Source organism: Lygodium microphyllum, chromosome 29 (assembly GCF_053477565.2).
Source record: "Lygodium microphyllum isolate KBCC chromosome 29, Lygodium_microphyllum_v1.1.10, whole genome shotgun sequence".
NCBI lineage: Eukaryota > Viridiplantae > Streptophyta > Polypodiopsida > Schizaeales > Lygodiaceae > Lygodium > Lygodium microphyllum.
The window spans coordinates 52,634,001-52,778,179 of record NC_141163.1 but is presented as its reverse complement, the minus strand read 5'-3'; the positions used below and the strand labels follow the sequence as shown (position 1 = coordinate 52,778,179).

The following is a 144,179-nucleotide window of genomic DNA, read 5'->3' as shown; positions in this document are numbered from 1 at the left end:
TGACAATCCAACAATTAATGATGATGTGCATGATGACACCATAATGGATGATATGCGTGATATAGTACAAGATGAACCTCGCGAGGATGTTCAAGGAAACACAGAAGAAGACAATAATGTGATTGTTGATGATATTGATGAAGTTATTGAGCAACATAGCAACACATCTGATAGTGGGATAGACTTATTTGTTTCGTTACCTCTTGGTAACATAGACCTAGAAGTAGATAGTTTAGCAAGGGCTGATCTAATTGAAGATGAGATGGATCATTCACTATAACATACTTAATTTGCTTATTGATTCAATGTGTATTCCTAATTCTATGGTTTTTATCATGCGCACACGTGCATACTCAAGAATCAATAGTCAATTTTAAAGCTAAATTGAATTTTCCATAATAAAAAGGAAGTATATCTTATCATCTTCAAGTATGTAGAGAAATTACGAGATACATATTGCAATGCTTGCTACTAATTGTAAGGTTTTTGTCGCTTGTCGCTAATTGCTTATATCAGGCTTGTCAACTGGAGGAACTGCCATTCATTAGAGAGCAATGAAAAAGTAATTATTAACTCTATTTTTTAAATTCAATGATTCAATGTGTATTCTTAATTCTATGGTTTTTATCATGCGCACATGTGCATGCTCAAGAATCAATTTGAGGTGGTTAAATAATTATTAACTTTGGTTTTTTAATTATGTGAATTGCTAATTTTAGGTGGTTAAATAATTGTGCGTCTGCTGGCACGTCTATATTAGCGTCTATTTGTGCGGATATATAGACGCGAAATTCGCGTCTATTTACACACACGTTTACATACACTTATATACGCTGTGATAGACACGCCCAACTTTGCGCGTCTATGCCTCGTTTCTATTGTAGTGTTGGTGATGTATTTTTGTGGTAGTCATAAAATATTAGATGGTCTAAGTTTGATGGTTGGTGTAGTACAGGTCCATGGGATGCATGACAATATTGCATACCCTCGTGAGCTTTTATTATTGTATGTTTGCAATAGGGGAGGTGTTTATGTACTCAATAGTCTTGCTTATTGTCACTATTGGAATTTGCATTCAAGTCAATGCTGCTTCACTGTGATATTGAGTTGGATAGTCTTGCAACACAGATTAGTTTTTAATTGTTTGAGTCCAAGTGTTGCAAACCTAGTCTCTTGGCATCTTCTATTTAAATGTTTAATCTATCCATATGAGATGTACAAGTTTATTACTCATTGAATGTTCATGTGGACTCCCCTAAGAGTAGTAATGTTGCATGCTATCATTGAACATTTTGATGCCTATTTCTAGGACAGTACCATTAGATTTCAGCATCTATTTCTCACTCTGGATTATTGTATAGGACAAAGGGGAATGCACAACAAAGGAGAGATGTGCAAAAAGAAATGCAAAATTGTAGAAGAAAAAGAAGCAAAAATGACTAGAGTGCCTCTCAAGCACTTGGAATTTTTGGTAGAAAATTATTTTGTAAAGAAAGCCTAAATTATAATAATGTCTTGAGTGAGGAATGAATGTAAAAATATCAATCCAACAAGTTGGAAAAGAGCTGTAAAAAACCAAAGAGTGTGTACAATGTAAGAGAAGACTAGTTTAAGCCAATGTAAGAGAAGACTAGTTTAAGCCAATGAGATGGGAGGGTGTCCAAAAACCAAGTCTATGTATAAAAGCAAAAAAGAAAAAGAAAAAGGATAAGCTCATTCTTGTGGTGTGCAATTGTGGAGCTCTCTTCTTGCTTCTTGCTTGCATCTTTTTGTTTGAGAGGGAGAGAGTGAGAGTGAAAGAGAGAGAGGGAGACTCTGAGGTAAAGTGAGGGACTGGTGCAGAAGAAGCTCTTGCTTCCTCTTCTCCTACATGAAACTCGTGTAGCAATCAAGGCCAAGGAGATGGAGCTTGCTTGAGGCACATCGCTTGAATTGTGGAGCCATCGATGAACCTTTGCAAATGGAGTATAACAAGAAAATAAATCTGTGAGTTCACTATATTTGTTTTGGGAGCATGCAATGGTTATGTGCGAGCTAGCTAGCATTGCTCAAAGTGCTTGAAATAATAAGCGTTCTTTAAGTCTAGCATTCGTAGCTTATAAAAGCTATGATATTTTAATTATGTTGCTAGGATATGATGGAATCAAGCAACTACGTTCATTCTCTCTATGTTGTTTGTGTTTTGGATTTTAGTTTGGAATTGTGTGTACTTTGATTGTTTAGGAAGGTAAAATTGTTGGAAAAATCAAAAGCGAGGGTTGGGAAGTAAGGGGCTAGACAAAAATCTATAGCTTTCTGAGAGACAAGGCATTTGCATTTGCTTTTTGCTTTGCGTTGGGAGCTTGCTTTTGTGCATCTTTCCAAAGTGAGTGGGTTGAGGAGCTATAAGAGCAAGGCAAGAGCTTTGAACCATGATTTAGAGTTGCGTGTTGTGAAGGAGAGCAAAAGAGATGAAACAATGCTCAATAATGATAAATGGCATTTTCGACTACATCTTGACAATGCACACATGTATTACCATGTTTACGCAGCACAAAGGAGCGGAAAATGGAAAAAAGGGAAATAGCAAAAATGGGCGCAGGATAAAAGTAGAAAAAGGTGCCTTGACCAGCAACCAATCCCTGAAAAATTCAAATGTTTGGGCATGACCCTTAGAAAGTTTCGTTGTCGGGCCAAGGCAACGAAAGAGAAAAAAGGCGCACCATTAAAATGCAGAAGCGCCCCCAAATCTGTGTAAAAGAGTGCCATGCTCGCTCCTGTGCAAAGTGTATGCATTAGTTGGGAATATGATAAATTAGAATGGTGGGAAATGGGAAAAAGGGCCTAGGCTACGGCCAGCCATGTAAAAGAGGGAAAAGGGGATGACCGCCCAAAAGGGATTTAGGGTTTTGTATATAAAATTGAAAAGTAAATGAGAAGCTCATTCTTTTTTGGTGTGTGGCAAAAAGAGTCTTCTTCTTCCTCTCTTCTTCTCTCCTTCTTGCTTGTGTGTGCTCTTGAGAGAGGGAGTGTGAGAGTGAGGGATCAAGAGGGTGAAGCTCTTCACCATCTCCTCTTCTCTTCTTCTCTTCTCTTCTCTTCTCTTCTCTTGCGCGCGTGGCTATGGAGGATGGAGCTTGGAGATGGAGGAGGCTTGAGGATGCTTGAGCTAGCATCAAGAATCATGGAGCTACCGGAGTGCAAGAGAAAGGAGGGTACTCGATCGGGCATCAAGGTAAGCTCACTACACTCGTAGGATCGATGACGCGTCAGCTAAGTGAGAGATAGCCATTAGAGCTCGCTTGGAACGCTTGAACAATAAGCGGTCCGTGGGTCTTGGCAGTTGAGCGAAAGCTCCCACATTTTGGTTCCGTTGCCGGGACCAACAGATTCAAGCTTGAGCACTTGCGCGCCTCATATCGAGCATCAAAGTAGGGTATTCATCCCTGAAACGGAGCTTGAGATAGTAGGAAGTTGGGTGCTTTTAATCTTCAAAACAAGTAAGTATTTTGGGATATTTTGGTTGTTTGATGATTGGAAAGCATGGAGGATCTATTTCAGTTTTTTGCCTTCGATTTTTGTTGCATTTAGCGTAGGTTAGAGTTAGGAAATCAAACCGGAAAAGGGTAGGGTTTACTGTTTCAAAACAGGGAAAAAATCATGCAAAATGCGCAAAATGCTCACTAATGAGGCCTAAGATCGACAAGAGAGTGATTGGAGGCATTAACGCCACATTTGGGAAGGCATATAAGAGCCAAGAGGCCAAAAGAGAACTCATTTGTGCCATTTCAGTGAGAGAGAGAGAGAGAGAGAGAGAGAGAGAGAGAGAGAGCTAGAGAGCCCCAGCCTGTGTGATTCGATTGCATCACCGATGCACTCACCGACTCGTTCAGGTATATGAATCCCTTACTCTATCCCCCTAGATAGGATTTGGAGGGTTGTGCTTGGTATGATTGTGTAAATCCCAAGAATCGATCGAAATCGACATTGCGTTGTTTCCGCCGCGCCGCGTTCGGCCTGTTCGAGCGGTCGCTTCTGGGCCGAGTCCTAGAATCGGCCCTCGGCCCCTTACCATTCGGCCACTTAGCCCGAAACCCTAGTCGGCCCTCGTACCATCCAAGGCAATGGTCTGAGTCAAAGTTTTCTGCCACGTGGCACATCCGCCATCCAGACCGTCCGAGCGACCCGTCCGAGTCCCAAATTCGGAACTCAGCCACACCCGGGATTCGACCCTTGGCCAAGTGTCGTTCAGCCCGTCCGAATTACCTTGTCCGAACCTGCCACTTAGCCCGTCCGAATAAAAATCGTCCGAGTCAAATCCGGAGATTCGGCCCTTGACCCCGTGCCATTCAGCCCGTCCGAGTGACCCACTCGGACCCTGCAATTTGGACCAGTTGGTCCGAGTGCAGCTTTTTGTCAAATCTGTTAGAAATTTGACTCGACCCGACAAATACGCATTAGCGCAACTTGTCGAAACCCTTCGTGTGCGCAGATCTTGATTCTGGCACACGTGATAAGAGAAATTGTAGTACATAGCCGCTTAGCGATTAATTAGCAGTAGACAGTTGAGGGACCCAAGGACTCGGATGCGAGCCGCTGAATCGTAAAACCTGATCGACCAAAAGCGAACGAGGCAACGTACAAGGAAACCCTAAACCTTGACTAAACGGCCAGAAAATGGACCTACAAGCCTATCAGGCCCAAAATGAGCGAGAGTGAGTAAGACATCGGGGAATTGCTTGTGGCACTCACATTGAATTTCTGCACTTGAAGTACACGTAAGAAAGCTGAAAGCCTAATTGGGCACAAGTGCACGAGAAACAACATAATCACCAAGTGACCATAAATTGATGCTTGTGTTCAATAATCAAAGGAACTCACTCAGATAAATCGCTTAAGGAACCCACTAGTAGGAGAAGACCCCAAGATTTAGATAGATGCCTGAGTGCCCTACTAGTAGGACCTGGAGAAGACACGAAAACACGGAAAGAAACAAGATAGAGGATTGGACGCTGGGGAGCTGCTTGGATTTATCGACAACCTCGTGGAGCTAGAAGCAGAAACAATGGCGGAATCAAGAGGCGAACGAGGAGAGGACCAATTAGACTTAGGAGAATTCCCAACCTCAGTCCAGGAATTGGTCCACAACTACGATCTACTCACTAGGACCGTGATCTAGGGCATACCTGTAGAGGAAGTGGTAGCTAACCTGGAAGAAGAGAGAAGAGCTATCAAGAGAGCACCCGAAGGCATAATTGCCTACAACCATGAGCAAAGGGCTAGAAGGCTGCAGCAAGACGTAGATATGTATGAGGCTAGACGAGTGCTAGACCTAGCTGGAATGGCCAAATCCAGACCAAACGTAGAGAGGGAATGGGCAGCAGAGGCTGACATGACATTGAGTGAACTGGTAGCAAAGCGACTCATGGACAATACGTTCGTGGAACAGAGCACTACTGCCCTAGCCACCGCGCTACTATCGGGATTGGGAGTCACACAAGGGGCTAAGGGGTAGGCTAGAATCTCCATAGTAGTAAAACAACTAGCTAGATATGAACCTTGCAGTGACCCGTACAGCTTCATGGAGCAGTTCGAGCAAGTGTGTGAGGCAAATGGTCTTACCGACCCTGCACAGTGAGCTCAAGCTTTCGGTCTGTGCTTAGGCGATAAGGGGAGGACCTAGTATTCTAGTCTGGATGACGCAGAACGTACGAACTTTGCTCGTCTTAAGGGCCTATTCATCAAGAGGTTTTTGGAGGCTAGGTATTCGGATAACCTCATCGTTAGGTTGATGAACATCAGTCAAAGGGAGAAGGAGGATGTTAGGGATTATGTCACTCAGGTGCGTAGCCTCTACAAGAGAATCCCTACCAATGAGAGACCTACCGAGAGGGTAGTGTCTATAGTGTTCATGAACGGGATTCGAAGCGAGAAGCTCTACAAGGCTTTGGCCAATAACTCCACCTTGCGATGAGACGTGCTAGCTAGAGTTTTTGAGGAGGCAATACGCGTAGATGATCAACTCAGGGAACGCAGCATGAGGACTACCAACCGCGAAAGTGCGAGCCAGAGGGACCCGGAGAGATCAACCACTTCGCTGGAAAAAGCAACTGTCAGTGTGCAGGATAAGGGAATGAGCATAGACCACGACCAAGCGATGGCAGAGATGATAATGGAGATTGCATGGCTGCAAGAGCTCGTGAGGAAGCCTGTGAGATCGCATGTACAATGTATATAATGCGGTGGCAATCACCTCCCAGTCAAGTACCAAGATCCTAGATCTCGGCCATGCTCAAATTGCGGTAGATTCGGGCATGATGCAGTGCATTGCAGAATGCCGAGGAGATTCCCATATGTACAACAGTACAACCCTCCACACTTAGGTAATAGGCCACCTAATTTCTTGGGGAGGGGAGCCCAGTTAGCTCTTCCAACACCGACTGACTCAAGACCTGTCGTGCCTAGGCTGGAGATGAACCCAATTGGTACACCCAGGCCACCAGGGCCTTTTGTAACCCACCCATCTAGCGATGCTCCTGTTCACTTTGTGGAGGAGCCTAATGAGGAAGAGACATATGTCAACCCATACATATCCTATGACGAGGAGGAAAACCCAGTCCTGATGGACTATCGGCCAGTGCCGGTGATGGCGTTAGGAAGAGGAAGAGGCAGAGGCTTTGGAGGGCCCAGCCAAGATCCAGTCACATGCTAAACTTGCGGCCACCTAGGCCACATTTCATCACGCTGCCCAGAACGAGAACAAGCTAACAATGACAAAGCGGATCTCCGATGCACAGAGTGTGGAATCACATATCTGTTTCCTGACTGTCCTAGGCGGAAGCCATCAACCAGCTCTGCCAACATGCCATCGGTGCCTTTGGGGCTCTTTGGAGTGGAAACCTTTGGTAGTGAGGATACGCCCATCCTGCTACATGCCATGACTTGAACTCAAACAAAGCAGGTAGGCATCTCCTTGCCAGGGCCAAGTAACCTTGATGCAACTTCAATAGGGAAGAAAAGCCGGAGGAGACGAAAAAAGAGAACCGATGCAAAGATAACCCTTAAAACTGAGGAAGCAACTAGGTTAGTAATGGGAAAGAAGGTCACAGACGCAGAGGCAGAGACCTCAGCTCCTAAGACAACTGAGCTAGGGAGTGCCAAGGTAGGGGAATATCCCCACCCCAAACGACAACTCGAGGCTATAGCCAAGGTCAAGGATGCCCAAAAGCACCTCGAGGATGCTGAACCCATATTAGAAGATCCTATGGAAGACTTCTCCAGTGTGAGCACACCAGTCTCACCTTCAAAACCACAAGCTGCAAGCATACCTACACCACTGGGAGCGACTCAGCAGCAAGGCCAGGGGGAAAATTGCCAGGGGAGACAGAACGCATGGCCTAGAAATGCTAGCCTCAGGGAAAGACAAGAGCCCAGTAACCTCCTCACAACCTTGTTGTCTACTCCAGTAACTCTAAGCTTGGAAGATCTGCTTAGGCAAAATCATTCCTTGTGGCAGGAGTTAAAAGACTTAATCGAGGGACACACAGGACTTGCGGGTGCTAATCCGCAAGATCATGATGCAGTTACACAGATCCCAAGTCTAACTCTACACTCAAATCCTAAGTCTTTGCACATCAATGCTTTTTGGGAAGGCATTGAAATGCATGCAGTTTTGCATGTCCTAGCCTTAGGAGATATGACACGAAAAGGAATTATAGACATAGGCGTAGGTGTTAGCGTACTAAACCATGCAGTCTTAGAGGCATGGGGAAACCCTCCTATAGAGACTGCTAGGTTTAATGTCACGTTAGCAAATGGAATGAAGGTAAGACCATTTGGGGTCTTAAAGAATTGGCCATTAAAGATTGCCAGTGTGCAATTTTCGGTAAACTTCATTGTCATGAAGGGAGTGGATTACGACATACTATTAGGCCGACCTTGGATGAGGAATGCGTGTGTCATAGAGGACTGGGGCAATGGGTTGATTTTCCTCGAGAACAGAACTAGTGCAGTAAGGGTAGAGATGGACACTTGGAAGACGACCCCTGTTGATCTAGCTGCCATCTCGGCTATGCTGAAAGGCGATACTCAAACGGCCAAACCCTATGGATCACTCACTAAATATATTCCTTGCCCTGAGGATGAGAGGGATTGGATGCATGTTTTGGCAACTATTGACCTACCATTCTCGGATGAGGAAGAACCATATCGGCAGGCTGCTAAAGCCGTAACCATGCCAACTAAGCCAGTTGTGCCACTTTGCATGATGGCAGGGAGCTCACTCAACCCGGGCAAACCAGCCTCATTCCACATCCCCAACAACAAACTAGAGCTTCAGGAAATCGTAGAGTATCTGACCAATAAATTGGAAGGTAATTTGGTTGCTAACTTAAAACCTCTTGTGATCTTTTAGCTAAGCCAGAATGGAAATGGACCAAGGTCCACGACCTGAATTTGTTATATAACTGGGCTTTATTTACTGATGACACGAAGACTGGAGAGCAAAGCTTGGGTGATGATGAGCAGTCAGAAGGACAGGACTCGGATGATGAGGAGTATGAGGACTATTGCTCTACGGGAGAAGAGAGTAAAGAAGAGATAGATACAATAGAGTACGACACGGAAGGAAAAGCGATAGAACAAATCAGGGCAGACTCGAGGCCTAGGAAAGGAAGGACCAATTAGAATGAAAAAGGAGTCATGCGGATGGAGTGTGATAGATCCTGGCTAGAATGCATAGGAGCCGTGGACTATGAGCAAGCCGGAGTGGCACGACCATGGGTAATCCCAGTGCTCAAGACGGATGCACCTACTCAACTACGACCCCCAAGGGAAACACCTTCCTCAAGTGATGGGTGCGAGTTTAACTCAGAGTTGGAAGTTAGCACTGAGAGTGATCCCGAGATACCGCAACCCTCTAAGGTCAAATGCACTAAGGAAGATTTGCAAGCCCACCTGAGGCGCAGGAGGCTAAAAGAGGAGGCCAGGAAGCAAGCAAGGGACTCAGAAGCAGAAAGGCAAAAGAGACCGCAGGATCTACCCAAATGGTTTACAAAATTTAAAAAGGAAGACAGAGTGGTTATTCTGCTAGGTGTGAAAAGACAAGGCCAAAGTAGTGAACTGATCGAGGGACCCGCCAAAGTCAAGGAAGTTAACTTGGCTAGGGAAGGTGAAAAGCCAAGATCGGTGTTCATTACAGATGACTTGACAGAGGATGAGGAGACCAAACTCGTTGCGCTCTTGCAAGAGTACATTGACGTATTCGCCTGGACATTGGACGACATTAGACGAGAACATTGGACGAGCTTAAGGGAGTCGACCCTAGGATCGTGACTCATAATATCCCAATGGTCCTTGATGCAGTGCCAACGAAACAATGACCTTACCCCATGAATCCCAAACACGCCCATGCAGTAAAAGAGGAGATTGATAAACTCATGAGGGTAGGATTCATATATGAGATCGAGCACACAGACTGGGTATCACCTATCATGATTGTCATGAAGAAAAATGGAAAAATCTGAGTGTGCATGAACTACAAGAAAGTGAATGCCACTACGAAGAGGGATAACTATCCTTTACCCTACACCGAGCACATGCTTGAGAGGGTAGCAGGTAAAGAAGCCTGCAGTTTTCTAGATGGTTTCTCGGGCTATAATCAAGTGCAAGTGCACCCCGATGACAGGCACAAGACTGCATTTGCCACGGAATGGGGTGTGTTCGCCTACATTGTCATGCCTTTTGGGCTAATGAATGCACATGCAACTTTTCAACGCCTAATGTGCACTATTTTTAAGGACATGCTTAGGCACGAACTGGAAGTGTTTGTAGACAACTTATGCTTACACTCTAGTTGGGCCAAACACTTGGAGAAATTGAGAGCTGTCTTTGAAAGGTGTAGGTTGTACCACCTCTCGTTGAACCCCTTAAAGTGCCAGTTCTGGGTGAAACACGGCTACATCTTAGGGCATGTAGTGTTAAGGAACGGCATTGCCACTAACTTTTCCAAAGTCAGAGTCATTGTTGACTTACCGCCACCCGATAACTACAAGGGAGTTTCAGTGCTTCTTAGGACACATTGGATATTATTGATGCTTTGTACTAAATTACGCACTAATTGCTAGACCATTGTACAAGCTGCTGATAGTATTCGAGTGGACGGAGGAATGCTAGCGCACATATGAGGAGTTGAAAAAGGCTCTTACGACTGCACCAATCTTACGAGCCCCAGACTGGAACATAACATTTCATGTACACATAGATGCCTCTAAGTTTGCTATTAGAGCCGTGCTATGTCAGCCTGGTGAACATAACTTAGATTACCCAGTGAGTTTTGCCAACAGACAGCTCACAAAGACCGAGATGAACTGTTCCACGACAGAAAGAGAGGGGTTAGCCATGGTATTTGCGGTAAAGAATTTTAGGCATTACCTGTTGGCCACTCCATTTGTCTTCTTTGTTGACCATCAGGCCTTGCTGTATCTTGTGAACAAGACTTGCGCTACGGGACGCATAGCTAGATGGTTACTCCTTCTACTGGAGTTTGACTTCTCTACGGTTGTACGGAAAGGAAAGCAATATTACATGGCTGACCACATGTTCCGCATACCCACAGGAGAAGCCGCTGGACAAGGCATACCTAACGATTTACCGGACGCTCATCTCTTTAACCTGTCGAGCAAGAAAGAATTTTTTAAAGTTGATCTGATGCCGTATTAGGCCGATGACATAGTGCAAGTGCTGGAAAACGGACTACCTGAGTGACCCATTGAGAAGGCTATGCTGAGAAGACTTATCTTGAAAATTCAACCATACCAACTAATAGCTGGCCAACTCTACAGGTTGGGACAATACGGTTTATTGCACAGATGTGTGTGTGAGCATGAGATGCACGATGCATTGAACGAAGCACATGGCGGAATTGCTGGAGGACACTTTAGCGGAGACACAAGAGCCCGAAAGGTGCTACAATCCCAACTATGGTGGCCCACCCTCTTCCGCGATGCAGCTAAATTTGTAAAGCACTGCGATGCGTGCCAAAGGACCAAAGTGCCTGTGCGGAAAGACAAGATGGAGTTGACCCCTATCATAGCCCGACAACCCTTTGAAAAATGGGGCATCGATTTTATTGGACTGATCAGTCCTGCGGCACAATATTCCCAAGCTCGCTACATCATAGTGGCAACCGATTATCTAATGAAGTGGGTAGAGGCACGAGCCACGAGGAAGAATGATGCTAGGACCACTGCAAAGTTCTTGTGGGAGCAAGTCATTTCACGATTTGGCTGTCCAATTGAACTTGTAAGCGACCAAGGCACGCACTTCGTTTAATGAGGTGATTGCCCACCTGCTCTCTACCTTCCTAATAATTCATCAGAAGTCCTCTCCTTATTACCCTCAGGCTAATGGCCAAGCCGAATCCACAAGTAAAATCTTAGTCAACATGCTTACAAAGGTCGTGTCTACTTCAAGAAGTGGCTGGGACAACAAGCTAATGGCGGCCTTGTGGGCCTATCGCACAGCTTATAAAAAGGCTGTAGGACAGATGCCTTTTAGGCTGATGTACGCAACTAAAGCCATTTTTCCCTTAGAATTCTTCATCCCTAGCTTAAGGCTAGCAGTCCAGGAGCGTTGGGAGGGAAGAGAGGCTTGGACCAATCGCTTAGTGGAGCTAGAGCGCCTAACGGAGACCCGACTCCTTGCCACTCACTCTCTGATTTGTGAGAAGGCTCAACGAAAGATGTGGTTTGACAAGCATGTCAAACAGTGAGACTTTGAACAAGGGGACCTTGTTCTGCTATACTCTGTAAAAGGACATAAACAGAAGATGAAGTTTTGGGGGCTAGGGCCTTTTAGAGTACGCATGATTGGTAGAACAGGGAACGTTGAGTTGGAGACACTTGAAGGTGAAGGAATAGGATTTTTTAACAGCAGCCACATAAAGAAGTACTATCCTCCTTCCCATCCATTACATGAGCCACCCATGCTAGAACCCCCCATGAACGTCTGCATGGCTACTATAACCGACCTTACAGATCAGGACAAAGAAGCAGTGACACCGGCGTATCTATGAATCACAGTCGTAGCAGGAGCGATGTATTCTTTTTATGCCTTGATTGATGAAGGGGCCGACTACAACATCTTAACGCATGACCATTGGACATGCATTGGTCAACCGAAACTACAGCCCACTAATGCCAAACTCACCCTATTTGGGGGTATTGCTTATTCACTCCTAGGGAAGTGCAAGGTAGTCGTTTCCATCAAGTCTAAAAGTTTACCAGCTTTCTTCATGTGTTGCCTGACACTAAAGGAGCTGGTAATGTGTCACTATTGGGTCGCACTTTCAAGAAGCAAACAAACTGTAATGTGGATTACAACCTAAACCGCATTCATCTTGCTATCGGCAATGTGCGTATAGTGACGACTTTCAGCAAGGGCTGTCATGATTCCTTCACCATTACAAAGCCACCGGTAGAAACCCCTACGACCATGCTCTAGCCCAAGTCTAAACAGAAGAAAACTACGGCCTCGTGCCAGGCTCTCGACCCGAGGCCCAAACCCACCAAGAGGGCTCACAAGGCCAAGGAGTCCAAGCTTATATGGGTGCCAAAACAGAAAAAACCACATCCGGGTAGACCACCCAAACGTGATCCTAAATGCCAAAATCATCAGTCGTCTCACGGCCTAAGAGGCAGTCTAGACACTATCCACGTAGACACACAACCACACCACGATGGATCCCTAAAGATCTCTTGCGAACACAAGGATACTACGAGGGCAACCCCTGGATTTGGGTGCCAAAAAATGGCCAGCTAAAAAGCTCATCTACAAGCAATCTCACCCCAGTGAGGGAGGCTTGCATACGTGGTGCCCAGAACATAGTCAGCACACCATCGCTAGCTGTGGCTAGTAAGCCCCAGCTCATCTATCAACCAAAGCAAATGCCACAAGCCTTACACTTACCTAATCCAGCGAACTTAAACACCCCTATGACTGCTCACTCAGAACCCAGCACAACTCCCATGCCCCCAAAGCTTCCTACAGCACCTCAACGTGCTTTGGAGTGCAAAGCCCAACCTGTGACACCGATGATGGAGTCACCACGATCCAGTCCAATTGCACCATCCCCACCAGTAGGTCTTAAACCTTCATACGCGATACGACCTTTCCTCTCCTTGGCTAAGGACCTTGCCGCGACTTCTGGGGATGACTTAATAACCTGCATCAAGATGTTGGAGAAAACTTTCACTACATTCGCTAGAAGTTATGAGAGGCTAGACCTAGCCCTTCTTGACAAAACACTTGCTTCACATGTTCTTGCATTACCGTGCACTTGGGAAGAATACGAACTTATGACCACTAAATTCCCCAAAATTGATGCCGAACTGATAGCAAACAACGAAATCTCAAAGGAGCAAGCTGCCCTCAGAAGACTAATCACTTCATGTCGTATGCCTCCTCATTTTGTTCATGAACACGAGTTGCAAGAGCTCACGCAGATGGCAAGCTCGCCTTCCATGTTCTTGTAGCAGTGGTTTGCTCTGAGAATCCAATGGGAGAAAAAAGGTTGCCGGATAATGACCAATGCTAAGCAACGCAGGGCAGTCAAAACCATCGAATATGACCCTACTTATGTGGCACCTATCTCGTTTAGGGTTTTGGCCATCACCCGCAATCAGCATTTGGACGACCATGTGCTTGCTCACCCCTACATTGACCAATTCCTCACGGAAGAGGAATTACATGTTGCCAGGCGCCTTAATACTGGAGATCTCTTTCACGATGTCTTGATCTACATCTCCCAAGTCTCCATCCAACCATCTGCTCTTGATTGTCATGCTCAATTGGAATACAATCCAAAATTCTACACGTGGCTTCTTCACACGTAAACTCCTATCCCAACAGGCCCAAAGCCCTTCACCTTTCAACCCCCAATCCTAGGAAGGATTCTTTTCTAATCCAGAAGAGGAGGGGGTATGTGGGTGTATGTGTATGTGGGTATGTGGTGAAGGTGAAAAGAATTAGATAGGAAATGAATAAAAAGGGGGTACAATAAAGTAAAGGTAGTGAAAATCATAAGCATATAATAGGAGAAAAATGGCTTCCTAAAAAATTTAGTCAAGAGTTTTTATTTTCGCATAAACAACAAAGTGCTATGTGGAAAATGCTAACGAAAGTTACAAATTATGGCAGGAGTAGAAAGTGTTGCAGCAAGACCGCGCCCATCGACTCCAGTTCATAGACGAAGAAAGGGAGTAGTATCGCATCCATTTAGAGAACCGCGCCTTCGGCCAGCTCAAGTTCCGAACCATCCACAACATCGAAGTCGTGGTGGCGAAGGAGGAGGCAACCAGGAGGGTAGTGGAACAGTGCAACCTTACAAAGTATATTGAAAAATTCTCGCAGGAGCTGGATCACTTAAAATGCATAGAATTCCTCAGAACATACAATCTGGACCAGGAAGGTGGCATTGTAACAATGGGCCAAGGAGAGGGTGCAAAGCAGGTGCAAGTCTGGTTGGATCCAACCTTGGTGGAAAAGGCTCTGGGATTGGTACCAAGGACAGAAAGGAGACAAAAAAGGGATGTTTAGGCCTTGCTGAAAATGAAGAAGGAAGAGGTGCTCACGAACAACGGCATAAGCATCTAAGACATCCCTGACACAGAAGCCAGGTTGCAGGCCAAGTTGGTGCACGTGCTCTTCTCCAGCCAATGTTACAATTCCTTAATGCATTGAATTAGCGTGCCAATGCTGGAGAATGTAGCAGCCCACACCCTAGACGAGGTGGATTGGAATGGCTACGTGCAGAAGATGATTGATCAAGCGGCCAAGGCGCTAGCCCTGGGAAGTGCACCAACAGGAGGAGAATCTCCGACTTCTAAGGTAACGGAAAGGAAGAAAGCCTCCTCCAAAGCCTCTTTCATCGGATACAGAGGAGTCTTCACTGCACTCATTCAAGAGGCAGTAAAGGCAACACAGGAGCCGGAGGAGGGAGAAGGAGAAACGCCAGAGAGGTCACCTCCTCGTCAGGACAAAGACAGGTCCACCGACAGAACGGAAACAGAAGAAGAAGGGGAGGGACAAACTAGTAAGAAGACAATCAGGACAACGAAGAAGAAGGCGGCGCAGAGGAAGAAGAAGAATGACGAAGGCAAGAAGAAGGAAAGGGAAGACTTGGAAAGGGCGAGGAAGGAATCCTTGAAACAAGCAAAGGAGAGAGAGAGAACAAAGAGACAGGAGGAGGAGAGGGAAAAAGAGGAGTTACAGAAAGCAAAGGAGGCGTCAAAATAAGAAGCTGAAGAAGAGAAAAGGAGGGAAAGAGAACAGAGGGAAAAAGGAGGAGCAGAAGAAAAGAGAGGAGGAAAGGAAGAGAAAAGCGGATGAGGAGGAGGAGGAGCTATGAAGGAAGGAGGAAGAGGACCTGGCGGAGGCCACCCGCTGGTTCATCGAACAACAGTGCCGAGTAGACGAACTAAGGAACCTGAGCCCATGGAGAGAAGAGGGGCCAGGGTCCAACACACAGGTGCCAAAGTTCGTGCCACCTCCAGTTCCCGAAGGCAAAGGCAAGGCCCCGCTCCACCCGATCCCTACCCTCCTGGTGCCTTCCGCGGAACTCACCACCATCACCCCCAGCATCCCCACTAGCGCAGATGTGTCAAACTTCGTGGCGTGGATGCAGTATTTTATCAACAAGGAAATGGGCCAGGGGCAAAGCACAGAGACTACGGCCACAGGACAGAAGAGGCCAGCCACGGATGCAGAGTCCAAGCAAGAGCCCAAAAAGCAAAAAGTCGAAGCCTCAACCTTGCCCATTCACACAACGATGACACCACTAGCTCATTACGATGAATACGTCGACGAGCTGCTCTCCCAATTGGAGAGAGCGAAGGAGGAACACAAGATAGCCGTGGCTGAGTTGGCAGCCGAGAAGGAAACCGTGGCCGCCTTCCAGCTGGACAAGACAAGAATGATAGCCTTGCAGCAGCGTGAGATTGCAAATCTAAAACAAGAACTAAAGGCTAGGGATGAGAGGGAGGAACATTGGAGGCAGTTGCTCGAAAACCAGACTCAAAAATTAGTAAACATGCAAAGAGCGCACAAGCTCTTAGTAGTGGAGTACCAGGAGCTTGCTGCGCAATCTGCTCAGATTGATGCACTCGTGACAGAGCTGAATGCCAGGGACGAAGAAAGAAAATGAGGCATGGAGGAGCAGTAGGAGGAACTCAAGCACCTAATAGATCAGTTGACCTCTGAAAGAGGAGAACAAGAGAGGCTAGTCAAGGAACTAGAGGATTATGAGTAGAAAATCATGATGCTGATCCTAAGACAGGGAGAGGGCTTGGAAGTAATGAATAAAAGGGCAGAGGAGTGGGCTACGCACAACGAGAAGAGGGTGAAGACACTAGCGCACTGCCTTGCTCTGACAAAAAAGGAAAAAATCATCACGGAAAGTAAGGCAAAGGCAGCCCAAGTGGCCTTCAGCACTCAACCGAAGTCCTTCCTTGACACTATCCTGGACGCCACACACGCAGCGTAAGGAGAGTCACTAGAGGCAATGCAAAGAAAGCTTGGCATGGCAAGAAGAGCCCTACACGCTGGACTACAGATGCCACCATTACCAGTGGAGGTTAGGCTGAGTTTGGAGGAACAACGAAAATACCTAATGCTAGCCGGCCTAACCCCCCAGGAGATAGATGCCCTCGGTTTCGAGGAAGAAGTAGCACACATAGAACAGCAAGGGGAAGAAGCAGAGCTGGACATCGATGTGAATTGATTCAGGGAAGATGTAGTCCCACAACCCCCCTCGCCGCAGGACCAAGACCCGCCACAAGAAGACCCAGCCTGCAGAAAGAAAAGCCATCTATAAAGAAAGAAGCAAAAAGCTGGTGGAGGAGGCCAGACAGAAACTGAGAGCCAAGCCAGCCGTGCTACCGTCCGCGCCTCTCCCTCCGTGCCCAGATGATCTTCCCACAGGATTCCACGCAGAACTGGTGGTGTGGGAGGTACATGAACTAGGAAAGGATCCATTCTCCTTCCGTTTCCTCCTACCTAACAGTCTGCGGAGGGTCCTGCCTCTCAAAGTGATGGCGGTCGGTGGCCGGTTGGGGAAAAAATGGCTGGAGGAGTGGGAAAACACCCCAACCTCTTGGGGCACCAAGGCGGCTGACTACTGGCAAGATAAAAATTTTGAAATCCCCCACACTGTACAAAACTACAAGAGCCAACCCCTGTGGAGGAGGCGAGTATGCGACATAAGCATGCTCGCCTGGATGGCTTTTTGTAATACCTTGCCGTTCGAGCGGAATGACCCTACTTACATGGCATACCCTCGAAGGGTAGGGGTAGATTTTGATGCCACCCTCCATGGCCGGTTTGAATTTCCCGTTATTTATAACTCCACTGTAGCATCCTTTGAGAACGCCCTTCTTTTTATCGCAGAAAGCCTAGACGAGTCTATGATGCGCTTCCTTGTAGACTTTTCCTCATGTCCTGACCCCACTTTTATAACCACTTGTAATTATCTTAGGTTACTTAGGCTACTTCTTAAGCATGACCCGACTCCACAAGAGCGCGACCTGCCTCCCCTATTTTTTGACCCTAACGCTATACATAATTGTGCCATGGCTCATCTCATGATGAGGGCTAGTCTCCTTCCCTCTTTTTGCCTAGCTCTCCTAGAGAACATGAACAACAGCCAGTTCACTAGATGCAACCATCCCTTTCTCTCCACCACCTCCCTTCATGTCCGCATGAATCTAAAAGATTACATGCAAAGTCGCCAATTTTTTAGAAAGTCTCTCCGACCCCCTTCTCCTCCTCATTCCGACCAAGACAATTAGGCATATGTATCGTTTCAAAAAAAAAAAAAAAAAAAAACAAGAAGAAAACGAAGAAGAAGAAGAAGCACCACAGTCACTGCACCTAGGGTTCTCCCTAGCCCCCTCCCCCACTTCACGCTTAGGGCATATCAAGGGCAGGACTTTCAGACCTGTCACCCTAAGGCTCACACCGCACCTCCAACGAAGCACAAGCTGGGTCCTCAAGTGTGGGACGTTACCAAGGGCTTGCCCAAGGTTAGCCCAAGGTTAGACCCATCTCCCAGTTCCATTGCCACGAGCATCACACACTACACGGCAAGTAGACACACCCCTTAGGGAGTGCACAACTTTTCTTGCAGGTTATGTTCGACTCTCAAGAACTGGCTACCCGCGGAAGGCGATCACCCATGGCATCCTTTAATGACCCAAACGTGCCGGCATCCAACCATCCGCTTGCTGATGGCCACCATGATCGAACCATGTCAAGGAAGAACTGCCATTGGCATAGATCTTGGAACCGCATCATCCAATGATCCATGCCCAATGCCTAAAGATCCATAGATCGCTTATTGATTCCACAAGCCTGAAGACCTTCAACTCAAAGGCAAGGATCTTCAATCGAAGCCACAGGTTTTCAAGACAAATAGCGTTCGAGGGGTTTCTCCAGAATAAATCCCTCCAATACCATCATCCTAAGGGATTGCTTATTGCTTCAAGCATTTCTGATACTCAAAAGACAACCGGCTACATAACCAGTGCCACAACCGTGTGACAGATGCCGAGTATCTTCATGGAGCCTAAAGCACACCGAAATCTCACCTAGTCATCATCCCCAACCTCCATCACCTATCATTCCCCCCAGCCACCCACCTGCCTATTCCACCCAACAGTCGACCTAACTAGCCACTATGTCCCACTGCAGTGCCATGGGACTGGCACTTGGCTAGGAGGGGGGTAGTGTTACCGTGTTTCTGTAGCACAAAGGAGCGGAAAATGGAAAAAAGAAAAATAGAAAAAAAGGGCGCAGGATAAAAGCAGGAAAAGGCACCTTGATCAGCAACCAATCCCTGAAAAATTCAAATGTTCGAGCACGACCCCTAGAAAGCTTGGGTGTCGGGCCAAGGCAATGAAAGAGAAAAAAGGCGCACCATTAAAATGCGAAAGCGCCCCCAAATCTGTGTAAAAGAGTTCTAGGCTCGCTCCTGTGTAAAGTGTATGCATTAGTTGGGAATAGGATAAATTAGAATGGTGGGAAATGGGAAAAATGGCCTAGGCTACGGCCGACCATGTAAAAGAGGGAAAAGGGGATGACCGGCCAAAAGGGATTTAGGGTTTTGTATATAAAGTTGAAAAGTGAATGAGAAGCTCCTTCTTTTTTGGTGTGTGGCAAAAAGAGTCTTCTTCTTCTTCTCTTCTTCTCTCCTTTCTTGCTTGTGTGTGCTCTTGAGAGAGGGAGTGTGAGAGTGTGAGGGAGTGAGTGTGTGTGAGAGTGAGGGATCAAGAGGGTGAAGCTCTTCACCATCTCCTCTTCTCTTCTTCTCTTCTTCTCTTCTCTTCTCTTGCGCGTGCGGCTATGGAGGATGGATCTTGGAGATGGAGGAAGCTTGAGGATGCTTGAGCTAACATCAAGAATCGTGGAGCTACCAAAGTGCAAGAGAAAGGAGGGTACTCGATCGGGCATCAAGGTAAGCTCACTACACTCGTAGGATCGAAGGCGCATTGGCTAGGTGAGAGATAGCCATTAGAGCTCACTTGGAACGCTTGAATAATAAGCGGTCCGTGGGTCTTGGTGGTTGAGCGAAAGCTCCCACAACATGTATGAAGTTTCAAGTTAATTGATTTTATTGTCATTGTGATTATTTCCAATTTCATAGCAAAATCGATCATCCATTGAATATCAAGGCACACAAGGCCAACATGGCCTCAATTTGGTCGAATAGGAGCCATAAGGCTTGCATGACTTTAATTTCAGCCCTAGCTAGCAATTCTAAGAAATCAACAGCTAATAAAAGTGGTTGCTTACCAACATAAAAGCTACATAGGCTTGAATTGCAAGCCATAAGGCCTTATAAGCCTAAATTTGGTGGACTGCATGCCTAGAGGTCATAGAGACCTCGTCTTAGACTAAAGTGACCAATTTGAGATCCAAAGGCCACATAGGCCTTGTGTTGTCTTGAAGCATCCACATTATAAGCCACAAGGCTTATTAAGCATAGCACTGATTCCTCGCATAAGGGCTCTATAAACCTAAGATTGGATGTAAAGTAGCCAATACAAGGTCAAAGACTTTACAAGCCCTAAAATCGATTGCATAACAGTTGATATAGAGTCAAAGGCCTTATAAGCCTTAAAATTGGCTATATAGCAATCAATACTTGGGTTGATAGATGGCTTAAAAAGCCAATTGGCCTCAAATTAGGCCACTGTGGCCATTGAACTTGGAATTAGTTGTTTGGCTCTAAGTGACCTTTGAGAAAGGTAATGCCATTTTGGCATCATGAGCTAGTGCCAAGGTGTAGTGGGCTTTCATAGAAGAGGTAGTGATTGCATTCACTTGGTAGCTACAATGTTTTGAGACCATATGGATGATGAAGGCACCCAAGGAATTCACTATATGTATACCCTATATATTACGTACATTCAAGGCCTATTTATAAATATCCTTACCTATGAATTTTTCCTCAATAAAACATAACCATTTTCGATTCAATTTGTAAGTAACCCCTTTATATGTGACCCTTTTATTACGTAAAAAGAGTATAAAAATGGTATTTTAAAAATCCCTTATGTTGAACCCATGTGATACATACATATATTTATAATTGACCTCCTCGGGCAAAGGCAAGCATTTAGAGCTAGTGTGCTTTGAGATGGAAAATGCAATAAAGGTCCCAAAAAAACGCATTAAACTAGGATTGCTCTAACTTTAATACCCTTTTTTCATCAAATTTTCTTTTTCATAATGATAGCTTTTGATGGGCTTTCAATTTAGAATAAGAAAAGATAAATTTATAACAAGCTTTTATGTGGGTTGTAGATTTTAATTATGTTGTGAAGATATAAACATTGGAATATTGTTGTGACAACAAGTTTAATATGTAGAGGAAATGAGGAGGAAGTTCAAATGTCTGTTCATGAGGGTTTCAATGAATGTGTGGATCTTAACTTTCTTTTGTGGTGCTACTTTGTGAGAGCATGTGCTAGCTAGTGGGTAATAATTAAAGAGAGGGATATTGACTAATTGAATACTTAACTATACTTGAGCTCGTAGGTATATCTATTGACATAGTAAGAAGGAGGTATGTGTGATTTTTTGTGGTTATTCATGTGGTGCTTCAGTTGGGTGTCCTTCTCACTATAAGGCCATTTGTTTTAAATTTGGCCTATAAGGTTATTCGTTTCCATGATTGGTCATTAAGGCCTCATCACAAAATTAGGTCATTAAGGCCTTGTCACAAAATTAGGCCAATAAGGCCTCGTCATAAAATTGACCTCCATTGGGCACTAATGTGGTCATTGGGCCCACAATGTTGGGCCTTAAAGGCCATAGTGTCATGAATTCGGACAAAAGGACACAATGTTTCAAACTCGGTCAAAATGGCCCTAAATTAGGCCAAAATGGCTTTATGACGGGCCTTAGAGGAATTGGCCCCAATTTGTCTACATCTTAGTGTCCAATAAACATCAAAACTGGCTTCATTCACTTGCATTGAGGCCTTAGAGGCCATTTACATTGTCTAATCGGTTGAAGGGCCTTAAATATAACATAGCATAATTAGAAGGCCTTGAGCACCTATCATCCACCCCACATTCCCTTTGAGTGCCTCCACATCACGAGGCCTCTTTCACTCATTAGGCAGCTCCCTTCACCACATGAGCTAGATTGCATTCATGTGTTTGAGGAACCCTTAATGTGCTTGAGTTTGTGAAAAGATGGTGTGCCCAAAGAGATTGAGGGTCAATGCACACAACAACTTGTGTTAAAGCCATGTCCATGATGTGGCATACATGACTACTAGGGAGTTTGCATGTAGGAATGTTGAAATGGATGCTATTATCATGTGCTAGCACTCAATCATGTGCCCATGTTTGTGCTCGAGAATCATTAAACCATTGAGTTGAATTTGCTAACTGCATACCTCCTAGAACAAAATCAAATACATTGAACCTCTCATGGGCATCGAGTGTCATTTGAGTTGCACCCCTACACTTTAGCATGACAATAGGCACAAGAGCATCACACTTCATCTTGCCAGGATACAACTCACTGACCTTGGCCCACATTTCCTAAATCCTTGCCCTTGCACCATCTAACAAGATGTGTGCTGGTAGAACTCATCATGATAACACATGAAGAGTACCTTCTTGTGCAAGAAGGAACCTCCATGACCCTCAAGTAAGTATCCCATAACTTTTAAAAAGTACAAAGGCCATTGACATGACTAAGATAAACAAGAGAGAGACTCTGGGAAGTGTGACCTTAGCAAGAGCAAACCAAGGGCTATGTGACTATGTAAGATAAGTAATATATATATATATATATATATATAGAGAGAGAGAGAGAGAGAGAGAGAGAGATTGTGTCTCGACAAGGGAGATTGAATTTAGGGGTTTGAAAAGGCTTGCAAACACCTAGCATATTAAGAACCTATTCTCATTGACTTGATGAGATCATTTTTCATTGGCTAAGATTAATTAGTGAAAACCTTAGTGCTTGAAACCCTTGTGACTCAAAGTAGAGAAAAACATGCAACAATGAGAGAGACATGCCCTCTTGCATCGTGGATCACAAGAAATACCTTCTACAAGGTTGGGATTTTATAAGAGACTCAAGGAATGATGCAAGGGCCTATTGTGCAACACTGAACCCAATTTCAAGAGAGAATTGTTTGAATAATGAGAATTATAAAGGCATATGCAACAAATTAAGGAGCTACCACTTGACATATAGATCTAATTGCCTAAATCAACAAGAGAGCAACAAATTTGAACCATGTAGCTAGCTCAAGTGTTTAAACTATTGAAATTGAAGTCAAGTCTTTAAGGAATGCATTGTGCTTTTGAGGATTACTACTTTTCCATATGTTGTGTTGAAATAAGTAAAAAGGTTTGTTGAAGCACCATTATTTGTGAAAACTAAAAGCTTGGTCGTGCATTGTTCACTATCAATTGCACAAAGTGGTAAGGATATCATTTACCACTAACGGGAATGCGGAATACCTAACTAGTAAATTTGAAAATAATCACAAGATGGAATTTGGACCACTTGAGAAAGACCAAGTAAGGAGAAAATGTAACTCTAAAGGCAGAAGGTTGACTCAACAAATACCCTTTTAATGGGAAAATGAAAAGACAAGGAAACACAAGCTAACTCTTGGAAGCATTCAAGAGAAACAAATGATAGAAACCCTAACCATCAATGTGCCTTGCCACTAATGAGGGTGAAGTAGATAATAACCATCTCAATCCTAACTGAGCACACAATAATTGAGTAGCACAATCTAGCAAGGAAAGGTGCCTTCCTTAGGAGCACCTGCCACTCTATCTAATATTATCCACATAATTGAAAGCTTAGTTGTGCAAGAAGAGGAGACGACCATGTCAACTTTGACCTCAAATGTAGACATTGATCCTAGGGAGTTTGCAATAGAAATCTAGGAGATACTAGCGCAATACAATTAAAAATGGGAATAGTACATGTAGGTAGATCTATGCATGATATCATAACAGACTCAAAAGAAGAAAGGAGGCTAAGAAAAGACTTATTGTTGCAAGTCGTCAGGTCCATGCAAGCACGAAGAGTCAATAGGCAAAGAAATGACACTAAGCTAAATTAATTCTAGTGTATCTTGGTGTTTTCTAGTCAAATTGGGCCAAGAGACAACGCAGATAAAGAAAGAGCCATTTAGCTAGAGCTCACTCCAATTGAGATATTGACCAAGTGGTAATTTGGCCAAAAAGTGAAGTAGCATTGCATTAGCTACCTCAATTACTAGCTGGATTAGAAATATTATCAAATACTAGGAGCCAAGTGAATATCCCTATTGTTACAAAACAACTCAAGAAGTACAAGGTAGAAGATGACCCTTATAGCTTCGTGGAGTAGTTTGAATAGGTCTATGAGAGGCAAAGAACCTCCAAAGAAACTAGCCAATGTGCACAAGCTTTTGGATTGTGTTTGGGGAAAAAGGCCGAATTTGGTTTACCAACCTTGACAATGTTGAACATAATGACTTTGACACACTTAAGGAGATATTTATCAAAGGGATTCTTGGGAGTGAGGTATGCAGACAACTTGATTGTCAAACTGATGAATGTCAATTGAAAAGACAAGGAGGAGTCTATGACTACATCATCCACGTATGAAGTCTGCACAGGAGGATTCCAACAAATGAATGACCCATCCAAAAAGCAACTTTCATTGTGTTCATTAACAATATAAAAAACTAGGAACTCTAAAATGCACAAGCAATAATTCAAGTCTACAAGGAGACATGTTAGCCAAAGTTTTTGAAGAAGTTATCCATGGTGATGATTTGCAAAAGGAGAGAAACACAAAAGATATTCAACCCATATGTATCATTACCATCCATAGTAAGAGATCCACAATACGAATTGATTATCCTATCTTAAGTGCTCAAGATAAGGGGAAGGGTGTGGACCTCACACAAAAAATGGCAAGACTTAAGTTGGAGCTCTATAAAATTTAGGATGCATTACGACGGCCCATAAGACTACATGTTTAGTGTGTCCATTGCAATGACAATCATCTCCCATCATAATATCCTGATCCACCACCTCATGCTTGCATAAACTATGGAAGGGTGCTAACAAACACGGATCTAGAGCTAGATTAGCTATGGTGGATGCAGACCATAGACACGATACATAAGTGGGATAAGAGATTGTAACTCAAGTGAATTAGGTTTCAAGATTGATTAACTTGGACTCATAAACGTTGACTTGAGCAACACAAAGGAAGAGTACTATATTGCATTGAAATGAGAGCCAACTACATGCTTTTATAGCCATTGTGTAGTTCCATATTCTCCATTATGCTTATGGGATTTTGAGCATCTCTTCCTAGAGCATACATCATTTACCTATTTTCCAATACATCATTTGTTTTATCTTCCAATAACCCCCCTCAAATGATGAGTTTTTATGCATGCTGGCATTTGCCCTCCCTTCATGAAGACATGGTCTAGAGAACTAGCTCATAGGTAGCCTAGTCGAGTTATCACTTGAAACTTTACATTTGAGAGCAAGGATTTTACAAGAGCAAGATCCACTATGAAAAATACAATGGGAATTTTTTCAAAACAATTTATCTGAGTTGTTGTCAATAGTGAAAACATATTCTTTATCTTCTTCTTGCATGAATTGATTTTGATGGTTCCCATTATACACCTATTGTGCCCTTTTGTAGTGGTAGCATTCACTGGCTATGTGGCTAGAATTGCCACAATAGTGACAGATGACACAATCTTTGTTGTTGTCGATGTTATTCCCTTTGCCTCTTCCTTTGGCTCCATAAATTTTATGGTAAACAAGAGATTATCTCTCGTTGTTGAGATAGTTTCCTTTGTGTCCTTGTTTTTGTGCTTGTTTTCCTCATCAAGTAAGGAGTTCTCAATGTCTTTTAGTGATAGAGGTTTGGAACATTTCTTAGAGTTTATAAAATATTTTCATATGGCTCATGGTTTACATTGGCTAGGAAGACTAGTATGGCTTCATTTTCAATATTTTTCTTTAAAGTAGCAAGTTTGGTTAATTTGTTGATGGGCATAGTCATGGAGGAGCTTGAGTCCCAAATATTTTGTCAAGCTCATCCCAAGCAACTTTGGCATCCCAAATTCCTGAAATGTGGTGTGGCACATCATTTGTCAGCCCCCAAGCAATAATGCACCTAGAGCATTGTTGTTCATTCTCTTCCAAGCTTTGGTATTTGGTTGGACTTCTTCAAGAGTCGTGCCATCTGCATCTTCTTTCTTGCCATCTACATCTCCTGCATCATCTTCAAACAAATCCCATAGGTCCTTGCACATGAGATGATACATAGTTTTTTATTTCCATGCATGAAAACCTTTGCCATTAAATTTGGCTATTTGCTCTAGATAAGACATCTTGAGATAAGGAGGTCTTACCATGAGTTTATTATACATCGGGCAGTTTCTATCCTTTTACAATGAGGTTTTATAAAGAGTGTGAATAAAAATTGGCAAATAGATTTAAGACATTGATGTGGCAATAGTATAATATGAGCAAGTTTTCACCAATGTGAATAGATTCCAACCTTCAAGTGTGAAAGAGAAGGTGTGAGTGGCTTTAAAATTATCCAATTCAAGAAAGCTCAAGGTGTAAATGAGGGTTTATGAGAGGGAGCTAGTATGAATGGGCTTTATAAGGGATAACCTTTAACCTCAGGTTTTAGTGGCTAGAGATTAAAGAGATTTAAAAAAGTGATGAAGCATGAGCAGCATGGTGCAAGGTGCAGTTTTTCAATACCTCTTAGTATGCATCCATTTGTGATGTCTATGAAGAGGACTCATGCATTTTTTGATTAGATATAGAGCCTTGAGCTCTACTCCATAAGCCACAAAAAGCGGCCTCTTCTTTCTCTTCTCTATCTCTATTAGAGAGAAGCAAACCCTATGCTTAAGCATACCCTAAGCGTTTGGGAAAGACGTAAACCCTTTGCTTGTGACTAGAAGCAGGCCCCCGTCTTCACCTCAAGCAAGGCCCTAAGATTCAAGCAAGCCCCTTGCTAAACCAAGCCTCTTGAGGAGATAGATATCACCACATATAGCATGAGATATTGAGATGGAAAGCACCTTTGATGAGACAAAGAAAAGGATTGAGAGATTGAGATGGAAGGTAGACCTTTGATGTCAAAAAAAAGGATGAGATAGTGAAGGTTGAAGAATATGTAAGGAAGAAGGAGAAAGCATCTAATCATAACTAGCTAACTAGCTTAGCTAGCTCTGATACCATGTTAATAAACACATATCTAGAGCTAGATTAGCTATGGTGGACGCAGATCTAGAGCTCGATTAGCTATGGCGAATGTAGATCATAGATACAATACATAAATGAGATGAGAGATTGTAACTCACGTGAATTATGTTCCAAGATTGATTAACTTGGACTCATGAACATGATCTTGGGTTACACAAAAGAAGAGTACCATATTGCATTGAAATGAGTACTAAGTACATGATTTTACAGCCTTTGGGTAGCTCCATCTTCTCCCTTGTGCTTATGGGATTTTGAGCATCTCTTCCTACATCATACATCATTTATCTATTTTCCAACACATAATTTGTTCTATCTTCCAACAAAGGGTGGACATGAGGCCATACATTGCCAACTACCAAGAAGGCTACCATATTCTCAGCCCTCTCCTTGAGTTTTCTATCCCATGATCACACAATTCAACTATGGGATAGGTGTAGTACTTGCACTACTAGCACGCAACAAACAAAGACCTATAGATCGTAGGGTGGATATCAATATCAAGACCACTAAGATACATCATCACTCATCCACCTAATGACACTCCGATGCATTTAATGGAAGAGCCATTGGAAATGGATCCATACATGAATCTTTACATCACTTATGAAGAAGAGAGATCGCTGATCTTGATGGAGTTTAGGCAAGCTCCAAGTGTGGCTTTGGCCAAGGGATGAGGTCAAGGCATGGCAAGGAACCAACCATAAGGAACTCTTTTTTGTTGGACTTGTAGCCACTCATGGCATAGTTCATCAAGATGCGCAGAGAAGGAATAATCCAACGATGACAAAGCCAACCTAAGATCTCCAAAATGTAGTGTCACACACTTGTATGACAATTGTCCTAAACAAAAACCCTCAACTAACTCAACAATTGTACCATCAATACCAATTGGACTCTTACTGCATCAAAACACTTAATGATACCACCTTTGATTCCTTTGAATGTTATGACTAGAGCCCAAGTAAAACATGATGAAATTTCAATGCTTGGACCCAGTAACTTGGATGCCTTGTCCATAGACAAAAAGAACCAAAGAAAGAGAAATAAAAGAGCCAAAGCAAAACTTATGCTCAAAACCAATAGTGCCACAATGAAGAAAAAAGGAAAGCAAGTTTCCAACATAGAGGTAGAAACATCTACTCCAAAAACAAAAGAGAAGGGAAGTGTAAATGTTGTAGAATTATTATAATGGACAAGTATTATCAATGTCATGTGGACTCTTCATCCTCACTTTAAGAATCATACTCTCTTTAGACTCTATTTCTGCTTCTGAAGGGACTCTAAAAGAGAAGAACGAGTTTTTTGTTTTGAAATATTCTTTCGTCTCTAGCTCCAAGATAGCCGTGCAAGAGGGGGCAATGGTCAGGGATTACTCATGGATCTAGTAGGGGATATTCACCCATGGTGAGATCCTTTAGCTCTTTTGGTAAATTGACTTGCAATGCCAATTGTTAATGACTATGCTTCTATCTTCCTTGAGAAAAAATATTTTACAGCTCTTTCTTCAAACAAAGTCCCTTCAAGGGTTTCTTTGGAAGAGTCAAAAGAGACTTCCAAGGAGGTGGATCAATTTCCCTTTTGATAGCCATACAACTTCAAGACTAGTTTATTTGATCCCTTGTCAAGGGTGAGCGTTTCTTTGAATCAATCAATTCTTGATCTTGCTTCAAACACCACATTATCCCTTTCCATAGATGTTAGGTTTTACCACAAAGTAGGTCATACAATAATCTCTTCCAGCCAAAGTTGTTTTGACATGAGGGAGGATGCCCAAGGGCTTTATTCTACTTTGATCCACCAGTTGGATGAGCCATTGAATAGGTCACATGCCTTTCCCTAAGTCTTTCATCATCATATCTATCATTATGTTCACTAAGGAACCTCCATCTATTAATGTATTAACAATGAAACACCCTTCAATCCATACACTAGCCTTTTGTTGCCAAGATCTATCCATATCCACTTCCTTCATAGGCTCTACGACTATATTGGTCTTTGGTTTTAGTTGTTGGGTTATCAATCCTCAATCCACATCTACTTGCCAAAATGCTATTGAATATTTTTTAACAAATGGGAGACAGCACCAACAACTAACAAAACATCAAGTTAGGTTGGAATGTATCCAAGTCCTTGATCAAGTCACACTCCTTAATGGGTTCCGCTAGCTTTTCCGTGTGGCTTAGGAATGGAGCAACACTCATTTTCATCTTTCCTCAAAAGTAGGATGCATTTTTGCTTCATTGAAATGTAGAGGCGTTTTCACCTCTTTTGTCTCCTAGATCTCAAAGTCCACTTCCTAGACCATCTTTGGAATCCTCTATTGTATTGGAGTGCTAGGCACTATACTATTTTGTGGCTTGATTGGAAGTTTGAACTTCACCATATTTGTTGATGGGATGTTCTCTTCTAGAACTATTGCTTCTTTCTTCTTAGTGTGGCCCTCTCATTTGCATTTGTCACACAAAGGCTTGTAACCCTTGGATCTTCTAGGATTAGGGCAATATAAGAAAATATGACCTTTTTCTCCATATCTATAACATTGTACTTCCGACCTCTGATCACCACTAGACTATCATCCTTTATAACTCTAAGATGGGGCTATCTAGGACCGAAGTTGACCCAAACTTTCTAAGATTTGGCCCGATAACTTGGGTTGTCATTTTTGAGAACCCAAGGTCTAGATAAATTCTCATCAACATGCTCAAAAGGAAATTGGGAGTTAATCAATGGTACCATTGTGTTGGTTATTGATCAATGTGTTGGTTAGGAGTAGTAGCACAAGGCGGCTATTGGTGTGGTATCCACATTTATTATGTCTTGGGTGTTGATGTTTTCTTTGCGACTTTAGCCTATTTTTGAAAAACAACTTTGCGATTAGTGTTGTTATATTTTGGGATCTAGAAATAATGATTGCCTTGGTAATATCATTAGGTGTAGGAAAGATGAGGTCTTAAATGATGCTCCTTCTACTAGATTGGATTTCTATCCATGGATTTGGTAGCCTTAGGAGGCTATGGCTTTGTGTGTGCCTTGGTCTTACGTTGCCATTAAAGGTGTGTAAGGTTCTTTGGTTGAGAAGGGTAGTGACTAGCTAACAAGTTGGAGATTTTGGTCTTACATAGCCAACAATTATTATTTAAGTAGATTGCCATCCTTATAACCAACTAGAGGCTTAGCTCGTGGGGTAGAAGTGCTATTTGGAGTGTACACTATAGCAAGGTCCTTTGAGCTAAAAGAAACATTTATTTGGATACTTGGGCACTTTGGGAAATGCACTCATCAACATAGTGGACATTGCATTGAACTTGATCCTTGAAAGGTTGCCCTAAGAGAAATTCGGTCCCCGCATCCTTCTAATTCAAAAGTACATTAGAAGAGAAGTGAGATGCTTTAAATTTCCACTATGATCATGATCTTGCATTTCCCTAACAAGGATTAGGTTCTATTTCCATATATGAATTCAATTCAGTGTTGGTGGGAATCAAGGATAGTTGACCAAGTTTGTTCGAAAAGTAAGAAGGTAGAGTATTGAAATATAAAGCTTCATCAATCAAATCATCGATGACTATCTCCTATAATTTATTCAATTGATTCGAGGTAAGCAAGAGGAATGAGAGGCTCATCCTCAAAGTCCAAATTTTTGAGGGAAGCCACCTTAACATTAAAGCAAAAGTGGAGTCTTGAAGAGCCTAGTTGAGACATCAAATCAAGTGTTGCTTGTTGTTCAAGTTACTCATACAAGTCTATTTTGTACCATGATAGCACTAATGGGGATGTTGAACTCCTTCATGGGGATTCGCATAGGTGATGCCCTAGAGGATTATTACAATTCAGAGAGAGAGAGGTGGACCAAGACATAGGTATTAAGGGTAGCAATCATACTCCCTTCAATTCATTCCATTCCATCATCACAGTGTCAAAAGTCAACTGTATGTACTACACACATACAAAACAAAGTGACCTAGTACTAACCATGGTTAAGTCAGTATGACTTAACTTTATTCAACTAGGCCTATGAGCTTGAATCTCAACACTTCCCTTCAAGTTCAAGTGGGATACTTCACTCCAAGTAGTTCTTTGAAATGCACAAACTTATCTTTACCCAATGACTTGGTAAAGATATCTGCAACTTGGTCTTCTGTCCTCACATGGACCAAATCAATGTCATTTGCAATCACTTTTCTCTGATAAAGTGATAGTCTACTTCAATGTGCTTAGTCCTAGCATGATATACAAGATTACTGGCTAGGAGCACACTACTCATGTTGTCACAATAGAGCGTGACAGGCTTGACTTCCTACATGCCCAAATCATCAAGAAGCTTCATGAGCCATGCTACCTCACATGTAGCTAATGCAACACCTCAGTACTAGAGACTGCAACTATAGGTTGCTTCTTGCTGCTCCAGCTGACCATAAGTGCATGCTCACAAAAACTTGGTTTCATTATGGGCAAAGCTGATCATAGCCTATTCACAAAGAAGACAAGGGTTGGTTATGTGATATTAGTCATCTATGTGGATGACTTGATCATTATAGGTGATGATGTCACAGGAATTGGAGAGATCAAGGAAATGTTACATGCTAAATTTCAGGCCAAAGATTTGGGTGAACTGAAATATTTCCTTGGGATTGAGGTTGTTTCTACACCTCATGGTACTTGGTTGTTGTAGAAGTGGTATGCCCAAGACATGTTGACCAAGTATGGTATGTTGGATTGCAAAGCATTGAACACTCCATTGGAGCAAAATGTTAAGCTACTTGCAGATGTTGGACACGAGATTGAGAATGTCACTATGTATAGACAAATGGTAGGTAGCCTGATTTATCTTACCATTACTAGACTAGATCTTAGCTATTCAGTTGGATTGATTAGCCAATTCATGCAAAAACCTATGAAGCTGCACTTGGATGCAGTGAGGAGGATCTTGAGGTATGTGAAGGCTACATCAGATTATGGTCTATTCTACGAGCATGGTAAGTCTTTGGAGCTTACAAGATATACAGATGCTGACTAGGCAGGAAGTACCTATGACGAGAGATCTACTAGTGGGTATGCATAAGCTCTATGTGCTTGCTTCAGCCCATATAATGCTTTCTTCAATCTACACACATGTGTAGGAAAATCTGGATGTACAAAGCCCTCAGGCTGATCCATGTATACTTCCTCAACCAAATCACCATTGAGAAAAGCATTCTTCACATCCATGTGATACATACTCCATCCTTTAGATGCTGCCAAAGCAATCATTGTCCTCGCGGTTGCCATTTTAGCAACAGGACTAAATGTTTCCTCATAATCAAGACCGTATTGTTGTGCATACCCTTTTGCCACAAGCCTTGCCTTGTATCTTTCCAATGTGCCATCTGATTTGCACTTCACTTTGTATACCCATTTGCAACCAATAGACATTTTTCATTTAGGAAAATCAACCAAATCCCAAGTGTCATTTTCAGCAATGCTGAATATTCCTCATCCATTGCCTTGCACCAATGATCATCCAAGATAGCTTCAGAAAACTTTGTGGGTTCCTTGAAGCTAGTGACTTTTGCAATATATTCATAGTGCCTCACTATATAACCACTGTATGTAAGCCTATCCACAGGCTTCCTGACTCTTTCTGATCTCCTCAACTGAGGTGCAGTATGAGACTCTCCTCTCTCATGAGGTGGTACATATCTATGTCTTACACCAGGAGTCACAATTGATGGAATACCAAACTCACTATCCAAGCTGTCAGTGCCAGGTGAATCATAAGCACAAGTGAGTGGCCCTGTAACATCATCAAGTTTTCCTTTGCCTTTATCCACATTTCTCCCCCTCAGTGATATACCCGTGTTAGTGGACAAAGATGCTGAAGTCCTCAATCTACATGTCCAAGGACTAACTAATGTAGTAGCATCTTTAGAAGGCCCAAAAATTTCTGCACTTTCATTTGTACCTGCATGTACATGAGTCTCCTAACACACATCATCATCATTCAGCAAGGTGATCTTCTTCTCATGCCATGATTTCAACTCATCAAATACCACATCTCTTGAGACCAATGTCTCATGAGTAGAAGGATTGTAGCACTTGTATGCTTTTCTATCTTGTGCATACCCAATAAATATGGCATTTTTTTCCTTTGGATCAAGCTTCTTCCTCTTTTCATTTGAAACATGTACATATGCCAAGCATCCAAAAACCTTAAGACGACTAATGTCCGCCTTTATCCCATAAAGCCTCTCATGAGGAGTCACCTCATGTATCCCTGTTGTTGGTGTACAATTCATGACATACACTATAGTCATTATAGCCTCTGCCCAATATGCATTTGGTAGGCTCTTCTCATTCAACATGGCTCTTGTCGATTCCATGATCACCCTATTTTTCCTTTCTGCCACACCACTTTGTTGTGGTGTATACCTACATGTCAATTGCCTTTTAATCCCATGGGTTGCGAAGAAGTGATCAAAGTCTTTAGAAACATATTCTCCACCACTATCAGATCTCAAGCATAAGATGTAGCAAGCCAATTCTTTCTCCACATGTCTCTTGAAGTCCTGGAAAGCATCCATGACATCGCTCTTGTGCTTTAGCACATACAACAATGTGTACCTACTATAGTCATCTATAAATGGCACATGGTAACATGATCCCCCAAGAGATGCACTCTGTGAGGGTCCCCATACATCAGAATGTACAAGCTGTAATGGTCTAGTAGTAGTGCTTACATGCCTCATAAATGGAAGCCTTGATTGCTTCCCAAATTGACATGACTGACATACATGTCCCAATTCCACATACTTGAACTTAGGGAGTCCAAGTACAACTTGCTTATGCTGCATATTCTTAAGCTTTTGAACATTTACATGACCGATCCTTTTATGCCATATCTCAATGTCCCTAATTGCAACATTGTCATGTGAGTACATAGCAGCATTCAATGCTGGAATTTTTGTATCCAATGTAAACATCCTACCATTTCTTTTGCCTTTAGCAATGAGTTTGCATCCTTGACCATCCTCTTCAATGTAGCATCCATCTCTATTGAATCTAACTTGTAAATTCTGCTCAGCCATTTGTCCCACAAAAAGCAAGTTTTTGGTTATGGAGGGTACATGTAACACATCATAGAGACTCTTTTTCCTGTCACCATGCATCATCAAGGGAACAATACCTGTATGCATAATGTCATGTTGCGTATCATCCCCTGTGCAAACATATCCATGAGCACCTTGTACCAATGTCTGAAACAACTCTCCATGAGGAGTCATGTGGTTAGATGCCCCTGAGTCTATATACCATACATCATCTACTTTGCCTTGTACAAGCAACCCTTTCTTCACATGTTGCATTGCTAACAACCTGTCATGCTCCTACATACCACTAGAGAAAGCATAATTACCATGCTGCTTCCCTCTTGATCTCTGATCATTCTGCTTCTTGTAGCAATCCTTAAATACATGCCTGTATTTGCCACAATAATGGCAATCCTTATTTGCATTTGATTGTTGTCCATGACTCCTTTGAGGCTGTTGCCAAGTGCCTCTTCCTCTAGGTGAATAACCTCCTCTTCCACGAGTATTTGAGACACCTCCATTTGCTTGAGGCTGCCTATTTTTCCATCCAGTAGCTTGATGTCCACGGGCTGCATATGCATTTCCATCACCTCTTCCTCTAAAATTTGATCTTCCTCTTCCACCTCTACCCCTTTGATTGGAGTAGAAGACACTATCCTTGCTATTTTTAGACCCACTAGAACTTGTATTGAGTCCAAGTTTCACTTCTTCATGCGATAGAAGTGCCGCAAGTTCATCAAAATCAGGCTGCTCCTGACGCATTGAAATGGAAGTATCAAACTACTTATATTCCTATCTAAGTCCACGGAGGGTAGTAGCCACCAAATCATCATCATCAACTTTAGCTCCAATTGAGCCTAGTTGTCCTGCAATGGATCTTATCTCACTCACATAGTCTTCAATAGACCTAAGTCCCAAGTAGCTTTTGGGGAAGTACAGTTTGCAATTTGCATAGCCTTTGTGTCTAACACAAATAATGACAACCAATGCAAGACCTTGCTGGCCTTTTCCAACTAAGTCCTGTGTGCCTTTAACTGATCCTATGTTGAAGGTCTATCCTCTGGTAGCTTGGGCTCATCTTCAAGACCTGTAACTAGGTTCCAATAGCCTCTTCCAATTAAAAAATTAGACATCCTGAATTTCCATAGAATGAAATTGTTGTAGTCCAGCTTTTTACTAGCTATCTGAGTGATAGTATCCTTCTCTCTTGTGTTTGCCATTTTCAAGGTCTTAAGCTTTGCAAAACCAGTAAATTTCAGTTCACACAGATATCATACACTTCCAAACATGTGGCAAAGCACCAATGCTTTTCTAGCTCTTTAGGCAACAATGCCACATATGCTTGCCACAAATTGTTAACAGTCAGCCCCACTGAAAAAATTGTAGTAAATCAGTTCAAAACTGAGCATTTAATGCTTACAACATTCCACCTTTACAAAACCAATCAATTTTCCAAAAATGCCAGTAGGCAATGTACTCCAATGCCTTGTAATGCAACCAGTTTTTACAAGCAACAACCACCAGACTCAATTCAGATAGTTTCTTTTTGTCTGACTTCAATTTTCTCAGGCAGTCCTGCCCTTTTTCCTAAAGCACATCATTACCATAACCGTGGTTGCTTCCATCAGAAATCATCACACATGAAGATAGCCTTGCATTTGATCATTGAGTTCCCAAACTCGCTTCACAACCTTCAACAAAAAACTCTGCAGAGATGATCTTCAAACTCACTTTGAGAAACCAAATTTTACTTGCAAGCTCAACACAAGAACATTGGGAAGGATCCCATATGCAAGTGTAGCCTAATAAAAAAACTTCTAGTCATATAAGGATCTTCCATTACAGTTCTATGCTATGATGTGGAGGTCCATAAAAAATTGATCGTTGTCTTTACATAGCTCTCATAACTCCTGACCAATCATTGCATTATACCACAATACATCATAAATGGTCATCTGAGTAAGCATTGAAATTGGCTCTGCAATTGACCTTCTCCATGGTAAGAGATGAATGCTCCTCATTGCCATCCTGAGCGTGTTTGTGAGGCTGAGATTGGCCCAAGGTCAGGATGGGTTCCCTCATGGTGCAAAGAACAAGTTGCAAAATGCAGAGGTATAAGCTATTCAAGAATTCCTAGAGCCTGAGAGTTTGGCTTTAGATGCACATGGACTCAGCCCTTACACAGACGTGGCTTGCTGCATGACGCTATGGAACGTCCCCAAAAAAAAAAATCGACATCATTTGTGAAAACTAGGAGTACACTGTCAACTTCTATCACAAGGGACTTGGTTAAGCCACCATTTGGACCCACTATTAGAAGCCTGAGGTAGACATCTGAAATATACAGGTTTCCATTCTTATCGAATCTTAAACCGAAGGTCTTCCACACAGATCCTCAGTCCCCAAGTTCAATACTGGGGGTGATCCGCTGTCGTCTCTATTTGTAAGCTACGTTGAAGTTTCTTCAAGCAACTACAATTAAGGAATCCGAAGTTGTAGATTGTTGTTAAAGACCTGACGTTGATACAGTCGCTCTGCATCTGCATAGCCTCTAGAGATCATTGTAAAACTAAGCGTGTCAGTGGCATATCAACATTGGTCTTCTACTTCACAGATTGAGTGCACCTGCAGATATACTCCATCAAGGGAACAATGGTTGTAGTAGCCAGCCCTTTCCTGAAGCTAGCACACTCACCAGCTAGAGGGTGTGCTCTGGTTACTTCTCAGGCTATGCTTCCAAGGAAAACCCTCCTCCAGGAGAGTCCCCTCTTACTCTACCTCAGTGCACAGCCTGCAGCAGGCTTGCTCAGTATTGCTTCCACCACTACACTCGTGCCTGTCTTGACCCTTACCCGTGTTCGTCGTGCCAAGTTGTTGTGTTTTGTAGCCCTGTGTGTGCAGCCTCACTTGCCTCCTTATGAGGGTAGTACTCCTCCCTCACCCACACGATGGCGCCGTGGTAAGCACGTTGATACCGTCCACCCTCTATCTGTGATTTCTCGTCCCTCAAGCCTTTTTAGCTTCTTGTAATTATTCTCGTGCCTCCGTTGCACTTCATAATATACATATCGAGTTACCTCATTTCCGTGTCGTGTTACCTTGCCCGTTACGTTTTACCTTCCACTTTCCATGACACATTCCGTGTCGCATTCCGTGTTACCTCCAAAAACGCTTCTGCACTGTTGTGGGGCTACCGATTAGAGGGTGATCCCTCATGAGGCAGGCTCCACGGAGTGGGCGTTGCCTACCCTAGGACGGCACCAAGGGAGTGTCGTCACACTTGGTATCAGAGCAAACTCCTCGGCTGGTGCATAATGACCCCCGTGTGAGTGAGCCTGGGCAAAGTAGGATGGGTAAAAAGAAGAAAGGTGCTGGAAAAGTGAAAAATGAGCACGAAAGTGTGGATAGGCCCCAAAAAGAGGCCAAAAAACAGTAAAATGAGCAGTTTTATGCTGAAAAACACAAGATTTTGACTCGCTGGTCCAAAAATGAGGTCGAAAAATGGCAAATTAAGGATTTTTATGCGAAAAAGATGGAAAATGAGCATAAGGAAGGAGATAAAACTCATTTTGAGGCCGAAAAACAATGAATTGAAGATTTTTATGTCGAAAAATATAAAATTTTGGCTCAATGGTTTGATTTTGAAGATGAAAGAAGAGTTCTCTGGGCCACAAAAGTAAAGTGGCTGCAAGGTGGCTATCCTTTTTCGGAGAATGAAGAAGTAGATCTACACAGTCGGTTGAAGCTTGTTAAGCAACAGCAGATATACCTCAAAATCAAGCTTGAAGAAGTCAATGATAACATCGTCGAGTGGTCTGAAGAGCACAAGAAGAAGCTTGCATTCGACCTCGTGATGGTGGAGCGCAAATTGAAAATGTTCATGATAGAAGAGTATGGTGACATCATTGCACAAGGGGGTATGCTAGATGAGAAGCGGCAATTTGACACAACCCCATTACGCCAGGCTACAGCAGGTGTTCAAGGCTACCCCTCTGATAGTGAATACGAGTCAGAAAGTCAGTCAGAAGGGCAGTGTGCTGCTATGCATAATTCACATACAGATTTGGAGTTAGAAAGTGAATCAGAAAGTGATAGCTCTGCAAAAGATCTATTGAATGATCAAGATTTTTTGTCTGCAACAGAATGCCGCATAGCTATGGCCGAACTGATGATATCACATGGCCAATTAACTCCCGAACAACAGAGAATGCTACCTCAGATGGTAGAAAGGATGAAGCAAGCGCTGGCAGCGCACAATCACAAACTCAGGATACTGTCCAATTACAGCTTGGTAGTATGCATTCAGTATATACAGATTCCGATGCTGAAGATGAGCAAAGGGTTATCAAGAAGAAGCAGACTATGAGCAATATTATTGGAGAGTAGAAAGCTGGTGTGACGACTCAATTTATGATCAAAACACACAGGATAGCCATACCGTAGAAGTAAGTATTCAACAACAGTATGATCAACCATTGGGTCAAGATGAATCAGTAGTGGGCAGCAAGTCATATATGAAGGATCAGTATGAAGAACTCGTAATGGCACGGGCGAGTATAAACGAAATTGTGGCCCAGAAGCTGCCATTATACATACAAGGGGCCAGTATGCCCAGTTACATGGTAGATGGAATGCTTATTGAAGACTATCAAGATTGGCAAGCGACCTCTGGGTCGGATTCAGATACAGAAGAGCCCCATGAAGAACTCGTGGTGGCACGGGCGAGTATAAAGGAAACCGTGGCCACTCAAGCTCCAGTATGCTTACCAGTGGCCTTTGGGCCTACTTATTTGTTTTATGACGTCTTGATAGAAGAATGTGCTAAAGAAAAGACGACCTTAGAGTCACATCTATTATCAAATGGATTGATACTGGAACAATGCAATATCGTGGATGAGGCAATTTTAGCCCAATCCCAATCAGCTTCCCCCCCCCCTATGGCATGGAGTCGAGTTCGAACTCGCATGACCGATTTCTCTATGAAGACTCCTAAAGCCGGGAGAATAAACGAATGGCCATATTCCACGATGACATCTTTGAAGACTCCCTGAGCCGGGAGGATAAACGAACGGCCAGATCATAGAGTGAAGACTCTTGGAGCCGGGAGAATAAACGAACGGCCAGAAGTCAGGATGAAGTTAAACCATATCGCCAGCAGCCGAGTTCAAGCTCAAGCGATTATGTTTCCAGTGAGTACAAATATGACTCTTCGGAGTCCAGTGTGGCAGAAGAAGCAACACAAGTAGAAGAAGACGAAGCAGAGCAGAATGCAGATCTTACAGCAGACGAAGTCAAGTCAGAAGTAGATCATCAAGACAATGTTCAGCAAGGGAGAGCGGTCTGTATTTCCTCACAACACAATGACATGGCAAAGGTTATGCTCAAAGGGGCTGACACCCTGAAGGGAACAAGCGCTCAGATGGAGTAGAGTTCAAACTCGCGGGTTGCTAACCATCCCATAAAGTTGCCGGAGGCCATAGTCAGGTTTAAAGAGGTGAAGACAGAAATCGAGCCCCCAAGTTCAGATTATGACAATTTTGAAGATCACTTATGGGATACTGAAAATCCAAAGTCGAAGAAGACCGACATGGACCAAGTTATGCCGCAATGGGGTGAAGCCCTCGAGGGAAAAAGGGACCAGATGGAGCCAGATGCGAGTTCGCGGATTGGTGACCCTCCCTATGGTATCGTTAGGCTGCCGGAGGTCATGGTCGTGTTTCACGAGTATGAGGCAAAAACTGATATGTTATATACAGATAATGGCAGTATTGAAGACTCTGTGACCCAGGAGGATAAAGAAAGGGCCATACAAGATATTGTGAACACATTCCTCGACTCCTTGACCCAGGAGGATAAAGATAGGGCCATCCACCATGTGCAAAAATTTTAAGACTCCTTTGGCCGGGAGGATAAACAAACGGTGACATCTTATTGTGAAGACTCCTTTAGCCGGGGGAATAAACAAACGGCCATCTTGGATGTCGAAGACTCCTTATCCCGGGAGGATAAACGAACAGCGAGAGTTTATGTAGAAGACTCCTTTAGCCAGGAGGATAAACGAACGGCCACAGATTATGTGGAAGACTCCTTATGCCAGGAGGATAAACTAACGGTAACAGTTTATGTTGAAGACTCCTTTTGCCGGGAAGATAAACGAACGGCCAAAGATTTTCTTGAAGACTCCTTGCGCCGGGAGGATAAATGAATGGCTATGCAGATTGATAATATTTTCGAATGCTCCTTGCGCCGGGAGGGTAAACAAATGGCCACACGTCAAAATGAAGACTCCTTCTACCGGGAGGATAAAGCAATGGCTATGCATATTGATCATCTTTTCGAAGGCTCCTTGTGCTGGGAGGGTACACAAATGGCTATGCTTATTGATGATCTTTTCAAAGACTCCTTGAGCTAGGAGAATAAAGGAATGGCCAGAAAGAATGTTATGATGGATCAAGACTCCCTGTGCCAGGAGGATAAAGAAACGGCCAACCTTGCTTCACATTATGTTGAAGACTCCGTGTTGGAGGATAAAGAAATGGACAACCTTTGTAGACTTTACCTTGAAGGCTCCCGGTGCCAGGACGATAAAGAAACGGCCCATTGGGATAAACTTTCTGTCAAAGACTCCTTGCCGCGGGAGAATAAAGAAACGGGCACTTGTTCTCTTGAAGACTCCTTGCCGCGGGAGAATAAAGAAACGGGCACTTGTTCTCTTGAAGACTCCTTGCCGCGGGAGAATAAAGAAGCGGACACTAGTTCTCTTGAAGACTCCTTGCCGCGGGAGAATAAAGAAACGGGCACTTCTCAGGTTCAACCTGAAAAGATACCATGCTCCTTGTGCCAGGAGCCTAAACGAAAGGCCATTTATCCGGTTACTATTTGGTACTTGAATAGAGTACAACTTCGAAGGATAAAGATCTCCCGTCGCCAGGAGTATAAAAGAATGGCTTATTTGCAAGCTGCCAGGAGAGCAGTCCAACACTCGCGTCGCCACGAGTATAAAAGAACGGCTAGTTCCTCTTCACTTGGTGCTGTATGCGTCATTATAAGGTTTGGAAACTCGCGTCGCCACGAGTATAAAGGAACGGCTAGTTCTATTTCACTTGACACTGGAGGTGTCATCATAAGAGCTGCAAACTCTCATCGCCACGAGTATAAAAGAACGGCTGCTTCTCGTTTAATTGGCGCTGTAGTCGCCAGGACGAGTGCTAGATACTCGTGTCACCACGAGTATAAAGGAACGACTATCCCCCCTTTACTGGGCGCTTTACGTGCCACCAAAAATGCCACCTTCGCAAGACGGTGGCATACTCGAAAATATTGGGCTTACCTAGCCCAACTATTTTCAAGGGGAGGTGCGTCATCACCACGCACCTACTATCTTAAGCATGGATTGACAGATCAGGCCAATTGGGGCCTTCTTTTCCAGATGATTCAAGGATTGACAGATCAGGCCAATTGGGGCCATAATCAGAAAGTTTGGGCTTACCTGGCCCAAATTCTTTTAAGGGGAGGTGCGCCATCACAGCACACCTCGCGCAACCACATTCTTACTGAATTGACAGATCTGGCCAATTGGGGCCATCAAAATAAGGGCGTCTCTTCATGGGCCCTCACATTCATGGCGTGGCACACTCCCAGCTGAGTTACGCGCCTCGCCTCTTCAGTCCACTGACAGTTTCTACACACTCATACTATCAGGACCTTCAGTTATTTCAAATGAACACAACTTGTCTTAACTTGGTTATTCTCCATTCTGTGATTGTAAATCTCGTCAGCAAATGGTTGAATTGAAGTGTTTCCAATATTACTTCTCTCCTAGTCAGCCAGGTTAGGATCATTCCACAACTGTAAATTGAGTTAGTGGATGATCATCTTTGAGTCAACAAGACCATGTTTCGACACCTGTAATTTAGTCAGTGAGCATGGCACCTAGTGGGAAGACACCGGTCGGCTTGATATTGAGTCGACAAAGACCCCCAAGTTTGTGGTCATAGGTTAGGTCTAGCGGGTAGACACTGGCTGTCTTGATAGTGAGACATGTTTAGACCCCCGAACTTTTGAGTCTCAGCACACCGCTCTGCGTGCAAGTGTCTTCATTTGCACACTTAGACGAGGACATCATTCTTTTAAGGAGAGGTGTGTATGAGGGTAGTACTCCTCCCTCACCCACATGATGGCATCGTGGTATGCACATTGATAGCGTCCACCCTCTATCTGTGATTTCTCGTCCCTCAAGCCTTTTTGGCTTCTTGTAATTATTCTCGTGCCTCCGTTGCACTTCATAATATACATATCGAGTTACCTCATTTCCATGTCGTGTTACCTTGCCAGTTACATTTTACCTTCCACTTTTCGTGACGCGTTCCGTGTTACCTCCAAAAACGCTTCCGCACTGTTGTGGGGCTATTGATTAGAGGGTGATCCCTCGTGAGGCGGGCTCCACAGGGTGGGCGTTGCCTACCCTAGGATGGCACCAAGGGAGTGTCGTCACATCCTGCTCCCATACTCCATTTGTCTACAAGGCTTTGTCTTTGGTTAGGCTCTGTATTCTCGATTTCAATCGCCAAACTCAAGCCCAGTTCCTCATTGCAGCATACAATCTGGCCATTGTGTCTTCCTCCTCACTTGAGCAAGTCTCACAGGGGATGGAAGCTCTGATACCATATTAAATTTTCTTAGAGAAAGAGAGGTGGACCAAGACACAGGCAATAAGGGTAACAGTCATACTCCCTTCAATTCATTCCATTCCATCATCATAGTTTCAAAAGTCAACTGTATGTACTACACACATACAAAACAAAGTGACCTAGTACTAACCATGGTTAAGCTAGTATGACTTAACTTTATTCAACTAGGGTAGGCCTATGAGCTTGAATCTCAACAAGGATAATACTTCTTAATACATCTCCTATTGAAATGTCCAATGCTCTCTCCTACCAAGGTTTTGAGTTTCATATTATTGGACTACTAATCATACAAACATGATAGGGCTCATGACCTCTGAGTTTGAGTTTCTACTTATGACCTTTGATGGAATACAAGAGTACTAGATCTCCTTTGTTAAAGGACCTTTGTTGCACATGGATGGGGGGAATTGCACCTAATGATCTTGTGTCATGCAAGTCTTGTCCATTCTCTTCTCTCTTGCAATTTGTCTTCTCTTAATGTTTTATCAATATTTGGTTATTTTATGATGCTAGCAAGAATGCTAGCATCAAAGTGACCATCTACTATCCCTTTGTGTGCTTCTTATATAGAACATCAATAATCTCATACTCACATATGCATCTTTGAAAAATATCCTTCTTCTTTAGTTATTGAATAATTCATCCCAGTCTTTGTGAGTTGTCCAATAGTAAAACTCATTAAGAAATCTAATAGAACAATGTGCCTATAATAGCTAGTATCACCTAAGAAGCATTGAACTCCTTTGTGATTGTTTGGTAGGAGGTGGGAAACCACTATCACTTCGAGTTTGGTAGTATCAATTGTGATGCCACTTTTGGATAAGTCAAAGGTTAAGGTACTCCTCCCAAGAAGAGTGGACACATTGATCATTCATAAACACCTTGAGCCATTTCCTTTGCATGTCTTTCAAGCTAGTACACATGAGGTGTTGGAAAGTGGCCAAAGCATCGGTCAACCCAAATGGCATGATTGTTATGCAGACACTCCTTATTCTATGGCAATAGTAGTTTTGTGCCTATCTTACGGATAGATTTGCACTTGATTGTAACTTGAAAATCTATCAACTATAAGATTCTTTTTCCATCACATATTCAATCATATAGTTAGTTTAGGGCAATGGATAATGTTCATGTTTAGCTGCAGCATTGATCTTTTTGTAATTGATACAAAGTTTGATCTTAATATTTTTATTGAGTGCCATAATGGGTGATACCTAGTCTATATGCTCTATCTAATGAGTGAATCTTGCTTTCTAAAGCTTATACATCCTTTATGTTGTGCATAGTGTTGATTCATTGGGTAGGGTCTTTGTTTCATTGGCTTGACATCGGGTCTTAGAAGGATGGTATGTGTTAGCACCTAGGGTGATATTGCCCTTGAGTTAGAATAGTTTCACTCTTGAACACGCCAACATTGTAGAGCAAGCTATATGATAAGAACTTCCACAAGATAAAGGAGATAACAATCGAAGTCATCCTAATAATAACAAATAACATTTACCTTTGTAGTGGGAGCTCACACTCAACCGCCAAGACCCATGGAGACCGCTTATTGCTTCAAGTGTTTCAAGCGAGCATAAATGGCTATCTCTCACCTAGCTGATGCACCTTGGATCCTACAAAAGTGTGGTGAGCTTACCTTGTTGCTCGAATAAGTGGCCTCCTCCCTCAAGCACCCCAGTAACTCCACAATTCGAGATGCAAGCTCAAGCAACCTCAAGCCTCCACCTTCAAGCTCCATCCTCCATAGCCGCACATGTGAGATAAGAGAAGAGAATAGAAAAGGAGAAGAAGAGAGGAGATGATGGAGAGTTTCTTCTCCAAGATCCTTCACCTTCACACACTCACTCCCTCACACTCCCTCTCTCAAGCACACACAAGCGAGCAAGAAAGAGAGAAGAAGAGAAGAAGAGAAGAAGAAGAGACCACTTTTTCCACACACCAAAGAATGATCTCCTCATTCACTTTTCAATTTTATATACAAAACCCTAAATCCCTTGGGCATTCATCCCCCCTTTTTTACATGATTGGGCAACTTGCCAAGGTCCTCTTTCTCCATTGCCTTCTAGTTGCCTTATCCCTTTACCCATATCCATTTAGAATTTACAACTTGCATAGGAGGGAGCCTGGCTCTCTTATAAAATGAATTACATTGTGTCCTGCACTTTCCTTGAGAGAACCCTCAGAGGTTCTCCTTCATCCTTGAGAGAGCATCCTTGATCCTTCAGGGAAACTCCTTCATCCTTGATAAGACGTCCTTCATCCTTAACACAGGACATCCTTCATCGTTGAGAGAGCCTTGCTAGAATATTCAGTGGTCTCCCATGTTTTTCCTGAGCTTGCCTTCTCCCCTACTTTTTGTGATTGGGAAGAATGAGCTTCTTCATTCACTTTCTGGCTTGGGCTTCCTTGGTCTTTCTCTGCTTCCTTTTGGCTGTGTGATCCTTGTCCGTGACATGTCTTGTAGCATTGTAACATTACTCCCTCCTAGACAAGTGCCACTCCCATGGCACTTAGGGTTTGAGTTGAGGAAGATGAGGTGATGTGGTATGCAGTTGTGGCCATTGATAATGATGGGGCCTCCAAAGTTGGTGGGTTGCATTATGGGGAGTTACCTATAAAGAAAAGAAGGTGCACTACTTGGGGGTGTGTCTACCTTACCATGTGGTGTATTGTGTTTGGGCTAGTGAAACTCAGAGTTGGATCGAACCATATGTAGGCTTGGGTGTTATCCCACACTTGAGGACCCAATTCGTGCATAAGGGTGGTGTAGTGAGTGTGGCTTAGGGAGATAGGTCTAACCATAGGCGAGGGTGGCCTCCCTAGGTATGTCCTGCCCTTGATATGCCCTAAGCTCAATGTGGGGGATTCAAAATGGCCTAGGGGTTAGGGATGAAGCCGGTCCACTAGAGCTACCAGACGTTCCTAACTTCAGGATCCTAGGTGCAGTGACTGTGGTCTACATGTAGTGAGATGTTGTGGTTGCTTTTCCTTGTGATTTCCTTCTAGTGTTCTTCTTCTTCTTTACGTGTTCTTTTTTTTTTGTAAATATAAATAGACAAAGATCTAGTCCTTGTCATCAAATATATGAGAGTGAGAGGTTGGGGACTTAAGAGATTTGTTAAGGAATCTCTAGCTTTGCATGTATCCCCTTTGAGGTTCATTCATGCTTGGAGAGGAGTGGTGGAAAGAAATGGATGATTGCAGTAAGTGAAGCAACTATCATTCATATCTTCTAAGAGGGCTAAGCAAAAAGAGGGGAGGAGTGTAGCTCGCATCATTAATCTAGTCATCGTGCAGCCATCTATGCCATTCAAATCAAAAAAGTGTGGTGGTAGGCGGTACTCCTGTGATGTAGGCTCCTGCTTTAATAGTACTCTAAGTAATCTAAGGTAACTACATGTAGTTAGGAAGGCTGTGGGTTTGGGCATGAAGTGAATTCATTGAGGGAGTTGGTTATGGAGTCATGTAGATCTTATAGTGTAAAGGTGAGGGCTTCTTTAGGATGTGTGGCATTGACATTGTATATTCTAGGAAAGTTGTATCAACCATGGTTGTCAAGGTCGTAATCCACTCTTACCCTTCTTGGATATGGCATGAAAGTGGGGTTATTTCTTTCAAAGAATAGGGTATTGCAAAATGACATCTAGGCATCATAGTTACCTTCCCAAATGTGCCTCCTCAACTTCTGTTTGGCATTCATAGCCCTTTACTATTCTTGGCACTTCATAAACTTTATTTTAAGTAGTCTGGAGCCTCTGCTCCCCATTGGATAGGATTTCTCTTTCTCTTAGAGGTCCACCTATCTCCTAGTCTCCTTCCGACGTCGATCACCTCTTCCACCACCTTGGTTGATAATACCTTGCTCAATGCAGTGGGGAATTGGAAATTGAAGTCGAATGGCTTGCAGTTGTTCTCTCTCTACTCCCAAAATTTGAGTTTAGCATTATAGTTTACTGGAAAGCGACTCTTCTCTTGACGAAATGGGCGTTGTTGGCATCACTGGTGGTTGCACGTTCAGCCTTCTTTGAGCGAGCTCAAGCATTTACTTTCTCTTCTTTTTCAGCTCGGCCTTCCTGGTAATAGGGGCGTCTACTTGTTGTTGCTCCTCTGGTCCAGGGAAAGGAGGTTGTGGGGCTAGATTCTCCTCTTGCTTTTCCATTTCCAAGCTTGGTCCTATCTCTTTTGCTAGCCTCTGCATTTCTTGTCTTTTGTGCTCATGTGGCCCTACTTCCTTAGTGAATGTTGCTTGTGCTTGGTTGTGCAGTCCCAATCTTAGGGCCCTGCAAGCAATTTCCAGTTTTTTCCTTAATGATTCAACGGCCTCCTCATCTTTAGATTGCGTGGTGTCTAAGAGAGTGTTGAGGAAGGCACATTGTTAGGCTTCCAAACTAGTTTGTGCAACCTCTGCCCTACTTTCTGCCATCACCTTCTCTCCTTTGGCAAGGGCTAGTCGACATGCTAAGTCCCTCACCCTTCCTTTGCTCTCGTCCACCCATTTATTTGCCCTTTTCTTCATTTTTCCCAAGCTCTTATTATGCGTTTGGGCTAATGCCTTTAGCCTCCTCTCTTGTTCCTCGATTTCTCTTTCCAACCATTTTTGCTCTTTGAGATCCAAGGCTATCCTCTTTTCCAAATCTTCTATGTGCTTTTGGTGCTGTCTCCTTCTCTCTTCTTCTACTACTGCTAGCTACTCTTTGTGGCATCCTAGATCTTTTCATTTTCATTTTGCAAGTCTTTATACAACACTACTAGTTCATCATAATGGTGTTGTAGGCTCATGAGATTCAGGAGCTTTGCTTGCCACCTTTCTTCCTTGCCTCCCTTGGCCTTGAGCTCCTCCTTTAGCTCATTTATTTCTCTTTGGTATATGGCCACTTGGTGGGTCCTTTCTAGTTGAGAGGCTACCATCGTCTCCTTTTTAGCTTTGAGTTCAGCCATGGCTAATTTCTTTTATTCTTTCACCCTCTCCAATTGTGATAGAAGTTTGTTAACATAGGCATCATAATTTGTGGGCATCAACAGCACTATAGGAGTGGTCATTGTGGATGCTTTGATCTTCTGCCTTTTAGGGTCCTATCTGGACTCTGCATCCATTAACTACCAGTCTTTTTGCTCTGGTTACAAGGGTTCCTCCACTTCCACCTTGAACTATTTCTTTGTTAATCAGAAATTGTACCTAGGCCACAAATTTGCTAGCATCCACCGTGGTAGAAGAGCCTTGGGTGGGTGCAGAGACTGGGGTGGCAGGTACTAATAGGTGGGATGGGATCAATTAGACCCTTGATCTTGCCCTCGGCTACTAGGGGTGGCATATTCTTGGGTGCTTGGGAGCTTGTGCTGAGGCGTTCCTCTGTGTGGGGCTCATGGTGGCTACCAGCTCTTCTTCCCTTGAAGGCTGCTCCATTGAGAGGCCGATGGGGAGGGCTATGTCTTCTTCTTCCTTCACCCTTAAGGTTTCCTCCTCCTCTCCTCTTTCGCTTTCCTAGATTCCTCTTTTATTCTTTTCATCTCCTCCTTTTCTTTTCTCTTTCTTCTTTCTTCGACACTTTTGGACTCACTTTGGGCCCTTGTCATGTCTGCTTTTTCTTTCTTCCTACTCTCTTCTTTGGCCTTCTTCTGTGGAGTCTTTTCCTTTGACTTCTTGGCCCCTCATTGGCTAGATTGTGCTTGCTGCTTTCCTTCTTTGTCACTCACCATCCTCTCATCACTGGATTGCTCTTGTTCTTGGCACAGAGTGGTGAACCTGTCTCACGTCTCGCCGACTTCCTCATCTTCTTGTGTTTCCCCCAAGGTTTCTCCGATGATAGCTTTTGACGACAGCGACTTCCTAGCTTTGGAGACTAGGAATTCTCCACCTGTGGGTCGTCCACCAGTGGCCAATGCTTTTGCCGATGTTTCTATCATCTTCTACACGAAGCGGTTCAGGTTCACCTCGACCAGGTCTTTGGCTATGATGCTCTCAAGCATAGGTGCATTAATTCAGCTCATTGATGCATTATATCTATGATTGGAGAATAGTGCATGGACCATCTTTGCCTACAACAACTAGTGGACTTATGGGTCCGGGATATCTGTGATGTCATCATTGGTGTGGACCAATATCTTGTCCATCCCTAGCTAGTGGGTTGTATTTTCTTTACGCACCATTATCGTGTCATGATTCCTGTGGAAAGTTCAAAGGAATTCCACACATTTCCCATAGTCCACAGCAGCTTGGCCAACTTTGTCCAGGTACTTCTGCAGATTGCATTGCTTCACAATCTGCTTTACAACAACTTCCTAAACCTGAATTGGTTGAAGGCCCTCGTCTCCACTAAGAGGTCGTACTTTGCTTGCTCTTCCTCTGAGAATTGCAACTTACTGGTTTTTTCTTGTCCTACCATTGTAGGTACCTATCGTGAAGCCATATCCCACCATTAGTATTCTTCAGATAATTTTTGCAACAAGGAGCATAGAAGATGGAAGAAATGCCTATGGAGGTTGAGAACCTTTGTAGAAAGAGAATTTTTCTTTAAATAGTACATGCATTTCACAAAGATTTCTAACACTTTTACTCAATCATGAGTTGATTTTTATGCATTTTGGACATAGATTGAGGTTTTATGTTTACACCTTTTATCATTCACACCCTTTTTATCCCCTTACCCTCCCCCTTTAGAGATGAGAAGAACCCTTCATATGATTAGAGGTTGAAGGGTGAAGACCATTCAACGCATGCCTATGTTTCATCTTCGCATTAGCCAAGCATAGAGGTTCGGGTTGTACACCATTTGAGTGCAAAGGTCCATGTCAACAGGTCAGATGCTTACATGGATGAGGTAAGTGAGGACATCCATGAGAAAATCACCAAAGTCCATTCAGCTGGCAATGTGTGGCTCCTCCCCGATCGCCGTGCGATCCAAGTAGGGGTGAGTCATGATGTGCTCTTTGAGAGGCCGGTTGTCGCGGATGGTGGTCGTCAACACCCTATAGGAGGTTGGGGCTACATAAGTTGGGTCATATTCCGAGGTCTTGATTGCACGTCTCTGCTTGGCATTGATCATGATTTGGTAGCCTTCTTGATCCCATTGAGTCTGAGAGCATACCATTCGCAAGAAAGAGGAGTTGTTAGCTGCCAAAACTATTTCAACTTTGCCATTTCCTGATTGATGGGCAAGGACTATGCCCTTGGCGTAAGATGTAATGAGGCATTGCTTATGCGCTTGTTCGCGAGAAATCTCGGTATCTATGAGTTTCTCAGCAACTTGGGGTGCCTTGATGAACACAAATTTTGATTCTTCCCATGAGCAAGGCAGCATGCATACCTCCGTTGCTAAAGGTTCATCTGAGAGACCTGGAACGCCTATGGCGTCTTTGCCTGGCACTACTTCCCAGACTCCACATGCAAGTACTCCACATACAGGTACTCCATATGCAGGTACTCCATATGCAAGTACTCCACGTGCATCAGCTTAAGCACAAGCATCTGCAGAAGCACGTGCATCTACAGAAGCTCGTGCGTCCAGTGAGGCAGAGGGTAGTCGACAGAGGGTAGTCGACAATTTCTATTTCTAGTTTTTTTAAATTTATATTTATTTCAATTCTTTATATATTTTAGTCTAATATATTGTCACTCATAATTGTTTGTATATCTCTAAATGTTTTGCAGACTACCATCGTTGGTAGGACACCCACTCCTAGAGAGGTAGGTTACCATCGAGGCCATAACCGTGCAACGACATGGCTTCACTTTTATGAGGAGGGTCTCATCACTGAGGACCAATACAACCGGGCCATGAGGATTCGACAGCCAGAGGAGGTATGTTTTTCTTACTTTCCTATTAAAAGTATAGCTAATTATAACTTTTTCTCCACCTTGTCTATGTAAGCAACCCTGATCTTTTGTGTGTGTAGGCGAACCCGGATATGGAGCATAGCGAGGAGGGGGATAGCGACGCTAGTAGCCATGGTGGTACTAGCGAAGTTGTTTCCTCTTCAGATTCGTAGAGGAGCACCATACCTCCTCATGAGGCCTTCTTTTCTTGTATATGTATGATATCTCTTTGAGCCTACTGCTTGCGGCCACGCTTTAGGTCGCAAGCACTTAAACTTCCCTTGTAAATGCTTTTGATATATAATGAATACATGGACTTTTATTTTCAATTCTCGTGCCCGTAAGATACATTGTCTTTTTCCCAAATACACAATCTGATGTATGGGAGGGGAAAAAAAACAGAGAGCTCTCTGTTTTTTTTTTTTCTAATTCTGTTTTGCGCATCTATCAGCGCGTCTAAATTGCAGATAATTCGCGTTTATTTGCGCGTCTATAATGCAGACTACACGCGCTTCATAATTCAAATTTAAAAAAGAAATTAAATATCTTTTTTTAAAATGACATTTTTTGTTTTCCGTTCGCGTCTATCAGTGCTTGTAAAAGCACGTCTACCAGTGTGTCTATATGCGCATGTATATGTGCGTCTATTGCGTGTCTATTTGTGCGTGTAAATTCGTTGATACATGCGATTAGAGACGCAAAATGGTAGACGCGCAAATAGACGGGCGGATAGACGCGCCTGTAAGATTTTCTCTATATTCAAAAATCGCGTCTAAATGTGCGTCTATGAGGCCTTTTTGTTGTAGTGAGATAACATTTGATATAATAGTGTGCCAAATAGTGAGGATTTGCAAGGCTCCCTACTCAATCCAATTAACAAAAAGCTTGTGATATTGTTTGGCGATCTTGCATAATTACCATCAATTTGCAATAAATTTAATCTTTATGGTTCCAATAAATAGCAAAAAATAAAAGATAATCCAAAATAGGCTGAATCATGCCAAGCCTAGCATCATAAACATATCCATAATCTCTTCTACACATCAATCGAATCTAGCAACAAATATGGATTATTTAACAATGGTTGTCACAAAAAACAAATAAAAAAGGGAGTGTTAGTGGAAATCATCCATGCACATAAAAGCACATAAAATGGACTATTTAACAATGGTTTAGCAATGTTGATGGGCATCGCCCAAACGTCACTATACGCATCACTACGTACATGTCGCATTGTGACGTGCTTAAGGACGCAATATGCGACATTTTTGTGTTGCATATACGACATCTTATACGTCACATATGCAATAGCGAGCATTGCTTAAGTGACTTTTAAAAAAAGCATCTCTCAAACGATGCTTGAAACTTTTTTTTTTAAACTTGCACAGACAATTGAGCTCTCACTCCTGACTCCCTCTCACTCACACACATACCTTCTCTCTCTCTCGCTCTCTCTCTCTCTCTCTCTCTCTCTCTCTCTCTCTCTCTCTCTCTCTCTCTCTCTCTCTCTCTCTCTCTCTCTCTCTCTCTCTCTCTCTCTCTCTCTCTCTCTCTCTCTCTCTCTCTCTCTCTCTCTCTCTCTCTCTCTCTCTCACTCACATACTTGCTCTCTTACTCTCTCTCGCCCTTACGTACACATACACTTATTCTGTCACTCTCACTTACACACACACATACACACAAACACACACACATACACACAAACACACACACACACACACACACTCTCTCTCTCTCTCTCTCTCTCTCTCTCTCTCTCTCTCTCTCTCTCTCTCTCTCTCTCTCTCATACTTGCTCTCTTACTCTCTCTCACCCTTACGCACATACACTTATTCTCTCACTCTCACTTACACACACACACACACTCTCTCTCTCTCTCTCTCTCTCTCTCTCTCTCTCTCTCTCTCTCTCTCTCTCTCTCTCTCTCTCTCTCTCTCTCTCTCTCTCTCTCTCTCTCTCTCTCTCTCTCTCTCTCTCTCTCGTGTGCACGCGCATGCAATGTTGAGTACAAAACATACCTGCTCTCATATAGGACACATACATCGATCACTTATGCAAGACACAACATGGATCACGATATGTGCTTTCTTTTTTCTCTACTGATCAAGGCTTTTTTTAAAAACATTTTATCAAACATGAGACGATTCACAAAACTTTAAAAAACACTTTATCAAATATGAAATGATTCACAAGACCATAACTAATCAGATATATATAAGTCAATATATACACAATGTCATGGGTATGTCATGGAATGTGTTACACGAGTCTGATCGAGTATGTGGGAAAGAGTGAAAGAGGGGAGCTAGTGATCGGATGCACTATCTCTCCCCATGCGACCCAGGTGAAATGTATGTCTGCTTGAGACTCTAGCTGTTTTTGCCTCCTATATTAGTTCATTGAAATCAAAGGATAAATTATATTATACAATTTTAACTCGATAGGAATTTTGAAGTCAAAATACTTCAATAAAGTGATTTAAAAACGTATTCTCTACCGTGGAAATGTCACTCATAAACGATACTCCCGACGACAGAAGTATGTCCACAACTCCTCAAGAAATCCAACAAGCCTCTTGTTGCTAGGATCATGTGCATATCTCACGATTGTGTTTAAAAAAAGAGTGTCAATATACTATTTTGATTTTACATTTCTCACACTAGCAGGTGCGCTCTTTTTGTGAGTCAATGAATAAAAAAGATGAGCACCAAGCGTAATCTCTTTTATCTCTATTTATGTAGATTCAGATTTCTCTCGTACATCATCACCTCTACATTACAGTCGTGGTGGTCATGTGACATTCACAAATTTAGAGAGTGCTCCTTCACGTGAATCAGAGTCTTCATCTTATTATGAAGAGGAGCAAATTCTATGTTGATGTGATAGATGTCAAGGCTTATATCAAAGGCTGCGACGCCAGTGTCATTCCCATGAGTCAGAATATGGTGTTTTTGTTCATTCACTAGTTGCAACACAACAACATCGGCCTATGGTTAGTGTTCTTCACATGCTATTTACATTATTTTCATTTTTTTCCAAGGTACATATTAGTAATGATCACATTGCACATGTAGGAATATGCAACTTCATTTGATGGTGAAGATGACATCTATGGCCGAGATGCTCGTCATTCTCATACACCACTTGATCAAGCAATCTAGCAACTGCAACTTGACATCTTGCAACAGCCCCTACCTCATGGCCTTGAGAGCGAGACATCTTGCGATTATGCATTGCCTTATCATCTAAGATCTCTTGTATAGACGTACGATCGCAAGCTCTATAGAGGATGGCAAGGAGGATCACTTCCTAGAGATGGAGAGACTTTTAGCTTTTGGGGCGCTCACTACCTGATAGCTCCTTCTAGTATTCTAGATGGAGGATGTGACCTCTTCATTACACAAAACTTACAAGTTCCACCCAATTCAAAGGTGACAGTTATGTGCTTTTGTGGACCCATATATGGATGGGGTCCATGGCACCAACTAGTGCGGTGTACTTTGAGCATGAGTACTTATGGTATGTGCCTCAATGCAGCCTCCCTTTCATATAGAGGCATCACTCATGCTCAAGGACAGAGATTTCATGTAGATGGGAGACCATACACACAAGGAAACATAGTAGTTCTAATTAATAGCAGTCGAGGAAGAAGCACAAGAACCAATTGCAAATTTGTGGAATGTGGAAATGGTCATGAACTAGGATATATGAGTAGAGATGTTCCAAGATATATTCTTGCCAATGCCATTAGATCATTGCGTGCGGGTGATGAACTATTGGTGAACTATGGATTTTGCAGACCTACAAGAGCATCTCCACCTTTGGATTGAAGTTTAGATTATTTACTTCTCTTAGGATGGTCCTTTTCCTTGGATCATCCCCTTCTATGTAAACTCGTTCAACTCTCTATATATGGAAGCATGAATTGTGTTCTTTGTTTTTTCTAGCTTCCTCGATCTTTACATGTATATTTGATAATAACAAGATCTTTGTTCAATCAGATGGTCTCTTTGCTTAATGATGAATATAGAGAATGATGTGATAGGTTCCAACTGATGATATAGAGAATGATGTGCGTCTACCCTCTCGTGGCACCTCTTGAATGCCAAATGAGTACATGAGACTCCTTTGCAAGAGTGATCCAAAAATTTATGACAGTTTGAAGAAACTTTATGACATGGATTTTGGGAAAGCGCATGAAGACTTCAACAATGATGATGACATGGATGAGTTTATTAATGATTGGTATGAAGAAGGTGAAGTAGGCAAGGATGAAAGCTTTCTTAGAGCTGAAGCACTTCATCAAATCTACAAAGGCTCAAAATTGACACAATTAAGTGCGACTTTACTTATCTTGAACCTCCAAAGTCATTATGCTTGGAGTAACACATCCGTTTCAGCACTATTAAAGTAAGCTACTTCTCCCATGTCAATGTTGAGTGCATCATTTAAGGCTACTATCACAAAAGTTTTCACAAACAATGTCCTTGCTACGTCAAGAGATGAGGCGAAGAAGATGATCACCAAGCTTGGATTGGACTACAACACGATTCACTCATGTCCCAACAATTGTATTTTATACAAAGGTGAATACGAGACTGAGGAGAGATGCCCAAAATGTGAATCAAATTGGTATCAACAGACCCTATTGGTAAGACCTAACACATTTTTCCATTTATCATATTCACTCTTTCATGGTTCTCTTCGAATCTTACTAACAATGGGTGGGTTGGGTGGGGAGTCTTATGGATGACAACCATCTATGGCTAGAGTTGGGGTTCAATTACCCACAGACTTGATCTTGTTTGGTTGAACAGGTTTTGAAGATGCATCAGTACCCTAGCACCAAGGCAGGACGTCCCAGCCTCTCTCTCTTGCCCATCTCTCTCTCTCTCTCTCTCTCTCTCTCTCTCTCTCTCTCTCTCTCTCTCTCTCTCTCTCTCTCTCTCTCTCTCTCTCTCTCTCTCTCTCTCTCTCTCTCTCTCTCTCTCTCTCTCTCTCTCTCTCTCTCTCTCTCTCTCTCTCTCTCTCTAGTTGGAGGTACTAATCATGCATTGTCTCGTCAATGTCTCAACAGTCGAGCCATGTCATGCAACACCCTCTTATGGCTCCATCCGCTATCAAACTCATGCTCTAGGATACTAAGGACAAACTTTTTATCGAGCTCTAACTCATCCCTGCATTGCAACAAAAAAAAATTAAACCAACCTCCTAATATTTCAAATCACTAAAGCAAGCCAAAAATACATACGCCCATAGAACATGCACTCTAGGCATGTAGGTCTCCAGCAGTGATTTGATGCATCGATGGAAAAGACGTCCGCATATTATAACAGTTACCACCCATCCCTCAATGTTGATGTTGCAAGTGACCCCTAACTCTCCCATGCAGGTCTCGAATGGTGACTGATGTGCTGCAAGGCTCTCTAGCGTGGTGGCAGACACCTTGGAGCCCGAGTGCTCCCTAAAAGCCATCGTTGTGCAAACATAGATGTGGTGGCAGAGATATGGCATCACCATCGTGGAGGCTCGCTACTAGAAGTAAGAAACAACATAAGATAATTAGTAATACATTCATAGGACCTCATGCTAACCTAAAACAAAGGGGCAAGTCCTCTGCACCTCGCCTTGCATGTGGCTCTCAAGAATAGCCCTCATCAGGGCAAAGTGGCCTCAAAATTTGCTGGAGGCGAACTATCGTCGCCTCCAACTCCGTATTAGGGAGGCGCTCATAATCTGGCGAATCCTCTACTATCTACTCTGTGGGAATGCCACTCGCCCACAAGATAGTCCTCAAAGTGATCAACAAACCAGTCCTAGAAGAAGCCATATATGTAGATGACATGTTTTCAAAAACAAAAAAAAAAAAGTAACACGTCATGTGGCAATGAGGACATGATCCTATTCCAGGTATTCATGTTCACTTTTAGGTGGATATGACAATAATTTATCAATTCACTTTTAGGTGGATGTGTGTGTGTGTGTGTGTGTGTGTGTGTGTGTGTGTGTGTGTGTGTGTGTGTGTGTTCACAGAAACTCTCTCTCTCTCTCTCTCTCTCTCTCTCTCTCTCTCTCTCTCTCTCTCTCTCTCTCTCTCTCTCTCTCTCTCTCCCTGGTCCGTCCTCCAAGAGATGGCAGTCTGACAGTAGGGATGGCAATCTGGCATGAATGCTGACGTGAAGGAGCTGCTCTAAAGGGCCACATTTTTGCATAAGGGGACAGTCGTTGTCCTACAGGATCACGTCCCTTCACAAGGAGACAGATTCTGTCCTGGAAGGTGCAGATCTATTGGCAATTGTTCAGGGGTCTCTACAAGGTCAACGTGGAGCTATGTAAGGTACAAATGCAAGCACACAAAGTGGATGCCTTGGATTGCAAGATGGCAGAGACTACTGATAAAGAAACCAGTGGACATGCGACCGACCTTCACACACAACCAATTGGCCTAACCACAAGAGGCACTGCATCAGAAGGGCAATACAAGACACCCACTAAGGATGAAAAGTTATTCTACAAACAAAATAGAAGGAGAGCTCGTGAAAATACCACTCCCACAAGCGCCAAGCAATGGACAAAGATGCAAAGGCAGATTGCAACAAATGGTTTAGATGACATGAAAGCTCTCATAAGAGTTGAGATTGTAGCAATATGTATGCCAATGATTGACAAGGTATCAAGTGACATGAATGCAATGCATGAAACATAGGGAAAGGAATTGAATGCTAAAATGGATGCAAACCTGAAAGCGTGCATGAGGGTGTGTGGCAACATGCAACAAAAAGTCATGAATGACATGGATACAAAGCAAAAAAATATGTATGAAAATTTTCATGAGACATTAAGGAAAGAAGTGTTGTTGTAGAAACAAATGGGAAATCATGCTCTAGTAGAGTTGGGGCGATGCAAAATATAAAGAAATCAAGGTGAGAGCGAAATTTAGGTGACGGGAAGTGCTTAAAAATAGCTAAAAATTATGAATATCAAGGGAAAAATATTCAATGTCAAAGGCGGGGGCTCGATCTAGGACGATTTTAAGCATCAAAGTGCTTTAAAGGTGCCCGAGTGACACTTGTTGATTTTTCATAAATTTTCAGACAGTCGTGCGGGTTGACACGAGCTACTAGCCAATGGGGGATGCCAAGCCGGACGTCCAGAATTTTTCAAAGCTCAATTCGGAGTTCGGATGGAGAAATGGCCACAAAATGGTCAAGATATGAAAAGGTGGACACTTGGGAGGCCAAATTTGAGCATGCCTTTTGAGTTTGGACCCTCCCACCCAAAATTTTATGCACCTCTTGATCAAAAAACGTGGAGAGAGAAGGAAGACATGGTGGACTGAATGAAGAGAACCAGATCTAGTCTTTCTCTCTCCTCCCTTTCTCTCTTCTAAGAGGGAATTCATGTGGGAAGAAGAAGGAAGAAGAAAGAATGACGGAGGCTTGTCCGGCATGGATCGGATTGCTCCACGGGCTGGAAATGGTGATTTGTGATTGTGCTAGACATGAAGTGCTGCTGATTTTCAGATTTGCAGCCATAGACATGAAACCCAAACACGCAAATAAGCGGTAATTCAATTTTTTCAAAGGAAATTTGAGATTTCATGGCTTTTGATTGATAAAATATTGTTCATGTGGGCTAAAAATTGTTTATGTTGCTGTTTTCCATGAGTACTTGTTGATCATAATCAGAAAATCAGAAAAATATGCATCTTGTGGTTCAAAATAATACATTAAAACACGTAAAATATGGAAAATCAAGGGAAAATGATGTTTTTGGGCATAAAAATGGGAATATGAATAGGAACACCAACTAAATTTTCAATTTTGCTACAGGAAGGAACTAAGGGCCACACCCCATAACTAATTTTGAATTTTCAGTAATAAAATAATGCAGAAAATAAGGGAAAATACAAGAAAAATAGAGAAAAATCACTAAAAATAGGAGAAAAATGCATTTTGGGTGCGGAAAATTAATGAAAATTAAGAGCAATGTTTGTGAATGTTTGTGGGGACTGAAGCATGAGGATTTGCCTCAGTTCAACCCCACTTTCTTGTTCTAGTGTGTTTTTTCCACTTTTTATACATAAAATGATGGCAAAATGCCCTATAAATCTATACAACAATGCAACATTTGATCGATGGGAGGGTAGAGTGGTTAAAGTGTGTCTAAATGTGGAGTAAAATGATGAAAAGATTGCTGTTTTTATTTGCATGCCATATAGGTTGGTGAATAATTATAAAATAAGGGCCTAGTAGTACGAGGGTTCCCTCGGTGCTAGGTTTGTGCAACGCCGCATAAGAACGGTAGTTGGAAGTCATTAAAAGGATGTTTTCCACATGTGCACAATATTGATTTTATAACTGTTTGAGCACTAAGCATCCACACAAATGCATAAATCATGGAAATATTTAAAGGTATCAGAAATCCTGGATGCACAGCAATTGTTTTCATTAGGACATTGACCCACGTTGAGTGAGAGACAGGACACCCTAAGCCATAGGCTAGTCGTGGGGTCTAGGGAAAAGAGAAGTAAGGACAATGGTATATTCCTATATACGATTAAATGGTACCTTGAGTGGACTTTTGTGCGAAATGTTTATATGTTGAGCGACGCATCATGGGGCCAATCCCCAAGGTGTAGGAGAGTCGCAGAGGGTTGACGGCATTCAGCCGTAGGAGGAACCCCATGTGTATGTGATTCGAGCCTTTTGGCTATGTGAAAGAGACTCCCTCTAAGGAGTAATATTGGGTTAGGATCAGTTGGACTACAACGTATTACAAACGCAATGTTTAGGAAGGCAGAGATTTTGATAGATGCTCCTGGCCGCGAGGCCAAGGGGTTGTCTTGTGCGTAGTGACGAGGCCCGACTAGTGCATGAGCCAGTGCCAGCCCGGTTTTTGGTCCATCACAAGGCTCACTTGCAAATGGATATGATAGATAACTTGAACATGGCAAGGGATGCTTGGAAAGTAGATAATGGATGCATTGAAAGTTGATACAAATGCACACATAGTAGCCAAGGACATGGAGATTGCTGAACTCAAAAGGCAGTAAGAGTCATGTAAGAATGAATTAGGGACATACAAGTCAATGATGGATGCACAAATAACAATGACAGATGCACTAGAATTAAAGAAAGAGGTGGAAAGTTTAAAAAAAGACATGTACACATGGGTGAATGTGGTAGAGGGAGCTCAAAAGAAAGTGGAAAATGTTTAGCAAAAAATGAATGAAAATGCACAATGGATTGAGATAGTCAAAAGAAACAAAGGGATACCGCAAAACAAAGTAGAAATGATGAATGCAACACTAGAGAAGGAAGCAAAGAGGAAACTCTGTGCATTGAGTGTACGTGTGGTGGGACGGGCTAAAAATGAAACCCCCAAGAGGATGCAAAAACACTTTGTGCTAAGATGGGTGCAGACGAGACGAGACGCATTATGGATGCTTGGAGGATAGGTGATCCAAATGACAAAAGAGGTCACATCCTCATGCTGAAATTTGAGGACATGGATAGCAAAGGGCCTTCTTATCAAAGAGAAAGGCTTTGAAGGGTGAAAAGATTTATCTCAATGAGGATCTCACACCTGCATAGTTGGAGCACAGGAGTTCTAGCACGCCAAAAGTGTTGGAGGCACGTATAGAAGGAAAGTATGATGTGTATATGGCAGAGCAATCATAGCAGAACAGAGGTCACAATGACGGTATGAGGCCTATGAGATGCTAAAGATGACCCTTTGGAATTGTAATGGTTCAACGAGACTTGATGTAGGTTATTTTGAGGATACTTTTCATGGGATAGACATGGCTATGTACACAGAGACACATCAATGTGTAAATTCTAGATTACTAGATGTTGTGGGATACAAATGGGAGAGCGTCTATAGACCTCAACCCCGTAGACCAAGAGGAACTAGGGGGTCATGTGGGGTGGCTAATCTTTATTATGAGAGCCTCCAAGTCATGATTCACATGGTGTCACGAGATGTGCATGCTACATATATGTGGGTAAGGCTGAGGATATGGCACCTGAGGGACCTATATGTTGCAATATGTTACTTCCCACTTGCCTCTTCAACATTTGTCTTAGGGAGGGATCACCATTTGAAGTACTACATGAGAATATTATGAGATATGCAAGCAGTGGGGACATACTACTAGTGGGAGACTTTAAAGCTCGAACACGAAGTGAGCAGTCTGCCTTCTATGATACTGAACATGAAATGTTTAAGGAATTGGCATTGGATGAACTAGGGCTTGTCATGACATCTCAAGACAAGGAGGTGATAGCATATGGATCCCATCTACTAGCTTTACAAAGTGCTAAAAAATTGGCTATATTCAGTGGCCTATTAAGATGGTCAAGAGTGGATGCTTTCACTTGTTGGAACAGCAAACCGACTATGTAATGGGCTTGGCAGTGTTAATCCTAGAAATTAAGCATTTTCAGATATCTGATAAGCCGATTGGTATAGCAGCTGACCATGCAATCCTAAACTTTACTCTAACATGTGGTCAGAGACAAGAAACATGGACATAGTTACACACATTCCCACATTATGAATTTCTAGAGCAAACGTCACATATATATAGTGATGCAGTACGAGATGGCTTAAGCCAGCTAAAGACATCACTAGATCTCTAGCAAAGGTTTTACATGCTGCAAATTCAAAGGCATTCCCATGTAAGATGGGCTCTACAACAATATGCAGATGTACTGCCCCGCAAAATGCTTGGTATGATGATGAGTGCAGATAGACTAGGACTCGCCTATAGAGGGATATTACACTAGAGACATGCACATACAAACATGCAAGGAATATCTTTTGTCATCTTGTGGAGAAAAAGAAGAGAGATTATTTAGCCAAACTAGAGTTAGAGATGTATCAGCTCTTTTTGAGTAGAGACAACAAGAAGGCATGGAGGAAATTTCATGGGAGACAGCCCCCAATTCAGTTAATATCACCTATGATATGGCATGAACATGCTAGGGCACTGTATGATGTTCCATCACAAGAGAAAATACCCTGTACATCAAACTCTAGGCCAACACAATGTGGTTTCTTCATGGAAAAGATGGTGAGATATGCCATTTGGAGATTGAATAATGGGAGAGCACATGATCAAGATGGCCTTGTAGTAGAGCATTTTGCACATGCATATTATGCACTGGCCCCTATCTTGGTGAATCTCTTCAATAGACAGTGTTGGTATGCACATATAAACATGTGGTTGAACTTACATGGCATGAGTATAAATAGACTTCCACTATTGAATTATAGCTTTGATTGCCCTACTTTGAGTCTCAGTCATGCAAAGCTGAATAGTGTGATCATAGTAGATATCATTAAAGTTGAGATAGGAAGGACTTGGTCCAAGCCCCCTTTCCCATTAGGCACGAAAATGGCACAATACCAATGCCACTTCTTGCAACTCTCTCATGATGGTTTCATAGTCAGGCTGAACTCTCCCATGGACTCCAAGTTGCTATTGGTCAGATTCACACCTCATTGCACCAATTGTTGATTGAGGCAGGTTGATGGAGCCATATTGCAGCCAATGAGAGGATGTGCCAGCTTTGTGGATGGGAGCCAGAAATAGAGGAGCACCACATATTGTAGATGTACTATATACTATGATATATGAGGCCGCTATCATTGCCTCTTTAAGGAGGGCTTTGGAGCACTAAGATGGGTGATGGACTATGAGGACCAAAGATGTTTGGGTATTTTCTTATTGGAGCTCCAGCGGCGCAGAGTAGTGTTGTTACGGGATAGGAGGCAACCCCAGCCTCATCCAACCCTCTAGAGAGCAGTTATAGACTTTTTCAATGCAATTGAACCCCCAGCCGCTGCCACCCCAAACACTACATCTCCTACCGAGAGGCATCATCGAGGGACATCATCAAGCGGCATCACAGTTGACAGAGCTACAGCATTACACAGAGCATGACACCCTAGAGTACCTACTTAGTGACATAGGCATGCCCATATGCGTCACATTAGCATCATGATTGCTCATCACAGATGCAGATTGGCACGTTGATGCAGTCGAAGGTAGCTTGCAGAGTCTTGGTGGATTCCATAAACTAAGGAGGAGATACTCTACACTCTTTTAATCTTTTAAACGTAGTTTTTTCAAAATTTTCAGTTCTCCATACTTCTCTTACCTCTCATCCCAATCCACCATGTAGACCTACACATTTATCTCTATCTCTTCTTCTCTTATGAGAGATGATGATACCAATTGTATTGGTTATTGTCTCATAGGCCATTCCGACCTTTTAGAGATGTTAATAGATCTTATCCTATATATATATATATATATATATATATATATATATATATATATATATATATATATATATAATTGGTATCAGTTGGCGAGTCCTAGGGTGTTCGATAGTATGTTGCAATGTTCTTGTGAGAAGATGTTTACCTGGAATGCGGGTGACTAGTGTGATGTACTTGGGGCAGCGCTCGTTGATGCAGGGCATGGCCAGAGCAAGAACATCTCTCTCTCTCTCTCTCTCTCTCTCTCTCTCTCTCTCTCTCTCTCTCTCTCTCTCTCTCTCTCTCTCTCTCTCTCTCTCTCTCTCTCTCTCTCTCTCTCTCTCTCTCTCTCTCTCTCTCTCTCTCTCTCTCTCTCTCTCTCTCTCTCTCTCTCTCTCGCGCGGGCTGTGAATAGCTTGCGAAGAAATTAAAATTTATAGAGCGTTGCTTAATTGACATCATCCATATTGCAAATGTCAATTAATGCGTTGCAATTATGCGTCACTTAAGCAACTGCATTTGTGACGTAAAATTTTGTCGCTTATACAATACTTTGAATATCACTTAAGCAACACCCACCAAAAAGTAAAATTTTTTAAAAAGGCTTTGCATAAGTGACACCGATCATTTTTTGATGCGTCGGATGTCATCGAGATAATATGAGTCACGACACTCGGATCTACCCCCTTCAGCTCATTAAGGAACCAAGTGAATACATATATGTATTCTTGCAAAAGAGCAACAACAGTTTCCTCCTCTTCCTTGGTCAAGTCATCGGCCATAAAAATAGGTTGATGTGTCTCTCCTTCCGTAGCTAGATGGACCTCTTTGACTTTGGCGGGTCCTTCTATAGGCTCACTTGCTTGTGCTAGTCTTTTGGCTCCGAGCAAGACCACTACCCTCTCTCATTTCTTAAATTTTGTGAATCATCTCGGCAGGTCTTGCTGCTTCCTTTGCTCTTCAGCTTACGGATCCCTAGGTTGTTTCCCTTTTTTTTCATTTGACCTTCAGAGCCTGAGGTGAACTGGTAGGTCTCCCTTGGTGTGCTTGGTCTTAGGTTGTCAGGGTATCTCAAGATCAATCTTCGAGCTTACTTCCATCTTGGAATCAAACTCTCTATCTTTGCTCGAAGAGGGAGTCTCCCCTGGAGGTCATAGCTCCGATAGTGATTCCGTCTTGAGTACTAGTGCGACACTTGGTTGGGCAAGACCTACCTCATCATAATCAATCGCTCCTATGTGCTCCAACCAAGTGTGATCGCAACCCATTCATGTGACTCCTTTCTTGAGTCTGAAGATGTTCCTTTTCTATGGTTTTGAGTCTACCCTTATCCATTCAATCATGTGCCCTTTGTGTCGTACTCTATCATGTCAATCTCGTCTTCGCTCTCAACATTGGAGGAACATTAGTCTTTGTACTCATCATTGGAGTCATCCTCATCCAATTGCTTGTCATCTTCTGAGTGCGGTTCATCGTCAATGGTGGCTGAGGCCCAATTGTGCATCAAGTTTAGATCATGCACCTTGGTCCATCGCCACTCTAGTTCATACAAGAGATTATTGAGCATAAAGTCCATTCCTTTCATGACTATAAAGTCCACAAAGAACCTGACTCCTGCAATCTTTAATGGCCAATTTCTAAGCACTCCAAATGGCTTCACTTTCGTTCCGTTAATCAATGTGACATTGAACCTAGCATCCTTGACAAGTAGGTTGCCCCATGCCTGGAGTACTACGTGGCTAAGTACACTGACACCTGCCCCCATGTCTATAATCCCTTTCCTCATGGTATCACCTAGAGCTAGGACAAGCAAGACCACGTGCATTTCAGTGCCTTCCCATAAAGCATTAATATGTAAAGACTTGGGTACTGATGAGTGCAGTGTCAGGCTTGGTATTTGTGTTGCTACGTCGTGGTCCTTTAGGTTAGTGGCAGTAGCTTGCTCCATCAACCCTTCCACCCATTGCCTTAGCTCCTGCCATAGTATCGAATGCTGCCTAAGCACATCTCCTAGGCTCAAAGTCACAAGGGTGGTCACTAGTGTAGTGAGAAGATTGCTAGCTACTGGCTTGTCTTCTAATTCAACGCTTCATGGCCCATGGCCTCGATTGGTTTGTCAGCCCATGTGTTCAAGCTCTATCTAGATAGAACAATTTGAGGTGCAAACGTGCCCTTCAGTTGTGTGGGAGAGACTGGTATGCTCACGCTAAAGAGAACATAGATCTCATCCTCCAAGATGGGCTCAGCATCCTTTAGGTGTTCTCCTTTAGTTGTGTGGGAGAGACTGGTATGCTCACGCTAAAGAGAACATCGATCTCATCCTCCAAGATGGGCTCAGCATCCTTTAGGTGTTCCTATATGCTTCTCTCACCCACTCTTTGACCTTTTCTATGGCTTCGAGTTGGCGCTTCGGGTTGGGGTACTCCCCTACCTTAGCACTCCCTTTTTCAGTATTCTTTGGGGTGGATATTTGGGCCTCAACGTTCCTGACTTTCTTTTCAGCAAGCAGTGTTATTGCACTCTCTATTTTTCAACATGACCTTTGCATCGCTCCTCCTCTTTCTTTGCCTACGACTTTTCTTCCTGATTGAGGCTGCATCTAGGCTACTAGGGCCTATCAATGATATGCCAGCCTACTTAGTCTACACATAGGTCATAACATGCAATGGGATGGGCATGGCCTCCCTATCGCACTTCTCAACGCCGAACAACCCCAATGGTACAAATGGCACGATAGCTTAACTAATGGATGGTTTCCACCTATGGCAATCAACAAAAAGGTGAGTGATCCCACACTCACCACATCTGAGTTCGCCTCTTCATTTTACAAGACGTAGGGGTTCACATAAGGCTCCTCATTGTTTGGTTCCTCCACATAGTGGACTGGAGCGTCGCTTGTTGATGGATGGGTTATGCAGGGTCCGGGTGGCCTAGGTATGCCTATGGGGTTGATCTCTATCCTAGGGATGGCTGGCTTTGTATCGTTAGGTGCTGGAAGGGCCGATGGGGCTCCTCTTCCCAAACAAATTCAAAGGCCTATTCCCTAGGTAAGACTAGTTGTAAGGATGCAAATATGGGAGTCTCCATGACAGTCTCCAATGCATGGCGTCATGGTGGTTGAACTTATCGCAGTTGGCACAAGGTCAAGACCTTGGGTCCTGACACTCAGCTGGAAGGTGGTTTGCATCGCAATACATGCATTAGACATGTGATCGTGTAGGTCTTGTCATCATCTCCTATAGCTTAGCCAACTCTAACTTCACATTTGCCAACTCCTGGCTCTAATCGTGACATTCTTTCCTTTGTCTTGGGTGCTTTGGTTGAATCCTTCACTAGTGGTCAGAGTTCTTTTTGAGGTTCCAGGAGAAGTGATATCTAAGATTGTGGGTCTTGATCTCCTCTCCTTGAGTAGATGATCCACTCATATGGCTTCTTGGAAGACCCTACCTAGCACATCGCTTTGCATGTTTCAGTTGCTCACCAAGATTTTGTAAATCTCTTCACTTTAGATTCCACTTATGAACTCAATGGAGACCACTCGTTCACTAGGTTTCTCTGCAGGGTTGGGATTCTCTTGCCCATGGGTGACATAGTCTCAAATATCCTCCTTGTCCTTATGCTTGACATTCATCAACCTAACCATGAGGTTGTCAGAGTGTCCCGTCTCAAGGAATCTCTTGATGAAGAGACTCTCGAGGGTATTAAAGTCATTGTGTTCTACATTGTCTAAACTAGTATACCACATCTGTCCTTTGTCTCCTAGGCAAAGTTCAAAAGCTTGCAAGCGCTGAGTAAGATTTGTGAGGCCATTTGCCTCGCAGACCTACTCGAACTGCTCTAAAAGCTGTACCTGGGTCGTTTCTCGTGCTAGTGCTTATCTAGGTTTTTTGCAACCACATGGATCCTTAATTGGCTCTTGGCACCCTAGGTAACTCCTAATCGTGCAAGTAATGATGTTGCCAATGCTACCGCACTTTGCTTCTGTCGATGTGTTGTCTTTAAGTCGCTTCGTGAGAGAAGCTCACTCAGCGTTAAGTGTGCCTCTAGCACTCTTTCCCTCTCCATATTTGGTCCTGTTTGGTTTTTATTTGCTAGGGCTAACACACACTGGACCTCTCGCATTTCAATGTCCTATCACATTCTCCTAGTTTGTTGCCGTTGGTTGTATGCTGCCATGCTCTACAATGCTTTTCACACAAACTTCCTTTCCTCCTCGAGGTACGCTATGATATCTTCTGATGGCCTGCCATGGTGGTCTAGTCTGGTTTGTGCATTATATTTGTTCACCATTTGCTAGATTTTGACCGGGAAATCTCCTAGGTCAAGCTCTTTGTTTTCGTGGCTTACATTGGACTCTGCCATGTCTACAGTCTCCTGATCCACTAAATTGTCAATGAGCTTGATCAAGTTGAGCAGCGTCACACTCCCAATGGTGTTGCTCCCTCGATGCGTCTGGCCTTTCATGTCGTGTGTTTGCCACTTGGTCCTACCAATCAGGGTTGATGTCTAGGTTTGAGGGTCACCTCCTATTGGTGGGTTCATTTTGTTAACTAGGTTTGAGTGTGTTCCTTTTTATTGATAGGCAACCCTCAATTTTAATTCATTCAATGTTCACATGGTGCTCTTTTCCATACACAATGCAAAATTAGGCTTTCCATTTTCTCAAGTGCACTTCAAGTGTCAAAAATAATGTGGGTGCGAACACAAGATAATGAATGTAGCTTCCACACTCTGGTTTAAGCTCTCAGTCAAATAGAGCTTTACACTCAGTTACACAGGTCGCTCTCTCTGGTCTCTAGGGTCTCTGCTACGTTGTTCAGCTCTCGCTCAAGGTTTCATGGCTCTAATAGTGACTAAAAGCTTATGTGATTGTTAGGGGTCATGTCTAGCCATTCGGCCACGATTTCTAAGGTCAATTGCACCTGTAAGACTTTCAAAGCCTTCCTTGGATATAGGAGGTGTTCTATCTCGGTGGGGTGCGCTAGATTTGTCAATTTCCCTTATCGGAATTTTGGTTCGATTTTGACAATCCAATTTTCATTTGTCCGAGTGGCCGATGGCCGATTGTCCGAGTAGGATTTTGAAAGTGTCTGATTTTAATGAGTCCAATCGTCCCAATTGGACAGGGTGAATGTCTCATCGGACTATAGTCCAATTTTCAGGATCAGATGGACAATGTTCGATCGGACAAGTCAAGTTAATCCGAATGTTCAAATTCCAGGAATTGGATGTCCGAGTGTCTGATTCTAGGTATCAAACCCCTGTGGACCGTATCCGATTCCGCCAGCACGCAAACAACAACAACAAAAAATCAATTCCTGGAAATAATTTTGGCCACACCCTTATGCAAGGAGCTCCAGAATGCAAGAATGCATACATACGGAGGGTTCTATGTACTTGACACGCACGAAAAACTCCTATAAAATATCGATTCACCCTAAGCTCCAACTCTCTCTCTCTCTCTCTCTCTCTCTCTCTTTCTCTCTCTTTCTCTCCCTCTACTGCAGAAACTAAAACTGGGCCTTCCACCCCCCTTCCTTGGGTCTTAAACCCTTATCCTAATGCTCTAGTGTTGCCCTATTGTTGCTCATGCCTTATCAATGGATTGCAAGCCCATTTTTCGCTAATTTTGCCCAATTTTAGCCTATTTTACAGCAGAAACCCTGCAAGTGCTCAAGCTTGAATCCATTGGTCCCGGCAATGGAACCAAAATGTAGTGGGAGCTCACACTCAACCGCCAAGATGCACAAACCGCTTATTACTTCAAGTGTTTCAAGAGAGCACAAATGGCTATCTCTCACCTAGCCGACATGCCTTCGATCCTACAAGGGTGTAATGAGCTTACCTTGATGCTCGAACAAGTGGCCTCCTCCCTCGAGCAACCTGGTAGCTCCACGATTTGAGATGCAAGCTCAAGCAACCTCAAGCCTCCACCTTCAAGCTCCATCCTCCATAGTTGCACGCAAGACAAGAGAAGAAAAGAGAAAAGAAGAAGAAGAGAGGAGATGATGGAGAGTTTCTTCTCCAAGATCCTTGACCCTCACACACTCACTCCCTCACACTCCCTCTCTCAAGCACACACAAGCAAGCAAGAAGGAGAGAAGAAGAGACCAATTTTTCCACACATCAAAGAATGAGCTCCTCATTCACTTTTCAGGTTTATATACAAAACCCTAAATCCCTTGGGTATCCATCCCTTTTTTTACATGATCGGGCAACTTGCCAAGGTCCTCTTTCTCCATTCCCTTCTAGTTGCCTTATCTCTTCACCCATGTCCATTTAGACTTTACAACTTGCACAGGAGGAAGCCTGGCGCTCTTATAAATGAATTACATTGCGCCTTGCACTTTCCTTGAGAGAGCCCTTAGAGGTTCTCCTTCATCCTCGAGAGAGCATCCTTGATCCTTGAGAGGACCTCCTTCATCCTTGATAGGACATCCTTCATCCTTAACACATGACATCCTTCATCCTTGTTTGAGAGAGCCTTGCTAGAATACTCAGTGGTCTCCCATATGTTTTATGAGCTTGCCTTCTCCTCCACTTTACCTACCTGGGCAAAATGAGCTTCTTCATTCACTTTTTGACTTGGGCTTCCTTGGTCTTTCTCTACTTCCTTTTGCCCTGCATGATCCTTGTCTGTGACATGTCTTGTACCATTGTAACAACCTTACCATAGGTGCCACAATGGTGCAACATGTAAAATTTGGCATATCGAGAGAATAAATAACAAAAGCATATCTAAAATGTAGGTCATGATCTAGGTCTACCAACCAATATCTCACACTGTGACATAGCAAGCACCAATGCAATGCATTGAATAATAAGTAGTACTAAAAAATTCCACATTCTCACTAACGCTATTATATGGAACCAATGATTACAAATCACAAGGAGCTAGAATTGCTAAAAACACACATTTGAACATAAGGAGTGCATCCACACCCAAAGCTAGTGTAAGTGATGCTCTCCCATGTAAATGAAAGAAGAAACTTATGTATAGTCACGCTTCTAGATCCATCTGTCTTTACTCCCATACCTTACCCAATAGCATGACTCACACACACAAACATTTACATTATATCACAATGGAACATGAACCAATGGCAACACAATGCATCACACAAAGAGCTTGTGTATGTATTCTAATACAAAAACATCTTCACTTCATAGATAAGTAGCATATGGAGACACAAAGATGACTCTAGACAAGGTACACATAATATAAACAATAGCTAGTGCTTATAAATATGCAATGATGTAGATTCATGTAATCACATTGAATTATGCATGCAAATGTACCAATTGTACATTTAAAGCCACATGAACACCCAACACCACATCTTATTGACCCATATCATTGTGGTTACCTATCAATAAACCAAATGAGAATGGCAAACATTATTGGGCAAATACCATTGCTATACATCAATGGCTTTACACACTACACCAATCTCCAAAAAATAATGGATATATCCAAGCATATACTCAACAACAATCCATTCGGAGAATGTAATTGAATCGCAAATAGTACAAACCTTGCTACGAACCTTCAAAACCTTCATTTGCTTATAATCCAACATGACTAATACAAACCCATTTTATATGTAGGACTCCTAAAAGAGATACTTGATAGATTCAAACTCAAGTATGAAGACACACTTGAGAATCCACTAGGAACAGATGTTGACCAAGTGCTACTAGATATTGAAACAAACGACATCTCCACATACACATACACAATCAAGATAATATACTATGGATTTAACATTTCACTTGAAGCCTAGGTGGAAGTGACAAAAAGAAAAGCCAATGATACACAAAAAAATTACATGGAAAAGAACCACTACACATATGGTCATGAAAAGATTGCTGTGACCATTTGAAAAGGTCACATACTTCCTCAATGAAGATGTTTACAACTAAATCCATGAAAGCTTGCTGTGACAATTTGAAAATGTCACATACTTCCTCAATGAAGATGTTTACAACTAAATCCATGAAAGCTAAACCGATCCATTTAGTGATATCACATACATAATAGGTAAGTGCTCAAACATCAATATGTTTATTTTAAAAAAGGGTATGTAACAATAGTTATTTTCCTCATACATAATAGGTAAGTGCTCAAACATCAATATGTTTATTTAAAAAAAGGGTATGTAACAATAGTTATTTTCCTCAAAAATGTGTAGACATGAGTAAATCAATAGGAAACTAAACTTCTACTAGCACCAGAATGCCAACCTCAGCTACTACAAATGCTATCACCAACTCAAGTGCAACCTCATCATCCAACACCATCTCCAATTGACACCCACAAGCTAGTTCAAAATCGGTAACACAAAGAAACAAGACCAAATACTTCATCTACAACAAAACATGTAAACAAAATGGGAAGGCATACATAGGTCAAATGATGGACATCAAAAAAAGAATCCAGCAACACAAAATAAAACTTGTGAGAAAAATGAAGAAAGATATCCAAACCTATCAACCATTCGAGGATAAATTTGAGGTCAACATAGAGGTGATAGAGCTGATAATATAGACAAGGTTAAGAACTTGGTGTAGGACACAATCTTGAAAAATAATGCAACTACTACTAGCTACAACAACGTGCATGGGCACCTAGCAAGATGTTAAAAATATTAGTTTTTGAAGAGAAAAAGCTTAATTTATCACAAGGATAATTTGTGCACGATTTGCTCCACACTCTAAATAAATAAGTAAAGTTCCTTTGCTTTATGGATTATCCATGGTTTTAAAAAAATGTGAACTTTAAATAAATTTAATCTTTCTTAAACTCCATTGAAATATTTAAGAACCTTCAATTAAAAATGCTAGTTTTTGAATATCTATGAAATAAATATGTTATCTTCATTTGATTTTTAACAGTATTTTTTATAGACTACTCACAATTTCAAATGTTCGATGCTAAATTTCAAGCAATGTAAAGTAAACCACAGACTTTGAAAATATTCAGGGAACCTTCGACAAGGAACAACGGCGTGACCTCTCTTTGTGTCTGTCCCTCCTCTCTTTGTGTCTGCCTATGACATTGTCTTGCTCTATCTACCTATATTTGCCAATCAGGATGCCAAAGGCCGCTCAATCAAAATCAAAATGACTCAACAAAGGAGTTTCAACATTTCGGGCCACAGTAGAGTCTCAAAGCAGAATAGTGCAGATACCGAGAAGGGCAATCAAAGAAACTCTCTACCCCTCAAGGGAGGGGAAAGAGGCATGGCGATTCCTCCACAACAGGCAATGAGCGCCGGTCTTCCTCTACACATGCATATGCCATAGTTCGGGACAGTCCATGCAGGATTAATGAGCTCCTCGGGAACTGTCTTTAACTAAGAAGGATTGGGCATGGGAATTGCAGACTCATTGAGGGCCTCCTTCAACCCACTCTATAACACAAGCCTATTGAGCAACTCACTTAGACATGAGATTTGGCACCCAGCACATGGCAACTAGCAACCCAACAAGGAGATTCAATGAAGAGGAGCTCAAACTTCTGGAGTGGATTCTTCACCCCAAGGAGGTGAGAAGCAATGTCATCAAACCCCTGAAGCTGGTCCTTGCAGAGTGTCTACATCAAATCAGTTTGCCAATGAACAAGAAACATATCCGCCGACTGAAAATGGAACAACGTCATCTAGTAAGAAAGGTGAAGAAACTGGAAACCAAGAAGGTGAGCTAATAATTCATGTTTCGGTTTCTTTTGCAAGTCTTAAATTGTGGAATAATGAATTTGAAAAGAAAGCACTGGTAGGGTGTTTTCATGGACCTCGTCCCCCAACTAAATACATGCGATCTTGGATCACAGAAATAGTTGGGAGTCCATTGATTGTAGAGTAAGTGAGATCAACTACATGCCAAACAACTTCTTCTTCTTCTTATTTGAATCCGAAGAGATGGCCTTAAACGTATTAGGGATAGGGCAATGGATGATCAAGAATGCCCCTTTAACACTGTTTAAATGGATGCCAGAATTTAACCCTAGAATAGACAAGCCGGTTAAAATCCCCATATGGGCAGAACTCACGGATCTACCCAAGAACTTGTGGCCATTTGTCAAAGCTCTGACATCTCCATTAGGCAGGATTCTAGGGCAGAGAACAGCCAATCTCATCACCCCTAGATGGTTTCCTCAAGTACTTATTGAAATGGATCTTTCCAAGCAAATCCCTGATTTTTTACTAATCACAGACTCTAAAGGCCATGTACTAGTCAAACGACATTTGATCTACAGGAATTTATCGAATGCGTGCTTTAAATGTCTGAAAGTGGGACATTACATCAGGGATTGCCCTGAAATCAAACCCAAGGAATAGACATCACAAGAAGGTAAAAAGGCATAGAATGATGGCTTTCAAGCTGTTAAAAAAAAGGGTAATAAGGCAAGTAATTCTAGTCAGGCAGGAACCAGTGGCACTAAAAGAGTTGATAGAAACAATAACAAATACCCTCCACTTCTATCAAAAGTCCCTGATGACACTATAGGCCCAAAACCTCTTGAAGGGACCTCTAAGGGGGAAAATCCATCTAATGACTCAGAAGATGAAGATGAAATTATTGAAAGTTCTCAAAGGAAGAAAACTATTCCTAATCTGAATGACAATGCTGATGATGTTGTAATTGAGGATCTTGATGAAAACAATGAGGATGCTGATCAATTTCAGAATCCAGAGTTTTCAATGAGCCCTCAAAAACACAACAATGCTACCTGTAAAGTGAACAAAAGAAGGATCTCAAAAGTGGGGCAGAGTGAAAGAAACCCATTTGGGAAGAATAACCAAGGGTTCAAGAAAAATAAAAACAAAAAATAATCATCATGTCTTTAAATTCATTCAAAGTTGTCTCTTTAAATTGTAAAGGACTCACTGATCCTTCTAGATTGGACATAATTAGGAACTGGTTCAAACATAAAAACAAATTTCCAAATTTGTTATGCCTACAAGAAATTAAAGCAACAGGATTAACCCTCACTAATAATCTCAAGAGACTCCTTCCAAATTTTGAATGGGTGGTCACAAACCACACCCAAGGAGTGGAGGTACAGCAGTGGGGCTCAAATCAAGACTATCAAGTCTTATTAATAGAGTAACTGTGGATTCTGAAAGTAGATGGATAGCTATCCACTTTAAAGCGAATGAAGAATTTGCTATTGTGTCTTTGTATGCCCCCTGTTCTTCCCAAGAATGAACAGTGGTATGGACTTCTCTCATGCAGTTGCAGTGTCCACTAATCTTGGTTGGTGATTTTAATATGGTTGAAGAAATTACATACATGTATCTACAAAAGGGCCCTGTTATTAATGGGCAAGAGAAGGAGGCATGGTAGAGGATGGTCTCATTCCATGGACTGATTGATGTAAGTAACAATACTGGCTTCACATGGGCCAATAATAAAAAAGGTACAACCCTAAGAAAAGCCAGACTAGATAGGACTTAAGTTTTTCAGGTTTGCTCTCAACCTTCTCAAGCATAAGCTGTAAGGTAAGTAAATACTTAGTCCTTTCAAATCATTATCTAGTATCTTCTTGTTTCTCTTCAAATACTAAAATAGTTAGGGCTAGATGGTTCCATACGGATCCTGCCCTCTTTAAAGACCAAGGAATGATAGATCAAATAAAACAAATATGGGATTCTTCCTTTAAGAACTGCAGGTATCTAGCAAAAGCCTGGGCAGAAGCAATAAGGACTACACAAGCTGTCCTTAAAGCTGCCAAGCAAGAAAGGATAAAAAAAAGAAAACAAGAGAGAAGCTCTAAATATGCTCTTCTTAATGAATTAGAGAACCAAGTGGACCAAGGGAAGGAGGAAGTTCAAAACCACATCTTGGAAATTAAAAGAAGCTTAAGGAAGTTGGAAGAGGATGAAGCAGAGGCAATCTGATTGTATCTTCGAACATGGTGGGCTGGAAAAAGTGACAAACCCACAAAAGAGACGTTCAATACGTTAAAGAAAAAAAAAGATAGAGATCTAGTCCCCATGCTTTTGAAAAATGATGGTTTGGTTTCCTCAACCAAAGAGGAGAATCTAGAGACAGCCAGAGTATTCTTTGAAGAAATCTTTTCTTCACCTACTCAACAATCTCCAGAGACATTGCTGGCTGGGCCAAAATAGCAAGAATAAGACCTAAAGTAGTTCCACAATCCTTGGCAAGGATACTAGATTCTAATATTTTTGAGATAGAACTCTCGAGCACCATAGATAGCTTAGCTTATGGCAAGAGTCCAGGCCTAGATGGACTCCCAAAGAATTCTTCAAAGAGTACAAAAACTCTGTTTTGTCCCCTCTACTAATGGTACGGAAGGAGTCGGTAAAATTTGGTGCGCTACCTGCAGATATCAATCAGGGAGTGATTAAACTAATTCATAAGAGAGATGATAGGGCTAGTCTCTCCAACTGGAGACCAATAACATGCCTTTCATCAGCTTATAAAATATTTGCAAAAGTTTTGGCAAGAAGACTCAGCCCTCATCTAGATGGATGGCTGAGAAAAGAACAAAAAGGTTTTGTGAAGGGTAGATTTATCTTAGATGCCATTATCAGCCTTTGGGAGGGTTTTGAACATGCCCAAAAACAAAAACAAGACTTTTTATTCTTCAAAATTGATTTTGATAAGGCCTATGATTGGCTAGATTGGTGCTTTGTCTTACATTCGCTGCATGATATGGGCTTGGGGGGAAGGTTTATTAAGTATGTAAGTACATTATTTGGTAATGTGAGTGCTAAAGTGGCAATCAATGGAGATTTGTCTTCTCCTTTCCCCCTTTACAGGTCCATAAGACAAGGCTATCCACTGGCCCCTCTACTATTTGCAATAGCTTCAAATGCATTGGGCTGGCTAATTGAGGAGGAGATTGGTGCGCAGATCGGTCGCAGAATGCTCACATAGTGAATCCCGGAAGGTCCCCAAGAACAATGAACTCTACCTTTTTGCACAAAAAACAATGTAAAATCATGAACGACAAGAAGCAAGAGACCAATTGGGTTCAATCTCCCCCCATGCCTTGTGTGAGCGCTTTACAAAGCATGTATTTTATGTATATTTCCATCTTCATGTTCAATAATAGCCCAATTTACAAAAATATGACAAGCTTTTAGCTTTTGAGTTTGCTTTCTACAAAAATAGGAAATAAAGCTAATGGACGGTGCCCATAGAGTCTGGCACGCCCAATCCCAATGTCCAAATAGAAATAACATATCCGTGCGCATAGGCGCATACAAAATAATAATCAATAATCGATGTCTCAATAGACATAACAAAATATAGGCGTGGCGCCTATCAAAATATAATCCAAAGGTCGAATACTCGCTAGACTCCAATACTTTCCTCCGCCACTGCTGCTATCTCTACACATCAACTGAAGCATTCACAATCGTTAGTAAAATAATACGATTAAACCGACAAAAGTGAATACCTAGCAGTCTTCAGCTACATAAATAAATCAACTGGTTAGAAATAAATCCTAACCTTAATTTATTACGAGTGCGCACTCTAAACTCATAAACGTTTATTAATTTAATATGCATTTTGCGGAATCACCCGCTATGGAATCACCCACGTACACACTAAATTAATGAAACGCCCGAAAAGGACAGGCGTCCCCATCAACTTCTCGCACAAAGAATCCTCTTTGTGTATGAGCCCCGATCATCTAAGTTTACGGAATCCACCGTAAAACCTCACGGAATCCACCGTGGAATATGCCTCCTGGCATCATACCCCCGGGGTGGGATAGCAATTGACCTCAATTGCTATTAGCTCAATGTGGAGCTAACAGAGTGGGGAAAGTATTTAAGTCTCTAGCGTGCATCCATTGTGCTTCCTCTACAGGATGGTTCTTAAATTTTACTAGATATCTAGAATACCTTTGGCCAGTTCTAGTGGTCATGTAGTCAGTGTCTATGATGGCTTCTGGTTCAAGTATTTCAGTCTCTTCCTCTAATAAAGGTGGGTTTTCATAAACAGGGTGGATAGGTAATTAGCCTCTAAATGGTCTCAATAAACTAATGTGAAATGTATTGTGAATTTTCCAATGAGATGGTAATTCTAACTTGAATGCATTATCATTAATCTTATGAATGATTCTAAATGGTCCATAGAATCTAGGAGCTAATTTGACAACTGGATGTCTATCTACACTTTGTAGTCTACGTTTTTCTATTCTAAGCCAAACATAATCATCAACTTTGAAATTCATAGCTTGTCTTTTCTTGTTGGCTTGTTTGGTATATGATTGTTGGGCTTTAGCAATCATATCCTTAACCTCATCAAAAATACTGTTATGCATACTAGCAATATCATCAGCACTCTGAATTCTATTAGACAAAGATGCAACAGGTGTAGATAATCTATATCCATAAATGACTTCAAAAGGTGCTTTCTTTGTAGATGTGTGCGGTGTATTGTTGTATGCAAACTGTAATAAATGCAAATGAGTATCCCATGTTTGAGGTTTAGAGATAGTATATGCACGTAAAAGATCTAAAATGGTGCTGTTTGTGGCTTCTGTTTATCCATTTGTTTCTAGATGAAATGCAGATGAGAAATCAATCTTTGTGCCTAGATTTGTAAACAAGGTAATCCAAAAATTGTTACAGAATCTAGAATCACGATCTGAAATAATCACTTTTGGCAATCCATGGTTAGTAAAAACAATTTTCAAAAATAACTGTGCTACTTGTGATGCTGTTAAAGTTTTCTTACATGGAATGAAATATGCTTGCTTACTAAATCTATCTACAATTGTCCAAATCATGTCATGGTTAGATTTAGTATTTGGTAAACCAGTAATGAAATCCATAGATATATGTTCCCAAGGTTTAGATGGAATAGACAAAGGCATTAGTAATCCATACTGTTTACCATGATGTCTCTTTATTCTTTGACAAATCAAACATTCAGAAATGAAATTAGATACATCTACATCCATATGCGGCCAATAAAAATCTTTAGTTAATATGCGTAATGTAGATATGATACCTCTATGACCTTGATATGGGGGACAATGAATTTCATTCAAAACAAAAGATCGGAATGGAATAGTAACACACAGTCTCTTTTCAAAAAACATAAATCCATCATTATATGACAATGAATCAACAGGAATGAAATTATTTTGAACTAATTTTTGCCAATCAGAATGAAAAGTAATATCCTGGTGATATGTATCTTTCATAGCAATCAAAGAATCAAAAGATATGACAGAAATATTATGAATTGCAGGTCTTCTACTCAATGCATCAGCAACTACATTTTCTTTTCCAGGTTGGTATTGAATGATAGGATGAAAACTTTGAATGAAGGAAGCCCATTTGATATGTCGGTCAGAAATTTGGGGTTGGCTAAGTAAATGTCTAATGCTTTGCTGGTCGGTCTTTATCATGAATTCTAAACCCATTAAGTAGTGTTTCCACTGTTTTAATGCTTGTACAACTGCTAATAGTTCTTTGTCATAAGTGGAATATTTCAGCTTAGAGGGTTTCAGCTTAGAACTAGAATATGCTATTGGATGATTGTCTTGCATTAGTACGGCTCCTATTCCTGATCCGCTAGCATCGATCACAACTAGAAAGAATGGTCTATTAAAGTCAAGCAATTGTAGAACTGGGGCATTGATTAATGCACGTTTCAGTAAGTCGAAGGATTTCTGTTGAGTTTCAGTCCATTGATAAACAATTCCTTTCTTAAGAAGTTTGGTTAATGGTAAAGCAAGTAATGAAAAATTACGTCCTATAGAAACTAGCAAGACCAAGGAATGAGCGTAACTCATGCACGTTTTTAGGAACAGGCCAATGCAATATTGCATCAATTTTCTTAGGATCAACTTTAATTCCTTTTTTTGATACAATATGTCCTAAATATTCTATTTCTGTCTTAAAGAATTCACTCTTTTCAGGATTTGTAAACAATTGATTTTCTTTCAGTATTTGAAAAACTAATGATAAATGCTCATAATGCTCTTTTTCACTTTGACTAAACACCAAAATATCATCAAAGAAAACAATCACACAATACTGATATTTCAGAAAGATACGGTTCATCATTCTACTGAAAGTAGCAGGTGCATTAGTCAATCCGAATGGCATGACTAAGAATTCGTAATGGCCAAATCGTGTCCTGAATGCGGTCTTAAATATGTCAGATCTATCTAGCCTCACCTGATGATATCTAGACTTAAGGTCAATTTTACTAAATATAGAAGATCCTTGCAGTTTGTCCATAAGGTCATCAACTCTAGGTATAGGATACCTATTCTTTACAGTGATCTTATTTAATGCTCGGTAGTCAATACACATACGATAGGTATTATTCTTTTTCTTAACTAAGAGTGCAGGTGCACCGAATGGAGAACTGCTAGGTCGAATTAAACCTCTATTTAGTAATTCTTCAACTTGACTCTGGATTTCTTTTTGCTCTATTTGATTGTGCCTATATGGTGCTTTGCAAGGTGGTTGTGTGCCAGGGATTAAATCAATCTTATGGTCTTTTGGATGTGAAGGTGGTAAACCTGGTGGTAGGTCTTCTGCAAAACAGTCCTTAAAATATGCAAGAAATTCCTTATGCCTAGGGTGCATATGATTTTCCTTTGCTTACAATTCATTCACCCAAATGAGATATGATTTAGTACTCTTGCGTAGTGCACGTTTTGCTTGAGTATGCGAAAGCAGGGGAAAAATATTAGATGCACGCATACCGTATAATGTAATAGATTTTCCTTGAAAATTAATATTCATTGTGTGCGTGGAATAATCTATATTTGGATTATGCTGGTGTCTCCAAGGCATTCCTTAGATAATGTCGCTTGACTGTAATGGGACAACTAAGAAATTTCTTCTTTCAATGTATGAACCAATTTGAATCTCTAAATCTTGTACTTCTTGTGTGCCATTGTACCTAGTGCCTAAAAATGCAGCTTTTATGCGATAATGCGTAGGTACAGTTTGTAATTTCAATTCCTTTACCAATTTTGCTGAAATAAAGTCATGAGTACTACCGTCATCATGCAAGATAGTTCTTTCCTTTCCATGCACCAAACATTTCATAGTCAACAATGAATGTGGAGTGGGCATACCTGGTAAAGTGTCGGAAGTAGTAGTAGGATCATCCTCATCTTCAGTGAAATCTGGCATATCCTCATGCTCGTCTTCGTCCATGGCTCCAAGATAGTTGATATGTGCTGGTGGCTTCTTTGAATGACAAATTGCTACGAGATGCCCCGGCTGGTGACATTTATAACATACTATTGGCTTGGCTTTGGTTACATTATTTGCAATGGCTGGAAGTCTGGGTACATTTGGATTTGCTTGTGGAATAGACTTAGGATTTGGATTGACATTGGATGGTAATGCAGGTGGTTTAGCCCAATTCTTGCGAAAAGATGGTGATGAGAAACGACCTGGATTAAACCTTCTAAAATTGGAATTGAATTGTTTAGATCCATAATTACCATTGGCTTGGAATTGCTGTGGTTGTCTATCTCTTCCGCGTAACTTATCTTCAGTTTTGTGAGCTAAGGAGATGGCGTCTTCAAGGGTAGCAGGCTTGAACATGTTCACTTCAGCGTAGTAATGTCCAAGGAGTCCAGACATATACTTCCGCTTATGTGTCGTCTCTGGTACGTCTTCAAGCATGCGTAGCTGTATGAGTGCATTCCAAAAATGCTATGTATACTGTGGAATAGGCTCACGATCCCGTTGTTGAAGTAAATCCCATTGCTTGATAGCCTTCTCATGAAATTGCGGTGGAAGGAAATTCTGCATGAACTTCTTCTTGAAATCTTCCCAAGTAGCAGGACATTCTATGCTCTTGCGTACTACAGTCCACCAAAGTGATGCTCTGACTATCAGATGATTAGTAACACACTTGATTTTATCTTTTTCTGGATAAGTTTCCTCATGGAAATAGTCATCAAACTGGCTAATGAATGATAAAACAGTCTTTCCTTCTCGTATGCCATTGAAAGTGCGAAATTTGAAACTTCGTTTACTTATCTTTGATTCCTTGCGAATGGTTTGTGCTTCAAGAGTGGCGTCAATGGTACGTCGAATCAAATCTTCAGCTTGAGGTTCTTCTTTGTCAGTAGACGCTCTTTGTAGTTTTGTCAATTGCGCTTGCAATGCTTGCCTAGCCCTTCACTCTTCTTCCAATTGTAACATGATTAGATCTAGCTTTTGTTCCATGGTAGGCTCAGGTAAGTCGTCTTCAGTTATAGGATCATCCATATGTGGGGTCGTCATCCTGTAAAACTCAATAAACCTTTCTCACTCAAAATCAGGTTAGCGGGATGAGCGTAGCTCAAATTCAGGGTTACAAGGCTATGTATTTTTGGGTATTTCTTTCTCAATTTTTAGAAAATCTGCAATATTTTCGTCTTCGTTTGCTGAAAATACTTCAACGAACCTGTAGATAGGTAGAACACTTTGCCACGAACAACTTTCCAGTTCAGAGTTTTTGCGTAGGAACAAGCCTTCTAGGAGTTTTGAGCACTAGTCAGTTCTGACTCCAGTTGACTAGTCTGACTTGCAGAGTTGCAGACTTAGCCGACTTACAGAGTTGCAGACTTGCAGAACTTAGGCCGACTTGAGGAATTTGCAGGACTTGATTCCAATCGACTTGCAGAACTTGACTTCTAGTGCGCAGGACCTGGAGTTTGATGACTTTCTTGCCCTGTGTGACTTGCAGAAAGCTTGGCTTGACTTAAGAAAATTAAGCTTAATAAGCTTGATGATCAGTCGTCAGATTTCGTGGGGGGGGGGCCGTTTTTTTCATGTCACGAAAATTTCGAGCCTCCTCCAAATCAATCGATTGATTTACTTGTTGATGACCAAGCTTCTAAGCTTTCTCTTAAGCTTTTTGAAAGAAATAATTAGAAGAATAATGAAGCTTATCTCTGGTTTTTCCACGACTTGATGAAGGAGATGGATGCGTGGTCCTCCGCCTGCACAGCCTGGTCCTTCGCGATCTGACAGTAGAAACAGGGGTTCTTGATCGCCAGAAGTCTGCATGTATCAACGGTTCGCGATGAGATTGACTGTAGAGCCCGATCGTTCTTGGAGCTCCGCCTTCGCCTGAGATTGGTAGCGATTGGAAGCTCTTGATCTCAGCTTCGCTCTGATACCACTAGTGCGCAGATCGGTCGCAGAATGCTCACGTAGTGAATCCCGGAAGGTCCCCAAGAACAATGAACTCTACCTTTTTGCACAAAAAACAATGTAAAAGCATGAATGACAAGAAGCAAGAGACCAATTGGGTTCAATCTCCCCCCATGCCTTGTGTGAGCGCTTCACAAAGCATGTATTTTATGTATATTTCCATCTTCATGCTCAATAATAGCACAATTTACAAAAATATGACAAGCTTTTAGCTTTTGAGTTTGCTTTCTACAAAAATAGGAAATAAAGCTAATGGACGGTGCCCATAGAGTTTGGCACGCCCAATCTCAATGTCCAAATAGAAATAACATATCCGTGCGCATAGGTGCATACAAAATAATAATCAATAATCGAGGTCTCAATAGACATAACAAAATATAGGCGTGGCGCCTATCAAAATATAATCCAAAGGTCGAATACTCGCTAGACTCCAATACTTTCCTCCTCCACTGCTGCTATCTCTACACATCAACTGAAGCATTCACAATCGTTAGTAAAATAATACAATTAAACCGACAAAAGTGAATACCTAGCAATCTTCAGCTACATAAATAAATCAACTGGTTAGAAATAAATCCTAACCTTAATTTATTATGAGTGTGCACTCTAAACTCATAAACGTTTATTAATTTAATATGCATTTTGCGGAATCACCCGCTATGGAATCACCCACGTACACACTAAATTAGTGAAACGCCCGAAAAGGACAGGCGTCCCCATCAACTTCTCGCACAAAGAATCCTCTTTGTGTATGAGCCCCGGTCATCTAAGTTTACGGAATCCACCGTAAAACCTCACGGAATCCACCGTGGAATATGCCTCCTGGCATCAGAGATTAAAGAGGGAAGACTCAAAGAAATCAAACTTCCTAACAAATACTCCCTTATGGCTGATTGATGCAGGATGCAAGGAGTTGGAAGAAGGCAAAGTCTTCAGGCTTCTTGGAATTCCAATGGGCTTTGGAGTTTCATTGAAACAAAGATGGGAATGGGTGCTAAATAAAGTCAAAAAGAAGCTTGACTATCTCAATGGACTCCAGTGCTCATTTGCTGGCAGAATGGTGGTATTGAAGCATATCCTTATCCCCTCCACAATCTATTTCTTAGCTTGCTGGAGACCTTCAAAAGCTGGAATCAAAAAGCTGGAGGCTCTTGCAAGAAATTTTTTATGGTTAGGAAGCAGTGAACAATTTAAAATTCCAAAGGTAGCATGGGAAGACTGCACTTTGCCAAAGGAAATGGGAGGTTTGGGACTCCCAAACTTGGACAAGATTGCCAATAAGATGGCATCAAAATGGATTCCAAGAACATTCCAATATGAAAATGAAGACTGGTCTATCCTCATCAAGGCCAGCTACAGGAGTTTCTCTCTCTCAACCTACCCAAGATGGAGGGAGATGGATCCATTGACAGTTGCTTTCAGTCAAGCTAAAGTAAAAGTAAAAGGCTGTTCAGATATGATGAGAAGCATCTAGACCTCATGGTTTACTTTTAAAGATTAGGTTGGCATTTCTTCAATCAGCAACTTCACTCTTCCATGGAGTGTCTTTGACTCAATTTGGCTCAGCATATTCCATGGACTAGTGGAGGAGGAACAAACCCTGGGTGCATACAAAATGTTCAAGAAAGGAATCCAACAATGGTTAGGCATTTGGGATTACATCAGAGGTGATTGGAAAGATCCAAATACTCTAATGAATCAGTATAACTTGACTGAAGAAGAACTCACCCTGCTGATGCAGAGAAGAAACAAATGGGGACCCCACATCTACCGTGCAATTTAGATAAACAAAGAGTTTAATATTAGAGAGATATGTTGGTTAAATGATAAACCACTGCTACCTATTCAAGAGAGGAAGGACTTACCCAGCAAATTGGTCAAAAAACTAAATAGGAGATGGCACATCAATTGGAATCATCATCAGTGAAACTAGAGATTTGTCATAATCTGGATTCCCAGCATCCAACCAAAAAAATCCAACCTTCTGTGGTTGATTTAGTTGAAAGTTGTTTGGACAGCCTCTAGGGCCAAAAAATTAGGATTAGGCACAAGCTTATGCCCTCGATGCCAAAAAGATTGTTTCAGGTCAAGAGTCAAAGAAATCAAATAGCCATGGACTTTAGCAAACATCCCTCAGCCAAGAAGAAAAAGAAGGAGGACCCATATGAAGGACTTGGCATCGAGATGAGGAAGTTCTTTATCCATGAAGAAAGGAGAAGGAAAATGGAGCACAGAGAAACATGGTTCCTTGAAATGTTTCAAAAATCCACTGCTGACATGCTTGATGTAATGGAAAAACAAGTCTGAACATGTAAAGACAAGCCAAGTTATTGTAAAGAACTACTAGTCTACTAAGTTAGATAAGTCTAGGTGGGACTCCTGCTAAAACCCACATTTTGTAATACTTTTACCTTTACTTTATTTCCAATACAACTTCTCGTTTTCACAAAAAAAAAACGGGGAAAAGGAGATGGAGGTGTCGATCTATAGTTATCATTGATGTATGGCTGACCAAGTAATCATATTGAGAAGCAATCATATTAAATCATATGATAGTGGACAGTGGTTGATGAGCATGGTGTCACTTGGCCGTTCATGGCCATCATGTTCTGCGGCTTGTCGGGTGTGCGATAACGCTTCATCGTCCCCGTCCTTCCAGCCAAAGCAATCGTGGCCAGCATCCAGTCGCCCCATTCCACTTGGCTCTATTGCAGTCCATGGAAGCAGAAGGCAGCAGCAGCCAACAGTCTCACGGAGGAGATTCTCTACAGCCAAACCGAAGAGAAGCAATGGCGGAGAAGCTGCTCAGCAGAGCAAAAAGGAAACCCTAGACCTTCAACCAGCAAGGGCAGAAGAGGAGGAGGTTGAGGAGGCGGATGCTCAGAAAGAGGGCAGTCCACTAAACAGAGCTGAGCTGCAGGAGAAGATATCGAAGCTCCTCTCGAATGCGCAGAGATCGAAGCGAGAGGGCTCTTCCTTTCGGCCTCGTTTCAGCTTGGGTGTAGACTTTGGGGATGTCCGCACAGGCGTCGCTGTCAGCAGAGGCTATGCCCCGAGGCCCGTCGAAGTATTCTACACATTCTCTTGACTCATAATGTTCCTGCATTTCACGCTATCTATGCCTTAACATCTCCTTCGATTATCTGAATGATGCAATTGAATCCTGTTCAGAGTACCATGGCCAAGCTCATTCGAATAGAAAGTTTGCATATTTTTACTTCCAAAACCTCAAACAATGCAATCAAACAATTGAGTATGAATTTTGCTTTTTTGATTGCAAAACCTTAAACAATGCAATGAACTCCTGTTCGAAGAACTATGGCCAAGCTCAATTGAGTAGGAATTTTGCATGTTTGATTGCAAAACCTCAAACAGTGCAATTGAATCCTGTTCCGAATACTATGGCCAAGGTCAACTGAGTAGGAATTTGGCATTTATTTGATTGCAAAACCTCAAACTTCAATGAAGTAGGAAATTTACCTTTCTTAAATTTTTGATCGCAAAACCTCAAACAATCCTGTTCGGAGTACTATGACCAAGGGCAACCCACTAGGAATCTTGCATTTTTTAATTGCAAAATCTCAAACTTCAATTGAGTTGGAATTTTGCTTTTAAAAAAAATTGCAAAACCTCACACAATGCAATTGAATCCTGTTCGGAGTACTATGCCAAAGCTCAATTGTGTAGGAGTTTTGCATTTCTTTGATTTGCAAAACCTCAAACTTCAGGAAACTAAGTGCCAATTCCAATATTATTTTGTGTTTTTCCCCACTGATCAGGAATTTCACATTCCCTCTCTTGCAAAAGTCTGAGCTTCAATTGTTAGATTTGAGTATTGTTTTGCGATGGTGGCTTCATGTGTGGCCCAGCTCAATCAATCAGGAACTTTACATCTTTTTCTCCAAAGCACAGTTCAATTGATCAGGACTTTTACAAATCTTGTTTCTTGTCAACCCCAAGCAAGCTTCAGATTCTTAAATGATGAAGTATGGATTTCAATACTATTTTTGAATCGAGGGACTTTCCATTGTTTTTGTCTTGCAAACTTGGGACTCTATAAATCATTAAGTGCAAACCTTTCATATTTCCAATTCATGGGGAACTTTGCACTTGTTTCTCTTGCAAACCTCATTACTGGGTTTTGCTAGGTTGTAGAGCTTCAAGGACCCAAGTTAGAGGCTCGTCTTATTGATATTGCTGCAAAAGAGGTAGTTTACGTTCCTGAACTTGTTCAGACTCATTTCCTTTTTCTGTGTTATATTATGTTTGTGTCACAATTGTGAACGTAAACATGCCATAGAGAAACTAATGAGAATGCTGTGTATCCATGTAGCAGTTGGCAGATGAATTCATTATTGGTCTTCCAAAGTCAAATACTGGGTTAGAATCTCATCAATGCAACAAGGTTCGCTGTTTTGCAGGCAGGCTCGCAGTTCGAGCTGCCTATCGGTAAGAGCCAAAATCTAAGTTTTCATTTCAGAAACATGAGTTTGCTCTATTTTATCCCTTGCTCATAATAGTGTTGTTCCAATGTATTTTGCTTTCAACATCCAAGTGCTAATGAATTATCATATGTATAAGAAAGGCCTTAGGTGTCATCTGCTAACCTAATTAAGTGCTGAGATTTCTTCATATCTGGTGAATTGAAGAAGATAATGCAAGAAAGTATGCAATCACTAATGACTTAAACCCAAATGCCAACTTTAAATGATTGCACCATATTTAAGCATACTTCAATCTTCAGCTTGAGTTGACTTCACCATGAGATCAGGTCAGACTATATCATGAAGGATGACCGGTTTAGGAGTGTCCATCAGATTGATTAAAGCTTGCCGGAGTCTCTTAACTATATATGTGTGTGTGTGTGTGTGTGTGTATGTACACACACACACACACACACACATTTCTAGGTAGAGGATCAAAGTAGTGGCACACTATCATAGGAGATGGTACACTGACTTGTACCCAACTACTTACCTGATGGATCTATGGAAATATTGGACCTATGAGAGGAGGCCCCTTCTGAGACTATAAAGGGATATTGGTGAGTGGGTTTGGAGAGACCTATTCCTGGATAGACCATGCGATGTAGCCTTCTTTGGATACAGTACTAGGTTGTTGTGAAGGATGTAGATGAGTAGGATTATTGTAATGCTAGCAATCACTTATCATTGGCACAGATATGGTATCTTTGGACCCTTCTTGAAAATTTTTTCCCAATCCACCTGAACTTGACATGGGTGAGATTAACACCTATGCTCTTATTACCTCTTTCTTTTAAGACATATTTGGCTTCTTGTTGCCTTTGATGATCGAGCAAAGTGACGTATCGATGGATGGCAATATTACTACCAAGATGACCCTAGACATCTATGAATAGGCTTGCAATCAAGGAACTGTGCTGTCCTTCAAGGTTTATCGCGCCTGGTGCAAATTATATAGTTCACATTGGAATCCAATAGCAAGTTGTCTTTCTTTTCCAGCATCCATGTGTGAAACATGTCTATACCTCTAACCATATAGAAGTGCTCAATAATCTTGGTTAAGAACTTAACTTCATTGAAGTGAGAGAACTTGAGAGACAACTCTTTTCAAGTTAGGGCCAATAGATCCTACTCCATTGCACTTGCTCCTTTAAGCACTAGAGAGTCAACTCATTGAACATTTCTTGTCTTGGTCCAAGTCTCCCCACCTTAAAAGGGGATGGAAAGTACAAGAGATGGATAGCAGCATATGTGGAATATAAGTTTTGGTAGAGAGAAATGTTGAATCGAAGAAATAGGATAAAGATTGGCTTGGCCTCACCTAGTCATAGATCTTGTAATGAGAATGAGCAACAAAAGTGGAAGAATCACTAGTCTTGAACATTGAAAAGAATAAAAATTGAAAAAGAGAGGTACTTGGCTTAGTCGTGGCAGCACTCTAGTAGCATGTGTGAGATAGGGAGAGTTAGAGAAGACCTAGAGATAGTCTATGGGATCGTCCCGTAGCTTAGGAGGTCTAGAGGAGAGACCTTAGAATGATCTTGTGAGAGGGCACAGAGGAAAGGAACAGTGAGCATGGAGTGAAAGAGAAGAAGGAGACAGACGGAGCGTAGTGAACTAAAGGAACAAAATTGAATGATGCTACGCTAGTCTCAATCAGCCCCTATACACAGTTTTGAGCATGAGAGGGGGTGCTAGACAGAGGTAGGAGAAGATTATGACAATGAGGAGGGCTGGCAAAGGAACTAAGCAGATGACAATGGAGGGGTAGACGGCCATAATCAGGAGAAAATGCTGAAATTGGCCAACCTCCATTTAATGCAGAGATAAGATTTGCCCATGTGCTTGATAAAATCCATCTTGTCTCTGGCAATAAGTGCTTGCTTGGAAATGAAGCAAACAAGCCACTAAGTGACCAACATAGTGAAGTATTTGTTAGTAGTCATGTTTGTCTGCACTATCATCTCTTGCCTATGAGCCCGAGTTTGAGTCTGACGGGGACATTAGGAGCTTTGACATGTTATCGTGTGCATTGACGGAGGAGGCAACTCATTCTAGAGTATGGATTTCTTCTTCCAGTCGAGTTTTGTGTGCCTTTCTTGCATTTCCAATCAGTTTCCAACCCTTGCCAGTAATTGCCTGGCTGCCTAGGCCATGCCATCATTTTTTGGATTTTTTAATGCAGTCGGATTGCATTTATTGCAATTCCAAGCTATTTTCAGCAGGTCGACCAGATTTAGAGACAATTTACGGCAGGTTGGCCAGATTTGGAGATCTGCAGCTATTTATAGCCGTGTCCACTCCTCACTTTGGCATTCATCTTCTGTAGGTTGCTCCTTTGACTCCAGCATACTCCTTTGTCTTTAGTGCTGCTAGTGTTGAAACCAGCCTTCCTTCTTGGAAAGGGTGGTAATTCCTTGATTAAGCACTTAACTACAACAATCAACAAATGAATATAACTTGAAATGCACAAATTACCTTAATAATCTCGAACATTGGACACCCTATTGACCCCAAAATTGGTGCCCCTTTCAGTATTTTATTTAACTTGATTGCTAATGGAATGAGTACAAGCTGAGATTCATAATCTTCTTTGTTGTTCCAAAAGGTCTCTTTGCTGTAGCAACAATCAACAAATCAATTCGGGCCAATTGCCCCTTGATTTTTCACCTAGGACTTGCACAAATGGAACCACTAATTGGCCAAATACTGCCCTAAATTACAATGGATGGGCTGGCATTTGAATTCCTTGACAATCACACAAATTTTAGGTGCTTCACTGTGTATTGAGGCTCCACCATTAGTGGAGGAGGAGATTGCTTCACCACTGGATTCAGTCGTTTTGTTGGCACCAGTGGATATTCCAAAGACTTTAATGGAGGTAGAGCGGTGAGGGGAGTATAGGCCTCCTCCTCATTGGGCACGTGATACACTTCGTAATATGGGGATTGAGGGAGTCCTTGAGGAGAGGTAGCTGTAGGATGGCCTATGGCGATCTTGGAGGAACTAGGCATGCTCCATTGAGCTTGTTTGTAGTAACTATTGTTTGTTGTCTTCTGCCATGGAGGATAAAGAGCCCACTTCCATGAAGGAGGCTTTGTAGTCATAGCATTGGAAAAAGGAGATGGAGTAGAAGTTGGATGTGATTGAGTGAATTGTCGCTTGGGATCTTGTGCCTTGGGTTGCTCATAGGAAGGTAATTGGAGTGAAATGGGTCTTTGAGACGAAGTACCATTGTGATGGCACTATGGATAAGCACAAGGCATGGCTCGTTGTTGCAAAGGGCTTTGCACAGTGGTCGGGGGTGGATTTCCATGACACCTTTGCACCTGTAGCTTGGATGGCTACCATTAGGGCCATTGTTGCCTAAGCGAGCCATAGGAGATGGCCGGTTTATTAGCTTGATGTGAAGTCTGCTTTCCGTAGTGGAGATTTGAAGGAGGAGATCTAAGCAGCCCCTTGGCTTTTCCTCAACTAAGTGGCAAGGTGTATAAGTTAAAGGAGGCTCTTTATAGCCTCACACAGACTTCATGTGCTTGGAATGAGAAGATAGACTTCACATGCTTGGAATGAGAAGATAGACTAATTTCTTGAAGGAAAGTTAGAGTATTGGTGTTCCGCTTTTGATCTCCAATTGTATGCTCCCACCTCGGCTGGAGGACACATGTTGTTCGTACTTTATATGGATGATCTCATCTTGACAGGTAACCATACCCAGAAGGTTAAGCAAACAAAGGAGGCTCTACACAAGATGTTCGAGATGATGAATATGGGCCTTTTCCACTTCTTTCTAGGTCATGAGATTTGACAGACTCCGAGGGAGATTTTCATCTCCCAACAATGGTATGCGCAAGAGCTTTTGACTATGTATGAGATGGAGGGGTGTAAGGCTATTTCTACTCATATGGATTTGAACTGGAAGGCTATGGCCCATGTAGATTCATTGGAGGCGAATGCTACCTACTATAGGTAGTTGATTGGGTCGTTGAGATGGCTCCTTAATACTTAGATTGATTTGTGTTTTCTTGTAGGTTTACTTGTAGGGTTCATGAGCAAACCCAAGCTGGTTCATTGGAAGGCTAGTATGAGGATTTTGCGTTTCTTGAGGGGGACCCTTGATCTAGGTATTTATTGTCCACTAGATTAAGGAGATTCAACCTTGGTTCTACAAGGCTGGATGGCTTCAAATTGGGTTGAAGATGTTGACCAGAGGGGTCAACAACATGTTATTGCTTTACTTTGGGTAGCAGCTCACTGTTGCCCTATCATCTATGGAAGTGGAGTACCAAGTAGCCTCTTCTACCACATGTGAGACAATGTGGCTTTGGTGATTGTTAGGAGAGTTTGGCGATCCTCACATAGGTCCTACTACATTGCGTTGCGACAATGAGAGTTGCATTGCTTTGGCATGGAATCCCGTATTTCATACTAAGTCCAAGCACATTGAGATACAATACCACTTCATTCAGGAGAAGATCTTGCATGAGACCATTGATGTGGTTTACTTCAAGACAAAGGAAAACTCGACAGATTTATTTACAAAGCCTCTACCTAAGGCCATTCTTTGACAACACTGAAGATCCCTGAGCCGTATGCCCCGTCTAGGATCTGGGAGGGGGTGTCAGAGATTTATTCACCCCCTGGACAGGCATTGTTAGGATACTGCTGTACAGCTAGTTCTCTCGGGCACAGTTATGTATTTCCTTTTTACCAAGTTGGACAGTTCTACGCAGTCTACAGGTCATTACCAGCTTTAGTCGACAATCGAGCAGGTTTACTAGGTTGCGCAGGTTGCCACATGGCAACAGGCAGATTTGCACAGCATTTTTGTCATTATTTTATTCAGTGATTGCAGTTTGCTAGCAATCGGTTGGCAGCAGTTGGCCAGTTTTAAACTGGCTGACTTGATTATTTTATTGTTTTTCTGCATGACTATTTATAGGCAGCCTGCTTTGGTCATCCCACTTGTTTGTTTTTAGGTGGAGAGAGAGATCAGCTTGTGGAGATACTTTGACAACCCGTTTGAACATCTGTCCTATTCATTTCAGCATTTATTTACTGCAGATTTTGCGTTCTATTGTTTCCTCTCTCTCCCTCTTCTCTCGTGTTCATTGTCTTTCAGTCTTGTCCATACGCTTCTACATGTGCTCCACTTTGACAGATGTAGGTACATTGTCCTAGATGGGAGTTGATTGTCAGCATCATTGATTGGATCATTTGGGCTACAGGGTGTAGCCAAGTTATTGACCTTCAAGATGTCTCTACTATAGTGGCTTTTGCTAGGTTTGGAGAGACTATCATATTCTTTGTGGGAGATGGGAAGTATCTATTTTCTCATGTTTCCTACACGTGTACACTTGTATATAGAGAGAGCTCTAGCTTCAATGTTTTTTGGCTTAGTTGACCCCTTGTCCCATTGGGGTGAGTTCCCACTTGGTAGGCTTTTTTTGACGTCCTCACCATCATGATCGGGAAATCTTCGTTGTATCTTAGCTTTCAACACCTATATGTACGAGTTTCTTGCTAATTCCATGTATGGAGATCCATTTGTATCTTTTGGAGTAGCAAGAAGCAACCCATTGTTGCTCTATAATCTATAGAGGCAGAGTACCAAGCGGCCTCTTGTACCACACGAGACTGTGGCTTTGGCGATTGTTAGGAGAACTTGGCTATCTTTAAATAGGTTCTACTACATCAATTTGCGACAATGAGAGTTGCATTGCTTTGTCATGGAATCTCATATGTCATGCTAGGTTGAAGCACATTGAGATACAATACCATTTCATTTGGGAGAAGGTTTTGTATGAGACCATTGATGTGGTTTACCACAAGATAGAGGAGAACTGGCAGATTTATTTACGAAGGCTCTTTCTCAAGTCATTCTTCGACAACACTTGAGATCCCTGAGCCTTATGCCCCGTCTAGGTTATGGGGGGGGTGTTAGAGCTTTATTCATCCCTCGGATAGGCATTGTCAAGCTATTGTTGTACAATTAGTTTTCTGAGGCACAATTATGCATTTTCTTTTTATTAGGTCAGACAGTTCTATGCAGTCTACAGAGGCGATTACCAGCCTTAATACTCAATCAAGCAGGTTTAGTGGATTGCCATGTGGCAATTCATCAATTTGTGCAGCATTTTTCTCATTATTTTGTTCAGCGATTGCAGTTTGGCAGTAGTCACTAGTTTAAAACTAGCCAACCTGATGATTTTATTGTTTTTTTGCAATCCTATTTATAGGCAGCCTGCTTTGGTCATCCCACTTGTCTATTTTCAGGTGGAGAGAGAGATTTGCTTGTGGAGATACTTCGACAACCTGTTAGTACGCTTGTCTTCTTCATTTCAGCATTCATTTATTGCAGATTTCTATGTTCTACTGTCTCGTTTGTCTCTCCCTCTTCTCTTGTGTTCATTGTCTTTCACTGTTGTTCATATGCTTATGCATTTGGTACACTTGATAGACATAGGTACACTGTCCCAGATGGGAGTTGATTGCTAGCATCATTGATTGGATAATTTAGACTACAAGGTGTAGCCAAGTTATTAACATTCAAGATGTCTCTACTATAGAGGCTTTGGAGAGAGAGACTCGTATTCTTTGCGCGAGATGGGAAGTACCTATTTTCTCATGTTTCCTACATGTGTATACTTGTATATAGAGAGAGCTCTAGCTTCATTGTTTTTTGGCTAGTTGCCCATTGGGGGGAGTTTCCACTTGGAGGGCCGTTTTTGACGTGCTCACCATCATGATTGGGGAATCTCCATTGTATCTTAGCTTTCACCACCTATATGTATGAGTTTCTTGCTGATCCCATGTATGGAGATCCATTTGTATCTCTTGGAGTAGCAAGAAGTAGCCCATTGTTGCCCTATCATCTATAGAAGCATAGTAGTGATTGTGTCTTCTACCACATGTGAGACAATGTGGCTTTGGTGATTGTTAGGACAGCTTTGGCTATCCTTAGACAGGTCCTACTACATTGCATTGCGACAATGAGAGTTGCCTTGCTTTGGTACAGAATCTTGCATTGCATTCTAGGTCGAAGCACATTGAGATACAATACCATTTCATTCGGGAGAAGATCTTATATGAGATCATTGATGTGGTTTATTACAAGATAGAGGACAACTTGGTAGATTTATTTATGAAGGCTCTTCCTCAAGCCGTTCTTTGCCAACACTCCAAATCCCTAAGCCTTATGCCTTGTCTAGAATTTGAGAGGGGATGTTAGAGATTGATTCATCTTGTGGATAGGCATTGTTAGGCTATTATTGTACAGTTAGTTCTCTCGAGCACAATTCCACATTCTCTTTTTATCATGTCGAACAGTTCTATGTAGTGTATTGGTGATTACCAGCATCACCAATCAATTGATCAGGTTTAGTAGGTTGGCATGTGGCAACTAGCAGATTTGCACAGCATTTTTCTCGTTATTTTATTTAGGGATTGCAGTTTGACAGCAATTGGCCAATTAGGTGGAGAGATATCGGCTTGTGGATATACTTCAACAACCAGTTTGTACATTTGTCTTGTTCATTTCAGCATTCATTTATTGCACATTTCTGCGTTCTACTATCTCTTTTGTCTCTTCCTCTTCTTTGGTGCTCATTGTTTTTCAGTCTTTTCCATACACTTTCACATTCATTGCACTCTCACAGACTTAGATACACAGTCCCAGATGGGAAATGAATGCTAGAATTATTGATTTGATCATTTGGACTACAAGGTGTAGCCAAGTTATTGACCTTCAAGATGTCTCTACTATAGAGACTTTTGCTAGGATTTTGAGAGACTATCATATTCTTTGTTATTGGAAATAAAGGGTCACTGTGCCTTTTATATGTGCTCGAGTGTGAACACACCCTTAGCACTTGTACTTTGTACTTTACATATAACTATCACAAAAACCTCAAAGTGGTACAACTGTTTGTACCCACACATTGTGCATCTCACTCTCTCACTTTCTAGTGCTGCTCACCCACACACACACACTCTCTCTGTGCCATTGTCATTGCCATTGCTGAATATTGAACCTTCACTGCACGTTGGTCACCATAAATTGGTATCAGAGCTGAAGGCTCTCCTTTCAAGTGCAATACAAACACATTATTAGATACCCAATTCGAGACTTTAATACAAATGTTAGTGTATTCTAGATGATTAGCCTATGTATGAACAGACTTTTCATGATCATAGCCATCTTGCTAATTGTGACAGTCCTTTCTAGTAGATCTAGCCCACTTTCCAAGGCAGTAATGCTTTTCATGTGTGAGTTTGGCCTTGATATGCTTGAGTTTTGGTTATAGGCACCCAATTGGATCAAAGGTAGAAGTGTGCACCATCTTTGTTCTAATATACTGCATGGGTCTACCATAACCTGTGATTACTCGCTGGTGGCAACGTATAATGCATTAGCCTAGATATCTTTAAATCTCAAAGGCTATCTTGCCTTGCAACGATTCTATTCAAGGAGGATGTTGAAAATTTTAAGTCTTGCTTTTCATAGCCAAAGTGGTTCACTTAAGAGATCAAGACACACAACAAAAGGCCTTGTTGAAGGTGCATCTACAGCTTGAACTCAAAAACATCTCACTTTGTGACAAACTCCATCAAGTTGATGCTTTTGAATAGTAGAAAGCAAAGCTTTGCCTATAAGCTCTAGGCTTATATGATGTGTCTTTAAAACACCTCAAAAGTCATGAAAAATTATGTTTTATCCTTGTATATTTTATGTATAGTTTGTTTTCTTCCTTTTCACATGGTTAGGGAGGGTTTGTAATTTGTGCTAATGAAGTGTTGTGGGGATGGCTAGGGGATGGCGAGTGTATTTATATGATGAGTTTGGGTCCTCAGAGGATGCACTTGACTACATGATTCTGATGTAAGTGGTATCCTCACTCTAGAAAAATTGCAAAGCGACAAAATTGAGTAACTCTTCTTTGTGTCAAAGGTAACTAGTTTTTCCTTTGATTGTGTATTGGATTGTTTAGGTCCAAGGGCTTCTTAAATACGTCGTCCAATGTTGTGATGTGCAAAGGCCAGTTCAGCATGGAAGCTTCTTTTTGACCTAAAGCTTACAATTTCTTTGTGTGCAATGCATAGGTGGTGACGTATATACCCAAAGCTACTAGTATTTAGAAAGGCATAAATGCTGATCAGCTACTAAACAAGACAGGAAGCATTAGATGGCTAGTTTGCACCACAACTTGGATATCATGGAAGGATGATAGCTGCTTTTGATTAAAGATTGAACAATGCAACATCAAGCATTGGCGACAGGTTGATAAGTTAAGTTATAGATTTTAAATATATGAAGCTGCAAAGATGGGTGTTGTAAGTTCATAGGCCAAGTATATAAGTTTGGTTGTGTTAGAGGTAGCCCAAGTATGTTAAGGTCCAACTTTTCTGTTTCACAAGATGTAACAAACAGCTTGATGAAATGAGGCTGCATGCATTACATGCTGAGCTGGCTTGTTTTGCAATAAGTTATAGCCCAGTATTCTTAGCATTGCCCTTAAGGGAATGCTATAATAATGGCTAGGGGGATCTAGCCTGTTCTAGAGAGAGAAATTACCCCTAGTTAAGTAGCACTTTGTAGGGGTGTAATAATGGTTAGGGGATCTAGCCGGTTCTTGAGGGAAAATTGCCCCCAGTTAACTAGCAGTTTGCAGGTTTAAACATTAAAAAAGGCTTGTTTCTTTCCCTTGTGAATGATAAAAGTTTGCACAAAAGATAGAAAAACCAGCACAGAGCAATATTATAGGTCATCATCTGTGCTGTTGTTGCTTTTCGTTGAGCATTTTCAACTTTTATAAAGCAAGAATACATCAACGTTTTATGTTTTCTAAGGATTTCTACTCCTCTGGGGAATTGTCCTATCAAATCAAAACTTGATTTTGGCCCAAAGATGAGGTGCATTTTTGTGCTACAATTTATGTGGATTCAATTTCTAGGTGTCAATAGGGCAATATTAAATTTATCCTCAAATTGGTGGCTCAAAATTGAAGGTCCTTGATCTATACATCAATTGCCAATATAATGTGCAAACATCTACATTCTAGGGTTCCAATTTTTATTCGTAGTTTAGTTTTAGAGGTCATTAATAGCTTTTAGGTTATTTAGGACTTCAGAGTTGGCTAGGAAGTTTGAGGTGGATCCATATCCTTATTTGTAGGAAGTACCCTATGCTCTAGCGTGGAAGAGAAAATCAAGATGATTATTTGGATAGAAAAGTGCTTCCAGGCACCTAATGCTTGCACAATTGATGATGTAGGTAGCAACACCCTTGCTTGGTAAAAAGACATCATTTCATTTCACATTGTAAACTTCACACAATCATCACAGGTTCCACATGGAAACATCTTTGTATGACACATCACACATTGCATCATATGGCATGCAGGGCAAGTTGAGAGAGCTATGTTTACAACTTGGAACTTCAAACCTTTAAATGTGCAAACTTAATTGTAAGTATTTAATTGTTAAACCATGGTTACATGATTGCCCAAAATTTTGGTCATAAAATGGCAACTAAATAGAGGTTTTAGTGGGCAAAATATATGTTTAAATAATCTGATTGAGTTCATGTTTACATTTCAAAAGTTTGGCCTACTTTATTACTTATTCAAGAGTGTTTGCTCCTAAAGCCTACTTCTGGTTTTTAGTTTTATGGACTTCTTTGGTGGGACCCACACATCTAGTACCAAATACTGCTGAGATTGTGGTTTGTGACTGGAGGCTTTGAACCTTTGCACTTTTCACTACTGGAGGTTGAATGGTGATTGTTTAGACTTGCATCAATGCATAGGAGGTGGAGTTTGTGGATACAAAGCATGGGAGTGTGCAAGAATGCATACAGTCTGGAGTGCAGGGTGGATTGGCTATTGGCAGTTTTTTATCCCACTATACAAGTAGAAGAATCATATCCGCCTGCTGGTTCTTTTATATCTTTTGAGTTTGTGCATTTTGTAGATTGTGTTGGGGTTTTTTAATTCAGAGAAGAGTTAGGGCTTCTGCTTAAGTGGTGTTGGTGCAAGCTTCTAGGTAGTTTGGTGTGACACCGGCTTTTGGGCCACATTTAGTTTCTTACTATTTGCTTGTGGATTTTTAGATATTATGGATGCACAATAGTAATGAAATTAGTGATAAAGGTGCTATATCCTAATATGGTTGGGAGATGAGGATGGTGAAGGCCATGATGATCAAGAGAAAGGGGAAGGGATTTGCTTAAATATGCCCATTAGACAGACTTGTCAGCTTGACTTGTCACTGGTCCCCACTTCTATCAAGTCACTGATCAATCTCTTATTTTGCTTAGCTCATTTGGCTCACCAGCCCATCTTTTGATGATGCTCACCCCTCAAGAAGTGTCTCCTTGCTCCGGCCCAAGAAGTTATTGTTAGTAGTCATGTGTGTAATGTATGGTCATCTCTTGCTTGTGAGTCTCAGTCTTAGTCAAAAGAGGACATTTGGAGCTCTGATAGTGTGCCTATTTATCATTTCATTTGTCCCATACATTTTGGGTGGAGTTCCACACCTGCATTTCACTTCTGGCAGCTTACTTCTTGAGTTTTGAGCAGGTAGCAGTGCCACATAGTGGGGCAGATTTTATGACAGGCAAGGGCAGCATTTCAGTGCATTCTATTTTCTATTTTGGGCATCTTTTTTCTGGTGTGAACTGCATTAAATGCAGGTCGGCCAGTTTACTGATCATGCCCTATTTGTTGCTTCCCTCTCCTCCACTGTGTTAGTCAGTCTTTCATTCTCAGCCAGCCCTCTGCATCATCTTCTCATCTTTTTACCTCGGTCTGGTGCCCACAATGATGCTTTGAGCTGTATGTTGGGGCTACTGACTGCTGCAGCCTTGTATCATTCAATCTTCTATCGATTTTGTTCCTTCATTCTATTGTGTTTCTGTTGTTTCCTTTTTCTCTATTCACTGTGTTCACCTTCCTTTTGCCTACTCACTCTCACATTGTATCATTTGCCTTTCTGAGAGGTGGATGGGATGGAAGAGGAGCATGTGTTTGTGGCAAAGTTGGGCAACATCTTCCACGTGCTAAAAACTTGCATTTTCATGAGTGTGCTGATTTTGGTTGCCATGAACTTGCCTTCCTTGCTGGGGGTTATCTGGATGAGGGGCAAGGGTTTGATTCTTGGGTTTAGGTTGGGTGCTTGTTGCCTTTGATCGACACTTATTGCCAAAATGACCAACCTTTTGATATGTTGGAAATACGTAAATTTTTTTAGGTACATTCTACCACCTAGGTTTAAGAGGAGACTGTGTGTTCCCTTGTAATTTATTTGTTTGGTCTTGTTTTGGATTTTGATTTTGATTTTGATTTTGGTTTTAGTTTTGTGCCTTCTTACCTTGCCCTTGTTGCCCCATATGAGAGGTTTTGAGACAAGAGCCCCCTGTAAGGAGGACGTACAATGGTATTGATCAAATAGTCAAGGTAACGTAGTAGTTGATACTTGAACTTGTAGAAATTGGGCATAATTGGTAATGAAATCACTTGCTATATGAAATTAAAATATTTCTTAGGGAGCTTGTTAATGAACAATGTGACTTGGTGATTGGTCACTAGGGAACAGAGGAGCCCCCGTGGTAGAAAACTCCGCAAGAAATCACCAATATTCAGTTAGCTTGACTTTATTGTCATCTTGGTCTATGATCCTAAATTCTTGGAGCTCATGGTCGAGATTTATATGATGGGTCCTATCCGGAGCTACATAGTGGTCAGTCAAGCGTTGCATTGCTTCGATGCAAGGTCAAAATGCTAGAGCTATGAATGAAACTTTGGGAGTAAACCCTACATCCACTCAATGATGGTGGAGATGTTTCTAGCCTTTCAAGAATGGACAACCTCATATGCAACAAGGCGAGGGTCTAGTTGGGGTTCTAGCTTGTGTACAATGTTCCACAAGTTCTTTGAGTCTAAAACGTGCCTCATTAGATTTGGCCTAGTAGTACAGTCAAACCCGTTAAAATGAGTCTTGTTAGTGAATGTATGCTTGGTTGATGAGGAGGAAGAACTATGAGGTGTTAGATAAGAGTGATAGGGTGGGTAGTAAGGAGAAGGAGATGGGTAGACAGGAATAGGTTGTGATGGTTCAAATGGTGCCACTCGAGGAGGCACTGGGACTTGCTAGCCTTGCTCAAATGTAGATTGAGACATAGGAACATGACGAGTCGGTCCACTAGGTAAAGCCATCTAGACGAATTGTGGTACCAATCGATCCACACTCATGATAGTCTAGGAGGGTATCCCATGCATAAAGCTTGAAAGTGTGTGAAACAGAAGTCCGAGCTTCCCTCATTGGTGCATTTGCATTGTGAAATTGTGCAATGGAAAGAGGAAAGTGAACACAGAGAGGAGACAAAGAGAGAATGCATGAGAGAGAAGGAACAATGTGACTACAACAGTTGAAGGTACAAGGTTGCAACAATTAGCCCCAAACACGTAGTTCTATGCATTAGTGTGGGCGCTACACGATAGTAGGGGGATGAGAGAATGAGGAGGGCTAGCTGATCAGGAAGGATCAATGATGGATAATGAGAGTGGGAAGGCAAGTCTAGGCAAAAAGTGGCAAAAACCCTAAAAATGGCCAAAAGTGCCCAAAAAGAAATGCACTAATGTGCCCTCCATCTAAAGTGTCTAAAACACATAATATGACACACAAATACAATGTCAAAACTCCTTATATCCTCGTTTGACTGAGACTGAGGCTTACGGGTAGGAGATGGCCACACAAGACACACATGATTGCTAACACCCCTCTTTGATCTTGGATGTGGTGGAAGGCCATAGGAGATGCATAGAAAAAGCCAATCAAACGGAAGGCCACCAAAGGGCAATGAAAACAGAGAGGCCTCGAATAGATCACTCCTAAAAACTCTAGTCGGGGACGGGTGAGCCAAGCCTCTAACCCAACTAGGAGATGATAGTGAGGGACTATCAAAGGTGCTATGAGCTGCATAGAAACAAGAGGGACCAAGGGTCAAGTGGCAGGGGATGATGGCTTGATGATGAAGAAAAGAGGTCGCTACATAAAGAAAAGGCCCAAAGTAGACTGGAAGCCATGAAGTAACTCCTTGCGATCTTGGGATGTTTTCTTTGAATCACAAAGGGCCAAGGGAATCCACAGTCGTATCACCAATATCCTCTCCCTTTGAAAGGGATGGGAGGTACAAGGGAACCACTAGAGGATATGGTGGGGAATAGGATGGAACCTATGGGGTAAATGGTGCACAATTGTTAAATGGGTGCAACAATAGAAAGTTGACTTGGAGGGTCCTACACAATGGAAGGGGAATGGAGCATAGATAGTCCCCTCTCTTGCCAACCTATCACAAAAGTGGCTCTTGTAAAAGAATCCTTAACAAAGATGGCTGGGTCAGTGAAGACATCGCGGGTTCCGAGTCTAGGAAGGCCATGAACTGAGAGGAAATGGAAGCCCAAGTCCAGAACATGTAGGGCCTTAGAAACGAAGCTTGAGGGATGGTTAATCAATAGAGGCAAGGTGCCAACACCACGAATAGGCATTGAAGAGATGTCATCGGCAGTGACGATACTTTGACGGATGGAGATCTTGCAACAAATGACCTTAGGAAGTCATATAACTCGATGCACCACTATCAATGAGCCAAGATTGCTGAGAAGATGAGACAGCCACACAGAAGGCTCCTCCACCTGATAAATGTGTAGAAACATGGACTCAATGGTGATAGTGGGTGATGAAGTAGAGGTAGACAAAGGCTCAGACCCTTCGCTCTTGGACAAAGGTGAGGGTATATCCTCTAGAACATCTTGGAGTCCGAGGTCTTCCCACAGTGAGGATATGTGGGATACCCTCTATGCTTCCCTATCAAATTTCTATGAGTGTCAGAAGATGACTCCAGCTTCTTCCTCTTCCCTTTCTTCTACTTGGCTTGTTCTATACTTGTAGAGAAAGCCTCATAAGCACGCCCACATGCACGGGCTCTGTAAGAATCTGTCTCACTATGATGTGCATCCGGCCAAGCACTAGTGGGACTAGATCCTCCCAAGTGAGAGTTTCCTAGCTATGGGAAGTGAGAAGACTAGTGTAGAACACATCTTATGTCGGTGACGGAAGATGTGAGAGAAGTATTGCAGCTAGGTCCTCTAAAGAAATGTTTATACCAAGGGATGCAAGCTCATCGTGAATCTTCTTCATCTTGTAGATGTGATCCCTCATCATAGGGAAATCTGCGACAAAAAGTTGTCGTAGATGCAACTTAAGAGATAATCAATGCTCAAATGTTTGTATTTATTAGAAGAGAGATGCCAATCTCCCCCAAACCTTTGCAGCGGTGCAGATATGTCTAACATGTATGAGCACAGGATTTGTACAACTCAAAAGGAGAAAAGAGCGGGCTCTGGCATTTAATCGATCCCATAATGTTGTTGAATCTATGGTCATACCATCATGAAGATCCACAGTAGGTTGGGATATAGAGGCAGTAACAAAATCCCTAAGGTCACAATTGTTGAGGTGACACTCCATGCGGCATGATCATAGAGGGTAGTTTGTTCCATCTAGCTTGTTGGATGTGGGAAGAGAGGGTAGGGCTAGCACCTGCTTAGGAGATGCCATCAATGCCGATCAAGGACTAGAAACCTTGGAAGAATAAATCAAGAAAGAGAGATAAGATAGTGGTCTGTCTGAATCATCCAAACCATATGATCCCCCATAGCATACATGCCGGCCATGGACAGGGAATATCTGACATTGAAAGGAACACACAATGCTAGGCGAAGAGGGTTGGCATCTGTAAATGCAAAGATCTCGCCAAGATGAGAGAAAGAAGACTCGTTTGAGGTTGCCCAACACACCTAGATGGTTGTGTAGGTCAAAAGACCCAGCCCAGTGATAATGCAACAATAAATAGATTTGTCCACATGTATGACCTGCAGAAAAGAACAGCCAAACGGACTGTAGACAGGCTGCCCTAGGTTGATGAGGTGCTGCCTTGGTTTGAATAGGCACCACCTAGCTTGAAAGGCTGCCACCCAACTCATAAAGGTGCTGCCTAGGAGGATTGATGACCTACTTGCACAAAACGTAGAGGTATAGGGGCTGCTTGCACTGAAACATAGATCTAAACCTGCAGCGCGTCTATGTAGGCCATCTCATAGGTGACACATTAATGCCCTTTGATCCATGATCTAGGCTCCCTAGGCACTTAAATTGTCATTAAATGCAATTGTTGCCTCTAGTGTCCTAGGTACTAAGTGACACTAGGGTTAGAATTTATTTTAGGGTTTCCTATGATGGTTAAGCCATTAGAGTTTCATTTTATTATAAATAGACACTTTGTGCCACATTAGCATATAAGTGTGGCATTATTCAATGTGATTGCCTCGAGCATTGTACTCTCTCTCACTCATTAATACATAGTGTCACCTTCACACTGACCTGATTGTGACAACACGCCATGTATTGAGCTGTCCACACGTCGCAGTCGCTGTTGTCGAGTGCAAAGGTTGCCAACTGCCTGTCATTTGACACAATTTTCTTCCACCATGTCGCCTGCTGCCTCACGACCAAGCGTCCCTAGAGTTAGTTGTCTTGTCACTAATAGCCACATCATTGTGATTCTGTTTTCAGCAAAGCTGACAAGCACTTGGTAGTTTACATAATCGATTTATTAAAATTCAATTCATTTTTCTATTTCTTTACACCATCAAGCTCCTATTTCTGCATAAACCCCCTTCTAAGCACAAATTGGGCCAAATTTGGGGTTTCTGACCAAACTCACCCAATTTGGTCCCAACTTTCAACAAAATTTGGGGATTCTCCATCAATTTCACCAGATTATTCATTGAATCGAAGAAATTTGGTAGTGTCATCACCAAGTTTGGGGCTTTTCATCAAATTTTGCCACCAAATTTGGGGCTTTTCAGGAATTTGGGATTGTTCATTGACATTGAGGCTCAATTCATCATTGGCTGTGACATTCGGCATACTTTGAGTAAGAATTTTACAAAAATCATCAAATTTCTCTTCAAAATTTTGATAAAATTTAGGGTTTTTTGACATTTGAGCTCAATTTCACTCATTGGAAAATTTGGGGCTTTTCTGAAATTCATCAAATTCATCAATATTGAGGCTCCATTCAGCTTAAGGTGCAGCATTCAGCATTAATCGGGTAAAAATTTTACTCAATTTCTTCAAATTCTCTTCAATTTTGTTGCTCGTCCTATTTTTTTAATGACGTTGAAGACAAATTTTATTATTGCGGCATATTATTGGGTGAATTTTCAGTATATCTACTGCTGTCCACATTATTGCAGCACTTTCAGCCATTAATCTCCGATTTCAGCATATTGCTGATTGCCACCTTGATCGGGCAAGATTTTATTTCTGAAAATAATTATTTTCTGCATATTTCTCTCTCCCCCCAATAGGAAAACATGGAGAAAAACTTATTATTCTTTATAATATTCGACTTCATTGAGACGGGCGGTATCTCTTTTATGAGCAGCTTATTATTATTCGGACATCTATTTTCTCTCTCTTCACTTGAAACATATTATTTTATTGCTAATTTCCACTCATGGCTAGCAATAATAATGATTTGTTGGGCATGCTTGGTGTTGACGACAAGATCGATGGTACCAATTACCCACTGTGGGCCTACATGATGTGACGTGTGCTTGTTGCGAAGAATCTATGGTATATTGTGAATGGCACTGAGCAAAGCCTGGTTTCTCTAGCACTAGCATCACCTCCCACCTCCACATTGCGAGGTGGCTCTCATGATGTAGAATCATGTTCTTTGACAACGTCTCCCACTCAAGATTAGAAACGATGGGATGGTTGTGACGCCCAAGCACATGCCTTACTTGCTTTATTGGTGAAGAGAGATATCATTCCATGCATTAGATCATGCAAGATAGCCAAGGATGCATGGCAAAAGCTTGTATCATTATATCAAGTGTGCAGTGAAGTGCACACTGCTTACTTACGTAAGCAATTGGATGACGCTTGCATGGAAGAAGGAGGTAATATGGATGTCTATCTTACCGGCATCAAAGATCTTATTGAGCAATTATCAAATATTGATGATGAAGTTCCAAATAATTAGCTTGTTTCCATCACTCTTAATGGTCTACTGGCGTCATATCAAGGTTTTGCTACCACCTTATGGTTAGTAACTATGGATAATCAAGTTACCTATAGTTTCGATCAACTTGTGTCTCTTTTGTTGTAGGACGAACAAAGCCAACTCAATCACAATGCTACCATGGTGAGCAAACATGTCTTTTCCACCCATCATCGTTACAAACCCAAACTGAAGGTACCCCACACAGTCTCACATGTGGTACAAGACGCGGCCTCATACTCCGCCTCAGTCGAAGAGAGGGCTACCGTGGGTTGCTTCTTGCTACTCCAAGAGATAACACCTGCACACAAGGTAAAACAATACCCTGTAGTAGACCGCACATCGGAACTCTCAGATGACTACCTGGCTGGAAAACTGCATATGTACACGCCCTAACTGAGAAAAAAGCATGTCTAGGGGATGACAATCTCTAACATCCCCTCTCAGATCCTAGACGAGGCATAAGGCCGAGGGATTTGGAATGTCAGTGAAGTAGAGTTTGGGGGAGCGCCTTCGTAAATAGATATGCAAGATTGTCGTCGGTCTTACAGTTGTCCACATCGATGGTCTCATCTAGAAGCTTCTTCGTGATGAACTGGTATTGGATCTCTATGTGGTTCATCTGGGCATGGAATACAGGATTCTTGGCCAAGGCAATGCAACTCTCATTGTGGCACCGTAGAATAGTAGGACAAGTTTGGGGGTAGCCAAGCTCCTCCAACAATCTCTGAAGCCACATAGTCTCACATGTGGTACAAGACGCGGCCTAATACTCCACCTCAAGCGAAGATAGGGCTACCCTGAGAGCTACTTCTTGCTACTCCAAGAGATAGCACCTACACCCAAGGTAAAACAATAGCATATAGTAGACCGCCTATGGTCCACATCACCAGCCCAATCCGAATCACTCCAACCTGCAAGGACAAGATTGGAAGCACTTGCACATACTGGATAATAAATCCCCAAGTCGGAGGTCCCTTTCAGAAACTGTAGTATCCTCTGGGCATCTTGCCAATGCTCCTGCTAAGGTGTATTCATGAACCCATCCAAGAGACGTACAACAAAACATAGATCAACCTGTGTGTTGAGGAGCCAAATTAACGATCCAATTAGTTGATGGTAGTGGGTAGCATTCGCCAAAGGAGAATCTGAGTGTGAAGTAGCCTTCCAGTTCAGATCCATAGGAGTAGAAATGGACCAACAATCCTCCATCTCAAAAGTCACCAAGAGCTCCTATACATATCTCTCTAAGAGATGAAAATCCCCCTCTGAGTCTGATAAATCTCGTGGCCCAAAAAGAAATGGAGAAGTTCTAAATCCGTCATTTCGAACTTCTAAAGGTTGCCTTCATCTCTTCAACCTTTTGGGTATGGTCACCTGTAACAATTAAGTCATCAACATACAAAACAAACAACACACGACCACTCTCGGAAGTGTACACATAAAGCTACGGATTGGCCCTAGAGCAGCGATATCCCAACTTTACCTGGAGAAATGAATCAATCTTTTAGTTCCAAGTACGCGGAGCTTGCTTTAGGCCATACAAGGGCTTCTTCAACCTGTAACCCTTTCCATGTGAGGAATCAAAGACAGGAGGTTGCTGTACATAGATCTCCTCCTTCAAATCACCGTTCAAAAAGGTGGACTTCACATCCAACCGAAAGACGGGCCATCTCCTATGACTAGCCAAGGCAAGAATAACACAGATTGTTGCCATACGAGCAGTGGGGGAAAAGGTTGTCAGAAGTGGTGCAGCAATGGAAGCGTAAAGAATATGCTGAAATAAATGCTGAAACACAAGACAGAAGAAAGAAAGAAAGAATGAACACAGTAGACAGATGAGAACTCAGATGTATGCTCGGGAAATGAAATCCATATCGAACACGAGACAGCAGCATACAACGGTGAGTCACTGGCTGCGTGGGCTCCTCAGCACCGGCTCCTCTCTCCCAGAAGGATCTCCACTGATGGCTGAAGCACCGAAGACTGTGGAGGAGGAGCCCAATAAATAGCCACAAAAGTGGGGAGCATAAAATGCAGGTCGGTCAGCGTTTAATGCTGGTCGGCCAGCAACAAATGCTAAATAATACATCATAAATGGCCACTAAAATGTGCCATAAAATACTGCATAAAATGCCCAGTCTCTAACACAGACTCACACCATGAGCTGACTAATATCTGCTAACACCCTCTCTCAGATCATGGGTGATCGGATACAATGAAATAGTACAATGATGGAGAATCATAAACTACACAACAAAGAAACACCAGAAGGACCATGGATGTCCAAGCGGTGAGTGGCCAGCCCACCACCAAGATGCCTCGGAGAGTATCTGATGTCGATGTCGATCATACCAACACCACCTGAAAATAGAGAAGACTCATAGCAGCTCTCTGTGTAATGTCACCTATGTCACTCAGGACATACAAAGCCAATCTGCCAAACATGTCTCTGAACATGTGACCATGGAGTTCCCGCCTTTGGCCAAACCACCAAAGTGTCCCCTCATGTGAGCTCCAGACGAAAGCCTCTCGCTCTCTGTCAAGAAGAACAGCTCATCATGAATCCAGAAATCAACTCCAGTCTCTAGGATTTCACTGCCAGATACCGTCGATGCGTCAGGGACATCCCTCTCTGGATCCTGTGCATCTATATCAAAATATAGATGAGGCACTGCAGCCCCACCAACACCCGCTCACACTCCCTCTCTGGCACCGAGGAGTCGTGAGGGATGACTGCATCACCACTACTAGAAAGCAGTCGAGGAAGGGGCCAGCAAGCCCTTCACGCGATCCGAAGAAGAGGATCCCTTTCGCGCCTTGGACTTCTCCTTGGTCGGAGGATCGGAGTCGGAGTCTGATGAAGGAGAGGACTCATCGGTAGAGTCAGCATCTCGCTTCGTCTTCTGCTCCTTCCTGGAAGCCGCTAACTTCTTACAGTCCTTCCGCAAATGTCCCTTCTTGCCACAGTGGTAACACTGGGCCTTCGACTTCTTCTTCCCGTCACCCCTCTCTAAAGCTACATAAGCCTCACCTCCATAATGTGCCGGAAGCCGCCCCTGTAATCTCAAGGATGCCTCATGCTCAAGAAGCATCGAGGTCATATGTGTAAAACTGACAGGAGACGATGATGTCTGCGCCCGCAAAGCATTGGCCACTCCATCAAACTCCGGGGGGAGCTTGTAGAGGACCGTCCCGACAAGATGCACCTCGGGAAGAGTAGATTGCATGTGCCGAAGCTGGTCCTGTACCTGCGTAACACGAAGAAGAAAAGACTGAATAGTATCTTTCGGCTCAAACTTCATCTGCTGGAGCTGGCCATAAAGTGTGACGGCCCGCATGGTGGAAGGTGCCTCGTACATCTGCTGCAACTTCTGCCATACTTCAGGAGATGTCCTACAGGAGGTAACCGCCGGTAAGACCGCTTTAGAAATACACCGAAGCAATGCTGAATAAGCACGGGCATCGTCCGAGTCCCATGTGAGCACCGCTTCCTCATGGTTGTCCTCATCAAAGTCTTCAGGAAGAGGAAAAGGACGGAGAGGTCGAGCAAGAGCTCCACAGACGATGTACCATAGCCGCTTCTGCACAAACCAAGCTTTCATGACAGCACACCATGTGAGATAATCAGGTCCATGTAACTTATCTTCACTTGAGGTGCACGGAGGGGCCATCTGGAGGAGGTAGAAAAGAGAAGTAGAAGAAAAGAAGGTCGTTTGGAGAGTGAGCACAGCCAAACCGCAACCAAAAACACCAAAAATAGTGAGTTCACATGCAATATAACCCAAAGGCTGACCAGAATAAGCCAAAAGCTGCTGCACAAAGTGAAAAAATCAGGTTAAAACTGCCAAAAACAGCAAAAACGGCCTGAATAATCAGAAAAACAGGCAAAAATAATGCTGTAAACAGCAAAACACAGGCTGCAAACTGAAGAAACAGGGGCTAAAGACTGTTGCCAGCAGTTGGATGAAGGAAACACGGGCAGCAAAGAGTGGAACAGCAGTAAACGCAAATCTGTCCAGAAAAACGCAAAACGCAAATGCTGAAACACTGTCGCCAGCAGCAAATCAGCAGTCGCCAGCAGGAAGGACAGCCGCCTGATCAGCAAGAAGGGTGTAAATCCTGAAAACAGCAAGAAAACATAGCACAAATAGGTTGCAGCCTGAAATCTGATACCATGTCAGAAGTGGTGCAGCAATGGAAGCGTATAGAATATGCTGAAATAAATGCTGAAACACAAGATTGAAGAAAGAAAGAAAGAATGAACACAGTAGACAGATGAGAACTCAGATGTATGCTCGGGAAATGAAATCCATATCGAACACGAGACAGCAGCATACAACGGTGAGTCACTGGTTGCGTGGGCTCCTCAGCACCGGCTCCTCTGTCCCAGAAGGATCTCCACTGATGGCTGAAGCATCGAAGACTGTGGAGGAGGAGCCCAATAAATAGCCACAAAAGTGGGGAGCATAAAATGCAGGTCAGCCAGCATTTAATGCTGGTCGGCCAGCAACAAATGCTAAATAATACATCATAAATGGCCACTAAAATGTGCCATAAAATACTGCATAAAATGCCCAGCCTCTAACACAGACTCACACCATGAGCTGACTAATATCTGCTAACAAAGGTATCATGGAAATCAATACGTAGGCGTTGAGCAAAACCTTTAGCAATAAGGCGGGCCTTGTGCTTGTCCAAAGAGCCATCACTATGGTACTTGGTCTTGAAGATCCATTTGACACCAATCACCTTCTTATGAGAGGGACGAGGCACAAGGTACCAAGTGCCATTCCGCTCAATAGCCTCCAACTCAGCTTCCATCGCTTTCCGCCAATGATTAGACTGTAAAGCCTCCTTCATGGCTCTCTATCTTGCATAACACAGGACATCAAACAGTAGTTAGAGCAATCAAGCTCGGTAGAATGTGCCAGGTGCCTCCGTGACCTCCGCGGTGCATCCTGCGGTTGTCACTCCTCAGGGATCCCCTCGATTCCTAAATCTTGGAGTGTGTTACGTGCCCAATGAGGAGGAGGCTGGATCTTGCCTCGTCGCTCGTCATCTACTAAAGTTTCTGGAAGGTCCTTTCGCCAATGATCAGACTGTAAAGCCTCCTTCATGGAGGTAGGCTCTCTATCTTGCATAACACAGGATATCAAATAGTAGTTAGAGCAAACAAGCTCCGTAGAATGTGCCTGGTGCCTCCGTGACCTCCGCAGTGCATCTTGCGGTTGCCACTTCTTAGGGACCCCCTCGATCCGTGAATCTTGGAGCGTGTTACGTGCCCAATGAGGAGGAGGCCGGATCTTGCCTCGTCGCTCGCCATCTACTGAAGTTTTTGGAAGGTCCATCGACGGCGGAGGAACAATCGGTAGATTTGGTGGTTGGGAACTAAGCTTCTCATCTGAAGAAGAGTCCTCAAGAGTCAGAGGCTCCAAAGGACAGTTGATGGGGCCTAGCTATCACCGGGATCTCCAAGAATAGGGTGGTCCTCACCCCCCTTTGGGACTGGAACCTCCACGAACCGAATGTCAGGGCTCGTGTAGACATCTCGCTTAACAGGATCATACAATTGGTAGACTTGAGACTGCGAGCTATAGCCCACAAACACTTGTCTTTTGGAAGCCGCTTCAAAATTTTCACACAGTGTCTTTGGGATGTGAACACAGGCATCACACTTAAAAACCTTGAAATAAGTAACATCTGGCTTGGACCCACAGTACGCTTCATATGGAGTCATACCAACAGCAACGGAAGTAGGCGAACGATTTAGTATGTGAACTGTAGTAGCCACAGCCTCAACCCATAAATACTGAGGTATTTGACGATGCTCCAGCATGGTATAGGCCATCTCGATCACATTGCGATTCTTTCACTCCAAGATGCCATTCTCTTGAGGGGTGTTTGTATTGGCAAACTCCTGGTGAATACCATGATTTGCACAGAAACGAGCAAACTCATTAGAAACAAATACTCCACTCTTATCCGATCATAAGGTCTTTAACTTCCGCCTTGATCAGTTCTCCTCAAAGAGCAACCGATCATTAAAGTTGGAGAAAGCCTTCGACTTCAGCTTCAAGAAATAGGCTCATGTCATCCTACTATAATAATCCATAATTAAAATGAAATACAAGCTCCCTCTAAGGGACTCCGTCCTCATCGGTCCACAGAGATAGGTAGAAACAAGCTCCAAGGGTGCTGAAGACCGCCGCGAAGCCTTGTTGGAAACAACATTACGAGTCTGCTTCCCATGGATACAGGATACACAAGGCTGCTAGCTCACCACAATATCCGGCAAACCTCGAACAAACTAGCCCTTAGACGACTTTCGAAGGTAATCATAATTGAGGTGGCCAAACCGAGCATGCCAAAGCTCAGATGGAGTTTGAGAGGTAAGAAGAAGAGAAGACAAGGTAGAAGAAGATTGCAACTTGTAGACTCCATTCTCCTCATAACTTGAAGAAAGAACCTGTCTCGATCCTCAATAAAGTATCCAAAAAGAATCCACATTGAATTCGACCAAAAGGCCGAGGGCACAAATCTTGTGCATTGAGAGAAGATGATACCTCAAAGCTGCCACACAAAGTACCTCGGATGCATAGGCACCACCATGTCCATCTGGAATAAGATGCATGTTGACCCGTCCCTGAATAGGAATAGACAAACTGTCACCAATGAGAATCTAGCCATGAGAAGGCTGCAAATGAGAAACACTTGCTGAAGAAGGAGTCATGTGCTGGGAGGCACCACCGTCAACAATCCACTCCAGAGTGTATGGGGCCGTCAATGCAGCATCAGAAGCTGGCAGGGGCGAATCCTCAACCACCTCCAAATGGAGGAAAGCAGCTGATGAGGGAGTAGCCACCTCTTCGGAATCCTTTGAAGATTTCTCCTTATTCTCCTTGTCGGGGCAATCCTTCTTCGAGTGACCTGTTTTGCCACAAATGTGTCAAGTAGATTCCTTATCTTTGTCCTCCTCCTCCTCCTTTTGGTCCTTCCCCTTCTTCTGAGAGGATTGATCAACCAAGTGTAAGAGAGTCATTCCCTGGCCACGTCAGCAGTACGGACAGCACAAGAGCCATGTCAGCAGGACATGTCAGTAGGCGCAGGATGCCACATCAGCAGGTCAGATAGGTGCGACGTGGCACAGCTGCAGTTGGCCAGTTTTCTGTGCAGCAGGTGACCTGTTTTTTGCCCATTTTTTGTGATTATTTTCTCTGCTATTTATAGCAGTTCAGTCCAGCACTTGGATACACATTCTGATCTTGAGATCTGACAGAGACAGACTGCAGAGACGGACAGCACCCAAGCTGATGGAGATCGAGGTCCTCAAGGCGGAGACACACACAGATATTTTCCCTGCATCCGTGTATATTTTTACATTCCTATACAACATACTACATTGCAGATTTTCTGCGTTACACTGTCTCCTTTTCCCTCTCTCTCCTCTCTATGTTCACTCTCTCTCAGTCTTTGTCCTACGCTTCCGCATTGCTGCACTCTGACATGGTATTAGAGCGTTGAAAACGGACTGACTGATTGAAGAACCTACCTGAAGAGGAGATTTCAGCGCGACACAAGGCTGTGTTTTCAGCATTCGAGGGCAAGCACGAGGGCTGCGCATCGGAACAAGGCTGAAGCGAGTGTGGGCATGCAGGAAAGGAGTCCAGTTGGTGAATTTGCTGCAGGTTATTTCTGTTCAAAGGGGAGGAAGGCTATGTTTTAGGCCTTCCACTGCAGATTTTATCTTTTCATTGCCTCCGGCGGCTGAAAAAGGTTCGGAAAGTGGATGAAACAGCCCTAACTGGCTGTGTTTACCCAGTCAAAGGGGGACCGATTTTGCGTTTGTGCAGGCATTGCAGGTGACCATGTCTACAGAGAGTGATTTGGAGTTCCAGGCGATCATGGACAAGAAGGTGCTTGTCCTACCGGCTCTTCCAATGGATCAAAAGCTTGATGGTGACAACTACCACATCTGGCGGGTGATGATGTTGGCCAATCTGGAGTCTTATGATTTGGCGGAGCTTGTGATGGAAGAGATTAACAGGCCCTTGGTAAGAGATGAGTCCAAACTCTCTTCCAATGCCTGTTCGGAGTTAACCAAGGCCCAGTCTCATTGGGACAAACTGAATGCCAAGATTCGTTCTTTTCTTTTTCTGTCTTGCACTACAGCCGTCATAGCTCACATCGAGCACTTGATGGTGGCTCAAGAGATATGGCTAGAGCTCGACAAGATGTATAACTTGATGACCTTGATTAAGAGGGTTTCTTTGGAGGTGCAGATTCGGACCTTGTCCGTGAATAAGTCTTCTTCGCTTCGGGAACACATCAACAAGCTTCGGCAGCTTCAGATGCAGGTTCAAAATGCGGGGAAGCCTATTTTCTTAGAAAACATGGCGATCACTTTGTTGTCCCAGTTACCGCCATGATTCGGTATCTTTTATTCCGCTCTTATTGCATCAGGGCGAGAGTCGACTCTTCGGTGGAAAGAGTTGGTTTCTATAGTCTTGGACCAAGAGGAACAGTTGAAGGGATGGAATACTTCCAAATCGGAGGCTTTGGTTAGTCAAGCCTCTCAGAAGAAGATGGAGGACAACAAATCCAAGGACAAGGAGAAGGAATCGACTTGCCATATTTGTGGTAAGACCGGTCATTGAAAGGATTGCCCCGACAAAGACAAGAAGGACACCAAAAAGAAGGACACAAATGATTCTAGAGTGGTGGCTGCACCCTCATCAGCTGCTTTTCTACACTTAGCAATCATTGAGAACTCTTCATCGAAGACTTCTGATGCTGCGATGACAGCTCCCCAGGCTCGAGAGTGGATCATGGACAGTGGTGCCTCGCGGCACATGAATCCTTCTGTTTTGGTGTTGCCCATTTGTGACCTTCGTGTGGGCAGATTCTCATTGGAGACAACTCTTCTGTGTCTATTGCTGTGCGGGGTGAGATGTAGTTGATCCCAGATGGATGTGGTGGTACCCACTCTTCCTAGGTGTTGCATGTGCTAGGCTTGGGGTATCATTTGCTTTTGGTCCATAAGATTTATTCTCTTGGTCTCTTGGTGGAGTTTGATAGTGTTGCTGTTCGAGTCCTTGATTGTGGATTAATGAAGGTTCTCTCTGCAAGTTACGAGGAGAATTGCATCTACAAATTGAAGTCTTCTACAGCTCTTACTTCTCTTCTTCTTACCTCTCAAACACAGTCCAAGATGGCATGCTCGGTTTGGCCACCTGGACTATTGAGTACCTTCGGAAGGCGTCACGAGAGGATTGTTTGTCCGAGGTTTGCCGGACATAGTGGTGAGTCATCAGCTATGTGTCTCCTGCATTCGTGGGAAACTGCATCGGGATGCGATTCCCAACAAAGCTTTGAGGTGGTCTACATTACCTATGGAGCATATATCTATGGATCTTTGTGGCCCGATGAGGACCGAGTCTCGGAAGGGAAGCTTGTACTTTATGTTGATGACATTGAAGTCGGAGGCTTTCTCCCACTTCAAGGATTGGCTTCTTTTTGAGGAGAACCGATCTGGCCGGCGACGACTGAAGACCTTGCGTTTAGACAAGGGCGGTGAATTTATGTCTAATGAGTTTACTTGTTTTTGTGCAGATAGGGGCATTTACTAATCTTAACTGTGTTCCTTATCAATCTGTGCTTTGTCGTACAATTGCGTTTACTATCTATAGACAAGTATTTCTTTACATGGTATTAAAGCTAGATACTCACTGAAGAAACTAAGGCTTTTGATTAGAGAGCTTGTCATTAGAAATAGGTTCACAAAGGGAAGATGAATTTTAACACATCTATACCACTTGAATCTCCGGAACCCTCCATGCAAAGACCCAAGGAGTGGACTTCACAACAGCTCCACAAGCATCTAACATGGGAAGAGAGACATAGAACTACAATGGAGTCTAAAGACCAAATGAGATTACATAAGCTAAGTACAATCTTGTTCTTATGCATTAGGCTCAACAACTTACTAGAAGGTAAACCTTTGCTATCCCCTTTAGATTTGGTACATAGTTCTACTAATTTTGCATGAAGGACAAACGCTCCACATGGGACAGCCATTCCACTAGAGAAACCAGCACAGAATACATGCCTTTATTCTCTACCCCTCCATTCACTCCTATGCCAAGTATGTCTATTTATTGCTCATCTTTTGGAGTCTCTACTTCTTTGCAAGATTTTGGTAGTACTCAATACTTATAGTCTCGAAGAGGACCGACTTCTGTAAGTAGGCACAAGAAGAGGTGCTTATAAGAAGAAATCAATAAACCCTTCTATAAGTTTTCCTTCTTCTACTTTTCCTTGAAGTTTTGCTTGTCAAGGTTAATTTGAAGTAGGTGAAACATCTCATTTTTTATTTCCATCTTCATCCACATTTCAATTTCAAAGAACAAATTCAAAAACTCAATTTAATCAATTCATTCACACATCATCACGAGACATAGGCACATCCTTGGGGACCTTTCCACATGGTGCATGTTAGCATTCATGTGTGTCTTGTGTGGTCATCTCCTACCTAACACCTGTGAGCCTTAGTTTGAGTCAAACAAGGACATTGGGAGCTTTGACATCATATTTGTGCATCATTTTATGTGTTTCAAATGCTTTAAATGGAGGGCACATTAGTGTATTTCTTTTTAGGCACTTTTAGTCATTTTTAGGATTTTGACCCTATTTAGAATTTTGCCGCTTTTTGCCTATATATAGGCGTTCTACCCTCCCACTCATTATCCATCATTGATCCTTCGTGATAAGCCAACACACCTCGTTCTCTCATCCCCCTACTGCTACCATTTGGTGTCCACACTAATGCAAAGAGCTGCATGTTGGGGCTCTCCATATTTACTTTCCTCTTCCGTTTCACACTCTTCCATGGTATCAGAGCCACACGTGGGACTCGTAGATCTTGAAGAGGACCTCTTATCTGCAACGAAACTCGTTTGGCATCATCCTTGCATGCTGCAAACCTTGCGTTTGGAGTCACACACTAGAGAGTGCTCTGTTTTCAGAACATATATGTCTACATTTTACCAAGGCAAATTTGTGTTTTGCATTGAGGTAGCCTTATATAGGCTTGGCAGCTTCTATCTACACTTGGGCGGCCATTCTACTAGCTAGGCAACATCAAACAGACATGCTTTTCTGAAAGCAACACTCGGTACACTGTTGGCCTAGGTGTGAAGCAATTATGCAATTAATTTAATGAAAAATGAATGAGAGACTGTGTATTAATGAGTGACAGAGAGTACAACGCTCGAGATGATCATACTAAATAATGCCATGAGATACAAAGCATCTATTTATAATAAAATGAAACCCTAACGGCTTAACCCTCGTAGGAAACCCTAAAATAAATCCTAAATCTAGTATCACCCTAACCCTTAGTGTCACTTAGTGCCTAGGACACTAGGGGCAACAACTACATTTAATGACAATTTAAATGCCTAGGGAGCTCGAATCATGGATCAAAGGGTATCAATGTGTAGCCCACGAGATGGTCTACACACAAGTTAATCCAAGTGGATATAGCAACCTATGTCAGCACAAAGTATGACAAAACATGGAACAAATGAAATCAAGTTCAAAGCTTGCCAAAAAGCCTAGAACTTTGGTGGAGAAAGCCTTTGTGAAAAGATCTGCCAAGTTGTCTTCAGCCGGGTACATAAGACGGCTCTATTTCTCCAACTAACATCCACTCACGAACATTATGGTAATGAACATAGGCTTGCAATCCTCAAACTGAAAGCACTAAAGAAGCTATCCAATATACTTGGATTGTGTCATAATTATGCCCCCGTCAATAGTGACGAATTGAATACCCAAAATAATAGTGAAGTAGACCAAGATCTATAATGGCAAATGTTTGCAGTAAATCAGCCTTAAATGCTGCAATTTGACCAGCATTGGTCCTCGCAATAAGCATCTCATCAACATAAAGCACAAGAATAATAAAATCAGATCCCTAACGTCGAATGTAAAGAGTAACCTTGGTAGGTCTATTCTGAAATCCAAGATGCAATATATCAAAATGTATGCAAAAGTACCAAGGCCATGGAGCTTGCTTTAAACCATACAAAGCATTCTTGAGACAACAGACTTTGTGCTCAAACCCTTTAACTACAAATCCTAGAGGCTAAGAAACATATACCTCTTCAATTAGATATCCATGGAGAAATGTCATCTTGATGTCTAGCTGAGAGAGAAGGCTTGGCGCCAATCCATGCCTCATAAGGAGTGATGGTGCATAAAGGTATTGTGCGACACCTACTCAAAACATAAGCGGCACATAGAATAGCATCAAACCAAAAAGAATTAGGCAAAATTATTACTCTTCAATATGCATCTTGCCATCTCCATGAGTGACCTATTCTTCCGTTCCACTACTCCATTTTGTTGTAGGGAGTAAGGGATTGTACATTGATGATGAATACCCCAAAATGCAAGATATTCTAAATATTGTTTGGAAAGATATCTCCCCCCCCCCCCCCCCGATCCATCAGAAGGGTCCAAAAGCAAAAGCTACTTTGGTTTTTCACCATGGTAATAAAAGTCTTGAAGCAAGAGAATACTTCAAACTTAGATTTCAGCCCATATACCCAAGTAAAGCAGGATTTGTCATCAAATGAATGTGACAAAATATAGAAATCCACCAATGGATTTGGTTCGCACAGGACCACAAACATCACTGTGAAGGAGATGCAAAACAGATGGTGAATGAACATAACAATCCTTAGGAAAGGAGAATCGATGCATCTTACCAAATAAACAACCTTCACAACTGTGATTTGATGACAAGTGAATTTTTGGAAGATCTTTGACCATATTCTCTAACTGGAGCTTCATCAATGCTCAATAGTTAATATGGCCAAGCCTCGAATGCCATAAATGTGTATCATAAAAAGATTCCTTTGTTAATAAGGCACTGTCAATAGGATTTTCAGCAAGTTTCTAATCATAAATATCAAGATGACAGAGACCTTTAGTGAGGGTGCTTGTCAAGACAATGGAAGAAGGAACTTGATCGTTATATACTACACATCAGGGGCCATCAAAAATTATGTGAAACCCTTAAGTTGCAACGGCTGAAATGGAAATAAGATTCTTCTTGATGCCAAACACATAGAGAACATCATACAATGTCGAAGGACTGCCCAAGACAGAGACAACCTGCAAATGTCCAATGCCTTTAACTGCATAAGAGGATTTGTTAGCATACATAACTATACCCCCCTTAGGTACATCAAAGAGATATAAAAAAAATGCATGACAAGAGGTGATGTGCTTGGATGCACCACTATCGAAATGCCACGTAGAAGCTGCATCAATAATAGAAAAACAAGCATCATGAATAGAAGGATTATACTAACCTTCAAACAAAAAAGCATAATCCATGAACTGAGAATAGTTCGCGATCTCATGTGTTAGGGCAAGACCAGACTACTCCTTTTCCAATGCAATGCGCTTATGACAATCAATGATGTTCCGCCCTATCTTTCAGCAATAATTAAACCTCTTAAGTTTGTTGAATGTACCCTTGGAAGGATTGGAAGAGGCTGGATCGGCATGGAAGGCTGTCTTCAATGTAGTAGGGATGGAAGAAGAGGGTGTTAGAGATCGTTGTTAGAGATCGTCATCCCCTAGACAAGCATTTTTCTCACTTAGCCTATGTACATATGCAGTTTTCCAGCCGGGCAATCATTTGAGAGTGTTTCGGTGTGCAGAGCAGGCTTGTTCATCGGTCAGTGTCACATCAGCAGCAGCCACGCAGGATGCAGTCGGACTGTCACATGGCAGTCCAGTCGGACTGCTGTACAGTCGGCCAGATTTGCAGCACAGTTGCAGCCAACCTGATTTTTTGGCATTTTTTAGTAGGCTATAAATAGCCTGACACTATCACACTCTCATTCTTGCAGTTGCAGATTTCAGGGCAGAGACCAGGCAGATTGCAGCAGACCTTGAGGTGTCTAGCAGGGAGACATTGTCAAGGTCAAGATACGCAAACATACAGACTACACCCGTGTACATATCTACATTCCTTTGTATTCAGCATACTTTATACAACAAATCTTCTTGTTCTTCTCTCTCTCTCTCTCTCTCTCTCTCTCCGCGTTCACCTTGCTCTGTCAGTCCTGGTCCAATGCTTCCACACCGCTGCACTCTAACATGGTGTTAGAGCAGTGAAGACGGACTGACTCAGTGAAGAACCCATCTGAAGAGGAGATTTCAGTATGACACAAGGCTGCATTTCCAGCATTCGAGGACGAGTGGGAGGGCTGCGCATCAGAACAAGGCTGAAGTGAGCTTGGGCGTGCCGGAAAGGATCAAAGTTGGTGAAGTTATTGTTGTTTGCTGCCGTTCCAAGAGGAGGAAGGCTGAGTTTTTGGCCTTCAAGTGCAGATTTTACCTTTTCATTGCCTCCAACGGGTGAAGATGGAGCACAACAAGCAAACCATAGTCCTAGCAGGCTGTATTTTCACAATCAGAGGGGGCTGTTTTTGTGTTTTGTGCAAGCATTGTAGGTGAAGATGTCTTCTGAGACCGAGACAGAGTTTCAAGCGATCATGGACCAAAAGGTGCCCATCCTACCGGCTCTTCCATCAGATCAAAAGCTCGATGGCGAGAACTACTGCATATGGCGGGTCATGATGCTTGCCATATTGGAGTCCTATGATTTGGCAGAGCTTGTTACGGAGACTATCCATCGTCCTTCTTCGCAAGGCAAGCCTAGACTCTCTTCCAATGATAAGGTGGAGTTGGCAAAGGCTCAAGCACATTGGGATAAACTCAATGCTTGCATTCACTCGTTTTTATTTCTCTCATGTACTACAGTTGTTATCTCTCGTATAGAGAATTTGACAGTGGTGCGGGAGACATGGCTAGAGTTGGATCAGATGTATAATTGGATGACCATCATGAAGTGAGTCTCTTTGGAAGTGCAAATGTAGACCATGAGTGTCAACAAGTCATCATCCATATGGGAGTATATCAACAAGCTGAGTTAGCTCCAGATACAGGTTCAAAACAAAGGGAAGGTGATCACTTTGAAGACATGGCGATAACTCTCCTTTCATAGATACCGCCTCGCTTCAATGGTTTTTATTCCACCTTGATTGCTTTAGGACGGTTTGAGACTCCTTAGTGGGAAGAGTTGATTCTTATGGTCTTGGACTAAGAGGAGCAACTGAAAGGCACCAATGCTTCGAAATCAGAGGCCTTGGTGTCAGAGTGCAGCGATGCAGAAGCGTGGGACAAAGACAAAGAGAGAGTGAACACAAAGAGGAGAGAAAGAGAAAATGAGACAGTGTAACACAGAAAATCTGCAGTGTAGTATGTTGTATAGGAATGCAAAAATATACATGGATGCAAAGAAAATATGTGCGTGTGTCTCCGCCTTGAGGACCTCGATCTCCGTCAGCCCGCGTCTCTGCAGTCTGTCTCTGTTAGATCTCAAGATCAGAATGTGTATCCAAGTGCTGGATTGAACTGCTATAAATAGCAGAGAAAATAATCACAAAAAATAGGCAAAAAGAAAACTGGACAATTGCAGTTGTGCCACGTGGCACTTGTCCGATCTACTGACGTGGCATTCTGCACGTGCGATGTCCGTACTATTGACGTGGCCAAGGAATGACTCTCTAACATCCCCTCTCAAATCTTGGATAGGGCAGAAAACTTAGGGATTTGGCATGGCTCTGAAGAAGAGCCTAGGAAAGCATCTTCATGGATAGATCCGCAAGATTATCCTCCATCTTACAGTACTCCACATCAATGGTCCCATCCAAAAGCTTCTTCCGAATGAAGTGATACTAGATCTCAATGTGCTTCGTCCGAGCATGGAATACATGATTCCGTACCAAGGCAATGCAACTCTCATTGTCGCACCGCAGAAGAGTAGGACGAGGCCGAGGACAACCAAGCTCCTCCAACAATCTCCGAAGCCACACAACCTCACATGTGGTGGAAGACGCGGCCTGATACTCCACCTCAGTAGAAGAAAGGGCTACTGTGGGCTGCTTCTTGCTACTCCAAGAGATAACACCTATACCCAAGGTAAAACAATAACTTGTAGTAGACCGCCGGTGGTCCACATCGCCAACCCAATCCGAGTCGCTCCAACCTGCAAGAACAAGATCTAAAGTATCGGTACCAGCAGGATACGAAATCCCTAAGTTAGAGGTCACTCTCAAATACCGAAAAATCCTCAGGGCAGCCTGCCAGTGCACCTGCTTGGGTTCACTCATGAACCCCACCAAAAGACCCATAGCAAAACAAAGATCAACACAAGTATTGAGCAGCCAAATCAAGGATCCAATCAATTGACGGTAGCAAGAAGCATCCGTCAATTGAGAATCTGAGTGTGAAATGGCCTTCCAGATCAGATCCATAGGAGTAGAAATGGGCCGACAAGTCTCCATCTCAAAAGTCACCAAGAGCTCTTGAATGTATCACTACTAAGAGATGAAAATCCCCCTCTGAGACTGATAAATCTCGTGACCCAAGAAGAAATGAAGAAGCCCCAAATCCGTCATCTCGAACGTCTGATGTAAAGTTGTCTTGGTCGCTTGGACCTTCTGTGCATGATCCCCTCTCAGAATCAAATCATCATCATACAACACAAACAACACACGACCAACCTCGGAAGTTTGCACATAAAGCTGCGGATTAGCTGTGGAGCGCCAATATCCCAACTTCAATTGAAGAAACGAGTGAATCTTCTCGTTCCATGCACACAGTGCCTGCTTGAGGCCATACAAGGCCTTCTTCAACCTGTAAACTTTCCCATCCAAGGATCCAAATCTAGGAGGCTGCTCAACATAGATCTCCTTCTGTAAGTCGCCATTGAGAAAGGCCGACTTCACATCCAACTAATAGGCAAGCCATCTCCTATGGCCAACCAAGGCAAGAACAGCTCGAATAGTCGCCATACAAGTAGTGGGAGCAAAGGTATCATGGAAGTCAATGCTTGGGCGCTAAGCAAAACCTTTAGCAACAAGGTAAGCCTTGTGCTTCTCCAAAGAACCAGCGCTAAGGTACTTGGTCTTGAAGACCCACTTGACGCCAATCACCTTCTTGTGAGAGAGACAAGGCACAAGAGACGAAGTGTCATTCCTCTCAATAGTCTCCAGCTCCCGCTTCCATAGCCTTCCGCCAATGGTTAGACTGCAAAGCTTCCTTCACTGAAGTGGGCTCTCGATCTTGCATAACACGGGTAGTTAGAGCAAACAAGCTCTGTAGAATGTGCCTGGGTCCGCCGTGAGCTCCGCGGTCCAGCCTACGGTTCCCACTCCTCAAGGACCCCCTCGATCCCTGAATCTCGAAGTGTGTCACGGGCCCAACGAGGAGGAGGCCGGACCTCTCGACACTCTCCATCTACTGAAGACTCGAGAACATCCACCAGCAGCAACTCCACTGGGGCGGCCGGTGGAAGAGAAGACTTGGAATCAAAAGAAGAATCTCCAGCAAGAGAGTCTGGCTCCAAAGGAACTGTCTGGGGAGCCCAACTCTCCCCGGGATCTCCAAGGACGGGGTGCTCCTCACCCCCCTTTGTGGCTAGAACTTCCACAAACCGTACATCTCGGCTCGTGTAGACATCCCGCTTGACGGGATCAAATAGACGATAGCCATGGGAACTGGGAGCTATAGCCAACAAAAACCTATCATCGGAAAGCCACCTTAAACTTGTTGTGTTGCGTTTTCGGGATGTGCACATAGGTGTCACACCCAAAGATCCTGAAATATGAGACATCAAGCTTAGGCCCAAAGTAAGCCTCAAAAGGTGTCATCTTGTCTCAACGGCCGAAGTGGGAGATCGATTGAGGATGTGAGCTGCAGTAGCCACTGCCTCGGTCCACAAAAACTGAGGTGTCTGTCGGTGCTCCATCATGGTGCGCGCCATCTCGATCACACTTCGATTCTTCCGCTCCAAAATGTTGAAGAAGATAATGAATGAATATATGTGCAATGCTCAATGGAGGAAACACAGTATGCAAAGGTGAAATATTGACCCTTGAACTCTCGTTTCTCAAGGGCTGAGGCAAAGAGCTGAGGCAAAGAGTCTAAGCTAGAGAGTGTGTCATACTCAGGCTGATCCTGAATTGCAGCAGACAGCTTCTGGATCTTTTAACAAGCAGCAAATTTAGGGTTGGATCAGTGTCTGATGGAGCAGCTGGGGGCAGAATCAGCAAAACACTGGCCATGGCAGCTGGGCAACAGGCTGGATAAGCAAAATGTAGGTCTGATTGACTTCTTGGTATGCTTGTTGACTGCAGTTTGTTGCTGTAATCTTTGCATTTACAAGCCTGGTTTGTTGTGCCATGATCATTGAGCTGTCCATGTCTAACAGCTGGTATGGCTGTGCATTGACTTTTCAAGCTGACATTCATCCTCAGATGCTCTTCTTTACTCATGTTGACTGACATTTCTTTGACAGCTGGTTGTACTTGTGCTTTATTCTATGCTTTAGAGAGGGTTCATGCGTGACAATTGTTGTGTGTCGTACACTACATTCTATTCACTATTGAATCTTATTTCTGTGTGCTTACATGCTTTGTGATTGTTCGAGTTGTTAGCCTGGTTGATCGTGAGTACCTCTGGTATCTCGTCTTTTTATGGCCTAAGTCATTTGTTTGGCCATAAGTGTCAGCTGGTGACACTAGAGATGTGGTATTTAATGGTACTTAATGCTGATCTCATAGTCAAAAATGACACAAGGATACTCAGGAGATGAAGTAGCCTAGCTAACTTAATTACTGGCTAGTCAGACTATTTTTCTGTGCCACTTGTTAAATTTTCCAAAGGGAGGTTGGGAACATCGTGGGGAAGGCTAGGAGAGAAAAAATGAAGGCAGAGAGAGAGAGAGAGAGAGAGAGAGAGAGAGAGAGAGAGAGAGTCGTTCATTTTTGTTGAAAACACATCATGAGGAGCTGGAGCAGCCATCATGAGCTGAGTTTTAGCCATTACCAGCAGGTGTTTGCAGACTTGGAGCAATTGACAGCTGCATGAGATCTAAGCAGTTGGTTGACAGCCCCAGGCTGAAGGCATCAGCAAATTTTGGGTCTCCAAGTGCAGGCGTGTAAACGCCCCGAACAACGTAGTATGCTTAACAATTATGATATTCGCTTGTTTTCGAGATTTAATATAAAAGAGAATGAACACGTAAAGCTGAAAATGAAAATTACTCACAAAATTACAGCCATGAAAATGTAAAAGTAATGGAGACAAGATTGAGGGTTGAAGATGGGCAACCCCCCCCCCCCCCCCCCCCCGAAGGAATGTATTTCTGCTCAACCTAAGTCCCTTAGGGAAGAGCTCAGTTACAATCAACCTGAGAGTGAGAAGAAGTAATTCTCACTCTCACAAGATCATGCAAAGATGTACAAACACACATGCATTATCTATTATGCAATGATAAGAACTGATTTCTTTACAGTATGAGAGAAGAAAAAGGGGAATTCAGCCTTTCTCCATCGTTGATCAGCAGTACATGGATAGGGCTTGCTTCTTGTAGCTAAAATGGAAGAAAGAGCTCGAGAAGGAGGTGCTGTAATGAATTTACAAGCTTGCTGTCTTGTAAAACAGCAGTGATAGAAGAGGGAATATGGAGGAATTTGATAATGGAGAAGTGGGGGATGATGATGGGGATGGATGGGGCCAGTTTCTGGCTATCTGTGGGTTCTTTACATGAGTTTATAGCAAAGAAAAATGATGTTGAATGAAGAAAAACGAGCTCTTATTTATAGGAGAGGGGAGAGCTAGTACAAAAGGGGAAAGTGGAGTAGCACAAGACAAGTGTCCAGTCACATGTCATGAGATGTGACAAGTGGTGGGACACTTGGAAACTTGTGTGACAAGTGTCTTGACACTTGTCTCTTCTCTATGGCCTTCCTTTTTGGGTTGAATACTGTCAAGAATAGAAACAACCAAATTTAGTAAGCACAGTTAGAGTACAGAATTTACACTTGTCTCTTCTCTATGGCCTTCCTTTTTGGGTTGAATACTGTCAAGAATAGAAACAACCAAATTTAGTAAGCACAGTCAGAGTACAGAATTTACTATTTTTAGAATGACATTCCTATTTTTTAGGACTAGCGTTTTTAGGCTAATTCGAGGCTCCTAAAATTTAGGGACCTCCTAAAATTTAGGGACCCCCCCAATATGGGTGTCATATGAAAGCTTTTTCCGTGTACATCGCAAAAATGGTATCCGAATCTTCATGTGACTTTCCTATGCAAAGAAATGTGCATTTCAAGCTTTCAGCCCACACATGCACATTATACAAGCATTTCATGATTATGCCATCTTGTTGATTGTAACTGTCTGTTCTGGTGGATCTAGCCCACACTTCAAGGCATCAATCCTTTCTGTGTGCGAGTCTAACCCTGATATGCGTGAGTTCTAGTCACAGGCGCCCAATCGGGTCATATAGGTGGAAGTGTGAACTATCTTTTCTCTAACCCACCGTGTGGGTCCACCATAACCTATGACCACTCATCAGTGGCTAGCTCCAATGCACTTTTCTTTATATCTAATTAGTGCAAAGGAAATAAATTTAATAAATCATTATATAGACAAATTAATGAAAAAGGATACAAATTGTGTTTCTATAGAGTTGTGACAGCCCTCTGGCTTTTATTCAGCTGTCCTCAGCTGAAAAGCTTCTTGATATTGTTGTAGAATATTTGGGTAATCCTTCATGAATTTTTCATCTACCCACTGTGCATCTGTTGTGGGTAGATTCTTGAATTTTAGCAAGAATTTTTGTGTCACAAGGCCACTTCTCGTGGTTCGATCCTTGAGAAACAAAATCTTTTCAGGTTCCAAGAGTTGCTCTGTTTCTTCAACTTCTGGGGGATCTTCAGTAATGGGTTCCTTTGGTTTTGGTCCTATGTAAGGTTTTAGCAAACTTACATGAAAAGCATTGTGTATTTTCCAATGAGCAGGAAGCTCAAGTCGATAAGAAACTTCATTTATTTTCTCAATCACTTTGAAGGGTCCAAAGTATCTACTGGAGAGCTTTGGAAAAGATGAATTTTGACCAGAACCTTGTTTGAGCTTGCTTTTATCAAACTTTAGCAAGACATATTGACCTTTTTCAAAAGCCAAAGGTCTTCTTCGTTTATCTGCTTGCTTCTTTTGTCGCTCTTGGGCAACTTTGATAGTGGCTCGAACTTGATCCATTGCGGTTTTTAAATCTGAAGCAAACTCATCAGCATCAAAAATCTTATCTTTAGTGCGAATAATTGGAGGGAGAATCACTTTACCTTGTACTATTTCATTTGGAGCTTTTCCTGTGGATGAGTGCACTGTATTGCTGTAAGCAAACTCCAATAATGGAAGATATTTCTCCCATTGTGACTTATGTTCACTAACATAAGCTTTCAACATATCCAAAAGAGTGAGATTCATCGCCTCTGTTTGGCCGTCAGTTTGAGGATGAAAAGCTGAGGAGAACTTTAAAGTGGTTCCCAAATTCTCAAATAAAGCACGCCAAAAGTTACTTGTGAATTTGGAGTCTCTATCTGAAATGATCTCAGAAGGCATACCATGTAATCTGAAGATATGTTGAATGAAAAGTCTTGCAGCTTGTGCGGATTTCAATGTTTTATGACATGGAATAAAATGTGATTGTTTGCTGAATCTATCAATTATGACCCAAATCATATCATGACCTTGAGGTGTTCTTGGAATACCTGAGATGAAATCCATTGTGATAGATTCCCATATAGATCTTTGGGCACTGGAAGAGGTTGTAACAATCCTGGAATCTTCTGCTTATCATATTTGGATTTTTGGCATACCAGACAAGCCTCAATGAAGTTATGTGTATCTCTTCGTAATGTTGGCCAATAAAAGTAGCGCTCAATTGCACTTAGAGTGGCTGCCCTCCCTCTATGCCCTGCATAAGGGGGTTCATGACTTTCTTTAAGCACCTTTTGTCGAACAGGAAGAGTGACACAAAGGCGATTGTTCATGAGAATGTAACCGTCTTTGATGGAATAATCTGGATGAGAACCTCCTTGTTGTAAATTTGACCAAATTGCTTTTCTCCACATCATTTAGACGGCGGCTTTCAAAGGCTACGGCATGGCCTTCTTGATTTAGCACTGCACCAATACAATCACCGCAAGCATCTGCTTCCACCACAAATGGTTTTACCAGATCTGGAATGATAAGAACAGGTCCAGAAGTAAGAGCTATTTTCAGCCTTGTGAAGGCTGCCTTCTCTTTTTCCTTCCATTGGAAAGAGATCTTCTTCTTTGTAAGGTCATGAAGTGGAGAAGCCATATGTGCAAAATGCTTGATGAAGCGACGGTAATAAGAACATAAGCCAAGAAACGATCGCACCTCATGTACATCACGAAGATGAGGCCATTCTTGGATTATCCTGATCTTTTCAGGATCCATATGAATCCCTTCAGAAGAGATGACATGCCTAAGGTAATTTATTTTATGCATGAAAAATTCACTCTTTTTACCATTTACCAAGAGTTGATTTTGTTGTAGTAATTGTAGAACAATTTCCAAGTATTGATGATGATCCTCTTCATTCTTGCTAAAGACAAGAATATCATCAAAGAAAGTACCGACATATTATCGATGCTCTCTAAAGATGCGCTCCATCATTCGATTAAAGGTGGCTGGTGCATTGGTTAATCCGAAAGGAACCACCAAGAATTCATAAAGACCGTATGAAGTGCGGAAAGCAGTTTTGTGTACATCTTGTGGTATTACCCTAATTTGATGATAACCACTGTTTAGATCAATGCAGCTGAAAACCTTTGAGCCTCCTAGACGATCCAAAATGTCGTCAATTCTAGGAATAGGAAACCGATTCTTCACGGTGATTTTGTTGAGGGCTCGATAATCAATGCACATCCTGAATGTGCCATCTTTCTTTTGAACAAGAAGAACCGGTGAATAAAATGGTGAGCTACTTGGCCTAATTAGCCCATGGTTGAGTAGGTCTTCGACTTGCTTTCTGATTTCTTCTTGTTGAGGACGGCTCACACGGTATGGTGCTATATTAGGAGGAGAACTGCCCGGGATAATATCAATATGATGGTCTTCTGGCCTTTCTGGGGGAAGCTGATAAGGAAGATCTTTCAAAAAACAATCTTTATACTTTTCCAAGAGCTGAAGTTGCTCTTGGTTTTCAGCATTCATATTATCTTTTACATCAGTGACATAAAGCAGACAACATTGAACACAATCCTTAATTGCTCTAGAGACTTGCATATGGCTTACCATAGGTATGGTGTCTCCAGAAACTCCAGCTTGGATCTCGTACTTCTTGCCTTTGTTGGTGAGTTCTACCTTCTTTTTCTGAGAGAAGATGGTTGAATCTACTCTATGATTCCAGGGCATGCCAAGAATCACATCGCAACCATCAAGGTCTCCGATACAGAAGGTATCTTCATCACTGTAGCCTTGAATTTGAAACTTGAGCTTGCCAATGTAGGGTATCACAGTCTTCACTATGTCACCTTCATCAGCATTTAAAGCTTGGCGAACTTCTGCCGGAGTGTCCATCTCTTCATTCTTTAATCCAAGCTCTTTAGCTAATTGCAAGGAAATAATATTTTCATTCGCCCCAAGATCTATCAAGAATAGTGCTTACTTACCTTGCAACTGTCCCCAAGCTTTTAATAATTTGCGCGTCTCTGGAGTGTGAGTTGTGTTTGCAACTACATCACTGATAGCATTGATTTTCACTGGCGACTTAGGCTTATTGTCAGAAACCTTGCTTTGTCCCTTGTTTGGACATTGCTTCGCTATGTGGCCTGTTTGTCCACATTTAAAGCACTTCCCTTCTTTCATGAAGCGTTGCTTTTCTTCTTTGGAAAATTTCTTTGCTTGTGGGTATAGATTGGAGCGAAATTGAGGAGCATTAGGAGGTGCATAGGGCCTCATCTTCTTTTGATTTGATGGCTGCTTTTGCCACTGTTTTTGTCCTTCGTTTGGGGCTGAATACTCCTCATCATCAGCTACTCTCTTCTTATCATTCTTTTGGAATGATTTGTTGCCATTGTGCTCCATTTCCCATGTCTCAGCATGGTCAATGAGTTCCCTGAGACTAGAACAATGATAATGATTAAGAGCAGTACGAAGTTTAAAATGCAAACCTCCTTGAAACTTCCTAAGCTTTTCCGAACTGCTGATCTTCTTGAAATGTTGGACCTTCAAAAGTAGCTCCCAAAATCTCTTGGTATAGTCACCAAGTGACTCATTTTTCCTTTGCCAAAGCCGATCCCATTCCATTTTTACATCTCTTTTGAAATGAACAGGAAGAAATTGGCTTTGTATCAGGCGAACAAAGGACCGCCATGATTTTGGGGCAGCATGATCATATTCCAACCCCGTTCACCAAGTATGGGCTAAGTCGGTTAAATGTAAAGCTGCAAACTTAATCTTTTTTTTTCTTTATACTCGTCACGACTATACAAAATTTGAAATTGACGAATAAACTTCAGAAGAAGATCAGGATTTCGGGAACCATCATACATACTGAACTTGATCTTCTTTTCAAGTTGAGATAGTGACTTAGTCTTCTTCTTCTTCTTATGCCTTCGTCCATGCTCGGATCTTGAGATTGAAGATGATGAAGTGCTTGATGGGGATGAAGATGGAGACGAGGGTGAAGAATGTTGACGCCTTTGACGATGATGAGGTCTTCCACGAGAAGGGTGTGACTCTTCATTACTAGAAGAGGATCCATCAGAATAGGCGCCAGATGACTTTGAAGAAGAGGATGAGCTTCGACGCGATCTCTTTCTTTGTCTTGAAGTAGAATGGGACTGCCTCTTAGAAGTAATTGGACTTCTTGATCGGCTCCTTTCATTGGTATGGCTTTGTTTCCTTGAAGTAGATGGGCTTATTTCCTTGAATTCTTTGGGATTCTCAACTTTTTCTAGTTTAAGAAGTTGCTTACGAATTTGCTGATTCTCCTCTCTAAGACTTTGAATGGCTTGAAGGATAGCACTCGATTGATCCATTGAGACTAAATATATATATATATATATATATATATATGCTCAAGCACTCAATGCAAGGGCTGAAAACAAATAAACTTATAGTTGTAAGCACTACCAGTGTTGGGGGTGAGGACCGAGCCAAAGCTCTGATACCACTGTAAACGCCCCGAACAACGTAGTATGCTTAACAATTATGATATTCGCTTGTTTTCGAGATTTAATATAAAAGAGAATGAACACGTAAAGCTGAAAATGAAAATTACTCACAAAATTACAGCCATGAAAATGTAAAAGTAATGGAGACAAGATTGAGGGTTGAAGATGGGCAATCCCCCCCCCGAAGGAATGTATTTCTGCTCAACCCAAGTTCCTTAGGGAAGAGCTCAGTTACAATCAACCTGAGAGTGAGAAGAAGTAATTCTCACTCTCACAAGATCATGCAAAGATGTACAAACACACATGCATTATCTATTATGCAATGATAAGAACTGATTTCTTTACAGTATGAGAGAAGAAAAAGGGGAATTCAGCCTTTCTCCATCGTTGATCAGCAGTACATGGATAGGGCTTGCTTCTTGTAGCTAAAATGGAAGAAAGAGCTCGAGAAGGAGGTGCTGTAATGAATTTACAAGCTTGCTGTCTTGTAAAACAACAGTGATAGAAGAGGGAATATGGAGGAATTTGATAATGGAGAAGTGGGGGATGATGATGGGGATGGATGGGGCCAGTTTCTGGCTATCTGTGGGTTCTTTACATGAGTTTATAGCAAAGAAAAATGATGTTGAATGAAGAAAAACGAGCTCTTATTTATAGGAGAGGGGAGAGCTAGTACAAAAGGGGAAAGTGGAGTAGCACAAGACAAGTGTCCAGCCACATGTCATGAGATGTGACAAGTGGTGGGACACTTGGAAACTTGTGTGACAAGTGTCTTGACACTTGTCTCTTCTCTATGGCCTTCCTTTTTGGGTTGAATACTGTCAAGAATAGAAACATCCAAATTTAGTAAGCACAGTCAGAGTACAGAACTTACTATTTTTAAAATGACATCCCTATTTTTTAGGACTAGCGTTTTTAGGCTAATTCGAGGCTCCTAAAATTTAGGGACCTCCTAAATTTTAGGGATCTCCTAAAATTTAGGGACCCCCCCAATATGGGTGTCATATGAAAGCTTTTTCCGTGTACATCGCAAAAATGGTATCCGAATCTTCATGTGACTTTCCTATGCAAAGAAATGTGCATTTCAAGCTTTCAGCCCACACATGCACATTATACAAGCATTTCATGATCATGCCATCTTGTTGATTGTAACTGTTTGTTCTGGTGGATCTAGCCCACACTTCAAGGCATCAATCCTTTCTGTGTGCGAGTCTAACCCTGATATGTGTGAGTTCTAGTCACAGGCGCCCAATCGGGTCATATAGGTGGAAGTGTGAACTATCTTTTCTCTAACCCACTGTGTGGGTCCACCATAACCTGTGACCACTCATCAGTGGCCAGCTCCAATGCACTTTTCTTTATATCTAATTAGTGCAAAGGAAATAAATTTAATAAATCATTATATAGACAAATTAATGAAAAAGGATACTAATTGTGTTTCTATAGAGTTGTGACAAGGCGACAGCATTTATTGCTGTGGGACAGGGCAACGTCTGCATTTGACTGATCTTTAGTCATTTCTTGTGACAAAACTTTGACTTTGCTCTCTCCTTAGCATTCTTTCTCATTCTCTAGCCATTTCACATCCTTGCTTTGAAAATCTTAGCATTTGGATCCTTGGAGTTGAGGAATTTCAATTTTCTCTACTTTGTAAACCCTAATTTGTTGTAAATTAGGGTTCAACAGCTGCCTTAGGAAGTGTGCCAGACATTGACTCCAAGACCTGAATTATTCATGGCTGAAGGTGATTTTCAGCTGAAATGAGGTGGAGGTCAAGGCATTTCCACTCTTCTTGAAGTGGGTGAAGGCCAATCGATCGCCTGAATCAAGGGGCAAACCAGATTCACTTTGGACAGCATGGGGAGTTTGCATTGCGAAGGGGATTGGGAGAATCCCATTGTAAATTAACTTCTACTTTAATAAAGCTAAAGAAATACCGAAAGGGGCGCAAGTTTTGGGGCCAACCGGATGTCCATTGTCCAAGGATTAGTTGGTAAATTTGAATTTTCAGTTTTGCAATAAATGCTTAGTGCTGCAATTAAGTTGTAATCAGGGAATTACCACCCATCCATTGAAGGAAGGCTGGTTCCCTTGCATGTTGATTTTGCATAACTCCATATGTAATTGGGGTATTGTGTGGGGATTGCTTGTGTAGAGTGCAGGTATATGCTATCAATCCTAAAGGATTCATAGTCTGTTTGCTGTATCTGATATTCTGCAATAAAGAGTAAATAGATGTTGCAAGGGGCACAAAGGTTTTGGGCCAATTTGTCTTGGTGTCTATGTGAAAATTGAGCAATTGTGCAGGAGTAAATGATGTGTGGAACATTTGCAAATGTGGAATCTTTTTGACTTCAATTGATATGGGATGCTCAAGCCCTGAATTTTGGGAGGGAGATAATGATCTGTGATTGACTAAATTGTGGTTTCCTGTTGTCAGACTATTGATATGAGGAGTTGAGTGGGATTTGCACATGAGAAAACTCCTAAGAGAGAGATTTAACTTTGGCTGCACTCTTATTAGGAATAAGATGCTTTGGTATTTAGATTTGGCCTCTAGGCTTAAGCTTCTCGGTAAAAATTGACATTTTCTTTCAAAGTCTGCAAAATTTTAAGACTTTACAAAGTACACATATAAATCTTTTATTTGTTAAAATATTTTGTTTAAGATAAGTATTCTGAGGTATCATTGAGGCATCAAATTTGAATCCTGCCGATGTGAACCTTCCTAGTGCTAATGTGTTTTATTGGTTCCATTAGACACAATGCCAAGATTTCCAACTTGTCTCCTAAGTTCCTAAATTTATTCATCACTTCTGTTACTCATATTACTCATGTGATTTGCTATCCATGTAACTATTGCAACTTTATGACCAGTCTGATAAGTGTCCAATGCAATATGCTTGATTGATATGGCTTTTCTGACTTATGAATCTATGTTACTTACAAGTTCCAACAGATCAAAGCACCAAGAAGAAATATTATGGCCTTTTTTTGTGTTCTATTTTGTGATTCGAGAGTACAACATTTTGCTCTTGTTTGAGGATTCAAGCTTGTGATTATTGGCTTGATGAGACCATTTATATGGTGCCCCTTAAACAAACAAAGAGGGTTTTTGTATTGTGGTTAAGTTCATTGTGAAGATTCTTAGATTTTTCACCTTAGGCATAGTCCTTTGAGATTTGAGTTCTCTCTATAAGCTATTTAGGGTATAATGAAGGGTTTCATCCAAGAAATTTGTCTGAGATTTAAGCTCTATCTAATTTATGGTATCATGAAGGGGCTCCACCAAAAAAGGTCGACGAACACAAATTGATGCTTATGCTGCTGTGGTATGCTTATACTTGGGCTTTTTAGTTTTTTGAGGTACTATTTGATCTTTGTGGGTTCTAACTCGGTAAAGTTTTGCAGATGCTACTGAGAAGTTATTTTGATAATGCTGGAAATCATGCTGAACTAGTTGTGCCCAAAAATATGTTGGTGCAACAGCGCTTGTGTGAGGGCTATTCAACTTCTGGATTTGATGATGATGATGATGATGCTGGTGGTGGTGGTGAGGAGCTTTATGAAGACAATCACAAGTTACAACTTTGAAGTTAGTCTTTTATTCTCAATTCGAAATGGTTGTGCTTTGCATAAGGTGCAATGTTCTTTGTTTTGTTCCTTTCAGCAAGCTTTGAAGGAGATTGGCCTCTTCTCATTAATTCTTTGTATGCCACAAAAGATGAAGATTAGAACCCTTGATGTAGGTAGATGTCTCTTCATATGATGTGAATATATTCAGGATATCTTGATCAGGAAATTGAGCGCTTATGTTCTGTTTGATAGTATTGTGGAGGGAAGTGTCGTCAATAATTATGCATTAGCCTTGTGCGTGTTTAGGATAAAATGCAATCAATAAAGTTTTGTATTGATGTTGGTGAGAGAATGCTTGCAACCATGTTTGGGGGCCAGAGTGTCAACAGACACATAAACCTGGCAACATTTCTTATCAGTTTCCAAAGAGGCTCCCTAGCATTAGTTGCCAATAAATATAAGGGATTAAAATGTACAAAGGAAATTAGAAGACTTCAGAAGGTACGAGGCTGCTTGTTTGACAAGAATAGAAAGGGGGTAAATGGCTTGGGTTTGCTAGGTGTGTTTGAGAAAAAGAGAGTGCGAAGAAGAAATTATGTGGATTTTTCTTGCTGGTAACAGTGCTCTAGCAAATGTTAATTCTTTGTTCTTGTTGCTGCTGCTGTTGCCTTGGAAAGGAGAATTGCCAAAACCTGGAGAATAGCCAGATGGGAGCTGCTTTATATTCAGTGTAGACCAGATCTTGGATTATCTCCTCTCCTGGAATGGACAGGAAGAGAAGTGGCTCTGCAGCTTGCTGCTTAAAGCTTGTAAATTTCAGACAAGGGAGAACGTAGGCCTGTTTGTTCTTGTATGCGGTAGGTAATTGCAGAATTGACTTTGTACAAGCAAGTAATTGAAGATCTCCAGAGGAGGGAGGAGGAGTTCGGTTTTTCTCTTAATTGATGGTTTTGTGCGAGATTCCTAGATTGTTCCCAGTGCTACCAGATGCTACATCAGACTGCTAAAAAGCAGCAGAAAGTAGTGACCATGTGCTAAAAAGCAGTGACACACTGCTAGAAAGCAAGCAGAAAGTAACTTCTTCACAGAAACTACTGACAGTCTGGTTTAAAGCAGTAAAACAGATTGATGACAGACTGAAGTAGTCTAAAGAAAGCCTAGTAAATAAAGGATGTTGTTTCTATCATTTATAGACATTATTCATGCAGAAACCCAATTTTTCTATACAGTTTCTGGTTTCTCGTGTACATTTGATCTACTTTACATGTAGCATAAACTGATTGCAACATATGGATATTGACTGCTCATTTTGGAGGGCTTCAATGGGTCACACTTTGAGTTACTGACTTGAATGTTTGTGTTTTGAGCTGGACAGGGCATTGAGCTATTTCTAGATCGGGGATTCTTGGTTTTTTTCTGGGATTTGTATTTGGTGGTTCCCAGAGGCAAGCCACCTTGCTTCGAGAAGTGTCCCTGCCAAGGATCTTTCTGGTTTGTAAAGTTCAAAAGTGTGTTGGGATAAGAGTGTCAGCCCATCCTAATACAAGCTCAACCGATGGTGGTGACTCCAGGATATGGACCCTTTGCAGGTGCAGAAGGAGAGGATGTTGGTGGGTTCCGAAGGAAGTTGGAATGGGTTGCATTTGGCAGTGGTAGGGACACTGATGCTGACAAGTTGAGCATCGTGGATACACTTCTCAATTGGTCAGCTAGGCTATTGGGGGATACTAGGAAATAAAGGCCAACTAGAATGGACAAGATTGACCACTAAGTTTACAAAGAGGAAAGCATGAGAAGACATATGAAGATCTCTTGCACGAATGTACTAGGAGGAAGAGGTGAAGAGATTGCAAAGTTGCAACCAGTTTTGAGGAAAGATGGACTGAAGTGTCTAGAGAATTGAAAGAGAAGGTGAATATTAAAGACCTGGACACCTGTGAAGAGGTAGTGGGAATATGAAGAGATAGTGGAAATAGCCAAGGAAAAGTAGAGGAAGATGCGAAGGAGGGGAAATCAAGTAAGAAGGATAGCTGTAGCTATGACTCCATGCCCATGTATTGTTGAGGTTGTAGTGGGCGATATGGGGCAACTGTCCACAGTGGGTCGATATAGCCAGTGCACATCATGAAAGGTGCAAGAGCAGCTTGCAAAGCTAAACTATGATGCATGCTTGATTGCTTCAAGGGAGAGCAGGATAAAGATGACCTCCAAGAAGCAGGTGGGAAAAATTTGAGTGTGTTTATTCTAGGGAAAGAGCATATTGCTCATGCTTTCCCTTAGCCAAGAAAAGGAGAGCTGTACCTTATACCACCTGGAATGAGAGACATAATGATAGGTTAGCGGTGAGGCATCAACAAGAACCAAGACAAGTTGAGCTAGCTAGGCAGTAGTTAGAAAGGAGATTGGATCAGGGTCCATCTAATGTAAATTTGACAGAGGCGGGCATGTTAGGTGTTGGTGGTGATGTTGATTTGATGGCAAATAAGAGTGCAAGGGCCCAGGTGAAAGGTACCAGGAATGATTCTCTATAGCCAAAAAGGGAAAGTAGGTCATGGAAGAGCTAGGTCTAGAAGAAAGATACAACTGGGAGATTATGCTTAGGGACCTGCCAAGCTTTCTATACTCTGTTAGAAGATTGAAAAGCAAAAATGCTGATATCACTTTTAGTTAGGAGGTAATGGTATGGGCTTGTTAGTTTGAAAAAAGGGAGAACCAGGGCAGAACATGTTGGAATGATTTGATTTTTTGAGGATATAGTCCCTGTTACGATTTCTTGGATACATGGAAGGAAAGTGATCTACGTGGATGGTGAGCCCAACTATGTGTCATAACTGCATCTGAAGATGACTGGAATGCCCATGTTTAGGATAAAGCTGGCCAAGAATTCTCGAGTCAAATGTTTGGAGCCACAGAAGGGATCAAATTAATGTCAATGTCAAAGAAAGCATATTTGAACTTTCATGTTATTCTTGCAAAGTAGGGAGCGCACCTAATGATCTTGAGAGAGCAGACTGAGAGAGTAGAGTGAACACGGAGAGAAGAGAGAGAGAAAGAGACAGAACATGATCTGCTGTATAAAGTATGCTGATTACAAAGGAATGCAGATATGTACACGGGTGCAGTTTGTATGTCAGCGTATCTTGACCTCGACAATGTCTCCCTGCTGGACACCTCGAAGTCTGCTGCAATCTGCCCGTTCTTTGCCCTGAAATCTGCAACTGCAAGACTGAGAGAGTGTGCTGGTGGGAGGCTATTTATAGCCTGAATAAAATGCCAAGAAATAATCAGGTCGGTTGCACTGCATTAAATGCAGCCGATTGTGTAGAAAAACTGGTCGACCGTACAGCAGTCTGACTGGACTGCTACGTGGCAGTCCAACTGCATCCTACATGGCTGTTGCAGATGTGGCAAACCTGCTCCGCACACGAGAACTCTCTTAGATGACTGCCTGGCTGGAAAACTGTATATGTACACACCCTAACTGAGAAAAATGCCTATCTAGGGGATGACAATCTCTAACAGCCATTTGGCTCTATGATTGGGAGGTGAGTCTGATGTTCAGTCCCTTATATTTGTGGATACGGCTTGTGTTGCGTCTGTCTACATCAATGGACTATATAATGAAATATATTGTCTACATCAATGTACTATATGACTAGATGGCTAGACACTAGAGCTAAAGCTGGAGATGCCAGCTTATTTCTAATGAAATATATTGGTTGTAGTTTGCTTTTCCTTTGAGACTGTATTTGATTAGAGGCTTAACTTTAGAGGCAAAGCCATGATGGATTCTTAAACATAGGTTTGCTATCCCATATATATATATCCACAATTCAATGGGTTTGTAGAGAAGCTTACAATGGTAGTTTATAGTGAATATTGTTTAGACTGGTGAAAGATCATTCCAAGGATTGGGGTATCTACTTACAAACTTGATGGGCATATAGGGCTACTCAAAATACTAGCACTGAATTTATTCCCTTTCACTTGGCTTATGGTCAAGGATTAGTGCTACCTATGATTTCCTGACATGAAATTTGTCTAGAAACATCTGTTGGACCAACAAGATCAAGAATCAGATAGAGCTTGGAAGATGCATTCTTTATAGTTTTATAATAGTATGAGGCTATTGCCCATATACAGACCAGGTATGGAAGAGGAACTGATGGTTTCATGGGCAACTTAGGAAGGAGGGACTGATGGAAGGTATGCTGGTCATGAGGTATGACATCACTGTGGATTGGATATTCTAGATCAAGTTTAGGCTAAGGTGGGAAGGATCATTTATCATTAAGCAAAATTTGTGAATGCCACTTACCGTTTACAAGGCCTTTGATGGAATTGTGCATACTAGGAAGAGTCAATGGTTTTGATGAGCCCATAAGCTTATGTCTGTTCACACTCCGTGTTCCACACGGGGGTGGCCAGTCATGGTGAGAGAAGTAGATTTGGTCATATTGAATGTCATATCCGATGATATGACTGATTCATCCAAACAGGCAGGAATAGAACACCCTACTGTTAAACCAGTCTACATCAACATGGTTAAATGTTCCTATTTGCAAGCAACCAGTGTTTAAATGCAAATCAAAAGAAAACAGGAAACAACCAGACATAGTTACCCTTCATGCAATCATGTTACTTCAAATACACTCTTTCCCTTGTGTGCAACGAAATTGACTAAAAAGTAATATGGAACCACCAATTACAGAACTACCAATCACAGAACCCAATAATAAAACCAGGGATCCCTATGCTGGAAATAGTTCAAAAACTGCTTACTGCTATGGCCAGCTCAAGATACAAATATTCAACCTACAAGTTAAAATACAATGTATTAAAACACTCCCAACACGAGCATTCGATCGCCATAGACTACTGCCATTTTATATTGCATGTAAAGATAGACCAAGTTATCTTTAATTGATGAGCTAGGTTGAGCATTGCTTTTTGATTGCCTTTAGACTTACTTTAACCAAGACTTAATCAATTTATCGTTTGCTTCATCACACTTCCAATGAGAATGCATCTTAATAATAGTTTGATAGACATATTCCAAATCCCATAATTGTAATGTGCTGCCATCTTGATGTTAGAGAGAGGATGCCATGATGGAGGATTAAAACATAGCTATATAAATCCATTAAGGTCCATTTTATAGTGCTTCCATGTGCATGTGTAGGTGCGTGTGCGTGCCTCACATCATGCTCTTGTGTTTTGTGCTTGGCCTAATGTTGTGTGAGACCTAATATTGATATGCAGATCAAGCATGTTGCATGGAAAATGCAAGCAAAGTGAACTATATTGTCCTTGAGGTTGATGAGCAAGAAAAGTGCACTATGTTGTCCTCAAGGTCAATGAGCAAGCATGGTTTTTGTTTTACTACACTTTTGCTTAGAAGAGGGGTGAGGTAGTACCCCTAATGATGCCTTAAGTGTGAACTAAAGGAGTAGGGAAGGTATGAATTCCCTAAGATCCCCAATACAAATGTTGCATTGCAATCATGTACCTAATCACAACTTGATGTTGATTACGATCATCATTCTTGACATGGAAGATCATGAGAATGATCATACTTGTTATAGTTTATGATATTCATAATTATCATGCCAAACAAAAAATTATCATACCAACCAATGAAGTCCTCACAATGAGAATCATGCTTATCAATATGTGATGAGAATCTTGATCAATCACATCACCTAGTATACTTGTGCCATTGTCCAAAATAGAAGCGGCCAAAATAGAAATGCCATTACACAAATGATGACCACCCATTATGAAAGAGCCAATACTCAAAATAAAAGAGTCATCATTGAATATAGAAGGGTTATTTTGCATCTATTACACTATCTTTCCTCAAAAGCTATTGGGATATGGTTGCTATGCCACATAGACCACCTTTATCTAGATGAAGATGATTATTTCGTTGATGATCGAGACTATAGTTGAGCATAATCTCCATGAGGCTATCATACTTAATGACTCCATACCCATGGTAAAGAAGCACAATATTTGGTTGCCCACATTGTAAATCACCGCAAGCACCATGAAGATTAGGATGAAAAAAAAGATATTGAGCAAGAAGATGTTGAACATGAGGTAAAAGAAGATTAAAAAAGTTCAAAGCTAGGAGAAGTTGATGTAGCACATCAACTCCAAGAAGGTTGTACTCATAAGAAATGATCAGATCATGCATCTATCTATAAGAAACCATCCACATCATGTGCATTCAAAGGGTATTTAAAAACCCCTTTAAAGATAGTAAAATAACCCCTTTCTCAAAATAAACATGTTTTTAAAATTACATCTAAAAATCTCCTTTTATAAATGTAATCTCATAAACTCATCTAAAGCTTTCCAAATAAAATAACACTTATGTTCTTCATACATGGTGCACCTACTTATTTTGGGGTGCATTCCTTGAGACTACTTTCCTTGAAAAAAATGTGATTATATTATGTTTTTGAAAAACCTCACCTCAATGATACAAACTTGATGTGTAGCATCAAATTGCATCTAGTTGTTGGGAAAAAAAAAGACACTTAGACACTTTTCAATGATGATTGAGCATTATGAAAAAAGCAATGGAAACATAATAAAAGTTGTAGTGTATCAAGTTCACTCATTCTAAAGTTTGTCAAGCATTTCATTCAATTTATCAAAATTTCTTTTAGTAATGTAAAATTGATTGAGTATCGTATGCAATGTATTAAGATCCTCATAAATATGATGACTATTTTCAAGTACTGGCAAATAACATTTTCCATGTGCTTGATGCATTGCATTGTCTCTCAAAAAGTCATTTCATTTTATTTGATCAATGCATCAAGTTGGTCAAACAATTAACAAAATTACTAGGCAACTTCATACCCTAGATCAAGTAGTATATAAAAATGTCAAAGTTTGATTGAAAGTATCAACATAATTTCTAAGGAACTTGATACATTTAGTCAAGTTTGCCAACATTTAGTAGGTATTCTTAGCAACATGGAATGCATCAAGTTAGCTTGATACATTATATTAGGTTATGCCTAATTCCAAAGAAATTTACTAACTTGTGCTATCAAGTAAGTTTATTGTATTACCTATAACTTGGTGCATTGCTTCAACTTAAGTTACTTTCATATACTATTACTTTCAATCAATTGAAACATCTAATTAAGATGTACTTTAAAGGTATCGAGAGTTTAGCTTTTTATGAAAGGGATCTTTTAATAATGCCAAAAATAACTTATGTTGATATTTTCTATTCTTAATATACAACTATTGTCCTAAGATTGTGTTGGTTGCACTTGCTCATTCTATAGTGCTCTTTTGTTGTATTTGCTATTCTTGATATAAAATTATTGTACTAGTGTCATGTTGGTTGCACTTGTTGATTTTATATGTAGTGTTCTTTTATACTAGCTTCTTGTATTTCATTGATGCAAATGTGAAAATGACATGTGTGCCCTTTGAAACCTTGTGAGACAAACTTAGTGGGTCCTTAATCCAAAGGCCACCTTTATAGTTAGGCATAGCCATGGCCCTAACCCTAACCAAACTTACAACTATCCCTAGATTTAACGCTAACCTTGAAGTTCTTAGAGGGACCTTTGCCACTTGATATTCATTTACAACCTTGACACTTAGTTCTAGCATTATCCTCACCCATTTACTTCCACTTCTCTTGACACCTACTTCGTATGTTTTCTCTTTACTAATGGTAATACACTACATTGTCTTTTGATTTCCATGATATCTTTTGAATCTTATACTTGAATACCTTATCAAGTGCATGACATTCAACTAAACTAACAAAACAAATTGTTAGATATTTTGGGAGACCATATTCATCATGAATCAGGAGACAAGGTTAGCTGTCTTTTGAACCATTTAGTCGAGACACTTTGAATGATATGATGGTTTCCTTTAATATTATACTATAGAGGTGCAAGCACAAAAGCATTCAAATAAGTCTTTCTATGAACAAGCCTAAGTCTTACCAATATGTTTTAGGTATGGAAGAAGGTAATGGTGGAAAAATATCCATTCGATTGAGTGACTTTGAATGATATGTAAATTTTCCTATATGCTAGAGAGCTCCAGTAATCAAAGCATGTAGATTGATATGGCTATACCCAAGAGACATCTTCCAAAAATATTTCATGTATGCAAGAAGGATGTGGCCGAAAAACAATCCTTTGTCTAGAAGAATAAAGGAAAGTATGGTATAGAGAGTGTTGCATTATTTATTATGAGTGATGAAAACATCAAATTTGCATTGCAATGCAATTGTTGTCAAAAGAGTTTCCTTGCTACTTACAATTATGAAAATATTGAAGGCACTATGGTCCATTCTTTTTCATGATATATACTCAAAGGATTTTCTTTCTTTAATGTTGAGATTATAGGACTATGTAGCACTTCTGCAAATCTAGAGGTTTAATGTAAGAGAAAGAGAGATTAAGAAGAACTTGAAATAGTAGTAAAGGAAACATTTTAAATTAATTTGTGAAGAGTAAGCAATGGAGAGAAATAAGGATATGCAACGTGGATGTAAAGTGTCTTGCTATGTTAAAAAAATACAATTAGCTTTTGTTGATGGTATTTATGGATTGGAAGAAGTCATGAGCATATCATTTTACTTGTCTTCCAAATGACATAATTGAAGAAAATTTTTTAAAAATACATTTATGGATTATGTTGTGTACAATGAAAGAATTAATCCCAAAATTGTTTTCCGCTTATCAAAATTTTTACAATGATTCTAATCTTACAATCATACATGTAAACCTTGTACTCTCTAGTTGTGGTGGTGCTTTGCCATTTCTTTTATATTGGTAGGTGGATAGCATAGCATGCCGTAACAAAACTGGGTTGTTCTTGGATACATGTATATACTTGTACATGGTGGTGGGTTGTAAAATGTAAAAAGCGATTTTTCAGATGGTAGGATATGCACAGGATCATAATTTTTAGCACATTTGTTGAGCGTTTATGTACAATGCTTTTACCTTGTCTAAAACAATGTGGATCAAGCAAAATTCTTAAATGCCAAAAAGAAGTTATCATGAACATAAAAGAAATGCATGATTTCAAGATTTTTTGCATATGGATCAAAAGAGGAAGAAGTGAGATTTTACACAAGTTGAATGCCTTATGTTTTAACATGCATTTCTAATAAAGAGAAAGAAGGAAGATGGTTTGACCGATTTAATAAACTTGACACTTATTAAGGACACATTTTCAAAAAATACAAATTTCAAAGTATTTCAAATGTTATACATACAATTTATGCTTTGTAGTATAGTATGTTTCCATCGAACATTCAAGATTAATTAACAAACTCATACATTAAGGTAAGTGAGATGATCCATAACATTGTTGCTAGCTCACATTAAATAGAATATATACATATCTCCTTTCAATTTCAACTTCATTTTAAGATTGAGTAATTAAAGACAGTTTGAAAATGAGGGGAGGGTGAAATAAATAGTTTTCAATTGAGGTTGAGGCCTCTTAGAGGCTCACTTTTAAGCTTGAGAAAAGAAACACGAGCCTAAGAGAAAGGGGTATTAGTTGGCCGCTTAGAGGCTCAAATTTGAAATTGACCACAAGAAGAGAGGAGAAATAATCCTTGTAGAGGCTAAACCTCAGAAATTGAGCTTGAGAAAAGAAGAGTTAGAGGAGGTTGAATTTTAAAATCCAAACTACCTAAGGAGAATTGTAAGGTCAACCAAAAAATTGAGCCCAAGAAGAGTAACTAGCGGCTCAAAATCAAAATTTACCCTAGGAAAAGGAAAGTCAATGGCTCAATTTTGAAATTGAGCTTGAAATAGGAGGAGTCAAATACTCACCTTTGAAATGAAGCTTGAGCCTTATGTGAGGGCCACTTTTCATTCAAGCTTTAGGAAGTAAAAGTTGTTCATCCGATTTGAAATGGAGCCTAAGTTTTCTTAGATTCTTAATTTAAAATTGAGGCAACGAGAGAGCCAAAATACCTCAAAGAAGAATCTTCTAAAATACCTCAAAGAAGAATCTTGTGTGAAAATTTGGGAGAGAGTCCATGGTGGGTCAAATTTAAACTTGAGCCTTAGGAGAGAGGAGGTATAACCTTAGAAATATAGATATACCATCCTTGGAAACAAACAATCCTAGATATTTAATCTAATTAGTGAAGAATATACACTTGCTCCTCTTTGCAGAGAGCTTGTGAGCATGTAACAACTCTAGTTCCTTATGTATGTGATCTTTGTTCTTCACCTCTGTCTTGAAGTAAATTAGGATATCATCAAAGAATCAAAGAAGACTAGGACAATCTCATCTCTTCATGATTGGATTATGTATTACACAAGTTTGTTGAATGCATTCGAAGCATTGGTTAGACCAAAGGACATGATGATGGATGCATAATGACCATAGTGTATATTCAATGCTAACTTTAGGACATTTTTTTTCCTAATCCTAATTTGATAATAGAAAAACTTTAGGTCAATCTTAGAAAACACGTTGGTGCCATGTAATCCATCCAAGAATTGTCAATGCTAGGAATAGAGTGCTTATTTTTCATGATTGCTCGATTTATACCTCTATAGTCATGTAGAGGTGCAAGGTATTATCCTTCTTTCTTTGGAATAATGTTGGTGTTTCCCATGGAAAACTACTAGGGAGGATGAACCCTTGCTTGAAATTTAAGTTGAGTTTTGAGCTCACAAGCCTACACAAAGGCAATCTTATAGAATCAATTGAGATTGGTCGGGATCTTGAGATTATCTCAAATTTTTGATCAATCTCCAAGGCAGCTATAAACCTAGTAGTTCTTTGAGAAATACATCATAAAATTCCACAAGCTATCTAGGTCATTATCATGCTCTTGTTGAGTTTCCTTGAATTTGACAAGAATGATATGTTGGACATTTAGGAATTCTTATACGTGATTCTTGGCCTTTCTAGGTAGACTTGGGCTTGGACCATCTTTCCTTGTACACAAACTTCTTGCCCATCCCAATTGAGGAAAGTGAAGTTTCC

General features: G+C 41.9%; 1 protein-coding gene across 7 annotated transcripts; it reads left to right on the top strand.

Moving 5' to 3' along the window:
* Nucleotides 1-84,339: 84,339 nt before the first annotated feature.
* Nucleotides 84,340-134,679, top strand: LOC148010626 (Polynucleotidyl transferase, ribonuclease H-like superfamily protein). Of its 7 annotated transcripts, none has more exons than XM_087672020.1 (8): nucleotides 84,341-84,901; nucleotides 85,983-86,042; nucleotides 86,168-86,283; nucleotides 95,131-95,199; nucleotides 132,871-132,922; nucleotides 133,002-133,143; nucleotides 133,261-133,335; nucleotides 133,844-134,392. In XM_087672020.1, exons 1-7 carry the CDS (start codon nucleotides 84,404-84,406, stop codon nucleotides 133,323-133,325), a joined length of 1,002 nt encoding a protein of 333 aa, XP_087528146.1. In that variant the 5' UTR covers nucleotides 84,341-84,403; the 3' UTR covers nucleotides 133,326-133,335; nucleotides 133,844-134,392. The 7 variants fall into 7 exon arrangements, with proteins under 7 accessions (XP_087528151.1, XP_087528146.1, XP_087528147.1 ...); XM_087672021.1 differs by having other exon boundaries at nucleotides 133,261-133,339; XM_087672022.1 differs by having other exon boundaries at nucleotides 84,342-84,901; nucleotides 86,171-86,283.
* The last annotated feature ends 9,500 nt before the right edge of the window (nucleotides 134,680-144,179 follow it).

Bases quoted from the DNA above. Each gene is read 5' to 3' on its own strand.
- LOC148010626 (XM_087672020.1), top strand. From the start codon at position 84,404: ATGAGCATGGTGTCACTTGGCCGTTCATGGCCATCATGTTCTGCGGCT. The intron at 86,043-86,167 runs GTAGTTTACGTT...GTATCCATGTAG, and splicing joins TTGATATTGCTGCAAAAGAG to CAGTTGGCAGATGAATTCAT. The intron at 95,200-132,870 runs GTAAGTGGTATC...GGTATCATGAAG, and splicing joins CTTGACTACATGATTCTGAT to GGGCTCCACCAAAAAAGGTC.